The sequence below is a fragment of the Manis javanica genome, chromosome 2, assembly GCF_040802235.1.
Source record: "Manis javanica isolate MJ-LG chromosome 2, MJ_LKY, whole genome shotgun sequence".
NCBI lineage: Eukaryota > Metazoa > Chordata > Mammalia > Pholidota > Manidae > Manis > Manis javanica.
Window position 1 is genome coordinate 23,950,334 of NC_133157.1, and position 144,179 is coordinate 24,094,512.

The window sequence follows — 144,179 nt, forward strand, 5'->3', positions numbered from 1 at the left end:
GAGCACCCTTGGCACTCGTGGGCTTGCAGCTCATTCCACTGTCTGCCTCTGTCCTCACGTGGCATTCTCTCTTTGTGTCTTCACATTATTTTTTCATAAGGACGCCTTCTTAAGGACCCACCCTAATCCAGTGTGACTTTGTTTTCACTTGGATGATTGCATCCATAATGACCCTATTTCCAAGTAATTTCACATTCTGTAAGGTTCTAAGACTTCAACACATCTTCTGGGGGACACAACTCAACAGTACCTAAGCCCATGAACTGCCAAATCTGATCTGCCCCATTGCCAAAAGCCCCAGACACTTAAGAGTCTTGTTCCTGCAATTCCCCCATTAGAGTGATGTAGGTAGCAAGTAGGGCAATATAAGTCACATTTTATGGCCCATTTGGGGGGTCATCATTTTGCACCCAGCCACAGACACTTTTTGCTGGAATTGCTGTGGAGGGGAGCTCTGAGGGCTAACTTAAATAAAGGCCTAAAGGAGGGTTTTCAAATGAGCTAGTTCTCTGACTTGGGGTTGGAAACTGCTGAGTTGCATGGTACTGTAGGTGTCCATGGCTGTGGCCTTAGCTACATTTAAATAAAATGAACATGGGACTCACCCAAATTCATGGACTCTGACTGGTTCCTGTCACCCTTAACTTTGAGGACTTTGGAGGCCATGGTGTGGGGCAATAGGGAGCAAGGAGTCGTCACAATGTGGCACAATGACAGCAGAGGCAGAAGCAAAGCGGGGTGCGCACCCAGATTTGAAAACCTAGAAGGGTTCAGCAGAAATGCAGAATTGTTCAAGGGCGACTTATAAGTATTAGAGGCAATTAAAAAATGTCCTAGATAAGCTTTAAAAGGCTTCTGGAAGGAGATTTTTGAGCTCGGATGGAAATGAATTTCTTGTTTTATAATGCATGTGGTTTCCCTTTCCTGATAAGACCAAGCCCGAACACCATTGCATGCCCTCATGACTTGTCCTCAGCCAACCTCTCTAGCCTGAAATTTTACTCAAACCTAGGTGCTAGCTTGACATTTCCTAAACAGACCTTGTGACTCAGCACAGCCATCACCTTGTACATGGGCTGCTTCCTACCAGACACCTCTCTGGCTTGTACGCCTAGGGAAGGGAGCTGCTAAAGCCCCGAGGTGCTAAGGCCCCAGCTCAAAGAACCCTCCATTGCACTTGACCATGACATTTTCTGTATTTTCTCCATCATTTATTAAGTCCATCCAATAGTTAGTCAGCAATGAAATCTTTCGTGTGTTCGTTTGCTTGTTTATTTATTTATTTAGTTAGTTAGTTAAGCCTGGCTCCCTCCAAAGCTCTAGGGAAGAGCTCTTCCTGCCCCTTACAAGCCTCTAGCAGCTCCTGCCATCCTTAGTCTCTTTAGCCTGTGTCTGTATCACTCCACTCGGCCTCCGACAGCAAGCAGCATTCTCTTGTGCCCTCTCTGTTTGTCTCCTTCCTCTTATAGTCTATTATAAAGTCACTGAGTTAGAGGTCACCCAATTTCATCTTAACTTTTTCTGTTTCAGAGGTGTGATTGACATGCTGTGGAATCTGTATTGGCTGCTGACACGGAGCCAGGCACTGTATGTAACCTGGGAGGGATGGGGGAATGGATATGACGTGAACTCTCAGGCAGGACAAGAGTTTGGCTTGTGGGTAAAGAGTTGGAGGTTCAACGGGAGAGCTCTGTGGAACTAAAATAAGAGCCAGTTATACTCTGCACATTCCACTGCAGGGAAGATTTGGGAGCCCTGTGCCATGACAGCAGGATGGCTCTATATTCCCAGACCAGCCTTCCTCTCTGTATGCAGCCTAGAGAGGAGAGGCACCCTTTGGGACGGGAGTTCTCACACCTCAGTGGGAAGTACAGGAACAGAAGGCATTCACGGGTCTAGCTGTCCCCATCTGTGGCAATGGCCCAGCCAGGTGGCCTGAAGAGGAACATAAAACCTCTGAGAGCAGCCTCCCATCCTCCCATGGGAAGCCCCGAATCCCTCCCGAGGAACACACAGACACACAGTGCCTTGCTTTTGACATTGGGCAAGTGTCACGTCTTGACTGAGGAGACGGATTCTATTTCCTCAGCCCAGTTCTACTCCGGGGAAATATCCAAGCCTCACAGGCTGCAGGGACAGTCGCTTATCCCTGGTCCTCGGCAGGCCCCTCTGTGCTTCCGTTAGATCAGAGCTTTTGTTTCCTCCTTGCCCCTCTATTTTTGATTGCATATACTTCCTCTATTTGGTGCCCCAGTGGTCCAAGCACCCCCCCTACATATCACTTCCACAAGAGAAATTAGCAGAGGTAAACGAACCACTTCTTCCTCGGTTCTCGCTCCAAACCCTGCCCTTCCCTCTTCCACCGCAAGCCCCCTGCTCACGGGAGGTGCTGCTTCCCTGACTCTCTGGCCCCTTGGACTGTGAGCTCAGGGCGGGGACCCTGCCTGTTTCATCTCTATTCCCTGGGCAGAGCCTGGTGCAGAGTACATGTGTTCACTGTATTGACCCGAAGGGTAGAATAAAACAAAAGTTGGTTGTGCCTATTTATTCTGATACTTACCTTGATTTCTCATTTAAAGCCTCTCTGGGTGAAAACAAATGGGAAAAGTGTGTCCTATCATCTGTTGCCTGTTCTCAAGCTGCAGAATTTCCTCTGTCCAGACCTGTACTTAGATGAACACCTTGTTGCAGAGTAAATGAATGAACCAATGAATCACAAAAAGGCAGGACTAGAATGTCTCTTAGAGATCAGCTCAACCAACCCTCAGTGACCAGATGGACCCTGAGAACCAAGTCCGGCAGTGAGTCCTTGGCAGGCTCAGGAGGAAAATGCAAGTCTCCTTCCAAAACCACCTTTTTATTCAGATCTCTGTGCAAAGACGTGTAGCACATCGAGGGTTGGGGTAAAGGGGCATCCTACAGCTGCCACCCCACCTATGAGGTTGGCAGTACCCAGATGTGCCACTGATTCTATCCCGGATGAGTGTTATTTCCCAATAGGGCCACATCCTTTGCAGAGGACATGTGAAAAACTGTTAGGAGCACATGTCCAGTAGGGAGCTGCAAGTTGCCAGCCTCTTTGCTTCCCTGGCCCAGGGCCACCCCAAGTTGGTGCTTCCTCCTGCCCAAGGAGGCAGAGAGAAACCTGAAGTTCCTGCAGGGAGTTGAGCCACAGATGCAGGAGGGACACTTTCCTCACTGATATTTCACAATCACCAAACCACCAGCCACATGCAATCACTGGCTAAAAAGCAAAATGTGTGAATTTGGATTGTGTGTGTGTGTGTGTGTGTGTGTGTGTGTGTGTGTGTGTGTGTGTGTGTAATGTATATGTAGGAAAACACATATAATAAGGTTTGAAGGAAACTCAGACAGCCAACAGAATTCCTTGTAATGGCAGTGTGAATTTTGGCCGAAAGAACCTGTTAGGGACACGGAGAAGAGAGGTTTATTCAAGTCAAGAGCCATTGTTAGATCAGCAGATGCGAAAGGGAGAAAAAAAAATACAAAAAACAACCAAACCCTCCCAGGAGGGTATTTGTATGTATATACAAACAAACACATACTGTGTTTCTTACACACAAATTAATAAATGTTCAATTACAAGAAAAACTGGGAATAGTATTGTTTTCACTTTCTGTGTCTAATATTTTAGGCGCTATTATGTCACAAGCTTAAAGATCACAAAGAAAGATCTTACCAAGAACACAAGACCAAATTTAACAAGTTTGTTGCCTGTTTGCCTGTTGGTTTTCAGGTCTTTGCTAAGCGATAGAAAGAACAACATATCTCTAAGATAGGATTGCCTAAGATAAAGGACACTCAAATGAATTTGAATTTCAGACATACAAATATTTTTGTGTGGATAATCATGTTCCAAACATCACATGGAACATACTTCTACTAAACAAGTATTTTTTATAAATCTGAAATTCAAGTTTAACTGGCTGGCCTACATTTTTACTTGCTAAGTCTGACAGCCTGACTGCCAGGCCACTGGCTGGTCAGCACGGGTATTTTATTTTGTAAGACTACAACCATCACCATGCCTCCCTCACCCTTCCCACAATGCCAGGCCTGAAAACTGATCTGTGTCCAATGTCCTTGTTTCACAGATAAGGAAACTGAGGGGGAGGTGACTTGCTCAAGGTCACACAAAGATTCAGTGGTACAGCCAGGTCCCACACACAGTCTTACTGCTCCAAGTCAGTTTGCCACAAACGATAGCAGCCCAGGTTGCCACAGAGACATCTAGAAAGGTCGAGCCAAAGTTCCAGCCACTCTAGGATCAAGTGACCATAGAAATAAGCTAAGGTCCTTGGACCTATTCACTTGGAAATGTTAGGTTAAAAGTTGAAGAGTCATGAATTTTAGCACTTTAATTTCCCAGAACTTTGGACTCAAGTGAGATTGTCTATGAAATCCAGCATATAAAATAAAACCAGAACTGCTGTGGTTGAATCAGTTAGGGTGGCAGCCCTCATGGCCCTCCCTTTCTCTACCAAAGCATCCCAGAATTATATTCCTGGATTCTCTTGAGTTCCATCAAGTGCCATGGAATGACCACTAATGAGATGGAACAAGCACAGGCTTTGCATTCAGTAACTTCTCCATCACCATCCCTGGGCCAGTCACTAACTTCTTTGAGTCTTGGTTTCTTGATCCTGCATGAGTGTAAGTGCACCAGGTGCAGCAAGGCACCAGACCAGCCAGTGTTCATCCACGTGTTTGCTTTCATGGAAATGAATGAAGAATTTGTAGAAAACAGACTGGACATTTTGTTCACTCCATTTTTGCTCTACTCTTCAATTATCGGCAATCTTCTATTGTCACTCCTTTGGAGATATTACAGATAGATTCCAATAGGTCTGCTGTGGCTCCTGATAATGGATTCTGCAGTGCTCAGCAGTCAGATTATGACCACGGTGTCTGTGACTAGTCAGGTAAACAAAAGCTATGGCAAATCTTTGGCCCTTCCAGGCAGCCAGGACCACATTCCCTGACCAGAAACTTCAGCAGCTAGGACCCGTCAGCTCTCCAGTATCTCAGGTGAGTTTGTGAGGAGCCCAAAGCTCTTGGTTCCTGAGAAGACACTTGGATGTCCTAAGAACACCTGGTGTATACATAACACAAAAGCTGGGTCCACATGTAGGCCACTGTTTGACCGGTCTGTCAAGGGTGGCCTCGCCCAGATCATGCCTAGTGGCACTGTGCTTGCTGCAATGCATCTGCTCCCCAGACCACTGTCTGGCCATGTACTTTTCATATTCTCCCATGTTGAGACCTTTAGATCTTATCCTTCATTTAAATTCAACACTTGTTATACCTTAGCATTCTAGATTCTAGGAACACAACTCATGGCCTTGTGTGCTTCCTACGAACACAAGTCATGGCCTTAAGGAAATCCCGGGAAGCAGGAACCCAGGGGACATGGCATGGACTAGGGTGGTAAACTATATGTATATCTTAAGGCAAGTCTTCCCTTTGTTCTTTGGTTTCTACCAAAGGGCACAGACTGCCTGCCTCACCAGGAGATTGGGAGAATCTAAAAATGATGGGTCTATGCAGATCTGTAAGATTAAATGTCAGATCTTGTATTTCTACTGATGAGTTAGGGCTTTCATCAACACTATATTCTCCCATCCTAATGCCTAGTAGAAAGTAATTGATCAATAAATACTTGGTCTCATTAAAATGAATTCCTGACAATAGATTAAAATATTTGCTGAAATGCACAAAGAAGATTGACATTTCACGTCTCCTGCCTTTGTGATGCTTTGAATAATGAGATCTTCCCTCTCTACAATATCCTAGTGGACATGTTCTTGTAAAGGAAAGGTTCACTTAGAGTTCCTTCCCTCTCTGGTAGTGGTTTTCTAGTAAAGGAAGAAAAATGTGAAAAACTGCACTTCATTTAGGAGTACAAGTGATGGGGATAGGACCAGCATAGCACATTCCGAGTGACTGAGAGGAGATACAAATGGGTATGAATTTGTGTGTGTGCAATAGATCAGTTAGCCTGGAATCTATCACCCTGAGAATGAAAATAAATAAATTATGAAGCCCCTCCTAGAAATCTTAATCATCTGCCCTGGCCCCTAAAGTCTTAAATCTCTTATAAAGTCCTCCCTTACGTACAAGAAATCCTTGAGTGTTTTTCTCAGGGGCACATTTATATTTGAGGATAAATATAAATAAGACTGCAGTGGAATTCAGAATATTCCTATGCACCAAGGGATGGAAAGAGCTACTCTTCAGGGACATATTGACGACATGGGATGAAGGAGTTCATGAGGAAACTCTGAGGCCAGGCCACGTGAGATGACTATTTGCAAATTCCTCGAATTTAAAGTTGAGGAACTGGGCACACAGAAATATCCTTCCTTGAGCAGAGGGTAAAGGGGGCATTCATGAGAATAAGTTGTCAATGGAAAGAAGAAATAAAGACCAGACCACGAGGAAACCTTGGTCTTGTGTAAGCATTTCCATGTCAAGTTCCTAGGCTGTGCTGATGAAGGTCTGAATCCCAGGACCTAATTCCATCCCACAGTTCTGTCTGAGTGTCACCCCATTCCCTCCAGACAGCCCAGGTTTAACCTGTCAAAAGGAGATGACCTCCTAGAGCTAAAAGGCTGCTCAGGACCCCCACTGACCACACTGCTTCTTTGCATTTGAATTTTAGAGTTTGGAAAGAATTTTCCCATCCATGATCTCCCTTGCTCCTCTCCGGCATCCTGGGAATAAACATTTTGTCATACCCATACCCCAGATAAGAGGCCCAGCCATAGCATGCCTGCACAAAGGGTGAAAAGCCTATTTGCAATTATGAAATAGCATTTAAACTACTTAGGGATAAACGGAGTGAAGAAATTTCCGGTCACATTTATGCTTTTGGAAAACAGCCTTTCCAGAGCATAAGCAGAACCAAAACTAAGTATTAATTGCCTAATAACCACAGTTTTAACTGGATGGAATTTTTATGAGATGCCCAAATTGGGCATGCCATGTTGCTAAGCAAAAGGACTGAAAATTGTCATTTTAATTTGTTTTTCTCAACGGATTCTAGTCCTTTCATTCATCTTCATTAATAGGATGGGTAGGAAATGGAAAGCAACGCCACAAGGATGCTTAAATTCCTTAGAATTAGAGAAATGTGACATGTAAATAAAAGTGTCCCTGCTACCCACCGTAGCCCCTACCAAAGTCTGTCTTGTTTGGGGAATAAAGTCATTTTTCTCCATTAAGACAGCTCTGTCGAAAATGTCAGCATCCATGGAGCCACTGTAGGCAAGGCTGACTTGTAAGTGCCTGCAGATAAATTGCTTTGACCTGAGGCACTTCTACTTAGCTGGTTGCCTGGCACCATGTGGGACACACTTGCAGCATAGACTTCCCTAGAACTCTAGAATAACTGAAGTGCCTATCCACCCCCTGGTTTTACCAAAGAGGAAACAGGGACTGGAGGGTGAAAGGCCTTAGCTGGCCATGTCAGCTCCGGGGCCAGAATCAAGGGCTATGTTTCTAGCTCAAAGTGTGCTATGGTGTAGAGTCTGTGTGTGTGTGTGTGTGTGTGTGTGTGTGTGTGTGTGTGCACTGAGGTGGTGTAGAGTCTGTGTGTGTGTGTGTGTGTGTGTGTGTGTGTGTGTGTGCACTGAGGTGGTGTAGAGTCTGTGTGTGTGTGTGTGTGTGTGTTTGTGTGCGTGCACTGAGATGGTGTAGAGTCTGTGTGTGTGTGTGTGTGTGTGTGTGTGTGTGTGTGTGTGTTTGTGCGTGCACTGAGGTGAAAGGCCAGGGCTGGAAAAGGATTCTTTGGGAGGTGAAACCTAGCTGGGTCTCTCAAATGGTAAGCAAGAGTTACAAAGGCAGGGAAGAAAGAAAGGTAGTACGTTTACGACAAGAGAGGAGTCCCGCAGTGTGAGAATCTGGGTATTGCAGGGACTGCAAGAAGTTCAGTTTTGTCTGGGGAAGTGGGTGGAGACTGGGAGAGAGAAGGGCAAGAGCCAGATCAAAGACCTTCATGCTCCTGCTAACTGCCTCTGCCTGCTCTGTGCCAGCTGCTGGCTCCTGAAGAATGTGGCCAGCTGTCTGTGCTCTTGCTGGAGATATCATCAACCCCCTGGGCATCAGCTGCCTCCATCTTTACCATATCTTCCCCTTGAGGGCACCACCCACCTCTCTCCATCTGCCCTTCCACTGGAGTTTCTACCAGACGTGTAGGGGCAGGACGAGGGAGGCATTGTGGAAACAGATAGTGAGAGGAGGGTCTTGAGTCCCCTTTAAGAGAGTCACGTCCAGGAAGTGGTCCTAGCTGATACTAGGGACTCCTTCCTACCTTCAAGGTTTATGCACAGTCCAGAAGAGTGGTGCCCAAGGGGACCACAAGAGCTTCAGGCCTGCCATGGCTGACTTATGGGGCAAGGTTGGGGTTTGTAGGGTTTCTTCCAAGGCCTTGTCTCCTGCTTCTGCACAGCCCTGCAGTACTGACCCCCACCCCGGCCCCATGAGGGTAGGATAGCCACACCATGCTGGGGTGTCAGTACTCGCTGCCTGCATCCCTGGAGTTGGGTTACTGGTGAGAGATGCAAGGAGTTTTCTGGAACTGACGACTCCTTGCCATTCCAGAATGGTGCCCCTTCATAGAGGTGGTCTTCAGAAACATGCCTGTCCTTCTGATTTGGGAACAGCAGCACTGTTTTTGCTCACTGGCGTTGGTAATTTGAAATTTTCGAGTAGAGGGTATTTGATTGCTGTGGGAAAAACACAGTTTTGAAATCCCGAAGGGCACTGGCTTCGTCCACTGCTGGAGGCAGCTCATACCAGCCTGTGAGAGCAGAATGTGCACGCTTCTTCCCAACTCCATGGCTGCTGACATCACCTTGGTGGCTTAAAATATTTGCCATATTTCAGCCATGGTAAAAATATTTGCACCACAGATCTCACTCCTGACAAGAACCACATGAAGCCAACACTCAGAGCAAAGAACGCACTTCCTTGTACAAATGAAGGGCAGAATTCCAGTACTCTGGAATGGCCTGAAGAGTGAGAAACATCACAGCTTTAAAAGCACTCTTCCTGACAACCTTCCAACTAATGGATATCATGTGATTTTATTATTTTATTTGCACCGCAACAGGGATTCTTTTCAGAGTGCAGTAACAGGAGACCTGAACTGGAATCAGAAGCATGGGTTGATGTCTGGGCTCACCATTGATTGTGCTCTTGGGTTAGTCTCTGAGCCTCAGTTTCTACATCTCTAAAATGAGGTTGACAAGCTACTTCCCACCCTGATTGTGAGGACTGAAAGGAATAAAAGACATTAACTATTGAATTCTGGGCAGGTAGCACAGAGAGTAAGATGAATCACAGAGGCTAGAAAATGTGGGACCCATCTTGACAGTCAAATAAAGAGCTCCTCTTCCTACAAGGGGAATTCCGTCCCTCCAAGTGGATTTAACATTGCCCCAGTATTAACTGGGCATTTTCCTCATCATGAGCCACCGTAGTCTGTGCCCGCTCAGCTGAGCTGTGAGATAATCCCAGGCAGGTGAGGAGACTTGCCCGCCTGCCGTTGCCCTCTCTGCTGGTGGTACTGGCAACGATGCCCTCGGCAGCTGTCACAGCCAGATGTTGGCAAGCATGGGAGCTTTAGAAACTTCTCCAGCTGTAACATCTTTGATCACTGGAAATTCTCTAGACTCATGAAGAAACAAATTTTATTAACTGCTATGAGCATGCTTTCTTCCTCTGAGATCTCTAGAGAAAGAATTGTCTGTTTTTGGGGGAGTCTTAAAAAGATGAGTCCCAGCAGAAGGTCTGAGGGCAATGGTCTGGTTCTTGTTGCTGTGTAACAAATCATTCCAACACTTAGTGGCTTAAAGTAACCATTTTAGCATACTCAGATTCTGTGGGTCGGAGATTCAGAAAGGGAACCGGCTTGACTCTGTTCCCCAATATCTGAAGACTCAGCTGGGGAAACTCAAGGGCTCAGGGTGATTCAACAGATAGGGACTGGAGTGATCTGGAAGCATCTCCACCTGTTTGTCTGGCTGCTGCAAAGACCTCTGCTGGTGTGTCAGCCAGGGAGCCTGCACGTGTCCTTCCTGGGGGCCTGGGCCTCCCCACAGCACGGCGGCCTCAGGTTCCTGAAATGCCAGCTCAGGATACCAAAAGCAAATGTTTCAGCTCCCAAGGTGGAAGCCCACCTCGCTTCCCAGTCCCAAGCTAGTATGACTTGGCCTCCGAAGTCACTCAGCGTCACATCTGCAGCATTCTATTCCTTCTGAACAAGTTGGGGACCCTGCTCAGATTCAAGAGGAGGAGGAGAATTACACTCCACCTCTTGATGAGAAAGTGGCAAGGTTCTAGAAAAACATGTGGAACGGGAGGTATTGCACCGTACTTGGAGAATACAATCTGTTGCCGGTAGCAACAGATACTTCTTGCAGGGGGCCTTTTCCTTCCCATGTGTACGATGTGGAAGCTCCAGCTTTGATGCCTGCCCTTGGCCTTTATAGGGGTCTGCTCTTCTCCAAGCCTAAGGCTGGGCCAGGCTCATCACTCCTGCATGATGGTCCCATTAACAGCATTTTGCAAGCATCTTGGGGGCCAAATTCATAACTAGTTCATCTGGAATCTCCCAACCACATGCTTCTCCTGGCCCAGAACAGGGCCCACAAATGGTTATGGAATTGGGATTATTTGGTTATTCATATCTTACAGAATATAATAATAATTTCAATAAACATTTACATAATGCTTCTTATGTGCCAGGCACAGCTTCTAAAGTTGCTAAGTATTTTAGATATACTAACTCCTTTAATCCTCCAAGTAGCATTAGGAGGTAAGGACTAGTGTTAGCCCCATTTTACATAAAAGAAACTGAGACACAGGCAGGTTTACTGACTTGCCCACGATCACTCAGCTAACAAATGGCAAAGCCAAGATCTGCTGCCTAGAGTCCGGCCTCTTCACCACACCGCCTCCCAGGCTGTAGGGAGCCCTCATCAAACACACAGGCGCTCAAGGATTCCCTGGTGATCGTGTCACTCCTTATGCATACGCAAGCTCTTGCCTCTTTCTGGGTACCCATCCCTTCCCAGTAACACAAAGGGGCTAAAATTCTCAGAGCCTTCCAGGCTGCTATACATGCTATGTCTTCACAGGATGACCTAAGCCAAAAGCTGAACATTTTATGATACAAGCTTTTATGGCCCTCAAGAAAGAGCTTAATGGGAACTTTCAAAAATTATTAAAGACCCAAAGTTCTGGGGCAAAAAGCTGTAAATCTGAATATAACTTTTGTTTCAAGTCATTCATCTAGGAGTGTATGCTGAGCACCAACCCAAGCCAGATGCAGTGTTAGCCAGGGACAGCACATGATGGGAGATGCACGGGCCCTCCCTCCAGGGGCTCGTAGGAGGGGGTGGCGAGGGCCCACTGACCAGAACACAGACCAGGAAATTACAGGGGCACAAGGGAGACGAGTGTAAGCTTGGGGAGCTCTGAGCGAGCACAGCCACAGGATTTGGCTTTGAGAGGAAGATCAAAAATTGCACGAATCTCAGTTGGTGATCCTGGCCAGCTCAGAGACTGTTTTCTGGGACTGCTCAGAGCTCTACATGAGAACGAGTCCACTGAGACACGATGTTCCAGTGCACACTGTCTTTTCGAGCCACCAAGTGCTTGCCCGGCCTGTGCTCACTGCCCAGCCAACAAAGAGAAGGAGGGCAGAGCACCCCAGACTGATATTTTGATCCCCTTCTCATTTCAATAGTGCAAAGACCACTGGAACAGTGAGGAATATGGCTGAATGGAAGGAAGCATTTCTCCCCTCAGAACAACCATCGCCAGGTGTCTTTCCACTTAAAAAGGGACTGAAGGAGGAATAAGGCCTGGCAAGGTGGGTTTGCAACAGGGAAGCCACAGGCCAGGAAGAGGCTACAAATTGGATCCCTCCAGCCCAGGCTGCCTGCAGTTCCCTCTGGTGCCTGAACTGACTGTCCTGTCAAAAGCCAGTGCGGGGGAGAGCTGGTGAAAGGTAAATGCCTTCCATTCGCTCTGCTCAGCGGTGTTATTAGTAGCACAAGGAACGAATTTTGGTGTCAGATTTTTATCCCGAAAGCCTCACTCAGACAACGGGGTATTTTGCTTACATGGCAATCTGCTTCTGATCGGATTTCCCTCTCGTTTTTAAAACTCTTCTGCTTCAAGCCTCGAGTACGTAAAGCTTTGATTTCTTTTTCTTCATCTCTTCTCCCTTCCACCTTTGCACCAATGACAGCAGTCACTTCCTGAGCTCCTACCTGGTGGAGCCCCTTCCCACGCTTGATGCTTCTCAGCAACCCGTCCGTGATCGGTATCACCACTCCCCCCACGGAAGAGTCTGTGCAGGTTCAGAGAGCAGTCGCTGGCCCACACACACAGCTGGGGCACAGCAGACTGAAGAAGGGTCTTGGTGAAGCCTCAAGACCCCAGCCCACCCACGCCACTACGCTGCCCCCAAGCTCCGAAGTGCTGCTGAAACTCTAAGTCACTAGAAGCTTGGTGTTTCACCCAAGCTGCACCAAATTATAATTCCTATGTGTAATCACTCACTACAGATGTGTTAACATTGGTTTGAAGACATTTTCACATAGTTCTGGGGCTTCTCTAAAACACTTCGAATTTTCCCTGAAAAGGTAATTTGACTAAGTTTAACACGGAGTCAGAGTTTTGTTGTTGTTATTTTATATATACTGAGGTTTTTTATTATTCCCTCACTGTTTTATTTGGTATCACTGAGAACTTGCTACATCTACTTCAAGGGAATAAAATGATACCAAAATAGATTTATGGAAAATGAAAACAGGAACTGGCACAGTCATCCCTATTTCACAATTATTTGCTAAAAGAGTTTGCGACACTCGGGTTTAGTTGCTTTATTATTATTATTTATTTTTTTATTCTGTTTCAAATGAATGAGTCGTCTGAATTTAAAACACTATGAACTTGCTAGAATGCCACATGCCTAGCCCAGAAGAGAACTCTAAAAAGTCCAAGTATTAGAAACTTGCATGTCACCCAAGGTCTGCTCTGCTCCTATTTCCCCTCAGTTGGGAAGCTGATTTCTCTGTAGCCTCAACGAGATTGAGCTGTCTCTTTAGGGAACAGAAAGAGCAATATCCCCTTTTAAAGAGAAGCCGCTCTCGCTGGTGTGGGGGCACCCGTCCGCTAGGTAGTCTACAGACAAAGGCTGGTGAGTCTTTGAAATGTCTCTGGACCTCTGTGTCCTCCTCATTTCCAAATCTACGCTATATTTCCCAAAAAAGGAAGCTGAAAGACTGATCTATCCCATGTCAGTAAAACAAGGTTGTGAAAGAATTTTAAATTCTGCACAACCTAATGAATGGGAAGGACCTCTAAGAGCCCTCAGCAGTCTCATGACCTAGAATATAACTTACTGCACAGGCACAACCCTAACTGCACCTCCCTTGTTTAAATGAAATTGTTCCAACAGGACTAATGCTAATCTGGTCCTGGCAATTCTCTCATCTATGGTAAGATTCATTTTTATGAGTGAATCCAGGAGTTTGTGATGACTCTGTCAAGGGCTTGGCTCCCTTTGTCATTCATTCATTCATTCAGCCCGCCTCCAGTGGCTTTTACTGGGAAGCTCAAACAGAAGCCTTCAGATAAGGGGGGACTTAAGCACTTCACAAGCACCATTTACACGGGCTCTGAACATGTCAACCATTCATTTACCAAAAACGGGTGGGAAATTGCTCTGTAAACTATTAAGGTTACAGAAAGTGAGCAGCTCACCTTATAAATCATTCTGACCTTTTCCTTAAAGAGGTCCCAGAGATTCCTGTCATTCACCTTTTGATCATCTAATTTAGGTCTGCATGAAGTTTGAAATTGCCAAGTATATCTTAAAGTTACATACTATATTCATCTGTAACACCTATTTCAGGGTAGACTGTCCCAATTCTTTGGAAGTAGTAAGATTTTGCAATTAATGGTGACTGGAAGCAAATGCTTGACCATTTTAAGCTCTTCATGTGCACATAAAGTAGGTGAGCAAACAGAGTGAGAGGAACTGACAAAGGGGAGAGCAAGGCATTAAAAACATGCACAGCCTTCATCTGGTGAGGCTGGCAGGAGGTAAGCCAAGTACCTCCTTTGCAATGGCCTGGGGTTCCTGGAGGGCCTCGGTTGGTCCTTCTTGGGGTTGAATCTTCCTAACAGATTAGTTTCTACCAGCTCCCTAGCCTGACTTGTTCCACCACAGCCTATGTAGGCCATGCCTTTTTAGGGGATATTTGGTAAGTCTCTGGGGCCACATGAGGCTTCCTCTCCTCACCTGGGCTCCTCCCCATCTCTGCCTCCTGGGTGAGGGCAGAGATGCCTGGGAGGAGCTTCCTGGCAAGCAGGTGCTGAGGAGCAGCCTGCTCTTCAGATGGGTACCCCAGAGTTTGGGAAAAAGCTCTGCTCTGAAAGGACACTAAGAGCTAAGGCAACCAGGGCATAAAGAGGGCACACAGCTTTGAAGCTTTAGCAGGACACAGTGGGGTGCAGAGGAAACAGTGCATGCTCTAGGATGATAAAGTGGGGTGCTTATACAGAGCCTATCATTTCGTAGCTCAAGCCATTATACGTCTGTCAGCCTCAGTTTCCTCAGCTATAGAATGGGGATAATAATAACTCACAACTTGTACAAATTTATTAGAAAGAGTAAATGCAGTGACCACTGTCTATAAAGTAACAAGCACTATATCTGTGCAGAATAGCAAGCCTAGAAATAAAAGTTAACACCATGGCCCTGAAGGGGTGCAAACATTTCCTTCCACCCTTCTAGGTTCTTTTGGCTGATCTAATAATCAAACTGACATGAGACCGATTCACAGGAGACAGGCAAACCAATTCCCTAAGTACGCCGGCCCCATAGAAATGTGAGATGCACAGGCGGCCAGCTGGCTGAGGCTTACAGAACACCCCGAGCTAAGGGAAGGGGGAGGAGTCTGGGTCTGGCGTCCAAGGGGAGGAAGGCCATTCCCTGGGAGGTGAGAGAAGATGTTTGGAAAGCAAAGGTTGCTCCGTTATGCAGACAAGCTTCTTAAGGTAAAAAAGGTATCTGGTAACAACTTTATTCCTCTTCTGGGTACAGGCCCCTGGCTTATACAAATTTCACAGTTGAGAAGGAAGAAAAGAGCTTTTCCTGCATCTGCTGGGTTTGGATTGCCTTTAGCACAAAATAATCCTTATGCCAGAGGCATGTTTTGGAGTAGCAGACTCTGCTCCCCTTCGGCCCATTACAGTCTCAAGCACAAATACTAGCGCCATTGCACAGCAGCGGGGATCACGGGAGACGAGCCCACTGCCCTGCAAGTCTGCTGGGGCCCTTTTCTGCCCAAGTCCAAAGCTTGTTCTAGGCACCATCTGTCCCCCCCACCAAGAATCTTCTCCCTGTCCTCATTCTGCCAGCCCTGCCAAGCCCTTGTCCCAAGGTTCTCAGCTAAGGGCCCTTACCACTGTTCTGTGAGCCCCCCTCACGTCTGCCCGTGGGTGCCCGAGCTCAAGCCCACTCATCTCTCATTTCTCTGCAAAACTCCTGCTTCTCTGGCCTCCCTGCTTCTGATCTTTCCCCACCCCACACCCTCTATCTCTACAACCCACAGATCTTACCAGGCCTGGGGTAGAGTGCACATACCCTGTAGGTGGTCAGGCTGATCCACAGAAAGACAATTGTCACAACTTGACACATATGTTATAGTTCTATCATTTTAATGCCTAGTTGTGAGTGTTTTATAATATACTTTGAGCTAGCATTTGTTGAGCACTTTCTATGTGCTGAACCCCACTGCACATATTCTATTAACTCACACAACCATCACAACAATCCTGGGTTATTATCTCCATTTTAGAGATGAGGAAACCGAGGTACAGCTATGTTCAACTCACCTGTGGGCACACAGGTGCTCTTAGAAGTATTCTGGTATCATAATACATGTGCATAATATACAAATAAGATGCACAAATGGGATTGAATGCTTAAAATTTTTTGCTATGGTTGTATGATTTTAAAAGTTTGGAATCACTCCCCTATCTTGGCCTTTCAGATCTATTATGACCCGGTTACTGGTGACCTCTACACTCTTCTGCCTGGGGACTTCCCTCCAATTACGGAAACCTGAGGGCTCAGGCCTCTAGGCTTTTGCTGTGCTGTTATCACTGACCTGAATGCCCTCCCCCTCAGGACCTGTCAGCACAGGAGAGATGTAAACTGGAGGGGAAAATTTGGGCTTAAATGGGAAATTCTGCAGTGTCTAGAAGATACCTTCTAGATTATCTGATTCTGGTTCTTTGGGAGCTGTTTTACCACTCTAGGAACTCTAGATTAGTGATAGCCATGAAAATTGATTCCTGTTTACAGACATATAAATTCTGTCCTATCCACAGAGGTTCAGTTGACTTCTCTCCCAGCTGTGAAAGAAGTTGGCTTGGCCTCTCCACACATTCATTCAACGGTCCTCGACTACGTATGGGCCAGTCCTTTGGATTCTCCTTTGAAGCAGATTCTCAGAACTGGTAATAACATCTGCCTGGTTCCCTCATTGATTAATGAGTTAATGAGAAATTTTTAGCATGCATCTATTTTCTATCTGTATGAGGGTCATGATGTCCTTGTTTGAAAATGATCATGAGGCAAAAATGAAGTGTGACCCAGATCCCATGCTCTTTGCTGTCATCCAGTTCACCCAAAAGACCTTCTGTGAGTACAGGCCCCATGCTGGGTGCTGGGGATCAGGGATGAGTCGAACATGGTGCTTGTCATCTGTGACTTCAAGTCAAGTTAATGGGAGAGGCATAATGACACAGACAGAAACTGGGATCAGAGTGAGCAGTCCCTAACTCCAATTGGGAACACAGAGAAAGTGTCCTGAGGCTTAAGTAATGGTTAATATAGTGAGTTAATCTCATTACAACAATTACTAGAATTCTACTCAATAACATTGGACAAAATGTAATTTTATGTTGAATTTCTCTTGAACTAAATGAAATAAACCTTGGCAACATCTGGTTTCTAATGAGATATGTTAGTAGTAACCACATTTGGCCTGCACAGTATTTGAAATAATACTGTATCCTTTTCCAAAGAACATAGTTCAGTATTTGCAAATCCCACGTACAGAACTGATTAGGTGGAATTATTCACACAATACTCAGTCATCAAAGAAAAGAAAAATATACATCTACACAACAATGGAACCGTAAAGGTTTCATGACTGACACCAGACACCAGACACAAAGGAATGGGAGCACATGTGAATTTGAAATTAAAACTGAGACATAAATATATTTAACTAAGTTTTGGATGGGTTATCCACATGCAAATTTGTCTCTCCACCAAGTCACCCTACTTCATTTATCTCTGTATCCTAAGTGCCTTGCCCAAATCACTTATTCATTCATTCATCCATCATTCATTCATTCAAAAATCTGCACTGCATTTGGATCTATAGGTGCTTGAGGGGGTATATGATGAAAAAAGACTCAGTTCCTGTCCTCAAAAGGCTTAGGCTTGTGGACAGGGATGGGGTGAGGGCCAACATGTCAATACCCGTAATGTAAGGTATTCCATGTTATAGGTTACATTTGAAGGGAGATGGAAGCTAAGGAGATGATAGTATCTTGGAAGACAGAAGACGGTGTGATGAGGCAAAAAAGCTTCCACCAAAGGGAAGACACAGGTCTAGGCTGGGCTAGAAAAATCCACAGTAATGGTTCACTGCCATGACAGGAGCATGTGTGTCAAAAGCATTGTTCAAGTAGAATTTCCAAAACATGTGACTTTCCTATAAAAAAGTGTCAAAGATTTCATTAAACTCCTTAATTAATAAGATGTTAAAACCAGTTCAAATGAGAATTTAAGGAGCTAGATTTTTGTGGACAATTTAATTTTTTTAAAGAAGCCTAAGAATAAGATTCCACATTGGACACATAACTGGTTAATGTCTCAGAAGGTAAAAAACAATAACCTTTGGGTTATTGACAGAGAGGATCCTGACCATGTTGTACTTATCTCTGGGTTCAGTGAGCTGGGCCCAATATCTTACTACAGACTGGCCTGCCTTGGGACGTGTGGACCCCTCTACTCAAGCCTGAGATGATCCTGGCAGGGAAACCGGGCAACAAATGGTCTTATCAGTTCTTGTTCTTGCGTCTCTTCCTATATTTTACCTGGAGCATGTAATGAAAGTTGATAGGACATAACTGTTTAGATATGTGGTATTTGGTGAAGAGGAGTACGTCCTGTTTTGGGGTCCATGGGTGTCATAAGAATCTTCTGAAACTTGGAAACAAGCATTAGATCTTACTGGGTGTTCTTCCAGTGCAGTTCTGGGCTTTGACCTTTGATTGGCTTCTACTTACTGGGCTATTTTAAATTCTATACAGGCTGAGGTTAACTTGTGCATTATTCCTTTTCTTTTTTTTTCTTTTTGGTAAAGATGCAAAATTTCTGACTGTATTGAGCTGACATGGTTCACGCCACAGTGACCTCAGTGGTGTTTGAGCAGCAGTGGGTTTACCCTGTTTGGGGGTTTTCAGGTCACTTGGAGTGGCAGTGGTGGGTCCAGCAGAAGCTGATTTGCCAGATCTCACCAAGGCCCCCAGAGCCTTGGGAAGACTCAGCCAGCACAGAAAGAGCAGGAGCTTGGTGTTTTTAGGAAACAAAAAGAAGTTTGTTATGACATATAAGGAGTTTGGGATATGAGGGCGATGGGCAAAGTGGTATGAACAAGTTTATGATTCGTGTAAAGTGTAGATTCTCAATTCTGAACTCGAATGAAGGGCAAAGGGTAATTCCCCAGAGGGTCCCTTCTGCATGTTAGCATGGCTGCTCTGAGAGATTAGAGTCTGTAGCCTCTGCAGGAGGCTTGGGGGCAACCCGGAGTGAGATACTGAGGACTTGGGCGTTTTAGGGAAATACTGAAGTGGCAGAATTCACAGCATTGTAGTCAATTCATGTGAGAAGTGAAAGAAGTTGAGAATCTTTCTTAGTTTTCAAATTTGAGTGTTTGAGAAGAAATTGGTGCCATATTTTAAAAAGTAAAAGGAAGTTTAGAATAAAGGGTGAGGTTGAGGGACTTAGTCCTAGACATTGTCAGCACCAAGTAGGGGTTGAGAAATCTCAATGAACTGGATAGAACTGAGGGCCCACTGGATAGAACTGAGGGCCCACTGGGTGTTTGTTTTCTGTGATGGGGATGCCTTGGAATGACTTGTATCCTTGAAAGTATTTATAGAAGAGACCCCATCTAAGGCCCATAGGCAGAATGTGAAGCTCCAACGCTGTTTTAGTCAATTATGTATGAGGATTTGAATACCCAACGTGTGTCAGTCATGGGCTTGGATGCAGAAGTCACTCAGACATGCTCTCTGTCTTCTGAAAGTTCATTGTAACTGAGAAGTTAGCAGTAGGTGGTAAAATGGAGGGCAGGAAGCATGGGGGTCACAGAGAGGGGCCCACCCAAGCACTAGCTTTGCGCGGGCTCTCTCTCTAGGGCACAAGGTCAGCTGGGCACAGGGTTAGTGTGCTGCCTGCATCTGATACAAGAAGTCGCTCACAGGAGGAAGGGGAGAAAGTAACTAAAAATAAAGTGGTTTGCGATTTGAGTGTATTGCAACATTCTCTGGGTCATTTTAAGGAACAAGTCCCTGTGTTCTTGCAGGAAGAACTTGGAAATCAGCAGCCATAGATGATTTGAGTTATATTTATATTTGAGTCATAAAATATTTAAGGCCTGTACCAGGATTCTAGAAACTCCCCAGACATTGCTTCTCTATAAAGGGAAGAGAGAATGTAGTTTTCCTCATCCCTTCTCTCTTCTTTGTCTTTGGAACACAGGTGCTCAAGAATACATGGACCTGATCTCTTTACTCCCCAGCCAATAGCATAATATCACCAGAGGTTCAAGTTCAGGTACAAGATCTCAAGTCTCATAAAGTCTGCAACTCTTTTCCAAAAGCCCTCATTGGAGGGGGTGAGACTCCCCAGTTACCCATCTCTCAGACTCTCAAAGCGTGCTCCATGAATGATGCCGCCTCCCATGGACATGATCCCCCTTTCCTTGAAGCTCACGCGGCACTTGACCTGCATCGCTTTCCTTTCTGCCTCTTATAGTAACAACCTGCATTGACAGTGATTTTCCTGTTGCATCCTTGGTGTCTGGCATAGTTCCAGGAACAGAGCAGGTGCTCAGTAGCCTTTGATGGATGTAGGAATTTGTCACCCAGTTCCTATCACTTATCACGGTACTGATCACCTAGTAGGCTCTCAATAGTATTGAGTGAATGCATGAACATAAACTCACCTTTTCGGTCTGGCATTAGGGAGTAGATGAGCTGCTTGTATATGGTCCCCTTTCCATCCTGCCCACCCCCATCCCCACCTCCCCTCCCCTGAGTCCAGTGTAGCATTGTGTACATGGTTAGTACTGGACACATGTTTTTAAAAATTGTTTTGATGAGGAACACTCTATACTATCTTTGCAGCTTTCATGTAAATCTTAAGGTATTACAAAATATGAATTAATCTTAAAATTTAATTTGATCTTCCTTCAGAAATTGTTTTCAACCACCAGAACACTTGGGAAGTTCTTTTTTTACAGCTCATTCCATTGCGAACCCTGCTTTTTATTTAACAATTTACATATATTTATTTGAAGAACATTTATACACATTCATCATGTGCCAAGGATGATTCTGGGTCCTTTATAAATGTAACTCATTGAATACTCATAATAACCCTAAGGTATAATTGTAGATAGTGGTATTTTCTTTATACAAATGAAAAATTGAGGCAAAGAGAATTAGGTAATCATCATCAGAAGGCACAAAGCAACATAGGTTCTTGTCATCTTAGGATCTGATTCTTTTTCCAGAACTTCTTTCCTCATGTGCTGAGAGATGGTGTCCTTCCATTCAGCCTGAACAATGAGTATATGAGGTTCTGCCACTGGAGGCCCTGGAACAAAGGTCGTATCACAGAACTCAGAGAGAAAGGCCACCACATTTGCTGTCCCTGGACACTTCCTGGAAGAAAGAATGATCTCACTTTCCATCAGATCCATTCTCAGCTGCTGAGCCTAAGCCAAAGGGTAGCCAGGATGACCATCAAGTCACTGCTTTATTCTTGGGATGAGCAAGAACCTAATTCATCTTTATATCACATACATTGAATGTTGTTCTGATTTTCTGAGAAGGCACATCCAGCCCCAAATGTCTTACCTACTCTTTTGATGCTGAGCACTCCCCCCAGTTTCTGTCTCCAGGCTTCCCTCTTGAGATCTAGTCCTGAGCATCATCCTGCCATTAGGATCATCACCCCCTTGGTCACCGACCTACCTTCGTGGCCTCATCTCCCACCTCCTGCACTGACCCTCTCTCCCACCACATCTTCTCACCTGCAAGGTTCAGATACTCCTAACTCCTTCCAACCTGCAGCCTTTTCTCTTCCTTTCCCCCTTCCTGAAATAAACCCTAGCCCCTGGTCCTATCTATTCACACCTCACTGCAAATATCTCTTCCTCTTGGAAACCTCCCTTGACATTATTCAGTTGCAGAATGCCTCTGGGGATATAGTGACTATTAAGGTCACAGATTCCCCCCAACCCTGCCCTGCCTCCCCCCTGCCATGCCACAAGCTTATTTCCAAGTCTGGTCAAAAATTAATCTGCACAACTGTAAGATATTTTTTTAATTGACAAATATTTGCATAAACTGAACTTCACAGATCTTAAGAGTATGATTGGATGACTTTTAACAAATACAGATACTTTGGAAAGAAACACATCAATCAAGAATTAGAATATTGCCATCAGCTGGAATGTTCCCTCATGCCTCTTGCAGTCAGTCCCCATCTCTACCCTCATAGACAACCATTGTCCCAATGTCTCTCACCAATGATTCAGCTCCTGGCCTTCAGTTTCATACCAATGGAGCCATACAGTCTTCCTTTCTTTTTGTCTGGCTTCTTCATTCAACGTGTTTTTTAGATTAAGCTTTATTGTTCCATTTATCAGTAGTTCATTACTTTTTATTGCTGAGTTGTATTCCATTAGATGAAGATATCATAGTTTGTTTATCCATTTTCCTGGTGAGGGGCATTCGGGCTGTTCCCAGTTCTGTGCTACTGTGAATAAAGCCACTGAAAACATGCTTTTACAAGTTGTTTGTGAACATATATTTTTACTTCTCTCAGGTAAATACCCTTTCCAAGTGTCTGATCTTGCTACTATCAACTTTATCAAGTCCATTTTCCATCCTACATGTTTTCAGTCTCTCTCCATGGCTTAAAGGCCCTCTCCAAGTTTTTAAGGACCACCCTCACAATAAACCTACAAAAGAGCCATAATTAACCCCAAAACTCAGAGGAGCCAAGGGACTTGTGCAATGTTGCCCAAGAAACCAAACAGGACTGGGAGACAAAGTTTTTAACCCCAAGTCCCTGCCTCTTTCCTTTCTGAAATTACACACGGACAGTACGTGTATTTGGAAGTATTCCCACCACAATCCCATTCCTAGAAGCTCCTTTAAGGCAGCCAGCTTTTCCTTCAGGGCTTCAGGGCCCTCTGTCTAGCCCAAAGTCAAGGGCCTACAAAGGGCAAGAACCCCAAGTCTGGCACCCATTTTTCTCTTTTATCCTCTTGCTGCCTCTGGCAAATAAATATCAGTGTGCTGTGGATATTCCTTTATTGTTTAATAACACTGTGAGGAGCACAGGGAATAGGTGTTTGAGCCATTGAAATATAGTTCACATGGTGCTGAATTCCATTTAAAGAAAACTTGAGTGTCTCTTTTATGCCAGATGCAAAGGACATAAAGATGACTAAGATTTGTACTGAGTTTCAGGGAACTCACAGCCTAGTGAAGGTAGACAGGTTAGTAAATGCTGCCAGCAGAAGAGGCCATGACACCAGCTGTTCATGGTGGGAGAGGAACTCCCTTCCGGAGGAGTTGAGACAGGAAGTTTTCTTGGAGGTACCAGCATTTGGATAATCCTAGGAAGCTGATTCATTAGATTATGTAATTAGAAATGGAATAGTGTGAGCAAGGTGTCAGAAGTGAAGACGGCAATTAGCATAATGAGGGCAGTAACCCACCGGGAGAGTGTGGCTGGAGTCTCATTCAAGGAAATCATGAACGATGCGGTGGCTGGCGGGGCTGGCATGCTGAGATCAGGTCACTGAGAGCCGCTGAAGCCAGACTCTGAGAACCCGACTCCTGCGATGGGGATCGGGAGGCAGACCCACCTTTAGGAAGATGCTGGAGGGTTGATAAGATGTGGAGCAGGAGAAAAGAGCTAGGAACCCCAAAAGACGTAGTCATCAGATGAAAGACAACAGGGGCCTAGATGTAGAGCTGGGACAGTGGTGGAAAAGGCACAGAAGTGGGAGACCAGCAGATAAGGAGAATGTCTTCAAGGGCACTAGCAGAGCAGAGAGGGGCTCTAAGGCCAGACTGCAGATGGCAGGCCGAGGGGCAGAAAGACTCCCCATGGAAAGTGGTGGCACAGGGCAAGACAAGCGTGATGGAGGCTCTCTGGGGGAACTGGCAACAGCACGCGAGGCGAACACACCTTGCCTCAGGCCCCCCGAGCAGGCAGGCCTGACAACATTTGGCCAGAATGTAGTCTGTTTTTGCATTTGCTTGGTTTTTGTTTTGCTTTTGAAGTCAGTGTTGGGCAAACATTACTGCAGATTCCTGGCAACAAAACATAGGGAATCTCTCAAGATTTAACCAACCACTGCAACAGGAATTAAAATCACGAAGACGTACTCCTCCCCTCCTCAAAGGCCTTCCTCCATGAGAAAGGGTGCCGGCTGGGGAGCAGGAAGGCCTGAGTCGTGGCATTGCCACTGAACTATGAGGCCTTGAGGTAGGCATTTTCCACTTTCCCAATGTCCTTGGTATCCATCATTGTGACACCTGCCTTAGCCATCCTGGTAGGCTTGTTATGAAGATACAACAGCAGTGCCAACAAGTGAAGTTTCAGGAAGAATGGAGTGCTACTCAATATAAGATAATCTTGTTGTCATTATTACTGCTGTTATTAGTGCATGCTGTCTGCCAGGAAGGGAGAGTTAACGATGTGACCAGCCCTTTCCCAGCACCTAGAAAAGGTAAACCCATCTATGGCAACATTTTGTTTGGCCCCAGAAAATTATATGCAGTGTCCGCTGACCCAAAAGCATGACACAGTTTATAGCCTGTTTCTAAGTAGCAATTTTCCATGAAAAAGAACAATGTCCCTTGGCTTGAGGGTTTTTAGCAAGACCTACTTAATTGTCCCTCTTAAGGAACTTCTAAGCATTTCTGGAAACACCAAATCACCCTTGATCCTTTCATTTCCTACTAATTATCCACAAAAGTACTTCTGACTAATGTAATAGGCTGTAACATTCTGAACAACACTGAGCATTCATTCGGACAAACTGGAGGACCTAGACAGAGCATGTAACATGAAGTGAAAGGGACTTCACCCCCTGTCTCCTACTCAGGTAGGGGCTCCCAGCTAAAGAGGTATTCTATGGAAAGGGGACTTTTTACAAAGGGGGCAAATTTTTCATGGAGAGAGAAAAACCATACTATGTGCTGGGTGGAAAGTTCTTGGCTTCGTCTGTAACGCCCCTCTGGTGAACACATACATTACCCCAGCGTTACTACCCCTGAAGAGACCCTGGGATCCATTCCCATGGGAACTAAAGTCTCTATAGCCCAGAAGTTTCTAGAGACTCTAGGGTTATTGCAAAGCAAGCTGTTGACCATTTATCTCAGCTCCAAAGAGCCTTGGTTGTGAGAATTCCCATTTGATTTCATTTTCGGTCAAGAGTGTGACTCCATTACTGCAATGTCAATTCAGTGAGCGTATTCTGCCACTGTGTGTCAGCCACACTGCCCTGGACCCTGGGTTAGACAGGCCCTGCCTCATGGTGCTTGCGGCCCAGTGTATTCAATTGACTGGGGTCAAGAGCAAGATGTGATCACTGAGCATCCTTCGTATTGTCAAATGTCTCACTCTTTGAATGTTGCCTGCCTAACATGTTTGTTTCCATTTGTTTGCTTGTTTGTTTGTTTTTGAAACTCATGGTTACTCTTCTGCCAACCCAGAATAAAATTAGGAATTGAGAAAGAATCAGCCTAACTCGACCCATGTAGACAGAGAAGCTGGACTATTAGAACTCCCCAAGTCAGCCCCGGAGCCAGGATGTTCAGCCTATAGTGGTCAGATTAACCTAACCCCATAAGAAATCTAACTGTCCTTAGCCAGCTCAGCAAAGGCTTCAGGTTGCAACATAGGGGGAAAGCAGAGCAAAGAATAATGCTATGATAAAAAAAAGGGTTTGGTGAGAAATGAGGAAGAAAAAAAAACATTTTAAGTGAGGGTTGGGAAAAGTCTTGCAAACCAATATGAAGGACACACAGGGAATCCTTCTCAAGGTGGAACTGATGACTAGACCAGTCTTACCCCTTTAAACATACAAGCATTGATTTGTGAGTGTGACTCTGAGCTATTTGGGGCTTTCATTTTCACTCCAAGAAACTGGCAGCATCTCTCACCACTGATCTCCCCAAATTGATGGATGGTAGCAATTATACAGAGCTATTTGTGTAATGTGTCATAATAGCAGCACGCGTTGGCTGTCACTTTGACCCAGACACCCCCTTGCCCAATTACAAAGAAACCCCACCACAGAGCTGCCTTCACCCAGGGGCTAGGGAAAGAAAGAAAGAAAGGGAAAAAAATACTTCTTCACCCTTTAAGGAAATAGAAACTTTGCAGGCCTTAGAGAAAATAGTGCCTGTTTGGTAGAAATAATTAACAGTATTATTCAATTAATTTGTCTCTGTGATTTATCAGGCCATCTGGGAATTTTTTACTGCCTGTTCTTTTGGCAAACAAAGATTATTAATTTAAAGGCTAAATTCCATTCTTTCACTAAATGGATGTTTCATGACCATGTGTTAAGTGTTGTCTCTAGGGGGATGCAAAGGTGAACTACAGCGCCTGTGCTCAGGAAGTGAGGTGCCTGGCCTCTTTCCTGGGATCAGGAATAATGCCCACAGTCATCACAGCTCTCAGTACTCAGCACTACAGTGCGCCAGGCATTGCACTAGGTACTTTAATGCACAATCCCTTGTAACCCTCGAATGGAAGCATCTCCTCTCCTGTCTTCTGCCCTTAATCACTGATATCTTTTGGCCTCCCTGAGCACGGGGCATGCTCCTGCCTCCAGGTCTTGCACTGGTTCCCCGACCTTTGCCCAGATATCCATGTCTTACTCCCTCACTTCATCAGGCTGCTGTGCAAATATCTCTTTATGTGGTGGGGCTGCCTCACCACCGCTGGGAGACCAGCAGCAGCTTCCCTGATTTGTCTGCAGAGCGCTGGTCACTCCGGACAGATTATGTATCATTTGAAACTGACTGGGAATCAGACAGTGGTGCTAGCTGCACAATGCTGTGATACACTAAAAATGGCTGAATTGTACATTGTGAAAGAGTGAACCTTATAATATGTGAATTACATCTCAATGCCATGGTGGGCGCCTCCCTGCTTCCGCACCACGGGCATGGCTCGGCACGGCAGAGTGGTAAGCATGCTGGCTTTCCAGGCAGACAGACCAAGACGCGGACCTGAGAGCTGTCCACCTGGACTAACCTCGAGCAAGGAGCATGATCCCTCTGCTCCTCACTTTCCTTACCTGTTCAGTACGAATCACATGCAGTTCTCTCTCTCTCTCTCTCTCTCTCTCTGGTTGAGTCAAAGTGGAATGAAGGAACCTACCTGCAAAACACAGTACACATTTCTAATAATACAAGTGCCTTCTGTCGCCCACCCCTGCTCACTGAATGTCAGCTTTAAGGACTGTTCTTTCAACTATTCATTCCGTCAGTCAACAGTAAATGAACACCTGCTCTGTCAGGTGCTGGGCTTTGAGGAAACAGGTTTAGAAGACAGATGTGATCAGTCAGTCACTCCCCTTGCAAAGTGCAGAGTCTCTAGGTCCCCAGGTGAAAGAACCCTCCACTGTGCCCTTGGGCCACATTGCAGGGGAGGCAGTGAGACCTGGGCTGGTAGGAGCCAGCAGCCACTAGTCCTTCCCCATCTCCTCTCTCCAAGGTTCCAGCAATTTAGGAGTGTGAATTCCTGGGAAGAGGAACCTTTAGTCACCCTCCCTAGTCACAAATGAACTAAGGCAAACCATCTCTCTAGCTCCCAAGAGCTCCAGATGCCTTAAAAAGATGGAATCTGACTCTGGACCTCAAAGGCTGACGGACATGAAGTTCAGCTGCCATTATTCAGGGCCTCAGTCTGAGACAGCATCGAGAAACCCCAGATTAAACACCCACACTCGGGAGTAGTATTCATCTATTATTAGGATGATATAAAACAAACAAACAAACAAAAAGCATGGATGCACCATTTCAGCAAACTTTCTCTGCAACACTGAAGTTTTCATTTCAAAAGGGGAGTTTTTCTTTCCTTCATGGACCAGTAGCCTCATTGGAAACAAAGGTATTAATCCTCACAGGTAATAAGTTGATTTAAAGCTTGGAGTAGAATGGGCAGGATTCAACTCCCTGACTCTCCTTTTAAAAAGCCCTGTGTACGTATCAGAGCATTTTAATGCTCACCCTTAATCTCAATTTGAGGGGAGGAACACATCCTTCCTCCCAGGAGGTGCAGATGGTATTGCTTGGTGGATAAAACAGAGCCCACCCCCCAAGCCTTGTCATCAGCTTTGACTTTTTGGCCTTGAAAGATGACTTTCCAGGCTGTCACAAGTCCCCACTGCTGGGTAACATTGTGTGTCTGTAGATTTAGACTCTCATCTGCTTTCAGGGTTTGTGCTCACATCGTCTGGATATAACATTTGCCAGAGGGATCGATTTCTCTCTTAAAAACTTCAGATTTTTTCACATCCAAGAAATTATTTTACAACACATCACCAAATGCATTGTTTTATTTAATTTTTTATAACAATCCTGTGAGGTAGATAAAATCGCTTTTATATGAGAAAAAAACAAGACATAGTAATTGTGTGTTCAATTTAAAAATTTTTTTTTATTGAAATATCACTGATATACAATCTTATATTGGTTTCAAATGTACAACACAGTGGTTCAGCAGTCTCCCATATTATTAAATCCTCACCCCCTCTAATGTAGTTATTATCTGTCAACATAGAAAGGTGTTACAGAATCATTGCCTGTGTTCTCCATGCTGTACTACCATCCCTGTGACCAACTTATATTGTGATTGTGAACTATTGTGCCTTTTATCTGCCTCACCCTCCCCACCTACTCACCCCAAACCCTCCCCCTTGGTAACAACTTGTCGTTTCTTAGTGTCTATGAGTCTACTGCTGTTTTGTTCATTCTGTCTTGCTTTGTTTTTTTATTCCACAAATCAGTGAAATCATAGGGTATTTGTCTTTCTCCTCCTCACATATTTCACAGAGCATAGTATCTTCTAGATTCATCCATGCTGTTGTAAATGGGAGGATTTCTTTTCTTTTTATGGCTGAATAATATTCCGTTGTGTATATATACTACATCTTCTTTAGCTGTTCATCTACTGATGGACACTTAGGTTGCTTCCATATCTTGGCTATTGTAAATAGTGCTGCAATAAACACAGGGGTGCATACATCTTTTCAAATCAGGGATTTTGTTTTCTTTGGTTAAATTTCTAGAAGTACTGGATCCAATGGTATTTCTATTTTTAGTTCTTTGAGGAACCCCCATACAGCTTTCCACAGCAGTTGCACAAGTTTACATTCCCACCAGCAGTGTAGGAGGGTTCCCATTTCTCCACATCCTCACCAGCACTTGTTATTTCTTGTCTTTTGGAGAGTGAAGTGGCCATTCTGGCTGGTGTGAGGTGATATCTCATTGTGGTTTTAATTTGCATTTCCCTGATGATTAACAACGTGGAGCATCTTTTTGTGTGCCTGTTGGCCATTTGTATTTCTTTGGAGAAGTGTGTTCAGGTCCTCCTCTCATTTTTTAATTGGGTTATTTGTTTTTTGGGTGTTGAGGCATATGAATTCTTTGTATATTTTGTATGTTAACCCCTTAGCAGGTCAGTTGTTTATGAATATATTCTCCCATACTGTAGGAAGACATAGTAATTTTATAAGTAATAAAATCAAGTCCCAAATCCAGGTCCCCAGATTTCAAATCTGGTATTTTCCATTTACTATATAACTATCTTGCAACATTTTCTTGGAGACCTCTTGGAAATTAAATATATATATTTATTGTATAAATAAATATATATGATTGCTCTTATTTTATGGACAATTATGAGAAACCAAGATACAGTTTAGCCATGAACAGAACTCACTCCTTTGCCTAACCTTTTTGCTCTAATCCTGAAAATTTTGAATGGTTTTAATGAACAGAACTTTTTTTGGAATGCTCAGTCTCCATCTGAAGAATCAGTATTGATTTTGTTTTCTACATTTGTAAGTGAATTGCTGCAAAGCCCAGAGCACTCCCTGGGGAGGGAAATGATCTGAGGCCTCCAGTCACAGTCAGAACCACTTAGGAAGGGCTGGTTTCTTGAGGAGTACCCAGAGAGCCAGCCAAGTTCCACGGTGGCATAAGAGCACAGACAGACACATTCTCTCTCTTCATGGTTTTAGGCAATAGATAAGTTCTGAAGAGCTGCATGAAATTACATGTTCATCAAGTCAATCAATAGTTTCAACCAGGGATAATCTTGTGGGGGGAAATATTTGTCTTTTCTTCCTTTCTCTCCTCCTGCTTCTTTAGAGTTCTTGATTTTCCTACTATTCATGTCTGTTTCCATTCTGAAATATCGTTCTTTACCTATTTGGGCTCTTGAATTTCCTAGAGTGCATAGTTATAGAAGAATAAAACAAAAGACTTATAAGTCATCACATGCCTGGCTTAGAAAGTTTAACCAGGTTTAAATACTCAGGAAGTCGAGGTTTGTGCACCATACAGATTCAGTCCAGAGAAAGCACCCCTCACAGGCTCATAGCTGGTGCACAGCAGCAATCAGGCACCCCATAATCTGACCCTCTAACCCAAATTGTGAAGTATGTGGAAGCCTCTGCAGGGATGTGCTGGAGAATGGGTTTACCAACAGCCCCCGTGAACTCCCTTTCCTCCCTACTTCCCAAACACACCCGGGTGGAGGCTCAGGAGTAAGCATTAAGGAAAGTGGTTGAAAGAGGAGAAGGCTGGGCCATGCCCACTGCTTCCCCCTGCCTCATGCCACTGTTCAGGAGCATAATTGGATGTCTAACAGGCACAGCAGCAATTACTGAAGGGGTGTGGGTGGCCTTGAGCCCACACATCTACCGCCTGCCTTGAGCCTCCAGCTGATCTGCAGGAACTCGAGGGTGAGCGTGTTTGGGGCTGAGGACACAGGCTCAGAGTCAAATTGCTTCAGTCGGAATTCCAGCTCCACCACTTGTTAGCTGTTTGACCTTGAGAATAACAACAGTGTTAACCTCACAGGGCTTGAAGATTAAATAAATTAACATGTGTAAAGTATTTGGAAGAGTCCCCAGTACATAGTAAGTGCTTCATAAATGTGAGCAGATTAAAGTGGACCAGCTCTGAGGGAGCTGGGATGGAGCCCAAAGCTTCGTGTGTCGGGATTTTCCTCCTTGTCCCTCTCCAAGAGGCCCAGCCCAAAGCCTGGCTTAGTCAGCCTTTAGGAAGTTTTTGTGGGGCTTCAGGAGGAGTGGCTTCCTAAGTCCCTGCTGTGTCTTCCCCCTCATAAATTCCCTCACCCCATATTCTACAATTAACTGTGACTTCCCTTTTCCACTCCATTCCTCCCATCCTACTCTAGTGAAAAGTGAATGTAACTTTCTCCACTTTCCAACCTATCATTTAATCTTCTTTAAGTAGTCTAGGACACGAAGATGAAGAAAGAAAGCACTCCAATAACACATTTCTTTTTACAAAGGCAACAAAATTCAACATGCACACACTTGTCTTTGTTTAAAACTTCTGCCATAGTGTATCTGAAATCTGTGACAGCTTTTCCTCCTCCATATTTAAAAGCATCTTAATCCTCCTTTTAAAGAAAATCTTCCCTAAGGACCAACAATTCACTGCCAGTGTCAAAATAAGGTGAAATATAGCAACACGTCCTCTCAACATACATTTGCCACACAGCCAAGTGTAGCAAAAATACATGGATTGAAAATCAAGACCTGGCTTTCCAGATCACTACTTCCTCTATTTATGGTTTGCTAGGTGACTGTGAGTAAGGAATTTCTTTCTCCAGAACTGAGCTTTTCAATTTCAAAACAAGGCGTTTCAATTTCAGAATGGTGGTATGTCCCCCCGTCCTTCCCTCCCCCCCACCTTTTCTCCTCTTCCTCTTCCTCAGCTCTTTTCCCTTCTCCTTCTCTTTCTTTTAAGCCATAGAACCCACCCCCAACCCCACAATTAAATGAAATTTCATCCAGTTCACCGTCTCATTAAGCATGGAGATGGAGCAGGTGTTCACGAGGTTCTCCTCGCTGGTCTCCTTCTTGCCTGCAGGAATGCATATGGCAGCTAGGAGCAACCTAGGTCTCCTTAGAACCCAGTTTAAAAAAAACAAAGAAAGAAATGCTGAAACCATACCATACAGTGCACAGTGCAATGTATACTTTGGAATAAGACAGATTTCAGTCCAAATCCATACTCATGTCTGCTCTTCCCAGGGTGGGACTGTAGAAGAGTCATTTTACTTGAGTTGCCCCTTGAGCCCTCATTTCTTCATCTGTAAAATGGGAATCATAATATCTACTGAATAAGATGACTCAGGATTAAATAGAACTATTAAAGGATGAGTTTAAAGTCCTAGCATACAGTAGGTGATCAATAAATATGGCCAATTGTTTATTACTGAGAAGACCAAATGTTCCACCCAACACCTGCAGTCCTAGGATAATATCAACAGTGCACCCTTTCACATTTAGTAAAAAGAAATGTGTTACTAAAAATAATATTTTAATATTCATCACCATGGTCCTAGACTATTTAAATAACAGGTCCTGGTTTGAACAATACATTTTTTGTCTATTTCATTTCCTAAATTTGCCTCCCCAGGTTTGATTCTGGGGCTCTCAAAACCTGCAGGAGTCTGTTGTTGGGGGTCTTAGAATCCCACAAGGGGCCACAGACAACTTTTTAATGCCAAGCCATGAGAATAAAGTTGGTGCCATGGTAGAGGTAGGCAGGCAGCTCCCAGGCATAGAGGAAACCTTTACTTGATGCTTTTATACTTTCCCAGGGGAGGGTCCCCTCAGCCAGGTAACTGGCAAATGCCAGGGGCGTCCAAGTTTAGAGTCAGAGTGGGCAAGAGTACTGAAGAAAGCCCCCTCTCCAAGGAAGCCAACATTTGCTCACATTAAGAGGACATGTGTTTAGAGAAAGCAACCCCTCACTCATTTCATGTCTCCTGCAAACCTGGCTTTTCCTTTCGTTGTTGAACACAAGCATGTGCAGTTCACTCTCACTGTTGGAAAAGAAAACATTTCAGTTGCAAACTCAGAGCTGGGAACACTGATCTTAAGAGTGTATTCTGCCACAAGGACAATGTGTGTGTCCGAGTGAGTACACTGTGTGTTTGTGTGTGCCTTGTGGTTATAACCAAGCAAACTGATTATGAGCTAACCAACACCTGTAGGCTTTTTTAATGTTAGTGATTCTGTTCCCAAACTACTCCCTTGTAGAACTTACTAGTGTCTTCATTAAATGCTTACCACTTCAAAACTGTGTTGTAAGCATCTATATCAGCCTGGGGAACAAGAGAGTAAACACAGCACCACTTTTCACTTCGGCAGGCTCAACAAGCAGCATTTTGGAGTGTTAGCCCTTAATAGGGACTCACTGCTGTTAGTTAAACAAACAGGCATTAAGTTAAAGAAAGCCATCAGTGGCTCATCTCCCTGTTGACTGATTGTTATCTGATGTGGTGCACAGGCCTGCCCCCGCCCCTTCTGAGGACAGCCTAGTAAATGGAGGCCTTACTGTTTAAATCCCCAATGGAAACACATGGTTGTCCACAGCCGTTGTGTCACTTCAAATGTTAGAGGTAATACTGGAGATGGAATTTGGATGTTTAAATGTTGGCATTGCTGGGATATTTTCATAACTTACAGCATCAGTGGAGAGAAAGTTTAGGAAAATCAGAGATTCTCAGGACTCTATCTGTGATCAGCTACTCCTCTCCTCGGGAGGGAGGAGAAGGGCTGGTGTTGGTGGAAAGGGCAGGCAATATGTGGGCTCCATGCAAATAACCATGCCAGTGTAGCATTGGATCTGCTCTCAGAGATGGGCTGCCATTAGCTCTGTTTTAAATAACTTGGAATTTAAACCAGGGTGATTTAAGCCATTTGCTTTTCCCTTTTTGTCCACAGCTGGTAAAACCCCACCCATTCTCCCTGATTCACTTCAAGTACTACTCACCTCCTCTAGGAAATGTTCTTCTCACTCCATCTTCCACCCACCCGGTGCCAGTGGGAAGTTATCTTTTCTCCTCTGAAATCCCACAATACAGACCTTAGCTGCATGTGAGTCACTTAAACTGCTTGTAAACAATGCAGGTACCTCTACTCCAGTGATTGGAAACCTGGCCGCATATTTGAATAACTTAGGGACCATTTAAAAAAATGTCCTCCAGGTGATTCCCATCTGTAGACAGAGTTAAGAACTACCGCTTATATGCAGACAGTTAAGCACCATGCTTTTCTTCAAAGAGATTCTGATTCTGCTTATCTGGAGTGAGGTCTAGGATCTTTAATCCCTAACTAGCATCTTGAGGGAGGGATTCCCAGTATACACTTGAGAAATGCTGCTGTGGCCCTTGCTTTCTAAATGGAGCCTCTTAACTAACATACTAATATTGTTCTATAGGAGGGTGTGCATCCTGGAAACTGGGAAACCCTTCAGTCTTCAAAGCGTTACAATGCCATTTACAGATACAGGGATACCTCATTTTATCGCACTTTGCAGACATTGAGATTCTTACAAAATGAAAGTCTGTGGCAACCCTGTATGGGATAAGTCTCTTGGAGCCATTTTCCCAACCACATTTCTTACTTCATGTCTCTGTCACGTTTTTGATAACTCTCACAATATTTCAAACTCTTTCATTGTTATTGTATTTGCCATCGTGAGCTGTAATCAGGGACTGAGACTCACGGAAAGCTCAGGTGATGGTTAGTATTTTTTTAGCAATAAAGTATTTTTTAGTTAAAGGTATGTTCTTTTTTCTTTTTAGACATAATGCTATTGCACATTTAGTAAACTATAGTGCAAATATAACTTTTATACACCCTGGGAAACAAAAAAACCTTCATTGGAGTCGCTTTATGGCAATATTCTCTTTATTGCAGTGGTCCGGACCTGAGCCTGCAAAATCTCTGAAGTATAGGATAAGGAAAGGCTGAGACAGAGCTGAATGCTCAGCTTCCCACAGGAGAGAACACTGCACGTGTGGGAGGGGATGCTAGAGGGGAGGAAACCCGTACCAGTAAGGTGGCAGGAAAGGGTAAGTAGAAAACCTGTGACCTTGGCATATGGCCATGTCCCAGGACCAACTTTGAGGAATGAAAATATTCCTGGAGAATGTTGTATATTGCTTGCTCCAAGATGTGAAGAGCAATCTCCTTCTTCCATCGCCCCTTAGAAATATTGAGTAAAGGGGTGCTGGGAGCCTTCTCCATTGGCCAGGGTGGAAACAGGAGAGGACTTGAAGAAGCAGAGTGAGAAGATGAAGGGCAGCCCCCATCTGGCTTATATGTGTGGGCTTCCTCTCCTCACAGAGCCTGTGACACAAAACAGGTGTGCAACAAGTATGTGTGAAACGAATGAAATAACTACTGGGAAGAAAGCTCAGGAGGAAGGCCACGGTTCCTACCGCCACAGACGACTGACAAGGATAAAAAGAGAAACGCTGTGGCCTTTTCCTCATCAGGTCCCAAAGACAAATGCTGACCTGCTCAGCTTCAAGCTAACCCAGTCCACAAGCCTCTGCCAAGAAAGAGCAGGTGAGTTTAAAGCTCTGAGAAGCCAAAGAAGCATCCATGGACTTGGCTTTGGGTGTTTGGCTATTGTCATGGTTTCAGAAAGTTTTGGCAGAAAAATTCTAGAAGGCACTCACAATCCATGGAGAAAGTTTTCCACATACCACCTATCCTGATGTGTATCTATCTAAGAGCAAGCATAGCAGGCACACCCTATGACACCCAGCTGGTTGAGTGGTATTTTGCTTTGACTCCCATCTGTTCTAAGGCAAAGTGACATACATAGCCTAGGGTTCTACTTACAGCTCCGATTTGCACAGCTCAGCAGTAACTTCTCCTTCTGTCTGCAAGTTACTTTGCTTTGCTTAGAAGCTATATGTATTTCTAAACCAACAGAGTGCACTGTGATGACTTCAGAAACAACCATCCTAGGTCTAACACTGACTCATAGGGAGCCCTAAGAAAGAGCCAGGAGAAAAAGCTTTCTTTCTCTTGAGCTCTTGATGTGGATAGATACCTTCATTTTTATCTGTCCAGCATCCTTCCTGCCTTCAGGGAACCCTCTTCATTCTGTGTCCTCCCAGCAGAGCTACCTACCTCTTCGTTCACCAGCATCCCCTTCCTGAACGCAGTGCTGGTCACGTGGCTCTGAATCAGCCAATCTCAGTGCTCTGCACCTCTAGTGGCAGTGATTGGTCCAGGTGTAGCTGTCAAATCTGAGCAAGGCCAGAGTCTTGCCTAGATTGATAACTGAGCACTGGAAGTTAATTAGCTGAAAAGCACATCAATCTGTAGCTGGAGGTGGCCAGAGCCCATCCATAGGACAGGGCCAATATCCAGAAGCTCAATACTGAGCTAAGGGGTGAAAACAGGCTGAACCCAATGTCACCGTCAGAACCCCTGAATCCATTGGACCTGAAAGTACATCATCTGGGGACTGGCCAGACACACACAATTTCATTTGTTTGTTCATTTATACTTAGGCCAGTTTTAAGTTGGGTTTCCGTAACTTAAAATGGAAAATGTTGTAATGGATATAGAATTTTTATATTCAATTAACTTCCAAGAAGCAAAATGAAATAATTACTGTAGTTCCTGACAGAACACTGATTCAGAGTCAGGACCTGTACCAAGGCAGGAAGTGTATATCTCAATTAAATGTCCCTCTTAACAAATGAGGAAGACACCTGAAACTCAACAGAGGTTGCTTGACTTTGACAAAAATCACAGTGGCCAATGGAGGAGAGGGGTCCTAACACACCTCTCAGGGCATATTCACTCCATTCTCTCCTTGCAAAGGAAGAATGAGTGTATAAGGCAGCCTGATTATTTGGAACCAGCAACTCTTTTATTTATTTAGCTAATAAGATGCCAGCACTTCCCTTCCCTGTGAAGCTTAGGCCCCCAGCACAGTTCCCTCTGCCCTACACAAGGCTCTAAGCCTGAAAACCAGGCTCCTAAGAAGGCAGAGATTAGCTCAGAAACCCCATGGCAGGGCCTCCCTACTGCTCAGCTGGGCTGCCCATGCCACATGTTAGGCCATCCGAAGAGGCTTGCTCTGCAGTTAGCACCTGCTGGCTGAAAGCTGAAGGAGGGGACAAATGGTACAATGGTGAGTGTCACCCAGGCCAGCCACTTCCTTGACCCATAGTGGGCCCATCCAGCCTCTGCTGAGGAGTGGGGTGGCTCTGATCCACTAGGAACAGGAGCCTGTCCCCTGCCTGCTAGTTGATTAACTGCCCATCCCACTGTCCTTCTACTTCCCCCCTTACAGTCAGCAAGGGAGCTTGAGGAATGGGTCCAAACACCCATTAATGAGGTTTCCCGTTATTTGAACGTCAGTTCTCATTCCAAGCTGTGAAAAATGCATGGTTTCCCTTATTTAAATGCCCATGCCAGGTTTTGAAAAATGAATTAATGTAGCCCCGCACTGCTGTTCATTGTCTCTGTGCCTTTGGGCACGTTACACAGTCCCTCCACACCTCCAGGTTCCCTCTTCTGACAATGGGAATGAGGCTCCCTACACAGAAATGTCACAAGACTTGAACAAGTTGATGTGCCATCACTCCTCCTGGTGCCTGGCATGTGGCAGATGCTCCATAATAATAAATATTGACAGTTTCCCAGCCGTGTTCACAGGAACAAATGTAATGCACCCTGGCTCCTCTGCCTGATCTCCAGTGGCTACCTATTAAATAGCCAACTTCCAAATAGAGCAGGAAATAAGAGATGGCTTTTCCTGTTTTCCATATTTCATGACTCTAGAATCCCAGTAAATACTCCCCAGCCATGGTGGGATAGATGGAGCAGAACTCTCCGAAGACCCCAGAATTACTACCCCAGCCTGCTAAACAACTACGTGACCTCTTGGATGCCAGGGTCACCTGCTGGGTTCACTGCAGCTGCTCTGGTGATCTGAGGAATATCTTTAAAAGCATGTGTAGAGGTCTCAGGGTTCAGACACTGTCCCCTAACCTTCAGCTGAAGCCGCATGGCCACACGCTGGGTGCAGCAGATGAGAAGGAGGTAAGAGGCCCCAAACACTTTCTAAGGTGGCACCTTGTTTGGCTGTACCTCCCGTTCTGTCAAGCCCAGGACTGTATCCCCACATCCACCTCTGAGGTGGAGGGGTCGCCCAGGCTCTGACAACCACAGGGGCACTCAAGCTCAGGGCAAAGCCTCCTCTGGGACTGCGCCACTGTTCCTTGCGTGGATAGGAAGGCCAGGGTCCTGGAGGAGGGGTGTCCTCCATAAATGTTTCTGCCGCAGCAGAAGCCCCAAGAATAGGAATGTTCATCCCTTCATGGCTACTGTGAATCACTTGGGCACCTTGTTAAAATGCAGGTTCCTATTCAGAAGGTCTGAGGTGGGCCCTGAGTCTCTGCATTTCTAACTAACTTCCAGGTGATGCTGATGCTTCTGTCCCAGGAACCACGTTTTGAGACCCGCAAGGCTCTAGGACATGGGAGGTTCATAGCAAATGTTTGCTAATTTATTAGTATCAGATAAATTGATGAATGAACTACAAATAAATAAAACGAGGGGACAGTAAATTAAGATGGAAATTATATTATCCAAGGCTAGCTGGGGGTTAAAGAGCATGCCTCCAGACGTCTATACTTGACATTTATCCCTCCCATAGTTTCTTCTGGTTCTTTTTATCCTGTTCTCTCTCTCCCCTCCATGACAGGGAAGTAGAAAGATCAAAGTCACTATCTCTGGTATAATCTCTGAGCCTCAGCTTCCAAATCTATACAATGGGAACAATACTACCTATTCTTACAGTTATGCAAGGACTAAATCACTTATAAGAGGAGCTCAGAAAGGGTGGCTACAGATTCACATTAATTAACTTGAAGAGAACAGATACCTCTCTTCTGTGTAGAAGGAACAGGATAAAAAAATATTACTTGTATGTCTATGTACTAGCACTGTCCTAAAGCATTTGAGGTCCATAGTGCTATGTCAGTTTCACAGATAGGGAAACAGCCTTAGAAAGAATAAGGGAATTTCTTTTTTTAATCCAAAGTCACAAAGCTGGGTGATTGGTGGGGACCAGATTGCCTGATTCCAAAGCCACATTCTTTGCCCACCATCCTACTCTTCCCTGGCTGTGGGCAGCACACCGCATGTGAGCACAGGAGTCTCCCGTCAAAGGTTCTGGGGATTAGCTGTCAAGGGTCCAGTTCCAACCCACGTCAGGGCGCGACCCCTGGCTGCGCGGCAGACAGCCTGTTGACACGGCACAGGTCTGGAACAGCAGAGTCCTCTGCCTGTTTGTCTGCTCTCGCCTTCTTTCACTCAGGCCCTGCGTGAGTCAGTTATGGTCAAATCCAAGGACGGTTTGTGCTGAGGTCGCTCCAACTTACCGGGAAGGTGTCTAAAGCTCTGAAGGTCACTGGGTGAAAGTGTCAAAGTGGACAGACAGATGACCTCTCACATCCTTGTGGGAGGGAGCTGTTTGTTGAGCAAAGGGTTCAAGGGCATCCTCTCCAAGTCCCAAACAGGCCTGAATCACTGCCCCCGCTTTCCAACCACAGATGTTTTCTTGCTCATAGTCAGATTCCAAATGGGGCAAGACCTGCCAGACTGAGCTCTAGAGACTGAGAGGAAAGAAATATGAATTTGTTATGTTGTTTCCACCACGATAAACCCAGCTTCCCGGGCCATAGCCCAGTCCTGCCTCAGTGTTCCCCCTGCTATGAAAGAGACAGCTAACTGCTCCCCAGAGATTTCTGCTCCCCTTCCATAACATGGAATTGTCACTGGGACATGGCTGCCATGTCTCTGTTCCCATTTCCCAGCATTTCTTGCTTCTTGCAGGGGTCATGTGACTGTTCCTCACCAATGAGCAGAAGTGATGTGTTCTCCTGGGCCAAGGCCTGTCTTCTCCACCCTCTCCTTTCTCACCCACCCCAGGGAGAAGGAGCTTGAGTCCCTCACTCACCATGAATAGAAGGTCGCAAATGAGAACACCCACATAGACAGCTTGGTGAGTGAGAAATAAACTTTATTATTTGAAGCCATTGAAATTTTATGATTTGTTTGTTATAGCAATTAAGTATACTCTCATTAGTACAGCCCAGACTGGGATAGGAGCATACACTATCAGTAGACCCCTGGCCCTGTATGCAGTACACTGTGCTCAGAACTCCATCACCACAATCTCATAGAACCCTCAGATGTTTCCGGCAGACCACAGCCATCCCTGTTTTACACCCTAGAAACTTGGCTCTGAGATATCAAATCATTGCTTCCAGATCATATGGCTAGGAAGTGGCACACACAGGATTCACATTCTGTCTGACAGCAGGTGCAAGAAGCCTTCCTCTTGTCCCCTCTAGACAGCGTGATCCTGAGATGCAGCAGAAAGGACATCTTTCCACAACCGTCCACAATCTGAACTCACTCACTGGTTTACAGGACTCCTCCCCTATGGGCCTCAACCTGGGATCTGGGAAAGACAAGGAGAAGAAAGGAAAGTGAAAGCAATTCCTCCTCCCTCCAATCTGGCTAGCCGTGGAACAAAGGGAGCCCTCACAGAGGTGGAAGTACCCTTCCTAAACCCTCTCACCCGCATCTGGTACGGGCTCCAAGGAAGTATCAGCAAATTTGCTTGAAGTCCCTTTGGGGAAGGAATGTAGTTTTTTAAAGTCAATCTTAAACTTGCTGATGGCAAGTCTTAGTGAAAGAGAGACCCAGTCGAGGTGACTCAAAACTATTTATATTAAAATTTGTAAAGGTGGCCAAATTAGAAGGCTGTACTGAGAGTCAGCGCAAGCTCACCAAGGACCACTCAGGAGGGGATTCCTGACACCGGCAGTAACATTGCACTCCAGTGGGAAAATACTGCGGCTGGAGCACTGAAGCTGGAGGTGCAAAGCCTGACTGCCTGGCTTGGTGTCTTCAGCAGGACATGACCTTTCAGAGCCACAGCGTCCTCATTTCTGAAAAGAGGGGGTAAGGGCATGCTACTCTCTTCCTCAGTGTTTTCAGGAGCTTTCCCTGTCTTCTTCACCTTGATGCTCAGCATCTTGTACCTGAACTAGCACAATAGCCCCTGAGTGGGGAGAGCGGCTCCAGTGCCTCCCGCCCCCGTCCCCCGCCACTGCCCCATGAGCTCACTCCCCTGCTTAAACCCATCGAGAGTTCTCCACGGTCCTCAGGATAGAATCCAAGCTCCTTAAATTGCCATTCAAAGTATCCCATGATGCAACTCTGACCTTCATTTCTACCGTATATTCCTTTATTCCAATCCTTCATCCTATACTTGATCCCAAGGCAAGTCTCATACTTCCTGTGTGTCTCCTTGCTGTTTGCTCCTTTTAACTCCCTTGCTGTGCTCTTCCCTATCCGAATCATTACAAGTTCAAACCTTATCCATCTTTCAAGGTTGATGTCAATACAATCACTTCTACAAAGCCTTTCTTGATGTCCGCCACGGGGTCATCATCTCCCTCTTCTGAGTATAGGCAGCAAGACTTGTTAGGCACTGAGACCTTTGAAATGTGTTGGTTCATTATTTGATACCATTTCTTATCTCCCCTCCCAACTCCTTAGAAAACTCCACCTGCTTCATCTATGCATTCTCCAGCAAGCACCTAGAATTACGCCTGGTACAAAGTTGGTATCTGGTAAGTTTATTAAGTTAATTCAAAATCATAAGTCAAGGAAAGACTCAGAAAAGAAAGTTGATAAAAGAGTATGGGTAAGCCACGTGGAGGTAACAAGTAAAGCCTGACACTAACGGCTTAACACAATAAAAAGTTACCTCTTGCTCTACTCACCGTTCCCTATGGGTTAAGCAGCTCCACAGAGCACAGCTCCTCCAGTCAATGAAGCAGGAATCCAGTCCCCTTCCATCCCTCAAGGGTCTCTGCATCGCAAGTGCTTTGTTCCAGCTACGGAGGGATGTTGCAAGGTGGTGGAAGTCTGCATAGGACATTTTACAGCCAGGCTGGGATTGGTGTACTTTCTTAACACTTGAAGTATGTCTGTGTATCTGTGAAGCATGGACACCACCTGGGAGTTTGCTGAAATGCAGGCTCCTGGGCCTCACCCCAGACCTGCTGACTCAGAGTGTGCATGTTAACAGAACCCTGGGTGATGGGTGGGCACATTACAGTGTGAAGTGCCCTAGTGGACATCATTTTGGCCCACATTCCATTGGCAGGAACTCAGTCACAATGCCCAAAATAACTGCGAGGAAAGCTGGAAAAATCTGCCCTACCCTGATGCCTGGGAAGAGGAAATGGGTTTGCTGGCCATAGACAGTGCCACAAGCAGCATGTAAGATGGACTGGATCCATCATTCCCACCGCCAGGTGGTCAACCACATCGCATAGTAATGTTCTACTTCAGTCACCTGCTCCGCAACAGCAGGGATGGATGGAGCGTCCCTGCCTGGCTGAGTCAGGGACAGGCTTTTTCAAGATGGTGGGATCTGGCCAAAAGACAGGATTTCCAGTGTATCGATAGAGAGATGGAAACCAGGTAAAAAGGCATGTTAAAAGGAAAACCTTTCAGCCAATAAAGTTGAAATCACTTCAACAGCTAGTGTACTCTGAAGAAAAGAGCTCCCCACTGCTCCCACCAAAGGTCATTCAGTCAGTGCCAAGGCCATAAGCAGCCACATTAGCAAGCTGCTCCATTTCTGAATCCATTATTCATTTTCTGTAAAGTTTTGACCTGTTAGATGCCAACTGTTTTCCCTGTTTCCATTGGTCATTGTGTCTGGTTCTCATTAGTTGGAATTAATTTGAATTATTCTGTGACTCTTATTTTTTCCAGAACAGGATTTGAGGTTCACAGACTTTCATCTTTTATTTATGATTGGTTAATTAACCAGCCTAGAGTAGGGGGAAGAGGCGTGGAGAAAACTTTCAAGAATCTTTCATGCAAATGTGTAGACCAGTTAACAAGAAAACTCAGAGGTCCTTTGTAATATTTGTACTTGATGGTGTTTTACTTGGGAAATAATGGTAAGTCAGCTCTGATCTTGAGTTTGAAAGCATTTCATTAAAATAGAAAAAAGAAAACAGTATTTCATAATATGAATTTGCTTCATCTTGCATGTGCCAGACACAGAAAAAAATCAACCCTGAAGCAATCAAAATTTCCCCATCAACACTGAGCATATTGCTTTTATAGCAGAACATTCCTTGTCCAAATATATTGTATTTTTTATTTTTAAACCACAGGGAAATAAATGATTTAGAAACTCAATAAGAAAAGAAAAGAAATCCCTTAAAAGTACGTATCATGAAAAGCATTTTCTAGTGCTGAGTATAAATTGGCATTTCATGTCCACTCATATGATTTAATATTAGGAGTCAAGATGGTGTTACATAATTCACTCCTGAGCTGCAAGGGTGAATGGGTAATGTACATATGTATGCCATCAGTTATGGGATAATTTCTGCATTGTTAAAGGGCCATATATCTTTTCTCTCCTTTTGCTTTCATCTGAGGCTAGACCATCTCTCTTGATGAACCATCCCTCTCATGGCTTCAACAACTGGGCTGATGACTTCCGAGTTTTCCTCTCCAGAATGCGCCTTGCTGTTGAGTTTCATATTTGTAGAACCAATTCAGTGTTGGACAACTCTAGTTCCAGAAGGACCCCAAATTGGCCTGTCCTAAAAGTAGCTCACCATCTTCTCCCAAAACTTCTTATTCCTTCTTGTATTTTCTAAGAAAACATGCAAATATTTGCTGAATTATTGAGGGAGGTAAGATTCATTCTTCATTTTCCTCAATTTTATTTCCACAGAATTAATATGATCCTTTACACACATTTCTTTTTATCCGAACTTGGCCCCCAACCCCGCAAAAAATCTTGAAGTGACTTAAAAGAATCTACAATGCAATGCAGGGAAAATGGTCAAAGAACTCATGAGAATGGCAAAATAGAAAAGCTGAAGGGGCAGAAGGCTGAGTTACAGCACTGTCTAGCAGGAAGTTGGTAGACAAATTAGGTTCTGAGTTTTCCAAAGACTAAAAGCAAAGTGAGAAACACTTATCAAGAATGTATGATTCATAGTGTCTATCAGATTAAAGGAAATGCCAGCTGTTCAAGAGGAGTGTGATTTTATTATATAACAAAAGCGATGCCAACCGCAGGTGGTACGGACTTTTCCTACAAGATGACTGAGGCCAAATGAAACCTCCTTGGTTGCCTGTCTTGTCTACTTAACAATTAGATAATTGGTGATGGACTTAAGCAAATACCTAGGAAACACCTAAATTAACCTTCCCTTGAGGACCATGTGACAAAGAGTGGAAGTGGGCAAAGAATTACCTTACTCCCACAGTCTTTTCTAGTTCTCTTTAGTATGTGACTCTAGTAAGCATCTTACAATGAAATGTTGGTCCTCTACAGGTTTGTCCCACTATCTGAAAGTAGAGAGTTCCTATGAAATCTGTCCTAAGTGAAGATGGCATAAAGCAAAGAAGCAATTGCCATTAAGTTATATGGAAAATTGTTGAATGTTCCCAGACCCCAAGAGTAAACTCTCTGAGGCTTTTCTGATACCTTAGGACACATCTTGCTAACGGATGCACAAAATAAATCAAGATAAAGCACGGATGCTCACAGACACAGTTCAGAGCTATGGTGGCCTGACTCTGAGATGCTGAGTGGGGTTCCCGGGGAAGGAGCTTGGTGGCGCCACTCTCGCTGCTCCGGGTGTGCGCTGCCTCTGTGCAGGCTCCCTGTCACACAGATGCCGAACACTATTTTCACTTCACCTTCTTGCATAAACGGGAAAATCCTCTTCAGATTTGTTTTGGTTAGCCAAAATGGGTCCTACTCATATAGATATTTCACAAAAGCGGAGTGGCTAATGGGAGCTTTCAAAATGTGGGATGCCTTTATAAAGCATATTTTACTGAATCAAGGTCTTCTGTGGTCTGCCTTCAATTTCATGTCTTGCCATGTAACCTTCATCAATGCCGCACCACTCCCTGTTCCTCTGGCAGCCGGCACAACTCTCATGCCTTTGATTGTACCGTGTCCCCTACAAAGCATACTTTCCTACACTTCACTGTCTCGTGTTCCTATCCATCCTGTGCAACTCAAACTCATCTCTTCTGTGAACTTCTCCCCAACTCCAGAAGCAAGAGCTCCCCCCTTTAGACTTCTACACCACATGCATGCCCCGGGCTGTAGCAGTTCTCCACAGTGTATCAAGATCTGTTGTTGAAGAGGCTGCTCTCACATAGAACAAGTTAATGGTTCTTGAGTACTTAGTATGTATTAGGCACTGAGCTAAATGCTTCAGTATATATCATTATCTGTGATTCTTGCATTAGTTTTCTGTTGCTTAATAACAAATCAGTACCAAAACCTAGCAACGTTAAACATTTATGAGCATTTATCATCTCGGTTTCTGTGGGTGAGGAATGTGAACATGGCTTAGCTAACTGCCACTGACTCACAAGGTTATAGTCAAGCTGTTGCTGTCATCTGGAAGCTGGACATTTTGCGATAGGTACATTTGGGTTCATTTTACTATGCTTTTGACTTTTGTGTTTGAAATTTTTCATAATAAGAAGGTAAAATAAAATCTGAAGATACATACAATTTCAAAGTCAAGTTAGGAGGGAAGAAGAAAATACAGGGAAAATACTTCATTGAATCCCCACAATACCTCTTTGAAGGAGATTATAGTATCCCCTTTTACAGATGAGGAAACTGAAGCTCACTGAGATTAAAAGGTGCCAGAGCTGGGATTTGTAGCTGACATTTTCCTCCACTGTATCACACCAACATACCCAAACGTTTTCTCTGCATCTAACACCCTCCAGTTACACTGGCTCCTGGGAATATATGAGGTTACATTAATGCCTACCTTACAGTCACTCTCAGCCTTCATCATCCTCCACTTGAATCAGAAGGGCTTGGATCTGAATCTGAACTCTTCCACTCTGACTGTATGCCCTTGGGCAAGTCATTTCACCTCTTTTGGGCTACAGTGTCATCACCTGTAAAATTCAAGCAATAATGCCCATCTTATAGAATAATAATGAGGGTTAAATGAGAAAATAAAAACACTTAACAGAGTTCATAGCACACAGTAATACTAAAAAAATGTTAATTATAATCATTATTATTAATTTAAATGTTTTTATTAGGACCATCATCATCATTTCCCAATTACATTGAAATTGTTTACATGTCTCTTCCCAGACTAGACTCACAAAGAAATACAAGGGATTCTTTGTCATTTATTTCCAAAATACATTTTATTCAATGCAGATAGGTTATGTTGACAGCACCTCAGAAGTTATAACCCAGACAGAAGATACAAAGACTATTCCTCAAATCCCCAGCACATTTATAAAAGGACTTTCATTCAGGTAGAGCTCTTTGAAAAGAGAACACACTGTCTTGAAAAGCAATCACAAAGGTTAAGCACTGTAAGCAAGATATTTTGTCATTATGAGAGTGAGATCACCCCCATCGTTTTTTCTCAATCTCACAGCCACACTGCAGGGGAAATATTCTTGCGGCCCGTTCTACAGATGTGGAGACTAAAACCCGAAGAGGTAAAATGATTTGCCCATGCCACAGAGCCAGGACTACTGACTTTGAGCTACGTATTCCTTCTCTGACACCAGTGACTCTTCAAGACTAGGTTGTGTACAGGTTACTTAGTTCCTCTAGGATTTGCTTTTTAACAAGCACTGGGGGATTCCGATCCAGGTGGTCTGAAAAAGGCTACTTCCCTCACCCACTGGGGTCTCTTAAAAGATAGCCGCTCACAGGCCAGCACCTTATTTCTGCAACCTGGGGAACCTGTTAGGGCATTTGCCAAAGTTATAGGGCATGTAGGGAGCTGGAATCTGGAAGATTCAGCCTGTGTCTTGCCCACAGCTTCATTCTGCCTCGGCGCTAGTGCTGACAGTGGTGAGGGAGCGCCTTTGGGCGGCCTGTCCTGTCTGACCTTCAGTGCCTGCCCGAGGGTGGGCTGGCCTCTGTCGACACTGCCCACAACCATGGGCACGGCGCAGGTGCCAGAGCTCTGAAGGATCTGGGGAGAGAGAGTCTGGCATCTAAGAAGCCACCCTCGATTCCCTCAGCCAGAACTGGTGCCCCCAACCATGGCTCCCGTACCTTTTGTGTACAAAGTAGTGCCGCTGCTAGTTTACAAACCTGCCTCCCAGGGGAAGAGGTGAGGAAAGGGTGGGCAGAGGAGCTGCACCTCACTCCTCGTGCTCTCCCGCGGGACCTGGTTTCGGGTACTCAGCAGATACTCATGAACGTGGGCGTGAGTGAATGCAGGACAAATAAAAAATAGCTTCTGCCTATTACAGTGCTTAATAAAAGTTCCCTAGAAGCTTTTGTCTTTTTCTAGTCATTAGGTTTGACCACCTCTAGAATTCAAAGGGGATCTTTTTGCTTTTTATGACTATGATAAGAAATTCCTTTTATTTTTCTTGGAATACTTTAAAAGCATAAAAAAGAACACTTCTCATGAAGCTATAAATATGACGAACAATAAACCCTGTGGTTTGTGAGACACAAAACACCATAAACTGTTTTGAAAAGATAATTTTACTGGTAACAATATATTTGGAAACTAATTTGCCATCTCAATTGCCAAACTTTGGCCTGCTAATCTGCCAGAGGCATATGGGGTATGAGGCTTTGCAGTGAGAGCAATGACCAACACTTCACAGAACAACTTTCCCAGGACAGGTCTTGTGCACACAGCATCTAGTTCAGTGTTCTAATGGCATCCTCTCAGTCACTGCTATATGGAGGGGTACAATTCCCACTTTACAGCTGTAGTAACTGAGGTTCAGAAAACTCACAGCTGGGACCAGGTGGAGCCGGATTCATACCCAGGTTCTTTTTGAGTCTCAATCCCATGGATTCCACATTATGCCCAGGCTACTCTTAGCTCAGAGGTAAAATCATCATAAAGCCCTTTCAACGAACCCTAACACAGATCAGTAAGATCTCACTGAGATCTGCTGGTCAGAGAGGACGGACAATCCAAAGGCGTGCCCCTCACCACTGTCAGCACTTGGGCACAAGGCAAAATGAAGCTGTTGGCAAAATACAGGCTGAGTCTTCAATGATACATAAGGTCAATGATAACCCAGACAGAAAAAACACCTTCCCTCCTCAAAGAACCTTCCTGACCCCCTTCTCAGTCTCCCCTGCCAAGTCACTTAAAAGTAACAATTCTCTTTTGAGGACAAGGCTGAGAATGCCACATGCTATGAGCTGTCTATGCTATGGCACCATTACCCTGAAGCCCTGAAGTCATGTGGACCCCCAGAAAACTCAGGCTAAACAAACACATAATTAAGGAATCCATGTTCAACAAATAAAGTTTGAAATGAATGGAAAATACAATAAAGAAAAGTACCCATAATCTACCACCCAGAGACTATAAAGTATTTGATTAGCATTTACTTGGTGACATATATGGACCCATAGCGTGTAGCATGTAATATTACCTCTTCTGTTTTTCCACTTAACATTTAAGCAGCTGTCTTTTCCCATGCACTGAGTCAGTCTCCATGGTTGCACTGGATGCATAACACTCCAACAAGGGAATGTCCATCAATTAATCATTCTTTTTTTGTTACATATTGAGGTCATATCTAATTGTTAATGGTGCTGCATAATTCTGTAATAAGCAGCTATAAATAAAGCTTTTTTAGAAAACTTTATAACTGTGACACCAGGATACAACCCCAGAAATGGAATTCTAGGTCTATTAGGTATGAACATCACACCAATGGTCAAAATGTTTTCTGAAAGAGTGTGCTATTCTGCACTCACCAGCCCTGCACATCCTTTTATGGCACCCAGGGCTCCCCTTCCTGGCTTGTGACCTGAGCAGTTGCCAGGAGCCTTGTCCTCAGAAGAGCTCCATGTTTAGCTTAATGCTCTACTGGCACTGTCTTGAAATTATTAATAATTTTATCTTTGAATACATGTTTGCAAGTGAGGTCTGATGGAACAAAGGAACTGGCAGGTGGGCAAAAGAGATATGGGTGACATGTGTGTCTGCCTTTCCTTCTGCCTATTCACACAGAGTGCCAGTCATGCCCCACACATACAAATGCTGGTGGACTCCCCATGTGGGAGAGTCCAGCAAGGTGCAAAGCAAGTGTGAGGTAAGTGTGCTACTTCTATGACTGAATAAACTGCGGGGGGGGGGGGGGGAGGGCGGGGAAGGGGGTTGCTGGCTGTGCTAAGAGGCCATGCTTTTTATTGGAACCAGAACACGCTTCACACTAACAACCAGCCCTACCATATATTCTAGCCAACCATTTAGTTTGGTTAGCTTTTATTCTGTCCTTACTCATCATGAGCCAAAGGTCTAGAAAATGTTGGGAAAATGTATACGTATCAAGAAGTGAGTTACAAACCAGGCAAGTCAGTTTTATGCAGCATTTACAATCTTCTCATAAGAATGAAATACCTAGACACATACAAACTACAGAATACATGCTTCAAATGTAACACAAAGAGCAAATTAATTTTGGTGATTGCACATAGAGGTTTGCCTCCTCTCTCTACATGAATCCAGTCACCTTGGTGGAGTCAGAGCAGGATTTTACTAGAAGCAATCTTATTTCTTCCTTCTCCCCACCCTTCTCTAACTACCTTCTGGCTCAACAGCAGGCTGATGGCTTTTTGCACAATCTAATCAGTGACAGGCACCCAGACCAACTTCTCCAGATAGTGATGGATTAATAGCAATGTTGCTTTGGTGGCTAGTGGATGGTAAAAGGCAACTGAGCTAATATTTCTTTATCGCCATGTGCTCTATAATGTTTAGGTTCTTTATTTACTTGCTGGTAAATTTTTACAGCCTTGTTCTGCCTATTGCTATAATTTACATTAGGGCATCATTTCTGAAATACAGCTTCTGAACTTTGGACTGTAGTACAGTCACTCTTGTTCTTATGAGTTGACTCTTCTCTGTATAATCACCAAGTTTTCCTTCTAAGGAATTGTTATAACAAAGTCATTTTATATATATTACACCCAGTGTGCAAAATCCCCTCAAGCTGATAACCCGTGGCCCAGAGAAGAACAAAGCTAACCTCTAAAGCAGTTGTTTTCAAACATGACTGTGTGTTAGAAAGAACTGAGGAGCTTTACCAAGGAAGGATGCCTGCATCTCACCCTCCACGACTCTGACTCAGTCTGGGTTTTATTCCGGGCATTACAAGCCGACGTTATTCTACAGGAAGTCCCACTTCTGGAACTGCTTAGAGCTACACTCTAAGATCTCATTTGTTGAAATTCACAGGAGGAAATCAGTCAGAACATCAGCCTCCATATCAGGAGGACTTGGCATATAATTATGGAGCGCCTCCTGCCCAACACAATGCTGACACATACTAGGTGGGCATCAACAAATGTTTGAAGAATAAACGAATATCCTGATTCATAGCATAAGATGCTTAAAGGACCAAAACCAAAAAGATTGGAAAGCTATGTCTGAGCCAGATGGTGCAGGCCTGAAAAGTTCTTGAGCTGGGCTGTTGCATCATCTGAGCTGTTCAACAGGAAATAATCCAGCAGTAGACGCAGGTGATGCTCTGGTTGGAGAATAAACCTAGAAATGGTTTAGGGAGCAAGAGCCCAGAGGGGGCAAATGACCCAAACTAGGCCAGGGGAAGTAGTGATAAGGTGGAAAATCACACTAAGAGATTATTCACTGCTTAGCAAAGAAGCCTGACTTTAGGCATCTTACCCATATCCTCTCCTACCCTGACAACCCAGAAAACCTCAAACGCTACTGTAGTCAGCTCACCTGACTCTTTAGGCGGGACACTCACAGAGATAAGCCTCTGCTCCCCGGTCCTTCCCTGGTCAGCCCACTCAGCATCTCCAGAGCCCTCCCACAGTAGTAACAGTGAGACCCACTCACTGAGTAGCTACCATGTGCCAGGCTATCGGAGGCACATTCAGAGCATCTGCCCAATTTTGACAATGCATCTAAACCCTAGCTGAAAAAATGTAAGAGAAGCACTGAACCTGAGTCTTACCCCTTACTAGTTACTTGGGTGAGTTACTTAGCTTTGCAGTGTCTTTATCACCTATAGGACAAGAATAACCATAGTGTCTACCTCTCAAGCCTTCTGGAGAGCGGAGGGAGCGCATGGAAAGCCCAACCCACAGGGCTGGCCCAAAGAAAGCTCTATGTTCAATGTCAGCGTTTCCCCCTCATTTCACTCCTGCCCTCACAGACAGCTCAGGGGCATGCTAAATCTCCTATTGGTTCCATTTTTCTGGAAGGTTGGCTAGTACACTGTCACAAAAGGCTTTGAATGAATATTCACATTCAATTCCCATGACAATCCTCAGGGGCGGGAACAGCAGTGACAGCCAGTATGCCTCTGAGTCGGCTGGGGCTGCCATAACAAAATACTGTAGTCAGGAGAGTGTCAACAACAGAAAGTTATTTCTCAGAGTTCTGGAGGTCTGATCCGAGATCAAGGTGCCGGACAGTTTTGTTCCTGGTGAGAGCTCTCTCCCCGGCTTCTTGCTTTGTGCTGTGTTCTCACATGACAGAGAGAGAGAGTGAGCAAGTGCTCTGGTAAGTCTTCTGATTAGGGCACTAATTCCATCAGGAGGGCCCCACCTTCATGACTTCATGTAACCCTAATCACCTCCCAAAGGCCCCCACTACACATACTGGGGATCAGGGCTCCCATGTGTGAATTTTGCAGCACAAACTTTCAGCTGATGGCAGTATGTCTCCCACTGTACAGGTGAGAAAACGGAGGTTTGGGAAAGTGAAGTACCTTGACCAAAGTCACCAAGCTCCCACAGCTGCCATGCCTTTGACCACAACCATCACTTTTATGTTAGCTATTCCTACATGGCAGCCAGGACTTCATATTTAGAAAGAGCCAGGGAAGTTGCTCTACCTTACTAGTTAACTGGGAGTACTAATTAAAATGACAGTGAGATTTCATTTTTCACTCATCAGATTGGCAAAAATTAAAAGACTAATAATATCTAGCATCAGTGAGAGAGGGAGAAAGCTGTGCTCTTAAGTACTACTTGCAAGAATGCACGTCAGGGGACTGCTTCAAGGGCAATTTGTCGGTATCTATAAAAACATTAAACGTGCATTCTCTTTGATCAAGCAGTTTCAGTTCTTGATATCTACCCCAGGGAAATACTTTCACATGGGTATAAAGTGGTAAAAACTGCATTTTCTGGTAGCAATGAAACATTCCTAGCACCATACCACCCATTAGTAAGGAAAGGTTGAAAGGACTGTGGTGCACCCAAACTGCGGTAACTGTGAAATTAATATGGCGGATTTGTACAGTCTGACATAGGACATTTTATTTAGCAAAACAAGCAGACTGTGCAGTGTGTGTACCATAATTCTGTTTGAGACCCCCCCAAAAAAGCACCATAATGTCTATATTGCACGTCTATGTATAGAATTGCATTTTTAAACATCAAGGACACATACACATAAAGGAAAGGGGGATGTACAATGTACTGATGGACACTTCACAGTTAGAATGCATTCATGTTATCATTCGTATAATCATAGCAAATAAATACACAAATAAAATCATGGAAAAGAAGGAGCTTTCCTTCCCAATATCTCCTTTTGTTCTTGCTCTAAGAATACCTCAGGGGGTACACAGAGCGAAGTGACTGCCTCACCCTTCCAGACGAGAAACCCACGTCTGCGAGGAAAAGGAAATCTTTTGAGGGAATAGGATGGGTGAGCAGCAAAGTCAGGGCTGGAATCTAGGTCCTCTGACTCCAGTCCCAGTGCTCCATGGATTACAGCCCCTGCTTCATTCAGCTGCTGTAGTCCTCACACCACCTTGCCCTTGATCAGGGGGAAACATCAACCCATTCTTTCAGGAAAACCTCCAACTCTTAAAGAGACACAAGGTCTCAAAATTGTTCTTCTCCCTCTTGTTTTTAAACCCCTGCTGGGACTGGGAGCCCGCCTTCTCCCGGTCTCTACTTGAAACCTGCAGGCTCGGTGTTTAAAAGGACTCCTCTGATGTTCTGTCCGATTTCCATCCAAATAAACCTCATCTTGCTGATGTCTGTAAAGTCTGACTTTATAGCAGAGAGCTCTCCTGCAGCTCTGTCTTTAATAAAAGGGGAAAGAAGTGGAACTACTAATTTAGTTTCTTTAAACGGCATGTATTTTCATGCACATTAAGTCCATCTGTTGGTGAAATGGATGCCTTTGCACAGTGTATAATTTGATAAAACCCAAAAGAACTCAGAGCTCCCAGCCTGAAGCAGAAATAGAGAAAGTGGCTGGGAACCTGACTAAAGCGGAGAAATCCACCAAATACTATTTTTAGAACAAAAAACTGATTTAAGAAAAAACTACCCATCATGGAGAAAGATTAGTGTTCGCAGTGTAAGAGCCCCTCAGCACATTTGAACTGCTTTAGGGACCAAGATCAAAGGGCCCACCGTCTCTGCAACTCATTTCCTGGGCATATCTTTTCCACGGCGCTGTGTGGCATCTGAGCTCTTCACTTCCTTCACTCCGTCCAATGGCCCCCCACTGGCTGCAGAGGGCTTACAAACTAGCATCCTCCCTTTATTTGTCAGTTTTCAAATTTGAAATGTTGAAAACACTTAAATCTTGGCATTTCACAATTAAAATCAGAAATTGCACACACAAAAAATAGAAAATCAGGATTCAGATTACTTTTGAAAATTCAGAAAATCTGGCCATGTTGCGTCCAAATTCCTGCAGAGCATGAATGGGCTGATGAAGGCATCATATAGGTGACATTCACGTCCTTGTTTGCCATAATCCCCACCTGTACCTGCGTGACCTCTGTAGACACTAAAAGTTGCAACACCTGGTTTTAAAGACTGAAGACAACCTCTCAGAAGGACATTCAAGGTCCTTCATTATAGGCTTTTGGCCAGCTCCTCCATCATCATCCTTTCCCAGTTTGATACCCATTTATTTAGTCAAGAAACCTCCACGGATCGCTAGCATGCACCAGGCTGTTTGCTAGGTAGACACAGATGAATAAAATGCATGTAGCAATCAAGGTCCCAGCTGATGGCATGCACATCTAGGATAATGTAAGCAGGACTGCCTCACTAGTAGGACAGCCACAAGGACAGTGCAGTACCTCCAACCTAGAAATTTCAGGACTGTTAGTACCACTAGGCCCAAAGGGATAGAGTTGCTGCTTTGGAGAGAAGCTAAACCTTCTGCTGGGAAAGCAAGCAGCCCAAGAGAACCCTGCAGAGCAAGAGCTAGGGGAAAGATCACCCGCTCTCACTCTCCTCTCTACCTCCTGTCTTCTGAGGGGACTCCTCCACTGACCAGAGCCACAAGCAAAGGGCAAGGATGCAGCCATAGAGGTCAGCTGCTCTGGACAGAGAGCAGGACAGAAGAAAGGCAGAGTGGATCCAAGGTGGACAGAAGACTCTAGAAGCCAACCCTGTTCTGTCCTTCAAGGAACTCACAGTCTAGCATGGAGAAAGGCAAGATCAACAATGCCAGGCCAATGAGGGGCATGCTGTGTTCATGAGAATCATGGCAGGATATAGGAGTTCAGAGGAGATAACTCCCCGAGCAGAGGCAGTTGAGAAGCCTCCCAGGAAACAGTGGCTTCAAAGCTAGGATACAAATGAATTAGCCTGGTAGAGGTGAGGAGGGAGAGACAGGCTGTCCCAGGAGAGGGAGCATCTCATGGCTCAGGCTTCAAGGACACCGTATGTTCAATCCCCTGGGTCACTGAGCATTCCCCACATTTGGGAAATATGTGTGCATCTCTTGCACCTATATGTCTGTGCATAGACCCTTCCTCTGCTGGAAGAGCCTCCTTCCTCCCTTTTTGGAAAGTTATCTCATCGTCGTCAAGCAATTTCACTGCCGTATGTACCCAATAGAAATGTGAGCGTACATGAACCAAAAAACATACCTTAGAATGCTCACAATGGCATCAACAGGAAATGGATCAAGGAATTCTAATATACCCACAGAATAGAATATAGCAATGAGAACAATCTACAGTAGTGTGCAAAGATATGAGACAATATCACATATAATATTGAGTGAAAGAAACCAGACACAAAAGAGTATATCCCATAAGATTCCATTCATAAAAAGCTCAAAGTGCAAGATCAATTTATGGTGCTAGAATTCAGGACAGTAGTTACCCCTAGGGGAGCAGTCATTACTACAAGGAAGTGTGAGATGGGAGGTTTTACGTTGCTAGTCATGTTCTGTTTCATGAGTCGGGTGCTATTTACATAGATTCATGATAATCAATTGAGCTGTGTTCTTATGATAGGTATATTTTTCTTTGTATTTTAAGTCATCTTCTCTGGGAAGCCTTCCTTTGTTATTGACTAATAAGGGCTTCATGTCCAAAGAGTTCAGAAAACCTCTCTGTAAAACTCACCCAAGATGTCTGAAAACCATTGAAGAAAAATTAATGACTTGGGGGTCTCAGAACTGCCTTGATTTCCCTGGTGATTCTGGATAAGTCCTGTCTACTCTCTCACCTCCTTTTACTTCTTTAGAATGATGAGATGAAATGGATATGCTTCTAGTTCTTTCCAGTAATGGAGGGTTTTATAGGCATCAGAATCAGTGGGTCATGCAGCATTTTCTGACCCCCTGTGCCCATCTTGGACAGTCTCTGCTCATAAAACAACTCTGTAGTGGTTGCAACCCTCAACTGACTGGCTCCCAAAGTTCTCATCAAAGACAGACCCTGACCCTAATTTTCTCCCATGAGTCCCACATAATGAAAAAGGATGCAATAAAAAAAAGGGTGTTTATTGTATAGTGATCCATATGTTTTAATGAAAATATTTATATATGTCTGCCAATCTGACCTTGTGACCAGCACCAGATAACCAGTATCCCTCCAATGTGCTGTATAAACCCCATCAAAGCAGAAAAATAGAATAGTTTTGCTCACCCAGGGAAGAGCCATGGTAGGGCCTCAATGTAGGGCTTCCACTATTAGTTTTATGATATAGACTCTCATTCAGGGGCCCTTATTTCTTTTTCTCAAACCTCTCAAGACAGTATCTGTAGGCCAGAGCCACCGTATTCATTTCTCATCCCACTTACTGAAGAGACTTTGGGTTTTACCTTCAGATATTTCTTGGAACTGCGTTCCAGACTTCTTTTCAATAATGACCTCAGAGTAATATGGCCTTTGTGATGCCATATAAGTGGAGTGAAGTAAAATATGATTATTTTAATAATATAATCCTGACAGCCATTCATCCTGCACCTCTTACGGGTGCTACTACCACTGGGAGCCTTACTGACTCAGTGACCTTACGTGAGCGGGTACTTAGCCTCCCTGAGTCCCCATTTCCTTATCTATAGAATGGGACTCCTAACATAGTCAGAACATTGAGTTTGGGGGAAGATGAAATGCATTTAATCCATGGGAGCACATGGCCCAGCACTTGGCACACAGGAAGTGCTCACAGAAGGTAGCTGTTGATAGCAATTCTACTTTCTTCACAGCAGCCCTCTCAAGAAAGTATCATTATCCCCACTTTTGTAAAGGAAAAACCAAAGCTCGGCAACTTGCCCAAGATCACACAGCGATTGAATGGGCAGACCCAGGATTTTTTACCTCAGTTCTACTTGACGCCAAATCCTGACCTCTTCTCACTCTTCAATCCTGCCACGTCCACAGGTGTGGGGCGGAAAGCTTCTATTCCCTGATAAACATGGATTCATTTCAAGGGAAAGGATATTTTAACTATTTTACTTAATTATTTAAAAGAAAACAATAAACTATTAGATAAGACTTTTGCCCTGTCGTAAGAACTTAATTTTTCCTAAGTCCCTTTTTCATAAATCAATTCAAGATTGTCAGCCCTGATTTTGTGATGGTTGCCAATTTTGTTCCAGGTATTAGCAAAGGCTCAGAGAACCCTGGCCAAACTCCTTTCCCTGGGTACCCCCTTTCCCCCCCAAATTGGTCTCAGTTTCCCCTTATGAATAGGGGAGTGGATGGGGGCCCTGCCAGTCCCTGAAGCCTTGACCTGCAAGTCTCTCTTCTGACATCATCCCAGGGCCTTTTAGACACGTGAGCAGCTGGGCTTCAAACATTTGATTCCTGCCCTGTCTTCCCAAACTATGTCAAGTGGGGAAAAAAAAAAAGAGTCTAACATCTGTTTTCACACCATGGCTGTGAACTCATTCCTAAAGCATTTTTCATACTTGACCAGAAGGGCATTTCGTCACAAGTAACAAGATCCGTCCCTTGCTCCCTGGCCTCCTCTGCACTTTGCTGATAAGACAGTAATGAATGTGCTGATGCACATTTCCAGGAATCGAAGCTTCTCCCCGGCCCAAGCCAGTGCTGCTGCCTTCTCCGAGGCAGGTGCCAGAGCATAGTGCCTGCAAGGACTTCCCCGGCAAGCGGGCCAAGCCGCTGTCCTTGAGGCTCTCCTCCCTCCCCACCAGTGCCTCTCTCCGGCCCCTACAGGCAGGAACTGGTCACTTGTGCAGCCGTCAATCAAACATCCTTCTCCGGCTTGCTGGTCCCTGGGCCACTTGGGAGACAAGGACCCTGCTACTAGCTTCTGCATCTGCCAGGCACAGGAAGAGCTAAACACACCCTCAGTCCCACCATGGCTCAGGGAGGGCTGTGCCACGGCCTACCAGCATGACGCAGAACAGATCTCAACTCCTCCAGACCTCTGTAATACCTAGTATTTATAGAACACTTACTATGAACAAGGCATTGTTGTAGTTACTTTTAATAGGACTCTACACATATTTAAACCACCCAACAACCTTACGTCTTGTGTGATTAGTTTTATTGCCTCCCTATTTTACAGATGAGGAAACTAAGCCACCAACAGGTTATACAGTCCACCTAAGACCAGACACACCCAGGATTTGAACCCAGGCCCTCAGGCTCTAGGAGGGCTCACTTTTCCCACTAGGCTAATGTCCTCAAACATCATGGTCTCAGGACTCCTTTACAGTCTTCAGAATTATTGAGGACCCCAGAGAACCTTTGTTTCTAAGGATTATTATCAATCACCATATTAGAAATTAAAACAGAAAGATTTAAAGCCCAAGAATACACAGCACACACTCCAGTAGTCATCACACATCGAGTAGCCTCCAGAAAACTTTTCTGTATGCCCATGAGAAAATGGCAGACAAAAGAGCAGGTCACATCTTAGTATTATTATGAAAATAACTTTAACCCTGTGGACCCCCTGAAAGGCTGTCAGGGACTCCTAGGGTCCCCAGAGCATACTCTGAGAACATATGCACAACACTGCCCCCGCTGCCTTCCTAGGACATGTGCTGAAGAATATCTTCCCTACCTTTCTGCAGGGTCTTGGCGCAGTCAGTGAATATTTACCGAGCACCAACTTTGTCCGAGGCGCAATACTAGGCTCTGAAATACATCAGTGATTAACAAACATACCCATGCCTTTGCAAAGCTCTAATAACGAAAATTATCAGAAAAGAAAAAGATGGGACACAATGGAACTATAAATCAAAGACATGATGTGGTTTAAGGGGTCGGGGGAGGTTTTCCTGAGGAAGTGATGGTTCTCGCCGAGGACTCAGAAAAATATAACTCTGCTTTGCAAGAAGAAACTGCTGGTGTCCCCTTCTGATGGGGGGTGGACTTCCTCGGCGCCTTTGTCCTTCCCCTTCCTTCGTTCCCAACACCACCCGGCTCCCAACACCACCCGGCAGAAGCTTTTCCGTCCAAAGACACTCGCCCTTGCACTCCTGGCTACTTCAGCTCTGAAACACTTCCCTTGGTGCCAGCAAAACTGCCCCTAAGGCTCACAGGCAGTGGCAGACATGGATGGCCAGGGAAAGAGGAGGCGTGAGAAGAACTCTGGCTTTGGGCTTGAGTCCTGGTCTCAGGCTCTCCCCTTCCGATGCATGAGACCCTTGCCAAGCCTCTGTTTCAGATTTTCAGCACCCTCAGCTATCCAAGGGAAAAACAGTGACACCTCCCTCACGTGGTTAGGCTGATCCCCAAGCGAGTCAGTATGTGTGAAAACACCTTGCGGATGCACAATCTAGAGAGAATCACTCAGATGTAAAGTGTTCTGGAAATATGGCAAAAATGGTGATCTTTAATCATATCTGAGTGTGAGACAGCTTGGACGAAGCAGTTTTATCTGTGTTGCTCTCAGCTGCATGTGGAACTCTCCACTTAAACACGGGCCATTTCAAACGAAGTCTGTAATTCAAGATATATATTCTTTGAAGAATACACGGTGTTTTTTGGCATTTTTCTAAACAAAGAGCCACAATGCAAAAGAACAGCTGTAATTACCTCGAGACAAAAGTCTCAGCAATTCAGAGCTTGTCTTTGCTCAACTTGTTTATCTTTTGCAACCAAATCTCCTTACATTGTCCCTTGGAGTACTGGGTAGAAGGCGACATCCAGGGGGGAGTGAGGTGCTGGGTCTCATGCCAGCTCAGCCACTGAGGCACTGTGGGCTTTGAACAAGTTTCTTCTCTTGTTTGGGCCACAGTTTCACATCTATGAAATGGGTTGGAAGATGGTGGGAGACTTTGACTAAGTCAATATTTCTCAAACGGTGGGGCACAAAACGGCTCAGGACATCTATACAGGTGGATTTTAGAAATCACAAGTTTAAAAGAAAATAACAATAAAATGGGTAATCACTTTGCAATTCTTTCTCCTCCCGAATGCCTGTCAAAGAGAAACGCTCGTGTTGGTGCTCACGGGAGCCCCACTCCCACGCCCACAGCTCTGTAGACTTGCTACCTTCCTCTGTAACCGAGCACATAACTTGGGAGGAGGCTTCAGCAGGCCAGACTAGCTAGAATTTCATTTCATCGTCTTGTTATCATTGTCCATTTGCCTTGGCTAACTTCTCCTTTAGCAAGTAACTCTGTTTTGGTTTTCATTCATCGCAGTGATGTGAAGTTCCCTTTGTAAATAGATCCATTTTAGTCTTAAAGACTGAGGGATGTTTGTTTGTTTTGCTTTAATGCAGCAGATGTTACCGTTCGCCCATAGCTATGGCAACACTCACACCCATGTTGCCTGAGTTAGGGAACTCTGTGTGCTTGTGACTGAGGTTACTTCCCTCATAGCCTGGTCACTGCCCCCACACCCGGCCCCCAGCTCCCCCTTTAGTGGTGGCAAATGGCTCAGCCACTGATGTTCTCCTGTCCTCCATTCCTCCATTGTCCAGGCTCCCTGGGTACTGCAGCTGTGCTAAACAGTCTCTAGGTCGGGGGTAGAGAGGTCCGGGTGGCTTGGAATTTTTGTTCTGCCACAGGCAGAAGAAGGGCAGGTGCGCCCTCTTAGGAATAACCCTACTTTTAGCAGGGAAGGGGGTTCCCGGCTGCAGGTGCAGCTGTAGGTAGAAGAAATCACCATAATCATGAGTTCTGGATGGTGTAAAGTTTACAAGGGGCTTGCCTGCAAATGAGTTCTGGAATCCTCAGCACACACAATTTGCATATTACTTCTGACTTCGTTGTACATTGAGGAAACAGGCTCAGAAGCTGAAATGACTTAAGAAGTCACATACCTAGAAAGAGATGGGATGAGGACTTTAAATCTGCAGCTTTTGTCACCAAAGTTTTATGCTTTTTCAGTTATAAATGATACTAAAGAAGGCTTGGAAACAAATCAGGAAGAAGAATGCAGATGTTTTCATGGCTATAAATACCCCATTCTATGAATGAACTATGCCAAGAGTCCTCTACTTTGGAATATGTATCTCATAAATGAACAACCCTGTAGCCAAATCTTTGTGAACATCTATAACACTGTTTATAAGATAAATTTCTGAAATTTTAACTGCTGTGTCAAAAACTGTATGTACATCTTTAAGGCTCTTGGCACATAGTGACACGTACGGCCCAAGTGCCCAACCGCAAGGTTGCACCAATCAATTCACATGACCCCAGCGTGATCAAGAGTGCCATCCACTCACACATTCCCTAATTCCGAGTAGTTTAATTTAAAGTTTCTTAAAGTAGGAGAGAAACAGCACTCCAGTGTTTTAATTTGCATTTCCATGATTATTAGTGAAATTAAACATCTTCCTGTCTGTTCATTGGCCATTTGGGTTTCTATGTGGAAACATTATGCTCAAGTTCATTGTCTACTTATTCAATATTTTATACATTCAGTATTCAAGAAAAGAGGAAAGTTCCCAGCAACTCTTTTGGCCACAGTTTTCCTAATTGTGAAATGAGCTGTCAATGTTATGCCCTCAAGATCCTCTCAGCTGTAATAAGTAACTGGGACAGAGGCAGTGTGGATGCTGCTGAGAGCCAGGGCGCCCTTCTGGATTTGAGACTCAGTGCATCAATCCCTTTCCTCTGATCACAGTGAAGATGGTCCAGGTTCCCAAGTGTGCTGGGCCACCCCTCCCAGAATCAACACCATAACTCTGCTTCCCCACAGGGACAACCCACCTATAATCATTTACTGAGCCAGCGATTGTCTTTCGCATCCATTAATCAAAATTATGCATAATTTAAGAAGTGGATTACTTTCATTTTTAATAACTCCTCCCTGTCCTTACATCCCTGCCAACCCCACAAATGATCTATTGCTGGGAAAGAAGACATGCAGAAGTGGGCTTGGCCATCCTGTGAAACCAGAGGCGATGTCCCTGACAGGTTTACAGAAGACCGTATCCCCTGAAGAGAACTGCAAAGCCTTAAGAGAAACCTCATACCTGTCTTTGCCAGAAGAGTGACTGGAAAGATTAATTTCTTATTTTAGACTTCCTTTAATGATGACTATTATTGTTAGAAAAAAACTTTCATTTAGCATCTTGGGTGTCTGGTTAAGATGAATTTCATTTAGTTGAAATTCCTCCGAACTGATCATTGCTTGAAAATGAGTGTGTAAGCATAGAGGGGTAATGAAGAAGGTACTGGAAATGTGTGTCCCGTTGCACGGGGCAGGTGCATATCACAGGCTCACTTCGTATGTCTGCCTGCAGGATGAGCAGCACCTTTCAGCCTTGGCGTCCCTCTGTGTCCCATGTCCCATTCTTTCAGCTGGACTGATCCCCCCCACACACACATCACACTCATGATGGTTAACCAAAGTGAGCAGTGAACAGAGTTGATTTTCAAGCTCATGGAGTAGCCTCATCCTCCACATGATCTGCCCCTGCCCTCCGTCCTGAACACCTGGCCCATTCGCTGCTCTCCTCCACTGGCCTTAAAGTTGTGGTACCCTTCCTGACTGTCCACTGTTCAGTGTCTAGCTTTGCCAGGTTAGTTCTGGTCGCTCGATGTTCAAGTTCTCCTAATCCCCTGCTGTCCCAAACTCTCAGTAGAGTGGGGATGGGCAGGTGACAATACATTCCTAATTCCATCTTTGGAGCAGAAGAAATCGGGCAGAGCTGAGTGTGGGTGCTCTACTCAATCACTGAGTGTATGCATTTGAACCACATTTTTAGCTTGCCAGTGTCTGTTCCAGCCTCCTTCGGTACATTCCTGACCACAAGTTTGCACCAATCAATTCACATGACTCCAGCATGAATAAGAGTGCCAGCCACTCACACATACCCTAATTCCGAGTACTTTAAAGTTTCTTAAAGTAGGAGAGAAATGTCACTCCTGATCACAGGGAATTGAGAGCTAAACACTATGCTTCCCCAACTCCCTACCACCTAGAAGTCTTCTAGCATTTCCAACAATTTTGTAAACTTCCATTCCCCTTCATTAAGTTATTTTTCTGCTTAAACTAGCTAGTGTTTTTCTATTGCCTGCAACTGAATGCTGACCAATACTCCTTCTCTTCAATAACTGACAGTTTAACATGGATTTTACTTTTACAAAATAATGTCTCAAAATTTTTATTTCTTCTTTCATTGGAGCCTCATAAGACCCCTGGGATGGGCTATGCATGTCACTAGGCCCATTTTGTCATATGATTGAGTTCAGGCTCAAGGTGGGGAAGGGACCTGCTCCTTCCCATTGCAGAAGGCAGTAGGACAATGCAAACCCACATCTTCTGATTTGAGACCCCAAGCTATCACAAAACCTCAGAACCCAGCAGTTTAGACAGGGAATCTTTGGCATTCAGGTTCCCCTTCAGGTGGAATTGCAGACACAGTTAACATAGAATGGAGTTGGTTGTTCCAGCCCATTTGGCACAGGGCAGAGTCAGAAAGATCTTCAGTTAAGCACCCGGTCTGCCACTGCCCTGTACCCATTATGTGACAGTACTCTGATTTATTTAACCTTTTGGAGTCTCAGTTTTCTCATCTATAAACTGGAGATAATGTTTCTTCCCTCATAAGGCTAATATGATGATTAAAAATTTGATATAAAGTGTCTAGTACAGTGTCTGACTCATAATAAACATCCAATAATGAGTTATTGGCTTTCGCGACACGATACACTGAAACATGCCCAGTAAGCAAGCCAGCCCAGCCAGTGGGAGAACCCTGGGCAGGGGGACCTGGCCGTCACGACCGTGAGTCTGCTGTGGGACCTCCATGAGCCTGTGAAGTCTCTCCTGGCTCCCCCAGGGAGACTCGGGGCTCCACACTGGCCCCCACCACAGCTCGATCACGTCTCCATCAAGCCGCTGACCACAGTGAATGGTCATGGGCTATCTGCAAGTCTAACTGCCCAGCACACTGAGCATCATGGAGCAAGCCCTGGTCCACTTGTCTCTGTATTTGGAGGGACAGTGCCTGACATGAAGCAGGCACTGACTGAACATGGTTGAGTCAATGAATGAATGAACAAGACATCACTATGGAACTCTGAGTCAGCCCCACTCTGGAGAAGAAAGGTGTCTATGCCTCACTGGTAGGGATCCTCTCAGGCGCCTGTCATGAAAGCCTCTCCCCTTGCCCAGAATTTTATAAAAATATGGATGGAAAGAGACTATTGCATCCTAAGAAATGCAAAATCTTAAAAATCATACACTTGGCATAATTTTTAAGAATAATTTTGTCACTTAGAGTTCTAATTCAAGATTACAAATTTTTTAAAAGGACTAGCTGCCTAAAGAAATATTTGTAGGATGCTAATTTATGAAGTTGTCTTCTTTCTTCCCTTTTCTCTACATCTGACCTTTTTCCATTATCAGTTTCTACTTCTGTAAAATAAAATGTATAAATAAATAGCATTTATTGAGCACTTACTATGTGCTATTCAATATTCTAAGTCCTTTACACATTTTAATTTTTTAGTCTTTGTAACAACAAACCTACGAGGTAGATTTCGTTATTAGCACTATTTAAGAAATAAGGAAATTGAAGTAACTTGCCTGATGTCACTCTACTGATCAGTGGCCCAGCAGAGCTTTGACTCCAGGAGCCAATTAACCCCAGGGCCTCTGGTCTTAACTGCTGTTCAATATGATTTATTATTTTGTCAACATTTAACAATAATAGGTACAAAGAAGTAACCAGTTACAAAAGTCTTCCCTGTATTTGGTCTCACCGACTGTAGCTTTTGAAAGACTGCCCTTAGTATGTCTGATGGGAAGTTTGATTTCAGTCAGGGAGGTCAAAGGTGGTGAAGCCCTCTGCGGCTCTGATGGACTCCTCAGCTTTTGGCTGCTCACCGCTTCAGGCAGGAGCCAGGAGCCATCTCAGAGGGCACTGACGCAGTCTGAGAAGGGAGGGATGGGGCCAATGAGCACATGGATCTGGGAGCTTCTCTTAGCTCTCGGCTCAGTTCCCCTGACTGAGGGGGAAGAGAAGAGGGAGGGTAACATCTATGGAGCTCCTAGTTTATTACAACATCCATAATTTACTAAGTTCCTAGCCTGACAAGATCTGTATTATTTTCCCCACTTTACACATGAGGGAACTGGGTTCAGAGGTTAACTGACATACCAAAGGTCGCCCGGAGAGTGAACTGACTGCAGAGGCCTCGTCCATCCAGCCCAGAGCCCAGGCCTACCATTCATGGCACCCAAGGGAATGTGCTGCAGCCTCTTGCTCCGTGCACAGGCCCTAAGGGACCGTGAGGTTTGGCCTGCCCAGGGGCTCCATCCAGCCATCCACTGATGTGAGGGTGTGTGGTCGGCACAGTTCCGATGGGAAGGAACTGCTCAGCCAAGGGGTGGATGAGGACCAAGGCAAGCTAGGAGACCGGCACCTCCTGTCTCTTTGCCTCCCACCATTTAACTGCTACCCTCCCCTGTGCCAAGATAGGAACAACAGAATTTGCTGGAGTTTTGTACTTGCTTCTGTGTTGGCCCTGCAGAAAGATGCCTGAGGTATACTTTTGAATCCTGCATATGTACCATTTGGACACCTTCATTGCTGCTGCTTCAATGAAAACATTGGGGGTCATCAGATAAAAGCTCCAAGTTTGGGGACCCTCTGAGAAAATCATCCCAATAACAAATTGATGAACAAGCTGGTAGAGGATGGAGAGGGGGAAAAGGAGCCAGCTGGTACTCTTTTGAAACTAAAAATCCTTCCGTAATTTTTTCACAGGTTTCTAGAAACCACCCAGTGTTACCTTGGGGAAGGGACTTGGCCTTTCCAGGTGATCTCTTCTGCACAAGGGTGTTAGTAGCACCTATCATTGGGTGCAGTAGGCTTACCACCACATCCAACACACAGTAGGAGCTCAGTAAATGGGACACCCTTCTCTGTGGAAACAAAACCTAGCAGGAGAGAAGCCAGGAAGCTTAAAGGAAGCCCTGAGGATGGGCAGTTGGAGCCCAAAGGAGGTCGGAATGAGCGGGTGTTCCCTGAGTGTCACTGTGACCACCATAAGACAGGGGCCGGGGCTGGGCCAACGCCAGGATGGGGTGGGCAGCACAGGGAGCCGGCATCCGACCTGCAGCCTCCTGGCTGCAGGGCTCTGGCCTCTGCCCTGGGGAGGGACTCTGGCTCCCCGCCAATGGCTCGCCTGCTGCACTTGAGGAGGAGGAGACGTCGCCCAGGTGATCCGAAGGGCTGAGAGTGACGAGGCAGCCCCACACCAGCCTGGCCCAGGGCACCGCAGGTGAGAGGGAGGCCTCTGGAGACAGCAGCCTGCAGTCCAGTCCCCGCTCCCCTGTTCTCTGGGAATGGCCTCTGTCTCCTCAAGCAAGTCAGCGCATGTCTCCGAGCCTCAGACACCCCAACTCTAAAATGGGTGTAATGATATCCTTACTTCAGAGTGTCGCTGAGATGATTAACTTGAATGAGAAAATTATGTAAAGCACTGGGTATGGTGCCTTCCACTGAGAAAGCACTCAGTTGAGATTACATTGTCGGCCTCATATTGGTATTTTATCTTAAGGATTGTCACAGGACACCTGTGAAGTTTTCACTTTTATGTGACACTTCTCATGCTGTTTGAGAAGTCCCTCTAGCAGAATCCTGCACTGTAGCCCAAATCGAGTTAATGCTGCCAAACCTCCAGGTTAAGGCTGAAGTCATTGCGACTCGGGGGACCACTTCGAGTCTCAGTTTCCTCATCTGTGACCCAGTGTCATCTGGACATTGCAGAGTTAGTGGGAGGAGTTCACAAGACAGTAGGTGGAAAGTGGCCAGCAGTGGGCTTGGCACAGAGGAAGGCTTGAGGAAGGGGAGTTCCCTTTCTTTTCCTGCTCCCCCCTGGGAAAGTGCAAAATGCCAGGTTAAGGACCCCCTGGGGCTTCTCTGGCCACCCCACTGGAGGATGAGCAGGAAGGGGGTGGGGTGCAGTGGTGTGGAGCAGGTCAGCTTCTTTCTCCTCTGTGACCCAGCAATTCGGAAGCAGACTCCCTGTGTGCTGTGCTGCTTTCCCGCCCAGCCAGCCCACGGCAGGCCTTCCCAGAACAAAGGCAGGATATAGGCCTGTGTTTACCAGCAAGGCATGCAGGCCTTCTTCGGGTAAGGCTGGTTGGACCGGCCAAGCAGGGCTCCTCTGTGGCACACAAGGCCAGCAACCCCAGCATCAAATGAGGGACCCCTTGAGTTTTCACCTGCTGGCTCACCAGGGAGGCCCAGGAGTTAAGCCTGAGGAATCTGGGTGCCCTGGACATCTGGCTGAGACAGGAACGGGGGCTGAGGGCTCTCTGGAGCACTGATTTGAGGGGCTTCTCTCTCACAGATTTCCATCACCCCCACTCTGGGCTACTGTCTGGATTCCTGGTGTCCCCGGGAGATCTTTACCAGATTCTACACTGTCCCTTTGTATCATATAATAAGCTACCATTATTTTTCCCCCAGCACCTGTGTGCCCGGCCTGATGTGAAATACAGTCAACCCTCACTCTCCCTGGATTCTGAGTTTGCAAATTTGCCTACACTGCTAAAATTCATTTGTAACGCCCAAACTAATACTTGTGGCATGTTTTGATCCTTCATGGTTATTCACAGACATGCGCAGAGCAGCAAAGAAATGGCATCACCCAACACGCACAGGTTCCTGGTTGGGTTTCTTGTTTCGGCTCTCCCACTGTCAACAAGTGCCATTTGCCATCTACTTAGTGCCACGGTTTTCGCCTCTGGGGGTTTGTTGATAATTTTGATGTTTAAAATAACCCCCAGGCACAGTGCTGAGGCGCTGCCTGGTGTGACTCAGCACAAGCAGGCCGTGAGGTGCCTTGCAGAGAAAATGCATACGTTAGATGAGCTTTATCCAGGCCTGAGTTAAAGTGCTGTTACTGTTCAATGCTAACGAATCAACAATATATATTAAATGAGGTGTTTCTGAACAGAAACACACCTACAAGGTCACACATGGATGGTCTGATGAAAACACTGTCCCAGAGGCTCACAGTCACTTACCTTGTGTCTCCTTTAGGAGCAACAGCTCAGTCTTTGCTAATTTGGGTAACTTTATAGAAGACAACTATTGTGAAAAATGACAATCAACTGTATTTGCTCTCCTATGTAATCCTCCAAATGCACATGAAGATAAAGGTTATTATCCCCATTTTACAGATGTAGAGATTGAGGCAGAGAAAAGTAGGCTTTCCTAAGGGCCCACTGCTCGAAAATGGCTGAGCTGGGATCACAGCTGTCAAGTCTCCAGCGCTTGCGTGCTCTCCTCCACGTGGCTGCTGCATGGATGTCTCCCTCCCTGGGGGCCAGTGTGGTTCTCACACCCATGGGGACAGAACGTGTGGGCCAGACAAGTCCACTGAGATATAGCCTGGTCCTCCCTTTGTGGGGAAACTAATGTCCAAAGAGGACAGGTGTGGGGCCCCAGGGTGTGTGGCTGTGGGGTATATGAGGGCACAGAGGCCCAGGACCCTGTCTGCATTCTCGGTCCTGCCCACTGCTCCACCCTTGGTAAAGTAGCCAGGGCTCCTAACACCTCCTTTTATAAGTTTCCCACAAACCTTTGGGGGAAGTATTGATTTTTTTAAAAAAGAAAACTATATTTGTCAGGTACGTACCATGTGCCGGGCATTACACCATTTATCTCACAACTCTGAGAGGTACAGAGTGTGACTCCTGAACTGTCCTGATGGAAGCCCTTCCCATAGACCCTCAGCATTAACCTCTGCACACCAGAGCTGCTCAGTGTGATGTGGACAAGTGGCTTTCCTTTTCCTGGGTCGTTGGAGTACACATGGCTCAAGTGCAGGGCAAGACAGAGGGATGAAGAGTGAATGCCCCGGGAGCAGCCCTCAGACAAGGATAATGGGTGTTGTGGATAAACAGCCCAGGGTTCTGGCTTCTTGAGTGGGAGCCCCAGGTCAAGTTCCACACTGTCACCCAGGATTCCCCCAGGATTCCCCCGGCAGGGCTGAGCACTGCTCACCCATAACAATAATACTTCCTTGCCCTCGCTGTCTCAGATTTCCTTCCTGTAAGTGTTTCCTGGGGTCTCCTCCCAAATGAACCGCCTGTACTCAAACAACATCTTTCATTTAGGAGACAACATGGCTGGAACACAGAGGGCAGGCGGTGAGAGTGGCAACTCACTTCCACGTGGATCAATACTTATTGTTTCTTTTTCAACCTTCTGCCCCCTCTGGAAAAGCAAGGACAAGTAGGAGACACAGGGGTCACTTGGAACAAAGGAGTCCAAGATGAAGGATTTACCACTAGAGAGTGACACACAGTAGGTGACATTGTGTGCCATGCCACATAGTAGGTGCTCCAAAATTGGATTCTGAGCAATAGACTGAAAAAGAAAAAAATGTTTTTGTGCATATCTACCATGTTCCAGACATTCTGCTAAATGACTTTAACGAGACTTACACAGCTAATTTCTTTTAAGCCTCTTGGTCAATCTAAGTCGATTAGCACCATATTATAGATGTGTCTCAGAAAGGTGAACATGGGCAATACTGCATGGTGGCACCATGATTTGGCACCAGGCCTATTTGACTCTGAGCTCTTGTTCATCCCCTTACCTGCCCTGCTCTAGAAGGCTTACATTCTAATAGTTGATTTACAGTGGTGGGTTGGTAGGGGCTGGGGCAGATGGTGGGGCAACACTGTCTCTTTCTCTTAAATTCCACTGTGTGAGCAGCTGCAGGGGGTATCATCTTATAAAACAGGCATGCCTGTGGCTCTACAATCCGTCACATTAACTAGAGGCTGCTAGAAGCAGATTCCTGTGCTGCTCACTTGTTAGAGGAACCTGCATTAGTTGTTTATTTCTCTGGAACAGACTGCCACAAAACTGGCAGCTTAAAATGCATCACACCTTTATGTCACAATTTCTGAGGTCAGGAGTCCTGGCATGACTTAGCTGTTCAGGGTCTCACAAGGCGGCAATCAAGGAGCCAGCTGGGCTGTGTTCTCATCTGAAGGCTGACGGGAGAAGACTCTGCTTGCAATCTCATTCAGGATGTTGGCAGGATTCATTTCCTGGAGGATATAGGACTCAGGACCCCTGCTTTCTGTAACTATTGGCTGGAAACCAGCCACAGGTCCTCGAAGTGACTGAGTTCCCTGACTGGGCCCTGGCATAGGCAGTTCACATGTGGCAGTTTGCTTCCTCAAAGCCAACAGAATCTCTCCTTCCAGTCCACTAAGATGGAGGCATGAATAATGCAACATGAACATGGGGGTAGTACCCCATTACCTTGGATATGACAGATTTGTCATTTGTATTACCATCATTATTTGTAGTTAATATTATTATTTATTATCACTATTATAAATTCAGTATACTGAAATGTAGTACTAAGATCCATTTACCTTTTGCATACACACCTTCCATAGGTCCCAATGCCTCTGGAATAACATTCAAGTTCCCCAGCCTGGCATTCACGCCCCCGTTACCTTCTTGATCCCACCTTTGCCCGCTCCTGGCTCCCCCCTGATGGTGCCCAGCTCTCCATCCCCTCTCAGCACCTGCAACCCTTCGGCCTGGCCTCTCCCTTCTCTGGGCTCCAGAGCTCAGTGTTCATGCCTCCTTAGGCTGCTGGTCACACTACATCATATGATTTCATCAGGCAGGAAGCTCCAGTTCATCTCTGAAGTCCAGGACCTGTTACAGGTAAGGTCCGGATAAATCATGCCAAATGAATACACAACCAATAAGATGAATAGCAACTTTTCTTTTATGGCCTCTCACGGTTTGTAAAGGATATTAAGCTGATATGGATAAGCCTGGAGTGAAAACACCGGGCAAAAGACAGAAGCAAGTGGGCGACCCTAGCAGGCCTGGAACCAGATGTCCTCCCCTTGGGGACTGACAGGCTCCGGGAAGGCGCCGTGACTGCCGAAGGGCCCTCCACTCGGCACTTCCCGTATTCACGGCCGCTGTCCTCGGGGCTCCTCTTCCCCAAAGCCTGCTTCCATATTTTCAGGTCTTTGAATGTCGCAGCCAAACCGCCGCTGTGCTTCTGAAAGCAGAACCAAAACACAGCACCTGCCGGGGCTCCTCGCCGACTTCCCGCTCCCGGGGCTCCCGGGCTCCCCGGGCCCCCGGCCCGGCCCGGCCCCGCAGCAAGGCTCCCTGAGGCCCCCGCCCTGTCGGAGGGACTCAGCTCCTCAGCGCTCTCTTCCTTGTTGAACCACTTCCCCATTTGCATCCTTTCTGTCCTTCCTCCCTCCATTCTGGGGAAGCCTGCTCCAAAAGGCAGTCATGCCTTGGGCGGGTTAAAGGCCAGGAGGAAACATAAGCAGGGGTGACCGTGTCTGCCCCCACCCCTTCCCCGGCCTGGAAGGGGCCGCAGCCCGGCCCCGGGGGTCCCGGGAGCAGGAAGTCGGCAAGGAGCCCAGCAAGTCCCCGGAGAAGGCTGTCAGGGAAATGCCAGGCCCACCCAAGGGCTCGGGCATGGGTTTCAGTTTCTCAGGAAACCTAAGGGACATTAAATACACCCGTTTTATGTATGATTCCTTCCAACCTTGACCCTAACTGAAATCCACAGGAGCGCACCTGAGCGCAGGTTTGCCACCCAAGACAAGCCACGGAAGGCCTCGTAAGGTTGTTTCTCTGAAAACTGGGAGAGATGTGGTCTTCCCCTTGGGTAACTAGGGGAGTCATGTGAGATAATATTTAAGGGGACGAGCACAGCGTGTAACAGGTAGAACTCCTGCAAACAAAGCCGATGACCTGCCCCTCTAAAACCGCAGTTGCTACCCTCCATGGAGAGCCCTGGGGGTGGTCAGTCTCACTAGAGTTGCCCCAGCAGGAATGCATTTAATGCCCTCAGGCACCATCATCAGAGGCCTCAACCAGCCTGCACCAGTCCAGCTGGAGTGGTGGAGAGTGGCGCTAAGCCAGCATCCTCAGCGACTTCAGGAGCTGCTGAGAAGGGGTGACTTTGATGTGAAGCAAAGGAAGACAGGCTGCAATTATCTCAATTATTCAAGGTTCCCACAGAATTCGGAGAGCTACAGGTTTCTTGCAAATTTTAAATTCCCTGCTTACAGCTCCCCATCACACCAGCTAGATTTTGAGTTCCCCATCAAGTCCTGTAGTCCTTCCCTTCCCTCCTCTTTGTAGCTGCCTAGGAAACTCCCCCTCACCCTTCAGTCTCAGCCTGTCCTCCAGGCAGCCATCTCCGCCAGCCCCTGCCCAGTGCTCTCTGCATGTGGCATTTTCACTGCCTGCTGTAATAGCCCATTTAGGTGCCTGGGTCCCCAGCAAGTGGGAAGTCCATCGAGGGCAGGGAAAAGCTTTGCTCACACTCATGCTTGGTGCTCACGCAGCACCTGGCAGAGAGATACTCTGGACAAGTATCTGCTGAAGCACACTTCTACAATTATGTGGTAGTGGAAAGAGCTCTTTTTAAATTCTAGCTATTCAGTTAAATAGTCCACAACATTGGTGTAAGTTCTTTAGCCTCTCTTGCACCTCAGTTTCCATTTTGTAAGATAGAATGATAAGATGAATCTCAGAGGATTATTATGAGGAAACACCCACACACATGCACCCCAGTGTGCTCACACGCTCACACACACACACACACATACATACATACATACATACAGTCCAGGGGCCAGGTTTCCACAGTCAGAGAGAAATGCAGAGTCAGCCATTCACACTGACACTCCAGGCCAAAGCAAGTCTTGCCCATTGACGCCACTCAGGGGTGTTGACCTTGATATCTTGGTCTCAGCCCCTATATACAGAGACATTAAGTCCTGGGAGACCAGGGTACAGGAAGCCTCCTGAGCTTCCCAGGGACAGAGCATGCCTTGATCCCTGGCCAAAGTCATGAGCCCTTTACCAGACATCAGCCAGATCTTACCTCCCTGGAGCGAGTCTGCAGTGACACTGAGAGGGTCACTTCCAATGGGTCCTCTCTTGAGCCAAATGGACAGAGGCCCTGGCTCCTGGATTCAGATTCTGGCTGTCACAGTGAGAAACTGAAGGGTAGCTGGGAACCTCAAAAAAAGACTTGTTTTCCCAGAGCACAAGCTAGCATTCCAGGCCAGGACCCTTTCCCGGCCTTTAAGAAGACTTATAGCAGAGGTTGAGTATGAGGTAGGATAGACTGTGTGATGCTTCAGTAACAAACGGCTCCCAGATCTCAGTGGCTTACAGTCCCAAAGGCAGCTGTCTCCATGTGCTGGTGAGCATGGCAGCCCCACACCAGCATGGCTGAGGGGGACAAGCACCAAGGCTTACCCAGCAATGACCCACTCCACCTGGACGTGGATGTGCACGTTAACTTAAGTCTGTTCCTCCTCTCAGACTGTCAGCTCTTTCAGAAACAGAGCCATACTGCTTTTCTCACCATTGGTATGCCTGCTTCAAAGGAGACACTCAATAAAGTTTTGCTGCATAGGTGAACAAGAGAATAAATATACTTATCATTCATTTATTCCTCAGCTGGTATCCTGAGCCTCTAATCTGTGCTAGGCTTTGGGCTGGGTCATAGAGACACACTGGGAACAAGACTCAGCCTCTATCCAAAGTAAGCTAAAGGGGAAAGCTGATATACAAAAAAAAAAAAAAAAAAAAAAAAAAAAAAAAGGCTAACTCAGTGCAGCATGATAAGGACTGTCATTGAGTCATTGACATCCATGAAACCTGAGGCAGAAGCAAGTTAGGGGCAAAGTGGTCTTCCCAGGAACTCCAGGGGGGATTTACTGAGGAAGTGGTATGTGAGCTGGCTCTTAAAAGAGGCACTACCAGGTAGAAGGGAAGAGAAGGGAGGAGACAAGGGCAATAGCACAGATGAGGACCGGGAGAGAACTAGCCGGGAGAGATCAGGCATGTTGCTAAACGGTCACGTGTTTAAGGTGAGGCTGGTGAGAGTACAGCTGCAAAGGGAAGCAGGGCCGTGTATGGCCCAGGGGGTCCACGGATGTCAAGCCAAGGAGTCTGAGTTTTGTCCCATAGGAAATGGGGGCTTTGGCAGGTTGTTCACGAGGAGAATATAATCTCCTACGAGGTTTTGTTAAAGTGTCCTGCCAGCATGAGAAGAATGTGTTAACAGGGGAACACCTAGAGGCATGGCCTGATTAGAATGCTTTCACAGCAGACAGAGCCTGCTCTGCCCCGGCTTCTGCAGCAAAAACATACTCTGATATCAACAAATGTATCTTATGAATCTGTGTAGATGCAAATCATAGGGTATTTAAGGCATTTCAATATTGACTTGTATATAAAAGTTCTCCCAGGAAGGCAGACAGTAAGTAAAAGTGAGGTTACCCAGAATTTAGTAATAAAATCAGATGTCAATTGTCACTTTTTTAAAAGAGAGTCAGAATCATTAGAGTCCAATAACTGATGCCCAGATGCACAGGATCTGGCACACAGATCTCTTAATGAAGTTTAATGCTTTCTATTTCTGTGAGGAAATATGCTATAAGATGTCAAATATGCCAATGTCAATTGTCAAAATGAGATGACCTCGTAAGTTCCTCCCCACTCTGGCATTTATCTAACTCAGGTGCAGAAGGGCTAAGTGACTCATCCAGGGCTGTACTGCCAGGTTATCAAAGGCTGAGACCCTGACATCCAGTGCAGAAACATCTGAGGTTGACCAGTTTGGTTTTTGCTTTGGCATCATGAGCTATACCTCAGAAATCCATGTATGGGGCCATGTTGATTATTTTGTAGCAAAAATAACCAGTTATTTATTCACATATAATGTTTTTTAAATAATTAATACAAAGGTTGCTTTAATAATTCTCTCACTGACTTCTATTTATGAAAGAGCAAAAAACATAAGACCATCATTGTAAGTCTAGTTTCGGTCACTGCAAAGTCAAAATAAACCAGTGACAATGTTGGTATTTTCAGACTGCATGGGTTATGAGGGCACAGATAGCCATGGGGGACTCCTCAATTCTGACTCCACATTTCATCACAGGGAGTTACTTTCATCTATAGTTTAGTCTAATCAAGAAAGAAGATGAATTTTTACAGCAATAAATGGGGGCTAACCACGGTCCAGAGTTTGGTGACAGGATTCAATAGACATCTCAAAGGATCACTCAGAACTTTCCCTGAGTAGCCACAGTGTGGTTTTCAGTTTCATTCATCTTACAATTGAGTCAGACGGAGGAGGACAGGTACCTAATAAACAGACCCACCCTCAGGAGCCCACTCTAAGGACATTATAAAAATTTAAGGTAACCTGGCTTCTTAACAAAATCTGTGAATTTTGGGGGGTTTGCTTGATTTCATTTATACCATATGTACCAGTCAGGGTCCTCCAGAAAAACAAAGCCAACACTATCTGTTTATCTATATATCCATCCATCCATCTATCTGTGTATATAGATACAACACACACACTCACACGTGTGTGTATACATATATATATGTATACACACACATATATTCTGAAATCCATAGGGCAGGCTAGGAACTCAAGCAGGAAGTGATGCCACTCTCTTGAGTGAGGATTTCTTCTTCTCCAGGAAACCTTACTTTTGGCTCTGCAGGCCTTCACCTGATTGGATGAGGCCCCCTCCCCCATATAAGCAAGGACAATTTCCTTTACGTATAGTCAACTGACAGTAGATGTTAACCACATCTACAAACGACATTCACAGTAACACCTAAATGAGTATTTGGGTGTTACAGCCTCGCCAAACTGACACAAAACATGAACCCTGACACCCAGTTTCTGCCATTTTCCAAAATCTGTGATTCTCCTGGACTTACAGCAAGTTGGCTCCAAGAGAACCACACTTTGTCTACTTGCCATGAGCCCAATGTATCTGTCCAAATCAGCCCAATCTTGTTTTTTTCCTTGTAATTTTGAGTTCAGTGTGCCCAGATGTCTTGTCACATCAATTAGGAGGGACAAACTTGTGAGTCATGACAGGGAGAATTTGCAAATGCCCTGATCAGGTTTTTATGGCCCAGCCATCGGATATAAACCCAATTGCCCTAAAATAAACCCAACTGCCATATTCTGCTTTACCTTCTTCCAATTGCCCCATGCCCTGGAGATGACTCAGAGCCCAAGAATGAAGAAAACAGTCAGAACCCCAATCACTTCCTCCACCACATCTTCAGTGAGCCTGAGTTACAAAGCAGACATGCTCCAGATGAAAGAGGAAAGTGGAAGCGGAGCCCAACAGCCTTCCTTTTGGATGTGAACGAACAGTTGTCACGTTTGTTCCCATCTGGTCAACAGAACTGGGTTTTCTGCTTTTAGCCTGCATGTCCCAGATGCCCTGGTAGCAAGTGGATAGCCCTGCTCTGTACTGCATGCTATAAAATTGTACACAATTCTCTAACACAAAATGAAAAGACACTAAGTAGCAAGTTCTAAGGGGAACATTGAGCAATCATCAAACACTGTTGGTGAGGGTGTCGCTTGGTACAACCACTTTGAAAACATGTGTGGCAATTCCCCAGCAGTGCCTCTCCTGGGTGTATATCCAACAGAAATGTGTGCACTGGGATACTCATAACAATGCTATTCATTATAGCCCAAAGATAAAAACAACACAAATGTCTACCAACAGTAGAGTGGATAAATAAATATAGTCACACAATGGAATACAGCAATGAGAATGATGGTCTGTAGCTCCAAGCAACATGAAGAAAAAATATCATAAATATAATATTGAGCCAAAGAAACCACACACACACACACAGAGGACATATTGCATAATTCCATTGATAGAAACTATAAAGACTGTCAGAACTGATCTATAGTATAGAGTCAGGAGAATGGATACCATTGGTGGGAATATTGTGACTGGAGGGGGTCTCCTGGGGGCTTCTAGAGTGATTGATAATGTTTGAGTATCTATTTGGCCTAATATATTACCCCAAAACTTAGGGCATAAAACAATAACCACTTCTTTATATCTCATTCAGGCAGGGCTGAGCTGGGTGATTCTTTGCCCCACGTGGTTTTGATGGAGGTCACCGAGTGGTCTTCGGCTGGCAGGTACTCTGGTCGGTAGGGTCCAAGAAAACTGTCCTAACAAGGTTAGTGCTTTGGCAGGGATCCCTGGAAGTCTGGGCTCCTCCAGAACTCTTGACAGGCAGGAATGTCTATACACGACCATTCCAACATGGCGGTCTTAAAGTAGCTGGACTTCATACACAGTGGTTCAGAGCTCCCAGACAGTTTTCAAGAGACCCCCGTAGAAAGCCCAAAGTTTCTTATAATGTATCCTTGGCATAATTTCCACTTCACTCTACTGGTCAAAGAAATCAGTAATGCCATCCAGATTTAAGGGGAAAGGAAGGGAGAAACACCTTTTCTCTGGGGATAGTCGTGCATGTACAGAGAAGGAAGGCTCTGAGGGCAGCTGTCCGGGAGGCAGGCTGCCGCAGGTGATGTCATCTCTCAGTTCAGGAGTTGGGCACAGGCTACATTAAGTTAGTGAAAATGTACCAAGCTGTATACTCATGATGTGCATCCTTTCCTAAGTTTATATGTGCTAAAGACTCAATAAACATTCAGTTTGTGTCTCCAAGAACTCACGTGCTTAAAAATAAGCCCTCATGTGACATTTGGAGGCAGGGCCATTGAGAGGGGACTGAGATTAGTGCCCTTATAAAAGTGACCCCAGAGGGCTCCTGCACGCCCTCCTCCACAGCGAGAAGATGGCCATCAATGAGCCAGGACACAGGCGCTCACCAGACACCAAACTTACTGACACTCTGATCTTGGACTTCCAGCCTCCCTAACCATGAGAAAAAAAGTTTCTGTCATTTAAACCACCCAGTCTCTGTTACAGGAACCCCAAAGGACTAAGACAATATTATTTCAATTAAAAGTTCAGATTTAAAAAGAATGATCAGGCAGAATGACCCTGGGAAGAAGCTGGTCCCATTTGGGTCCTCCTGTGGCCTCCTGGAGCCCACTTGCAGCCCTTCAGCAGCCCTGTGTTCTTAGGCCACATGGGTGTGCACACACCGGCCTATTTCCCTGTCGGGTCCTCATTTTCTATGAGGAAGGAAAGCAACACGTGCCCCCTGGATTACTGTGAGGGAGAATGCAACAACCTAAGAGAAAGCTCCCAGCGTTGCCTAGACTCCCAGTAAATGAACTCCCCTTCATTTCAGACACTGCCTTGGACCCCAGACTCAGCAGCTGCAGAGGAAGTTACCAGCTAAGACATCCTAGAAGGCCTGATAGGGGTCCAGAGAGAGCCTTCCACCCCCTGCCCCTGTGAGCAGAGAAAGGGGTATACCCTCAGGCGCCGGTGGCCTGGGGTGGGAGGAGGACTGGGTGGGAAGCCAATGAAAACACTCCGTGGCTGCCAGAACAAGACCAAAGTCCCCAAGCAAAGTGACAAGTGAATCACCTTGACTCATGCTTAGTCACTGCGAGGTACTTTCCACACGGACACATGGAGATGGTTACCAAAGACATGTCTGCTGGCTGCTCTCAAATCAGCGCAGAGAAAATGTTGTTGTAACCTTTACTTTGGAGGGGGAAAAAATAGCATCACTTTCCCTTTTCCTTTCCTTTTCTTTTTGGAGAGAGATTTGTTGGCAAAATAGTTGCAGTGGTTGTTTTTGTTTACCCCAGAGAAAGTTTCCAGATAGCTCTGAATCCCAAGCCTTGTGTATGTGGCAGGCCCTTGGAGTCTAAAGCACTTAATGTCTAAGTGTGTAAACAACCCCTTTAGAGGGTGCTCTCATAGGCCATCTAGATCCCAGGCTGCCCATCATGCCCTTTGATCACCAGCAGAGCCCTCCAGGCCTTAAAGATCTAGAGAGCCAGGGGTTCAAATCCTCTCTCTGACTTGTACTGTGGGTGTAAACTAGCACGTGGTATTCCACATCCTGAGCCCCCTACTTCCTCATTAGAAATAATGAGTGGTAGTAATGCTTATCCACAAAGCAGTTCTGAGAATTAATGGAGGAACTGTGGGGAAGCACCCCAAACAATGCTTGGCACTCACATAGTAGCAGATTGGCTAAAAGGAGTTATCTTCCTCCCTCCCTCCTGGCCCTTCCTTCATTATCTCCCTTGCAGTCTTTCTCTTTGTAAATTCCCTCTCTTCCTCCTCCTTCCCTGAATTCCAAACTTAATGAACCCTCAATTCTCTCCTCCCCTCTCTGTTCTCTGCATTTTTAAAAATTTTTCTTTCTTTCTTTCTTTTTTTGCCCTGTTTTCAAGTCTCAAACCCCCTCTGCACTCACAGCCATCTCTCTGGTTGGTTCAGACTTGGCATGGCAGCCATTGAAAGGCAGCCAAATTCTGGTTAAAAACACAGCAGTTCTTGGCCAGACTTTCTCTCCTTACAAATGAGGGTGATGTTTCAGGCATAGGAAGTCTTCCCATCCATTTAGGCCCCAGGGAAAAAAATAGCAGCACCTCAGTGTGTGGCCTTAGGTGGACAGCGATGTGAGCTCTGGGCATCGACAGAAATAAATCTGGTGTTTCTGAAAGTTGTGAAACCTGCACGCTGGATGTGTCATCCCAGCAAAAGTGAGTCAGTCCCCAGGCCTGGGCCCAAATCTGGCTGCGCTCACTTTCTAAATAGAAAGTATATTCCTGGCCAGCCTAACATTAGCAAATTGGCGGTCATTGAGAGTGACAGAAGAGTAGACATGCAAATCTATACTTTGCATGTTTTACTGGAAAAATGAAGTTCTCTCCCTGTGATTTTTTTTTTTTAGCCATTCCTTTCCTCTTCTTTTCTTTTCTCTCTATCCTGCTGTCTGTGCCTAGCTTTTCCTTCCATCATTATCTCAACACAAACTTCTAGGGTGGCCTTTGAAAACAGGACTGATGGATGAATGGATAAAATATTACTCAGTCATAAAAAGGACCTCTTGCAACAACCTGGGTGGACTTCAAGGGCATTATGCTGAGTGAAATAAATCAGATGAAGAAAGACAAATACTATATGATGTCATGTATATGTGGAATCTAAAAAAGAAAAACCAAGCTCATAGAAACAGAGAACAGACTGGTGATTGCAGGGGGCAGTGGAGGGATGGGGTGCAATGGGTGAAGGGGGTCAAAAGGTTCAGCCTTCTGGTTATAAAATAAATAAGTCATGGAGATGCAGTGTACAGCATGGTGACTATAGTTATTAATACTCTATTGCATATTTAAAAGTAAGAGAATAAATCTTAAGAGTTCTCATCACAAGAAAAGATTTTAAAACTGGCGTCGTGATGGATGTTATTGCACTTATTGTTTTGCACTATGTACAGATATCAAATCATGATGTTATGCATCTGAAACTAAGACGTTATATGTCAATTCACCTCAATTAAAAAATTTTTTTAATTGTTGAATATTATAGATTTTCAAAAGTGAAAAAACAGCCAAAAAGGACCACAAAGTTACATCAAGACAAGGTCACTGGATGCTGTCACCTTGGGAGTAAGACAGGCCTGGGCTCAAATTTTGATCCTACCTTCAGCTACCTGCATGTACATGAGTGTGAGAGAGAGGCGGGTGAGAGACCTTGGGCAAGTTTCTGACCTCTCTTGAGGTTTAGTATCCTTTCCACCTACTGGGAACATCCTGCCTCTTTTCCTGTGAAGATTACAGAGGTACCATGCGCAACGCCTAGCCCGGGGCAGATGCCCATTGGAGCTAAGCCATCTCTCTTTTCTCCTCCTAGGAAGGTACGTATCCTAAATGCCCAGGCCTCTTGGTACCCAGTGCTCTGCGCATACAGGGCTGCCCCTTCTGGAGGGCATGAGCACCCAGCTGAAGAAGCAGCTACCCCAGCTCTGCCTCTCTGAGGCAGACACAGACTCGGGAGACAAGCAGCAATTCTGGGCCCGGAACTCCAGTGCCAGCACCCCTGGCCAGCAGACGCCTGAGTCACGTGGTCTCCGCAGTGCCAGAGGAAGTGATGCAATCACCCTCCAGCTTTGGGTCAGCCAGGAGGAAAGTGTCCTGTTACAGCGCGGGTGTGACTGGCTTTGGGGCCCCAGGCCTGCGCCCGTCCCAAACCCACAGCAAAGAGGCAGCAGGAGATCCTGTCTTTGTGCATACACTGCCTGCTGTTTACCCTGCTTCGTATACCACTCTCCAGCCTCAAAGGGCCCAGCCAAGGAAGACATGCCTGGCCCTCGGCTTCTCCCTTCCCCTTGCTCCGGTTTACGAGCTGCCCTCCCTGCAAACACCTGTTTCCTTTAGTCTAGACCCTGTGGAGTATAGCTGTTCTATTGACTTCATATGCATAGCAGGAATATAATTGGATTCAATTATAATAACTACACTCATTAAAAACCTATGTAATGTTCATTAAGCAGCCTAGGTAATATGTAATTAATAGCATTAACATACAAATTGCACATTGGGTCACTAATATGCACATTATGCATAATGTTCAACGTATATATGAATTATAGCACATGCCAGAAAAATAGCATTCAAAGCTCACAGCCCTGTCCCAGTTATAAACCCTTTTGATCTCATACAAATCCCTTTTATGGAACAGCTTTTTCATTAATTGAAACATTTGCTCTTCAGCTTTTTACACAAAGATGGCTGCAGGAGAGAAAGGACTCCGAAAACCTGGTTAGCTTTGTAGTTGAGTAAACCTGAGAAGCCTGTCCTGGAGCTCATCCTGGAGAAAGGCCATGACCTTGAGGGCAGAGTTCAGACTTCCAGGTTCTGTCCTAGCCTCTGCCAAGACCTCCTGTGCTAATCACTACCACCTTCAATGGGACATCCATTATCTGGGAAATGGCCATAATAGCACTTGACATCACCAGGACTTTAAGTAGATTATCTCATTAGGGAGACTAACGTACTTTGAAAATGCAGAATGGCAACAGCACCGAGCATCACTGCCAGGCAGTCCCAAAGGAAGACTTCTCCACCAGGGAAAAGTACCTCCTGCAACATACCTAGCCTGCCCTTGACATGGGCAGGTCTGTCCAACGGCACACAATGCGATGAGCAGGCGTCAGTAATGGCTGCTCTCCACGTGCGGGCCCCTCACAGAGACCTGAGAGCTCAGTCTTGCCATTGCCCGGTACCTGGAGTTACCACCCCATTTTACAGAAGTGGGAAGGAAGGCCCAGGTGAATGAAGCAAGTTACCCAAGGTCAAATGAAAGGCCTTCCTGGCACGAAAGAGATGGCAGAAGATGGACAGGGAGGTGTGTGTCCTAATTCCCTGTGACTAGTTTCTGACTAGGCATCCATCCTCTTTCTCTTTGGCTGAAATGAGCCACTCCCTGAACACTGAACTCCCCCTCATTCTTCTCCCTGTCCATTGCTGCCTATCAGGAAAGCCCTGGGGATTCCACCTGTAAAGGAGCTGCCAACCCATACTTTGTTCTCCAGCATTCGCTGGAGTCTGCCTCAACTGCCTACTCCAAGCCAGGCACTGTGCTGGACACTTGAGCTAAAAACACGAGCAAATCACAGCCCTATCTTCAAGGGGCTCAGTGACACAGCTCAGGAGTTGGCTTCCTGAATTATGGATGACCTGCTAGGCTCTTTGCACTGAATCTTACGTCCTTCCAATCCAGCCTTCTCACAGCCACCAGAATGTGCTTTCTAAAATGCAGATCTGGCCCGGTACTCATTCCCGTACTTGAATGAATAAAGTTGAAACCCATTTACTTGGCATTCAAGACCCATCAGGATGTGCCTCTGTCTCTTCAGTCTCCTATTTACCACTGCCTGCCATATGCACCAATGGATTTCCCACCCACAAATTCTTCCCATTTCTTCAATGTCACTTGCAGCTCCTTCCCCTAAGAAGCGGAGCTGATTTCTCTACCACTTGAATTTCAGTTAGCAGTGTGACTATCTTTGGCTAATAGGACATTAGCAAACACAGGGCAAGCAAAAGGTTTGACTAGCGCTGTGCATTCAGCTTGCCCTTTCTGGCTGCTGGCTCTTTATGCCACCGAGTCTAAAAGCCCCTCTAGACTCCTTGAGGATAAGGCCCACATGGAAAGAGACCCCAGCTAAAGCCCCAGACAGGTGGGTAACACCATCCTAGATGAAGCAACAATAGCAAGGCTGGTTCAGACCAGAAGAATAACTCAGCCAGCCATAAAACCATTTTTAAAATGATAAATGTCACTACGTTTTGGGCTGGTTTCTTACACAGGAAAAGCTAACTGATACAAATTCACAGTGCACATGTTCTCTGTGCTCCTATGCCTGAACACACTTCTCTTCTGCTCACTGGATGTTACCAGGCAGAGAAAAGGAGAGACAGCCTCTTAGAAAGGAGAGGATAAAATGAAGTTTACAGTGCTTTTAGAATTTCAGGTAGAATGGCAAGCCACTTAGCCTCTCAGATCTTCCCTGAGTAGGTGAGGGAGTGAGGGAGCACTGCCGAGAAAGGAAAGATCATAATCCTTTCTTCCCAGGATGGTTTTGCAGATTCATGAGAAATTGGCCCCAAGGCTGGAACCCAGCAGACCCTCCAGCCCAGTGCTGGTCATCTCCTCCCTTCCCTCCAGGTTCCCGGGAGTTCTCCTGGCCACTCCGGGACGGCAAAGTAGGAGAGGGCCTCTAACAGCCAAATGGGCTCCAGGTCCTGGCTGCCTTCTTGGATCCTAAGGCTGTCTCTCCCACACTGTGCGGGTGTCCTGAGCTAGAAGAAAAAGCAACCTTACGTTTGTCCAGCACCCACTCTGCGTTTGGGTACTTACTACCTTAGCTCATCTCCCTTCTCCTTCATGCAGGGAAATGAGATGGCACCTGCTCCTGTGGTTTGTGAACTGTAAATCAAGATGCAAATTTTCATTGTTACCTTTCTAAGAGGAAACAAAGGCTTTTGGTAAAGGATCCAGCACTCACCCCTTCTCCCCTCACCCCACCCTCCCAGAGTTTGAACCTGCAGATGGCAAAAGGCCCTGGCCAGGTGTTGGAAGAGGAGGACTGGTTCACACCCGTTCATTCACTCACACACACACACTCACCCCCTGATTCACTCCTTTGTCTACTTGTTCTCTAAGCACGTGTGAGAGTGTGCTGTGTGCCAGCTCTGCGCTGAGAGCAGGGTGAAGAGACGAATCTGCCTCAGCTGGTCTCTGCCCCAGAGGAGCTGAGCTCTCTGTAGACTCCTCTGCTGTGCTATGCGCGTGTCTGTAGAGGCTAAGAGTGAAAGCAGGTCATCACAATGTGTGGCATGGTTCCACAATGTGGAACCGTGGGGGCTCCAAAGACAGAGTCACCCTTTGTGTGAGGCTGGAGTGGGGGCATGAAGTAAGATTTCAGGGGGTGGGTGCAGAGAGGACACTGGATCATGGAGATGGAGAAGGCTGCTCCCAAGTTACTTCTTGCCCTGGCAGACAGGAGCTCCTGGGAGCCGCAAAGTGAAGGACCGCTGAACTGCTCGCCTAGTCCTGCTGCAGTTCAAATGCATCTTCGTCTACCTCCCTACTGTACAGGCGGCTAGAGTCAAAATGACTGGTGTTCCAGTTCTACCAAGCTTTCTCTTGTATGACTTGGGCAAATCATTTTATTTCTTTGAACCTCAAAATGGGAAATACCAACATTACTGACCCTTCTCACCAGATGATTGAGCCATACTTTCAAGCCTTTGTAGCTCAGTGCTTAAGCAAGTAGGCTCAGGGCTCAGACTCAGTTGGCATGCCAACTCTGTTGTTTTGGGACCACTTAACCCCTTGCATCCTTAGTTTTCCCACTGCTAAAATGGGTATTATCATATTTCCCTTGCATCCTTAGTTTTCCCACTGCTAAAATGGGTATTATCATATTTCCCTTGTGGTTGTATGAATTAAAAAGGATAATGCATGTAAAAACAAGAGCACAGTGCTGGCACATAGTAAGTACATGATACATGACACTATTATTATCATTTTATATCTTTGCTAATATTCATAGGATACTGCCTGATATGTGGGATTCTATTGGAACTGCAAGCTCATCCCATAATTTTTTTTACCTCACATGCTCCCAAAGACCTCTGCCAAACTCTGATTCCAGGCCATGCAGTGCCTTCTCACAGATTGCTGCATACATTTGGAGAAGGAAACAACCACCAAAGAAAATCTAACCACATGGTTTTTCTATCAGAGGAAAACAAAAAACAAAAAAAGTGAAACACTTCCTGGAACATACCACTTTTTATCCAGGGACTTCCTACAACTCTGAGGGCCTTTCCACAGAATTCCTGGCCCATGCCTGCTACCAAGATATTTCCAGCAGATGCCACTGGTGCCCCCAACTGGGCTCCAAAGAGAGGGCAGGGGGAGGTTTTACCAGGTACACAGGTGCACCCCGGGCTGACTGTGCTCAACTGCCCAGCCTTGCTGTTCTGCAGGGCACTTGGGGCAAGCTTTGGCCTGCATCCAGAGTCCTGTGAATGAAGCCCTGTTCACCTCCAGAACAAGAGATGTGAGTCCCCCCAGCACCCTGGGCCACTGCTGCCCTGTTCTCTGGAGAAAAACTCCTCCTAGTAAACCAGAGCACCCATTCTTTACCTGTCTCCTGGCCCTAGCTGGGCAGAGCTGGGATGCACCCAAAGTCACTCCTTGTGCCCTGGGAAAGGGCACCTAATCCTCACAATGCAGAAAGGAGAGGATACTGGGCCCGGTGCTGGAGCTCCCTGAGGGCAGGATCTGCTCAGATTTGTCACTGTGTACTGGGAGGTGGTGACACAGTAGATGCTCCAAAAATGATAAATCATTAAGCAACTTATCAGGTTCTTGAGCAATGATGGCAGGGGGACAGTGGAGCTTAGCCCTTGTTAAGTACCAGCCAGCTCTAGGTGCTATATTATCTCATTTAATTCTCATGCCAGCCCTGCAAAGTAGATCTTCTTAGCCCCATTTTGTAGACGCTGTAAAACTGAGGCTCAGAAAGGCTGAAAAAGTTGACCCCACTGGGACTAGAACCAGGTCTGTCTGACTCTAAGGCTCTTTGACACTGTAGCTCCTGCCTTTCAGAAAAGGGAGGGTGTGGGTCTCCAAGTTGACATGCCTTCAGCTTCCAGACTGTGCCGCAGAGTGCTGCCCAGGCATGGGGAGGAAGGTGGAGATGGATCATTGCTTCCAAGGCCCTGCATTCAGTTCAGGAAGGCAGTTCAGGGAGAAAATGCAGAATGAGAATAAAGGAAGTGGCATTGATGATGAGTGGGGATGGGGGGGGAGAGGAAAGGGGAGGGGCAGAGGGGCACATCATGAATGTTATCAGTGAGTCAGCACAAAAGGGCTTCAAACATCCAGGGCCATTCGAATGCAAGGCACTAATATACCTTGTCTGTCAGTAGAAGATTCTAGGGAGGAAGGGCCTCCAAAATCCAGATCCAAGGAATAAAGCAGTAACAATAAAACCAGAGCTGTCATTTATAATTGCCTACACTGTCCAGATACTCTGCTAGACACTGAACATATATAATTGTATCAAGTCCAAGAGGTGAGAGCTGTGATCCCATTTTACAGATGAGAAAACTGAGGCTCAGATCAAGTAATGGACCACACAGCTGGTAAGTGGCACTGTTAGAATCTGCACCACATCTGAGTGATTTCAATGCCTGTTCTATTTCATAGGCCCTGAAGGCTACAGGTGCCAGGCAGTTTCCACAAATGAGGACACCTTAACTACCCACCCCAGACAATCACAGAGGAATGGTGCCTGTCACTGTCTTTTCTCCCCAACTAGCCCATAAACCTCTGATATTTATCCCCCAAGTGTTCACGTATCCCGACTGCACAGAGAGCTCTGTGCTAGGCATTCAGGGCACTACCACAGATGAGGCAGTGTGGTCCCTTCTGCACCTATAGCTGCTTTAAGGCCACACCATTGTCTCATCCTGTCCTGGCCAAGCAGGAGATTCTCAGCAAAGGCTGCTAAACGGAAATATATGTTTGATGACATGGAGCTAGCTTGATTGCCCGCATCTCTCCCCAAGCCCCTCTCCCTCCTCTGCACGCCCCCCCTGCCCCCCACCACCACAACACACACGCAGCCCTGCGGATTCTTCCTTAGTCTCTCTACTAGGCAATGGAAAAAAAGCCCTGGGAACCTGTGAAGGAAGTAGTCAAGAGATGGTGTCTTTTTTTTTTTTTTTTAATGTTCTCACTCCCCTCCAAGCCATGGCAAAGGCCCCCTTCCAGACACACTCCTCCTGAAGTTGGAAGCTGGCCTTGCCTCTGCTGTGGCAGGCAGCCCTGAGCTGGCTGCCAGGGCCTGGGGTGGAGTACAAATGGCCCCATCCCCCCTTCACAGAGAGCCAACAGCTCACCCCCTGGGCACCCAGCCAGGTTCCCTTCAGGCCAGCGCCTGAGCACATGGACCCTAATCAACTGAAAACTCCCACCCTTCCTTCTGCAAACAGCCTCGTGGCCAGCAGCAGGGCAGGCCAACAGGCAGGGCTGATCTCCCTGCCAGGCTCCACACCTAAGGAGCTGGCTCAGGACCCTCGCCTCAGCCGACATCAGCTGGGTCACCCAAGAAGCACCGTCGTCGCCCTCAGGACAGCGGGAGGAGCTGATCAGAGGAGGATGCTGACCTGCTGGACTCCTGCCCATGCTTCCTCCAGTTGTTTGCTCAAATGCCACGGTCTCAGGGAGCCTGCAGGAACCCCACAGCCCACCCCTGGCCCTGCTTCCTACCAGGCTTCATTTTACCATTTGATATATAGTGTGATGTATCCATTGGTGGGAAATTCACAGAGTGAAAATTCTATGAGGATGGGAACCTTTTGCTCTGTTCACTTCTATTCCCAGGCTCCTAGCTCCTGATAGGTGCTCAGTAAATGGGTGAGGAAGGAAGAAAGGAGAGGAAGGCAGGGAGAGGGAGGGAAAGGGAGGGAGAAGGAAGGAGAGGGAGACAGGGAGGCAGGTAGCAAGGAAAGGTTTTTAGAGAGGATGGGTCCTGTTTAGCGCCTCTTCTCTCAGCTGGTGTCTCTCCTTCACAACTACCCCAGACTGGTGGGCTTAAGGCCTTTCAAGAGAAATCACTGTAGCTACCACTGTTCATACTGCCGTTGAGCCAGGGCCTGCCCTGTATCAGGCAGTGCGGAGGCATGATGGCACCGACCTTCTCAACGACTCCAGAGCTACATCATCGCTTTGACTCAGGATGTTTTTGACTGGGCACCGCTGACATCCAGGGCCAGACAACCCTTTGCTGTGGGGCTGTCCTGCCCATTGCAGGCTCTCTAGCAGCATCCCTGGCCCTTCCCCATCAGAGGCCAGTAGTACCTGTCTCCCACAAGCAAAACGAGGTCCTCAGACATTGCTAGGCATCCCCAGGGGGCAAAACCGCCCCATTGGAGAACCTCCATGGCAACTACAAATAAGGAAACTGAGGCTGTTGAACCTCAGGTCATTGCCCAGTGTGCTACCAGAGGCTGGAATTCACCCCAGGTCTGTCTTGCTTCAAAGCCAGTGCTGTCTCCACCCAGCAGGCCCCCTTCCCCTGGCAGGGCAGGCTGGCTGCCCCGGGAACTGTTTCTGGAAGACCAGGGGCCTCTGCCCTGGCTGCGCTGGTGTCCCAGCGACGAGAGAGTGAGGCCTCTGACGTGCAAGTGGAGCCTCCCCAAACAGCCTAAAAAACACTGACTCACATACTGGCTGTGCCTGGGAAACATCATCAATGATAAATCATATCTCTTAATTATCCGTGATTTCTAAGGCCAGCCAAGATTTCCTTTCCATGACAAATATTTGAGATTCCTTTCCCCCCTGAAAAGGAGAAGCAGCCCCAAGGAGAGCCCTGGGGCTGGGCTCCTCAGTGTGAGCACAAACAGCCCTGGTCAGCCCTCTGTTCCCACCCAGACCATCCAGAGCTGGTGCTTGCCTGGGCATGCTTCTCCGGGTGAAATCCCCAGCTTTCTGCTTTGTTTTGGCTTTATGGTTTGTTTTCTCAGAAGGGTTTCAAATTTGGAGATGTTCATTCACTCCGATGGGTCCTGTTTGAAATCACTGGGAGGAAGAGAGGCAGACATGGGGCCAGTGGCAAAAGGGCAGGGTTCAAGGCGCCTTGAAACTGCTACAGGAAAAGTTTCTCCACCCGCTCAGGCCCCTCTGCACTATAAAGCGTCCAGGCTTCTCGGCCTCCATAACTTCTAGCTCTTCATCCTCTGGGTCTTCATCTCCCCTGATTACTCCCCAGACCCCAGTCATGCTAAACGTATTTAGGAGCTTTTAAACTGATTTTGCACGTTACTAGTTTTACAGGGAATGCTTTTCCTTCTTTTCCCAGGGAACTCCTACCGATGCTCTAAAACCCAATGCAAATACCTCGTCTTCTCCAACCCCTTGCCCACTTCCTGGCCAAGTTCATCCCTCCCTGGCTGGGATCCCTCAGCCACTTGTACAGGCTTAAGTTCAGCATGGTTTATACTCTTTAGAGACATCTGGGTAACAGGAGTCTGGGGAAAAGCTGAGACCAGATATGGCAGCAGAGATGTGAAAAGGCAGTCAGATTATTTTCCTTCAGGGCCTTCCTTTCTACCCACCATGGTTTCCCTTGGTCTACTTACATGTATGACTTTCATGGGTACATCTTGTAGATAAACTCACAAAGAACTTCTCTAACACTCAAAGACCCTCACCTTATTTTGTTCTAGATTCTGAAGCAGGTGACATAGGCCACCATTTCCCATGAGATCAATCTGAGTTCTGCTTACAATGGCTGCCACTGTCACAGAGCTAGGCTCATGAGGTACTTGACCACAGTCAGTCCCTTCCTTCTTGGCGTACAAAGGTAGAGGGGCAGAGTGGGTGCCTGGTCCAGGCTAACAGAGCAGAGAGCTAGTACCCACCTTGCAAGTCAGCCTCAAGCCATAAATCCTACCTCAACCACAGGCCACCTGCAAGCTCAGCTGGGACACAGGTACTCTCCTCTTTTGCTCCAGTCTTGGTGGAGGAGTGAAGAGCAGGTTAAAAGGCTTGCCTCAGGTGCCCAGAGCTAGCTACCTGTCCCTCAAGGAAGTCCTGAGAAACCATGCCCCTTCCTGAGAAAACACCCCAGACCTCCCGGAACTTGCACGGCCAGCAAGAACTGGTGTAGGAAATCCCTTATTGGGGCTGGGTTTGCAGATCTGCAGGGCTGCACTCAGCAGTCATGGAGCTGGCATGCTGGGGAGAGCAGAGCAGGGTACCCCTACTCCTTTCTCTCCTGATGCCCTGAGTTTATTAAACAGCAAGTATATTTGGAATGCTGCCTCATATATTCATTTGGAAGATGGCTCTAGGCCCCACTGGGGAGTTGCCAGGCAGTTACAGAAGAGAAAACCCAGGAATTTGTAGCTGATGGTAGAGGATGGGCCTAAGGATAAGAGTGAATAAGTAACCTAGGGACAGATGGTCATAGGTATTGAATGCAATTAATTACATTCCATGAAACTGAATGACATAGTTACTGAAATCTAGGAGTGGCATGATTCTAACCTGGTCTCAGAAAGTTCACCCGAGCCATAGAGGGAGGAGAGGCCAAAGGGCAGCCCCAGGACCCAAGAAATGAGAGAGACACCAGCTGCTGAAGGCAGCATTGCTGAGGACATGGGCCAGTGCAGCAGCTGGGGAAACTGGGAGGAAGGGGCCCATTTGAGAAGGTTGAATTCATCAAATCTGCAGGCCTTGGTAGCTTTTCAGCTGGGTGGCTTAAGACAGGAGTTTTGAGGATGGGTGCCCCGGCTTAGGTCTCTGGGTGGTGGTGCCGCACACCAAAACAGGGACCAGAGCAGGAAGCCTGCGGGAGCCCGGGGAGACAGGAGGACTTGGCAGCCAGGGGGAGGCCACGGACTTCTGTGTGGATCTCTGAGCTAGAGGAACCTGGGCAACATCCAGGTGAATATGCATGTACGGGCCCCTTCTAGGGCAGAAGTCCAGGCTGGAAATACAGCAGAAAACCTGTTGAATCCATAGAGAAAGATGTATCTGCCCAGGCAAAGTAGAGGAAGAATAGAGGAGGCCCGAAGCACAGCCTGCAGACTAGCGCCTTTAGGGAAAGTCAGGAGAAGAGATTTGTGAAGAAACAGAGGGCTCACCAAGGTAAGAGAGTGAGCGGACTGCAGTGAGAGTGTCCCGGAGGCAGCTGGAAGAAGCCCATGCGGCCCCGGATACCTAGAAGGTGTCCTCAGTATTGGCCATTTCTACCCCTCACCACCACTGGCAATGACCCACACAAAAGCTGTCAGTAGGATCTTGAACTCTTACCAGACCAAATGCTGAGCACCTTCTCTAGGCAGCTTAGGTTTTCCTTAGCTCCTGGGAGATAGGTGGTATTAGTATCGCCATTTTAAAGGTCAGGGGAATGAAGCACAGAAAGATTAAGTGTGAGTAATATCCAGGTGTGTAGATGGGGACACTGAGCGCTGGATGACAAGATAGAGCCCACTTTGGAAAGCGGACACCTGAGCGCTGGCAGCCAAGGTAACAGCCCCCAGGCCCAGCTACCCGCTCTGCGCCCTGTGGCGGCGGTGGCGGCACAGCCTGGGCCTCGCCAGTGGGGCCGCACAGCTCTCAGCAGGGGCGGAACAGCGCATCCTGACTCTACTCCAAGGGCCAAAGAAAGCCTCCAAGGTCCCTCGGCTGCCAGATGGCTGGGTAAACGGCTCCCGATGATCTGACTGTAAATGAATCCGAAACATACGCACGGAATTTCCCTTGAACTACACATTAAAATTTTCATTCAATAAAAAAGAGACTGTTGAAAAATTTTAAAGGAGGAAAACAAAGTGGTAATTATGTGGGGGATCAAAGGGCATGGCAAACGGGTGGCTGGTGGAGAGAGAACACTCTCCACATCGCCCAAGCGCAAAGCAGGTGAGAGATTTTACAAAGGGCCATGAATCGCTTCTGCCTCGGTGTAGCCCTTTTGAGACTGACAGCAGGGGTGGGGGCATCCAGTGACTGCTGAGGAGCTGCAGCTGGGGAAAGGGGTCCATGCATGGAACTGCTTGGGAAAGAAGGAATGTGTATGTAAACACACACGTGTGTACATGACTCATCTTCCCTTCATACAGCTGTAAGAATATATACATATAGTTCAAAACAGATTAAATAAAATATTTAATATATAGTATCTATCCTATATAAGAGTATGATATTTAATATATGTAGAGAAATATATTACATATATATATAATATAAATATATAGAGGAAGACTATATATGTAATTTAAATGATTTAAAGAAACATTCTAGATAGAAAATTAAAAATTTATATATAGCAATCTATCATTTAAATTTTGTATATGGAATGCTTGTTTTTTTCCCAAGCTTGGAGAGATATATATATACTTATAGATATATGAAGAGAAGATAGGTCGTATACATATATGTGGGTGTGTATATGTATGTATACGTATATACACATGTATAATATATTAATACAAATATATATATGTACCTATTTGTATGTATTATGTACAAATAATGCAAAACTTTAATGTTTCACATATTCTAAACAGACATATTTTTAAAATGTGTACTTTAAATATACATATTCTAAATATGTGCTTTTCAAAAGTTTGTAGCTTAAATATATACATGCATAGTCTAAAACTAAACGGAGAAGGGACAGAAGCCTGTGGAAGAGCAAGGGGAGCTCCATACACCTGGCCCAGCTCCCACCCTCAAGCCCTGGGAGCTGGGAAGGCAGGGACAGCTACTGAGTTATAGGCACTGTGCTCCCAGTCTGTTCCTCCGAGCCAGTCTGTTCAATTCAAGATCACCTGAGAAGCACTTGTTATCAGGGCTGGCTAGAAATGTAGGGTGGGGGCCAGTCATCATGCAAAACAAGGGACTCCTCAACATGGGTCCTCAACATCTTTGCACCTAGTTTCTATGACTGGATATTTCCAAGCCATCACCATTTACAACTTCATTTCCAAGAAGTCACAATTACTGGCTGAAAGATTCCAAAGGGATAAAAAAATTCCCCCAAACTAAATAGCAATACATATGGCCTGTGCCACAGAAAGACTACCAGCTTAGAAACTCTGGTTTCAAATTATGAAGAGCCCAGAACAGGCATTTTAGTAGTGGCAGTGAGTGATGATGTTGGTTTATTTTGTGTTTTTCCTCCCCAGTACATTCTACAATCCTCTTCTGTTTTAATTTCTCTCCTCTCCTAACCCCTCAGAGCTGTTAGGAAATAGTTTTGGGAAACACTTGTTCAAAACACAACAGCAGAAAATGGGTTAGCAGCCAATATGTTTTTCAAAAGAACTATTTGGCAGCGCTGAAACAGATTACCACGCTGGTACAAACTTCAGCTGCAGGGTTAAGATGTCAGAATTGTGCGTATTCAGAAATATGCACAACAGCACTGGGAATCTCCATCACAACGCCCGGCCCCACCAGTATTGCAAAACGCTGGTGAAGAGGAGACAGACCATTCAGTCCCAGGCTTTTCCCTGAGCTGAGGTGGCCCAAGCAAACTACGATTCACTTGTCAATAAGGACTGGAAATTCCTTGACGCAACCCAAATAAACTGGACCTTTCCATGCATGTCTGTTGAAAATGACTTTCTTTAAGGAGAGCCCTGTCAGCAAAGGGGAATCTTTGCCAAGATTGCAACGGGATGGATGTAAACTCTGCCAGGAATCTGCCAGTTCTTCTGCTGGCACCAACCAAGAGTTTAACCCTTGACAGGGTGTGGAGAGGGAGATGATGCACAGCTGCCGTCAAGAGCTCTGACTCAGGAGCTGCATCAGCTCAAACCTCAGCTCTAAGACATACTTGTTACTGGGCTTTGGACCAGGGACTTAACCTCTCTGTGCCTCAGTTGCCCCACCTATAAAATGGACATGATAATAATTGTAACTATATTGGAAGGATAGTCTGAGGATTAAATGTGATTAACATAAAAGGACTTAGCACAAGACCTGATGCAGACTAAGTTCTCCACAGATGGTAGTTATTTTTGTTACTCTGTTGTTAGTTTTTGCTCACTGAAATAAAAAAGCAGGGAAAACCTGCTTTACTTAGCAAAGCGCTAGCAAAAATTTACTAAGGACCACAGGTATGAACCTCTTCTATTAAACACCGTAGGTATATATTTCTTAACTATGAAGATTCCACCTGAAATCACTCTATACTTCTATCATCTACTTACTAATGCACTGATTGAGTCATTCCTGCATTTCTTCAACATTAGCACTGAGGGATAGGAATTTGAGTAAGACGTGGCTCCTACACTGATAGGATCCATAGTCTTGTTAAGGAGATAAATGAGGACAGGGTGATGTCACGGGGCACAGACACGTTTGAAATAGGTGAGTCCACATATGGCAGAAGGAAGGGTGAGGAGTTCGGCCTTGAGGAATCTGAAAGGCTTCATGGTGGGGTAGCATTCAGTTTAGGCTTGAAGATAAGCAAGATACCAACAATTAAGGGAGAAAGCGCTCTATGCAAGGAAAGAAGGCAGAATGCAGGCTCAGAGGCTTAGGAGAGAGCAAGTGGTCAGGTGTTTGGACCAGGGTGTTTGTCTGTCATAAGCTGTATGAGAACTGAGGCTGGAGATGGAAATGGGCCAGATAATGGCAGAAGCAGATGCTCTCTGCTCAGGGAGTGGCAGTCCCTACTGAGGGAACAGAGGAAGAAGCATGGGACAACTTGATACCTATGTGCCAGTCTGGCTCAGCCCTGGCAACCTGTCATGGGGCACTTCCCAGACACCTCCCCTCACCTTCAGCCTGTTATGACCACCTCTCCTCCGGCACTCACGGCACTGAAGTAGACTTATCAGCCACTTTATCTTCTCCTCTAGACTGGGTTCTCTTCAATGGCAGGATTGACCCCAGTCTTGAACATCATTGTACCCCCAAACCTAGCATATGGCTATTGTTCAGGGAATGAATATGGGAATGGATAAGACAGTGAGGGAATGAATCAATCAATCGATAGGGGAAGGTGAACTGAAGGTGATAGTTCTGAGTGATCAGCAAGAGACCTATGGGAGTCAGAGGTGCTGGCCTCGGATAATGTCCTTGACAAAACTATCTGCGTAGCAGAAAGACCCAAGCAGAGAAACAACTGTCTAAGCACATAATCAGTCTGCCCTCATCGTGAAGGTATGTGTTAGTGCTGAGATCTGAGGATCCCCAGGGTGAGCTAGGACTCTTTTTGCCAGAGATCCGTGGAGCCTGAGGTCAACTTGTACCATGTCAGACTGACAAGTATATTGATGTGGTAACAGAGCGTCAATTACCCATGGCAATGGGCCATGGGGAAACTTGCATCAGCATGCCCATAGAATTTCCTTAGCCTTGCTTTTGGAACCCAACCCACCAGCAGGCAGGGACCCAAACAGAACAGGAAAGGAAAGGGATGCTGCTTAGAATCCCATGGTACTCCAGGCACTCTGCTAAGTCCTTTACAATATCTTAGAAAGTAGGCAGTAGTAGATCCATTTTATAGCTAGGGATCCTGAGGCTCAGAGAGGGCAAGCAACTTATGCAAAGCCACACAGCTAGTAAGAATCAAAGATGGGCATTGAATCCAGGTTTGCTGACCCCAAAGCCCATGCTCTGACTTTCACAGTGCCCCATCCCTCTTCTCCTTCATATGATCATGGAATCATGCCAACTCCCACCCAAGGCATCCATTTCTGAAAGGAAATCTTATGCTGCTTTTTTCATGATCATTTGGCAATTGCACACAGTTCTTCAGGGAAACCAGGGAGCCCAGGATGAAAATCCTGCCCACGGATTATCTTAAATTGCTTGCATTTCCTGGAAGAATGCCTGGCACTGCCAACAACTCTGGTCTGGTTTCCAGTAGTAGACGGGGCCTTGTTCAGCCAGGAGGCTCTGAGAATCAATTGGCTGTGGTCTCCTGATGGCTGACACCAACAGATGCTATGAATCAGAATTTGCCATCTGTCCATGACACTCAGCTTCACAGAAGCCTCCAGAGCTGCCCTGCCTGAAGAGTCAGCCCCTTCCCCATCAGGGAACTGCCATGGCGACTCCTAGGCATGGGTGGAATGCTAGCCTTCCAGTGGGAAAACCTCAGCAGGCTTTGGGGTCTAGGGTGTGCTCAACCACAGAGCAGAAGACTAAGGGGAAGGGCCATTCTCCTTTCTGGAGACCAACCACAGGGCCACCTGCAAAAGACACTAACTGGTAGGACAGGGATGAATACGCAGACCGGTCAGAGACAGTGGGGAAAACACCAGCTTTGACCTCATTTGAAAGAGCAGGGACATGGGGACCCTGCAACCTGAGCACACTCTGTCACACCTGGAGCAGAAACCACCCTGAATTTGAGACTGGGAAACTGCATTCATGCCCTGGCCTTACCCCTTACCTTAGGCAAACACATACTCTCATTGTACTTCCGTGCCTACATCTATGAAATGGGAATAACGCCAGATTACTCCAAAGAGTTCCAGTAAGGATTAAACAAGAAAACAAAGTAGAATACCTACCATAGAATCTGGTGCCTAATAGGCACACAAGTGTCAGTTCCATGGAACTTTACCCCTTACTCTATAGTGGAGTTACATCACTTACATCCAGCATTTTTTTTCTGATACAGTCTTGCGCCAGAAAAACACAAGAAATAAAATCCTGAACCAAATTAGTCTCCAATAAGAGGTATTTCTTTTGTATCAGTTGTGGTCTGTTTTGTAGGCAACAGTGAAATGCCCACCAAACACCCTTTTAGAGAACAATTCTGGCTCTGGTCACACATACCAGCTTGCTTGCCTCCTGTCCCTGACTCTCATCTGGTTTCTCTCTGGTGAGTAATATCTGCCTTGTCCTGCCTCCTCTGTTGCTATATGTACAGCCACAGAAAACAGTGCTAATGCCAAAGTATTCTAGCTCTGTCCCAGTGCCCTGGAGAAAAAATAAAAGGATTCCTTCCAAACTCAAGGGTCATTCATAATTGATGAGTCAACAGGATCCTGACATTCCTCGGACTTATGGTATATCGTCCAAGATTCCCGTGCTTGTATGCATATATAAAAATTGTCTAGAAACAGTTCTCCCATTACCTCAGACTTCTGTAAGTCAAAGAAGTCATTTTAGAGCCCCTCACAATTCCTCTCCATTGGCTGAGAAGAGCAGAATCCCGTTCAAGAGATTTCTAAAGTGCGTTCAGTTTGCTGTCTTGTTAAGGGTGTCAACTCTCCTCAAAAGGTAGAATTTCTTGTGGGGATTCCAGTAGTCAAGGACAATGACTAATATGACAAAATTTTCAAGTAGATACCCAACAATATTGTTATTTGGTTTGCTCTGACTTGATATGAGGACTTTGGCAATACAGAGTCTACTTTTAAGCCATTCAGCTATAAGATGCTCTTGGCCATAGTGTCTGTAACTTTGACTTAAAAGAGTTAATCCTCTGGGGAAACTGGCCAAATCTGTCTTATCATCACTACCACTCTCATTCCTACGTCTAACCACCATACCCTAAACAAATTTGCAAAGCTGCCAGACTATCCATATTCTTTAGAATGGTGCTCACAGCGCCTCCTAACCTGGGCCCAGCCTCTCTCTTCAGTCTCATCTCCAGCTTCTCCTCCCTCCCTGGACCTCATTCTGTAGCTGCATTGACTAATCAGGATAGAACAACTGCAGAAACAAATGACCCCAAATCTCGGTTATCTAACCAATATGGAACCAATAGAGTCCAAAGGGTAGTCAGCTGGGCCCCTGCCCACTAGGGATGTGGGAGATTTCAACATTTCACTGGCTGGACTTCGTCACATGATCCTGCCTACCTGTGGGGAAGCTGGGAAGTGTAGTCTAGCTACATGTCTAGGAAGAAAAGGCAAAGGGGATTGGTGGGCACACACATTGTCCCTGTCATTCACATCCAGTACTTTGGCATCACCAAATGGCTTTGTTTCATGTCCCTCTGGAGTTTGCAAGCACTGTACCCATGGCCTCATCCCTTTATTTCTCTTCCCGTTACTCAGGTCAATGCCATTGCAGCAATGAAAACTACTCAGCCTTCTCTAGAAGGTAACAGAATATCCTCTCTCTGCCACAGTTTGTGGCCTCTCTGCCCTTCCCACCAGCCCTCACACCACCACCGACCTCCCTGAGGTGTACTACAGCCATCTGTGGGCACCTCTACCTCCTGATGAGACTGTGAGCTCTGGAAGAGCAGGGACCATGCTTATTCACATCTGTGTCCCCAGCATTGTGCCTTAGGCATGCTTGGCACTCTGCAAATATTAGCTAAGTGGTGGGACGAGCCCAAAGCACATGGTTCACCTACAGTGCATGAAAGAGAGTCCACGATGATGGAGGCTCCATTTTGAGACCTCGTTAAAAAAACCTCAAAGAATAACTTTAACAGAAGCCTCTGATAAGGTGTCTTGAAAAATAAGTGGAGGGAACCAAGCGTCACCGGGCTGAGAGAAGTATGCGTGAGGGGCCACTGGTCGGAGGGCCCAGAGGGCAACCTCGAGCAGATGGCCGAAGGACCGCAGAGCCTGAGGGGATGAGCAGCACCCAGTCGGAAGAGATAGAGTGCCAGCTGGAAGAAGGCAGGAGGAGCTGCTTCTGTGGGGGCTGCGGAAAGCCCCCCACCCGGGGGAAGTGGGAAGGGAGCTGTGGCACACCCAGCAACAGGAGCATGGCAATATGAAACCCACCCACAAACCCAGTGGGACAGAAACACTTCACGGAAGCCAGCTTCACCTTGATCCTGAACTCCCTCCTCCCAGAATAGAGGAAATTCAACCCGACATTTCTGCAGAACCCCTCCATTGCCTGAGGTTGTATTAGTGACTCCAGGTGCTTGCTTGGTACCAGAGCCTAATGGAGGCCCCTCTGCGGTTATGAATGGTTTGGCCCAAGCACATCCTCCTGGGAGCCTCCACCCTACATCTAGTCTGCATGCCCTTTTGGGCCTAACACCCTGCGGTATGCCAGTGGGTTCTCTGGATAGGGGAGCCCCTGTTTACTGCCAGCCTCTTGGGTGAACCACAAAGCTGTTCCCTCTGAGGCCCTGCCATACCTTTGGGGTGCTTCAGGGATCGGGCATCAAAGAATCCACAGAGGCATCCCTCTCTACCTATAGCCTGGGTGAACCTCTCTCTCATCCAGGACAGTCCTTCTCTCCCCAAACCTTACATCCCTTGGCCATACCAGAGGTTTACCTTCAACTGTCAGGATGGGTATTGTCCACTGCAGTAGACTGTCTTAAAAAACTAAATTGAATTCATTGTAAAACTTTAAGTCAGAGGAGATTTTACACACAGACCCATAGCTGTTGGAAAGTTTGAAGATCTGGCATTGTTCAAGCTAGAAACGTAGCTGACTGTTTGGGGCAGGTATCATTTTGCCACAACCCCTCCATCATGACTAATTATATTCACCCTCAGCCTGTGTCCCCAGTGTTTTGCTCTTACTTCCCTTACCTGAACCCTGCAGGAGTTTGCTTTTTCAACACTTAGCTTAGGCCTCCAATCATGAAATTCCTGCTACAACCTCTGAGATAAAGAAGCACAGACTTTCTTCCTATTTGAATGGGGAAAAGTGAAAGAGAAAGGAAAAGAGGAAAACCCAGGGAGATAAAAACAAACTAATGTTTTGAATTACCTGCCTCAGAAGTATTATCTAAGATCATGCCATGGGTACAAAAACATCTCGCTTGACATCGAGGGAGTGAGAAAAACATTCACGCACCACCATGCTCCCATTCTGACAAAAGGGCTGGCCCTCTAATAGCGCCTGGTTGCTGCTCAGAGGGACTTTACAGGGTGTGGTCTTGGGGGTCTCAGTGTATATAACGTGCTGGGACAGGGCCTGGCACACAGTGAGCATTCGGTCAATGGGATTCCTCATTGTGTCAAAAATCAAAACATTATAACCTTATTCATTCTCACAATAACCCTGCATGACCAGCAGAGACATCCCTATGTTACAGGTGGAAAAACTGAGATGTCCAGAGCCAACGTTAACCTGTCCAAGGTCCCTAAGCTTGGGAAGGGCAGAGAATTAAGTTAGGGGGTCTAGTTGGCAGTTTGTGTTATTTCCACTGAGTGAAAGAAACAAGGACTCCAATCAGTGTGGGGGCCCCAAGTATTTGAACGGGTGGGGGTTGGCTCCAGCCAGGGGCCCTCAGCTTCAGCAAAGGGAACACCCAGCAGAAGAAGCAGCTAGCCAGCAGTCTGGAGTGGCAGTTAAGAGCACAGACTCCAGCTGGGGGGTTGGGTTTAAACCCTTGTTCTGCCTCTTTCTACTTGTGTGATGTGGAGCACATTACTTAACCTCCACGTGCCTCAGTTTCCCCTTGACAGTTTCCCTGCCTGTGAAGTGGGGATAGGTAGAGTACCATCCTGATAGAGTTGCTGAGTGTTTCAAAGGAATTGGAATTTGCAACACGCTCGGTACAATGCCCAGTCGTAGTAAGTGCTGTACAAGTGACTGACAACTGTGTGTCCTCGTGTCACCCAGGCAAGGCCACGCCTCACCCCTGGGCAGTGCCACTCAGCGTGATTTCAGTGCCCTCCTGCAGGTCTTGGGACAGAGTGCCTCTGGAGGGTCTCCCTCTGCAGGTTGCTCTGATGTGGCCGAGGCTCCCCCTCCTCATGCCCTCCTGTATTCTTCTCCGCGCTCTGAGACGCTGAGCCACCAAGGGCAGACCCAGAGCAGGGGCCGATCTCCGATACTAATGCTAATGCAACGTTCAGTTCCAACCACTCCCTTTCAGCTTGTGTGGAGCAGGGCTATCTTAGCAAAGGAGAAGTACCAGCAGGGTGTTTGAAGTGTGCTAGATTCAGCAGCCAGAGAGACAGTGGCAGAGGCTGGTGGTGGGGCGGGGAGAAGTACAGCACTTCGTAGGTGAGACAGAGCTGGGGCATCCACGCAGGCATCTGAGGGCTGGGGGAATGGATCTGCACCAGGAGAACACATGGCAGAGTGATGGCAGGCATGATCAGGGAGCACAGCCTTCTGAGCGCAGACCAGCTTCTATGGGAACAAAAGATACTTTGCAGACCTAGCCAAGTGGGGCTGCAGGAGCTAACTTAAAGGGACAAGAGGGTACGGAGGGCCCTCTCTGCCCATCTGCAACCTTCCCGTCTACCCAGGTACTCCAGTGAGTTGGACTTTAGAGCATGATCTTAGGCAACAAGTTCACGAATATTTGAGACTCAGATCTCCCATGCGCTAGCCATGTGACTTCGAGCAGGCAGTCCTACTTTATGGGGTCGCTGTACAGATTCATTCAGTTAATCTAAAATAAGCTCTTGACAGCACGAAGAGTTACACAAGAACTATTCTCACATCATCGGGTGGAGATGACCAAATAGCTCCATTTTACAGGCGAGAAAACTCAGCAACCATGGGACAGACGTTGTCTCCTTGGCAAAGTCTCCTGTCCGTCTGAACCACAGTGAATCCACGGCCCCGAGGAAGGAGAAACAAGAGCAAGGACTGAGCTTATCTATAACCCACGTGTGTTTTCACTCCCTCTCTGCAGCTGCTCTTATCTGGCCACTGTGCTGGAGTCTTGCTTGCAGACAGAAGCACCATGGAGAAAGACTTTCTTCTGCCTCCTGCAAATCCTCTGCACTCAGTAATTCTTGCTGCATCTCAAGAGGTTACATGTTGTTGTTCTCCCATTTTTCCAGATGGAGAAACTGAGATGAGAGGGTGAGCCTGAGACCACCCAGGAAGCAAAGCCCACAGCCTCCAGGGAGGGGACACGGATTCCAGACGGAGGGGCCTCCTCGCAAGCTCATCTGCCACCAGTCCCTGACTCAGGCCTCCTACAACAGATGCTACTGCCTGAGCAATGAGCAAATGGGCACTTCCACTGACCACCGTGAGCAGCGTGGACACTACTTCAGAGGAGCTGCTGGGGGCCCTTCTTGGCCAGTTCAGACTATAATCTGTGGAGCTACATCAGGTAAGCCTGAAGGTTAGACTAGGAATGCCCAGGAAGGGTGATGAGCTGAGGCCAGGAGCAGCTTCTTTTTCTCCACCCAAGGAAAGATGTAGACCTTCCCACATGATGATCCTGGCCTCATCATGAGTGAACTTTCAAAATCCAAATCTAACCAAGCCACTTCTCTCCTTAAAATCACTGTGTGCTCCAGCCCATTCCAGTTACCATCAGGATTCCATCCAAGCAGCTCAGCCAGATGTCAGGAGCTGGCCGCTACATCTCCCTCCTCTCCTCCACACAAACTCTGCGTTTCCACTGAGACAAACACCTTGCCCGTCCCCGAGCCCGGCAGGCTGCACAGTGACTCAGTCTTTTAGCCGTTGCTTTTGTCCATCTCAGGAAGCCATAGCCTCCTTTCACAACCAGAGATCACGTCCTCAAGGCTCAAGACTGATCCTCGTACATCCCCACCTCCCATGACACCATCCCTAACACACCACCCAACCACAGTCGTTACAGCCCAGTGACACCCACCTCCTGGCCCTCGATGCCCCTGCCTGCCACATCACACATAGGCATTTGACACTGTCACAGTTTCCTCATCTGCCTGTCTTCCCACCAGACTATGTATGAGCCAACAGGGTCAGAGACCGGGGCCGGCCAGACTCCAGTTCCCCAATATCAGCAGGGCCTGGCACTGGGTTCCATGTAGGGAGTTCGCTAAATGGCGGGGCCAATACTGCCTTTCTCATGGGTAGATTGAGATCAAGGATATTTTCCTCTCTGCTGGACCTACAGGACATGTGTTGAGAGAGACGGAGGGAGAGAAGTAAGAAGTGCCTCAGATACAGTGGTCCTTCCACGTAGAATAGGATTCCTGATGTCTGGCACAAACTGCTGGGTAAGGAGCAGAAGTGACTCAATTTAAAGCACTGTCCAAAATGACTCCTTTTTCAGGTCTGCTCCCACACCCACCCATATCCAATCCTTCATCAAGTCCTGTGGGGTCCACCAATGAAATACATTTGAGCCCAAATGCTTCTCATTATTTCCAGCGTTGTCACACTGGCCCAGGCCACCACTGCCTTTCACAAGGCTTGTGGCTGGTGCCACCCAGTTGTTCTCCCTGCTCCCGACTTGGCCCCTGCAGCCTGTTCTGCACCCAGCAGCCAGAGGGTGGTTTATTACAAACTGAAAATCAAATGTTCTCCTCCTGCTCAAAACCTTCCAGTGGCTTCCACTCTCACATGGGATAAAATCTAAAGTCTTTCCCATGGCCTGCAAGGCCCACATAGTGGGTCTCCAGCCCCCAGTTGAACCCCAAGTCCTCAGTCTCTCCCTCTCTCCTCTGCTCCAGACACACTGGCCTCCTTGACATCCAAGACATGCCCAAATCATTCCCGCCTTGGCCGCTTTGTGATCACTCTCCTCTCTGCCCAGAATGTTCTCCCCCAGAGTCCAGTGCCCCCTACTTCTCAGTAGTCAACACTCCTCGAGTTCCACCCCCTCACAGCAGGGGCTCCTGGTCGCCCTGTCTGAAACAGCATGCCCCCACCCCTCCAGCCCCTGCCTCTGTTTTCCTTCCGAGCAGGTATCCTTGCCTCACCTGGAAGTGGATTGTATGTTGGCCTTTCACATTACTGGTCACTCTCCCACTCGAACGACAACTCCACAAGAGGCAGTGGCTCAGTCATCGTTTTACTGCGGAAGTTCTAGTCTGTAGACTAGTGCTTAGAATGCAGTAGGGACTCAATAAATATTTGTTGAATGAATGAACAAAGAGAAATATAAGAAAATGAATGTGATGTATATTTCTGGACAAATTTCTGAACCCAAACCATACTCACTGACTGGATGATGTTTAACAAATGACATTATTCTCTGAGACTTAGCTGTCAAATGCAAGGATATATTGGGGATAAGGAAAGGTTCTGGGGGGAGGGTATAGTTATAAAAGGGCACAGGAAGTATCCTGTAGTGTTAGAACTGCTATATATCTTGAAAACTGTGGCAGATACACAAACTACACGTGATAAAGTCGCATAGAACTAAATACACAAATGGATACAAGTAAAACTGGAGAAATGAGAACCCAATCAGTAGATAGTATCAATGTCAAAGATATGATTGACATTATGTTAATGATATCAAAGTATACATCTGCAAGATGATCCTATTTGGGGAAAATGAGTACCCTGGTTCTCTCTCTTTTTTTTTTTTTACAACTGTGTCTGAATATACAGTCATCTCAAAAATTTCAATTAAATATCAAGTTAATTTAATTAAATTAATTAAGGGGATGGGCTGTGCACTGAAGCACTCAGCTCACAGCCTCAGCATGCAGAATCTACTCAATGTGAGTCCCACCTCTTAAATACTTATTTCACCTTCGATTGGCATTTTCCATGTTTGATTACTACAAGTGGCTTATGTCTAGCTCTTAGTCCCAGCCCACATCCCTGACTGAGGTATATAGCTTCAGGCTCCACCTTGCCCTGGTGGAATATTTCTCATAAAGATGCACGTTTCACCAGCAGGCATGCTGTTGTGTGTGTGTGTGTGTGTGTGTGTGAGAGAGAGAGAGAGAGAGAGAGAGAGAGAGAGAGGGAGAGAGAGAGAGAGAGAGAGAGAGCTTGAGAGGTACATTGAATTAGGTGGGGAGTTAGTGACCGGTACCTGCTGAACAATTTGTGACCCCTGTGCATCCCTGTGTCTTTCCCTAACCATTGCCAAATTGTCACAACCATTTCAAGGGTTTTCTGTCCCAGATTTTCTGCCTTGCCGTGGGAATCTTGGTACAGAATCCACCATGGTTAACCAGGCCCTGCTTTCCTGCAAAGCCCTGACATATTTCTCCTCCAGGAACAAATGACTCCCTTGTCCCCAACGTAGTCTGGAGCCCCACACCCAGAGTCTTGACCTACCCACCGAAACCCAAGATGCTTGAATGTGGGTGCTGCATCCTTCCTGGGAAGCTTGGGTGAAGTCTGCATGGACCAGTTTCTTTTTACTCACATTTGGTTGGACACTGATTCTGGGAAGTGCTCTAGTCCACAGTGAAGGCCACTTACACAGCTGGTGAGTTCCCGCCCTCGGGTTCTGTTCTACCTCTTCCTACAGCCCTTGACTGAGATTCCAACATGCCCTGAGGTTAAAGTCCCAAAGGTGTCTCCAGTGCTGACTGTGAGTCAGGTTACCTGATAAATGATTGGCATTCAGAGAACAGTAAGACGCATTTCCCTCCCTTGAGGCTCATAGGGGCTCATGCAGAAGAGGGAGGAGAAAACAGATGATTCCAAAAGTTGGATATGGAGGTCTAAGAAGATGCTATGAGAGGATGGGAGGGAGAAGGAGAGCCTATGCCTCACTAGAGATGTCAGGGAAGGGGTCTCAGAGCTGAGACAGACGTGCAAGGACTAGGCAAGGTGGGCTGAGGAAGGGCTTTTTTAGGAAAGAGATCAACAAGGGCAAAGACCTGGGTCTGTGTATCTATTTCTGGAAACACCAGGATGTTGATACGGCTGGAGTATGAACTGCAAAGGATTAAGAGTCCAGAGATGACGCTGAAAGACAGGCAAAAGCCAGATCATGGACAACCTAGGTTGTCTTTATCAGGAGCTTAGCTTTATAATTTGAAAACCAATGAGGAAGAGGAGTTAATAGGTGACTCTTAGATTTAAAAAAAAAAAAGGTGGACACAGGTTATCTGGACATGTTAGTAAATCAGTGTACATGATGCCATAAACAGCTGAATTTTACCTGGGTGCTGATTAACATGGGTCACATGACTTCTCACAAACTCCACATGCTCCTGGGAGGATATTGCTTAACAGAACAGCTCTTCTGAATTGTTGGAACATAAAAAGGTAAGCTCTACAGGTTACCTTCATAGATTCATAGGTGAATCTCTATGGCTCCTTTACTGAACTTCCACAAAGAGAGCAACAGAGTGACTCATGGTTAAAGCGCCTCTGCCATGGAGCACTTTCTTGAGATTGCCCTCATCGCCAAGAAAAAGCCATATCCTCATGGCATTCAGCCAGTGTATCCAGGCATCTGTTCAGCAGATGCTTTTCGCGCAGACTGGATACACTTGGCTTCATTACTTCCTGATTCATATGCGTAGAGGAGAGAACACACACTACAGGCCTTGGCTTGGGTACATCTGTGTTCACATCCCAGGACTACCACTTGCTAACTGTCCCATCAGGGGTGAGGGACTCCCAAGCCTCACTGTCTCTATCTATAACCCAGAAATAATCATTCTTGCTTCAGAGTGTTGTTAAATAATGTAAAACAAGGAAAGGGCCTACAAACTAAGAGATTCTCAAAGAAAAAGATAAATGTTATTATTGTTGGAGGTCAAGTCCTGTTTTGAGCCTGTATCTGGAGAGTGAAGCACGCTGGACCTCAGCCGGCCAAGCTTTCTCCCAGCCATGTGGCTATACATCACGCCAGGCATGCAATGGCTCAGCCAAGGAGAAGCTGGCAAGTGGCTGCTCTTCCTGGCAGCATCTGCCTTCCTCTGGCTCTTCGGCTCACCATTCAGCTATGGGGATGACAGCCCATCTGCTGGATGACACTTTTATCACTGCCAAGGAACTTGCCAAAGGACCTGAGATTGGAGGATGGAAGGCAATCCTGGAAAAAAATATTTGCACAAATCCACTTAAAAGTCCAAAGTTCCCATCCTGTCACTTCAATGAAGGACAGAAGCAAATATCTCCCTCATCCATTACAAATGGACTCAACCCAGCAAGAAAAAGCAGGGAAAGGAAATTAGTAGCTATGCTACTATATGTCCACGTAGCCCAAGTAATCCTGGGCAGGGATTGACTAAACAGCATTAGCTCCCAGTTAATTTTATGTCCTGGTGTCAGGGATTGTTAAAGGCATTACCCAGGAGGTGTACTAGGGCTATGGAGGCATTCCACTCAGACCTTAAGCAGGGAATGATTCTTCCTGCCATTGGGACTCCGATGCTCTTCACAGGGTCACAGCAGAGCATCATCACCCTGAAGCAGGACAGATTCTTCCAGAGAGACTGTAGGCTAGAGTGTTTAACTTAGTTCCCCACACCCTAAGTAAAGATGTACTGTCTCTGGTTAGTGACAGAATCCAAAGGAAGAAACAGGGTCTCAGTATCCACCACCTGGGATAAGATAGTGTGAAACCCACCAGAGGACCCCTGGGAGGGGAAGAGTCGGCTCGGGATCCGAACTGACCCCTCACCCACTCTGAGTAAGTTCCAGTTCTTGGAGGATGCAGAGAGGACCTAGCATCAGTGCCTGATGTCTAGCCCTGTGATGACCTGTGCTACATTCCTTACACACGCGATATCATCTTCAGCATTATTATTAATTGCTATTTTTGTCGTCATTATCATTACAGAGTATGTACTCAGTCATCAAGTCATTCTCACCAAATTTTCTGCCACCTTCATGTAGTCAGAAGTCCAAGAACTATTCTAGGTATTGTTATGAAAAGATTCCTAGCTTAGAAAGATCTTACCTACTATACTCAAGATTCTGGTACTCAGTGTGGATAAAGGCAAATAAGCAGTCCTCCTAGAGACACGGGCCATATGTATGCTTATTTCTCTGTAGGTGTGTTGCATGTTACACCACAACCATGCTTATTAGCCTTTTCAATTGGGACAGATATGGAGGCACACTGCTCATATCTCCCTTTCAAAAAAGACTTTGCCATTCAGCTGCAAGGAGAGAAGGTGGCTGATAGTTTGGGCCATAACACTTTTGGGCTGTACCTCAGCTTTTAAGCCAAGGCCATGTTCTTCTGGGGTATCAAAGGTTCCCAGAGTAGCGATGCCTGGGTGTGATGTGCCACTTCTGTCTGACTCCTTTAGCAGGTGATCTTTGCTCCAGAGCCACCACATTGGTCAGTGAAGGCTTAGTGAGGGCTGAAATCACAGTCTGAGGCTCTTCCTGGCTGGCTGTCCCCTCTTGCCTTTCATGGATGTCAGATCTACATCATGGTCTGAAGGCTCTTTCTGCCCAATTCTGCTCTCTCCCCCATTATCTGTTATAATACCACCTCTCCATCAATAAACTGCTTATACTCCTAACTCCATGTCACCTTGTTGAACATTACTACCACCTTGCAAAGTAAGTGGCAATGTCCTTATTTTATAAATCAGGAGATTGAGCGTCAGAGAGTAGCTGGGAGAGCTGTCATTCAAACCCAGGCATGCTTGGCTCGGGAGAAAAGAATTGGGAGGCTACATTTCCTGTTCAAATTGTCAGTAGGAAGGCAAGTATTGCTAGCGTCACCCTTGTCTGAGCGAAGAGAAGACAAGAAACCAAAGTGCCATACGGTTTCCTCTGCTCCTTGGAGATCTGCCTGGGCAAAGGGGAGTTCTGTGCAGAGCTCTGGCCCCTTCGGCTTTTCACAGGGGGCTGCTGCCATCACAAGGAGGGATATCTGTGCATGAACCCTTTTGGCAACCTGGTGACACCAACATACCCCAGAGTAGTATTTTTGAATTTATAAAATGAAATATGTAAGATTGACAAGGAAACCAAGTATATTAAAATGAAGCTATTAAAACAATTTTTAAATCTATAATATGGTAAAATAGGTGTTTCTGTTTTAATGCACTAAGTAACAAGATCTAGCGGCATATCTTGTAAGTACCATACTTTTGAAATGGGTTTGAACCTAAAAGATATTTAAGAGATACAACAACTCGTGTGATATGAAACACACACGATTTATATTGGTGACAAAGTCACAGGCCAGGCTAATAGTGGTGATGTCTGTCTTACATGCATCATTTCAGTTAGGAATTAGTGAAGATAAAGATGTAATTTATTCCCATGGAAGCTCGTGAACCGTAGAATAAGACACCCTAGATTCTGGTAAGACCTAACAAAACATGCAGTAGATTCTAAGTTACTCACAATTTGTAATCATTCCCAATCATACACACAGGCAGTATGTAGACCCTTAGAGAGGGAGCCATTAAAGGATCCCTAGGAATAAGTTATAGCAAGTGACTTTATTTGTGTTGTGACAGGATAAGAGGCGACTAGATGAGAGAGCCCTGTATGTAACCACATTGTGTCTGAAATGCCCTTGACCCAAACTGTCATGGCATCTCTCAGCTAAGGTAAAGAGATGTGAGCTGGACAGCAGAGAAGTTGGTTGACTTCTTAGCCAACTCAGCCACGATCTCCAAAGGGTCAAAGCCAAGCTGGAGAGCATGTTCCCATCACATCCTGGAGGACGCAGCCCTCAGCCTGGGCTGCTCCAACAGATTTTTGCAGTGACTTGGATGAGGACCCAGAAAACCAGCTGAGCCAATTCTCTAAAGACATGAAGCCAGGAGGCTTGGTAAATACTCTGGCTAGTGGAGTCAAAATCCTAAGTGATTCTAAGGAGCCAGGAAAAAAAAAAGGACAAAAATTTCTCAAGAAGGAATTTAATAAGGATGGATACAAAGTCAGATGTTGAAATTCACAAGTATAATTGCAGGTGCAAAGGATAGGGACATGGGACAGAGTTTACAAGCATTACATGTGGTGCTAAAGACCTAAGGATTTTATGTCAGTCTCAGATGTGAGTCTGGCTGCCCTTGTCTGAAGGCTGTTGTCCAGAATATGGGAAGTGAGACTCCCACCTCTAAGCTGGATGGCCCAGATTCAGGGGTGGGATGCATGGGGGTGTGTGCTACACTAGGAGTCATACTCTAAAGATTTATAATATTCAGGATTGCACCCGGAGGAGAACTGAAGGACCCAAACTCTGTGACACAGGAGTAGTGGCTTAAGCCACCAATAGCATTTGGTCTGATAAAGAGCACTTTTAGAAGGAAGGGGCCAGGGAACTAAGATCATTTTTCTCAAAGGCCATTATGTAGGACCAGGGTCAGCAAACGTTTTCCGTAAAGGGTCAGATGAGTAAATATTTTCTGCTTTGCAGACCTGTGGCACATCTGACTTCGGTCACAGCTACACTCTGTCATTGTATGCAAAAGGTGCTGTAAACAATACATAAACAAATGGGTGTGGCTGTGTTCCAATAAACCTTCCCTTACAAAAACTGGTATAGTGCCAGATCTGGCCTGCAGGACACAGTTTGCTGACCCCTGAGGAGAAGGAGGAAAATACCATTGACTTAGTTTCTATGCCAAACATCTACAAGGTCTGTCATTGATCCCTCATAAAACTCCTTCAAGAGAGGTGCTGTCTCCCCATTTCCAGACAGGTTAACTGAGACTCCATGTATTCCTATGCTTGTATACTTCCTACATGCATTAAGAAAAAATGCCTGACATCTTGCTACACTGATGGATGGTCACTGCATTAGGGTATGGGTGGGGACTTAATGGTATGTAGTAACCTCATTGTTTTTTCATGTGAACCCTTCCTAAGAGTGTATATCAATAATACCTTAATAAAAAAATTGTTTAAAAATCTATTAAAAAGCTATAAAAAAAACAGAAAAGAAAAAAGAAAAAACGCCCGAAACCACACCACTATCATGTAATAGCCCTAGGATTCTAACAAGGTTCCATCGGGGAGGAGGTTACGTTTGGCATGATTCATGCCCCGAGCAATAGCAAACTGTCCATCTGTAAGGACCATCAAGTGCCAGAAGCTTCCTGAGAAACACAAACACTATGATTCCAGCCACAGGAGAAGACCTGGGTCACTGGGTTGGAGCTGTGAGGAGTGACCTGTGGTGCCCACTTTTTATGGGAACAAACCAGCCAAGGGTTTTTCTCATTGTTTTAAGTATTTTTAAAAATTAGATGATTCATTAGCCACAGAGATATTTTCCACAGCACCACTTACCGCAGGGCTTCCTGCCAAGAACCAGTTCAGAGGCTAGGGTCTCTGAAAAGCTACATCATCAGCGTTACAGCCATGCAGCAACATCTCCTCCCTGTCCAGGGAGAATTGCTTTTTCCTTCTCCCCTCGCCCGTGCCCTCACAGTATAGCCCTTGGGAGCCTCCCTGTAGCTCTGCAGCCCGCCACTGCCACACCTGTTTCTCAGGAGGACCATGCCGGCAGCACAAGCTACGTTGCCTGCCTCTGCCTCCTGATGCTGAGTGCCTGATGTACAGACTCACTCAGTACAACTCTGCTTAATTAAACTTCGCTTACATGTGTCTCAACCAAATGCATTCACTTACCCTTCCCACGTGGCTTCCACGGCCACCATTTAACAGATTATCCTCTGTCTCACCGATGGAAGAAACTGGGACTCCAACAAGTGCCTATTTGGAGGCAGGAAGCACCCATGGTGCTCTGGCAGCCAGGCCCGCTCTCCCCAGGCTTCCGAAGGTCTGTGTCCTTCTTCCACCTCAGGCCAGGGAGAGTCTTTACAAGGATCAGCATGTTGCCAGCCTGCACAGCTTTTCTTCAGTGATGACTGGGGGAGACTGATTTTTTTTCTGTTTCACATCAACATGTGAAGGCAACTTCTAGGGCAAACTGAGAGCAAACTCACTCTGTCGGCCAGTGCTGGCCCGGACCCAACTCTGCTATTTCATTGCTAAAGTCACCTAGTAATAGGTGCAAGATGGAGCTCTGATTGATCAGCATCTTCAAAGTCCCAACACAGTAGGAAGAAGAAAGGAAGGTTCTGAAGTTAGACAGACCTGAAGTTAAATCCTGGCTCTACCATCTATTAGTTATGTGACCCTAAGCAGATTGCTTCATCTCCCAGGGCCTTGCTCTCCTCATCTGTAAAATGGGGTCAAGAATGCCTGCTTTGAGACTAAGAGAAATAATGGGTCATAGAAAGCATCTGTAGAATGTTTATATAGATGAGATAAATAGGTGATAGACTGGTAGATAATTACTACTACTAATGATGACAGATGATAGATAGAAGCATGTAATATTAAGCTTATTTTATAACTTGAGAAATTGATTATTAAGAGTTTAGAAAAAGGTGAGCAATAATATCCTCATAAACACTGATCCTCTTTATTGGTAAGGGACATAACATAGAGAGATGTTAGATAACTTGCCTAATGACACCCAGCGAATAATTGACCCAGTCTCATCCTATATCCTGCACTTACATGGTACCTAGCATTCACTAAGCACTCAATGAGCATTTGTAGGCTAATAAACTAAAGGAATGATAGGATGTGACCTAAAAACCCAGTAGCATACAGTTCTCAGGTCTTCTTTAGGCACAGCCACTCTCGTTTCATTTTAGCAGGATCAACGGTCCTATGTGAGTTTTAGTGACTCCAGTGGGAATTTTCTCCATAGCCCCAAGAACTAACTCAACTTGTTGTCTATAACTTTCTCAAATAAGAGGGGCTGGAGCTCAAGAACCCAGAAAGTTTAACTGTCCCAAACTAATGTTTATGGCTATTCTGAAACAAGTAAGGTCAAGTTCTCTTGCCCTGAGAATATTACAGAAATATTCCACTTAGTGATATGCAACACAGCATCACTTCTTATGTTTCAATGTTACAGAACTAGGTTGAGTTGTATAAACGTAGAAAACTGTGACAATATAATGGAAAGACATAGCATTGGGAGACATGGTTCAAATCTCAGTCCCTGTGAGCTCTAGGCAGAAACCTTAGCTTCTCTGCCTCTGTTCCTTAATGCAGAAAATGGAAAAATAATACTTGTTCCTCTCCATTTTAATAGGGAGGATTAAGTGGGATCATATATGTTAAGTGCCTATCTTGATGCTTAGCACAAAGAAAGTAAATAATAAATATTTATCCATTTGATGGAATGTACATGTGGTGTCTGCATACTACAAGTGCATTAATAAGATGCTATCCATTCAGTTCAATCCTAACATTTTACCCAGGTCCCTAGAAGGCAACTCTTTAAGTGTTTATTCACATAATGGCATACCTACCCCATGAGTGGCATAGTGGCTGCTTAATGAATGTTCATTCATTCAGTGGAATCCTAGCACAGTGCATAGCACTTAGTCAACACTCAATAAATGTTGGTTAAATCCAAGTAAGGAAAATGGAACTTTATTCATTTAATGAGATTTTGTAATCCCATAAATACTGTATATTGTTGCCAGTGTTCTGCAAAGTGAGTCAACCATTGCTGAAATGTCCTCAGCTTGTGCTGGTTCACAAACCATTGTAAACTATTTCCCAAACATCCAGCATTCCATGGATCTGCCCTAATAACACTGGTAATACTAAACACCCCCTGGACTCTAAACAAGGGGCAGGAGCACGCAGTATATGAATTAATCTAGAAGTCAATAAAGTCCTGCCTATGCTTGCCCAGAGATCAGCTTGACAACTGTTCTGACAAGTCGGAGAGACACTGGATCCTAAGGAAAAATTCCAAGTATAGGTAGAGACTGTCAGGAATTAGAAATGCATATATATGTAAAACGTGTGCATGTCTGAAAGTGTGTGCGTACATAAAAATCTTCTTTCAAAGGGTTAGTTTTTGAAACTTTTGCTTCACTTAAGTAGTTTGCAACAATGAAGCAGTTCCCTTGGGAAAAGGGGGAGTGGCTCTTAATGGCATAGTCTGTCCTGTTAGAGACCACATTCTTAGAATGACTAGCAAGAAAAGACTTTAAGAAAGGAGAGAGAGATGGCTTCAGCAGGCATGGCGTACCCAGTAAATCACAAGTTTAGGAGGGAGAGAGAAGTTCTATATGACTCCTTTGCAGAGCAGGTGAGTGACCCTGGAGTTTAGTTCTGAAGAATATGCTTGTGTTCTCTAGGCAGGACAGGTGGAGGAAGAGCATTCCGGGCCTAAAAGGGGAAGTACCATGTAAGTACCAGCAAGGACTTCAGTATGGCTGGGGATCAAGTGTGTAGGGCCAAGGGGCTCGTAGTGGCAAGTGATGCTGGATACGTGGGCCATGCTGAGGGATCTAGAGGCCATGCTCCATGGCCTGTAAGAAGCACTACACTTGTACCTGTTTTATAATTTATCTCCATCCACCTTATTCTAGACTTGGTTGTTTATTATGGTTTTTTCTCCTCTACTTCCTTCTTCAAGTATGGAATCCCTTGAGACCAGGATGTACGTGTATATTACCTTTATTCATGTGCACAAGCCTGGCTCAGCATATTACCAAGAATAAGCACAAGAAAAGTTCCAAAATAAATACAAAGCAATGATACTCTTCCTGAAGCTACTATCTGTCGTCCACTATCTAACCCTCCTTTATATACAAAGTCAGTGCGCCAGTCAGGAGTTAGTACAGGAAGAGATACTTCCAGATACTTTAAACGGAAGGGCATTTAACACAGGGAGCGAGGGGCTTATATAATCCTTGAAAGGTGAGCGGAGCTGCTTTAGGGGGCTACTGGCTCAAGTGCACACCTCCCCAGCTAAGATTCAGAAGTCAGTGTGCTCCCACTGTGGACTTAAACTGCCAATGCCTCCCATTCTCAAAAAGCCAGTGACATTGCACGCCATAAATCTGAGCCAATCCACAGAAATGCATGTGTCTATGACCTTGCTTGCTGCAATAATAACAACAGGACTATGGCTTCCAATTCACTTCCAGTCTCCAAGCCTCCTGTAATTTCATCTCACTGGTGGAACTTAACTTGTTCCCACAACCTCAACTGCAAGGGAGTCAGGGAAATGCAGTTTTTAGCCTTCCAGCCCTGTGGTAAAGAAAGACCCTCAAGGAGGTCTTGGGAATGGATGCCGGGTTCTAATCAGAGATATCCAGCACAGTCAAGAATGATTTGAATGATTACCTGCTTAATATATGAAGTATGTTCTCAAAAAACAAACTCCCAGCCTGGATGAAATCTCCTAAGAAATAAAAAGATTATTTAAGTAGCCTTATTTTTTACCTCAGTGAGGAGAACCTGCTTTTTCCCCTTCTCTTTTCCTTTCACTTCCTTCTTCTTTCTCTTCCCTTTCCTTTCTGAACAACCCATTCACTGGGACAAAGCAGGTCCCGCTGGGCGGTGGGGAAGCCATGGTGGCTAAGAGCAGGGTGTCAGAGCTTCAGCTGTAGAGGTGCAGCCTGGCACGAGACGTCAGCTCCCGAGCAGAGTCAGGAGGGCGTCCCTACCAGGGTGTGGGCCAGCATGGATGGGGAGAAAAGAGTGTCCAGAAGGCAGGGTGGCCCCAAAGGGGCAGTTAAGGCCCAAGAAAGGTGAGGAGAGCACTCAGGAGGGGGACTGGCCCAGCTCGGGGTGCCAGCCTGAGCTGCAGTGAGCATATGTGTACACGGCGAGGAGACAGTGGCAGGAACGAGCCAAGGTCCACGTGGGGATGAGACTCATCCATCGGCACATACGTCAGGGACAATGGAAGCCAGGTTTCTAACTATGGGAGAAGGCGGGTGACAGCATGGAAAATGAGAAAACTAGAATGAATCCTACTGTGGGGGTCTAGAATTAAACCTGAGTGTGAATTCATTGCTTTCAATGCATATATAGACAGATCGATACAAAAATAAATATTAGTGCAAATGGGAATGTGTATATGTGTGTGTGTGTGTGTGTGTGTGTGTGTGTGTGTGTGTGCACGCGCGCACTTCCTAGCTCTGTCCACATCAAAGATCTAGGAACAGTCACACCCCAATAGCAGTAAACACAATTAGCACCCAGACTGTGGCCTTCAAGTAACATTCTGCCCTAAAAGGAGCCAGTGTTCCTTGGAGAAGTAACTGCTTCCAGGACTGGGGCAGGGAAAGTACAAGATGAACCTGGAACATCTTGCTGTGCCAGAAAGTAAAGAAAGACTCAAAGAATGATGGGAACATGTCAAAAAGACACAGAAGCCAGATTGAAAGGACCCCCACTAGCCAAATCTGGGATACTCTGAACATCAAAATAAGTCATGACTGCAAAGGAGCATAACTCACTGAATAAAACAGGAACCCATGATTCCACACCGATAACTTACAAAGTGAACATCTGACCAAGAACAGGTTATTTACATAGTTTTAAAGTATCTCCCCGCAAAAGTACAAAGAGAAAAAGGAGTGTAACTTTACAGTGGAGAAGCCTGGGAAATGTCCCGCAGGAAGTGATTGAATGGACATCATCAGTGATGGGACAAACCAGAAGTCCACACTACAGGATGGGGTCAGCACTGCTCCTGTGATATTCCTGCCAGAGATGCACTGCTGGGGTAATGTCATGAAGAAACGTCAGACACACTCAATCAAACGGCACAGTCACTGCCCTGTAATCTTCAAAAGTGTCAAGGGCACGGATGTAATGAAAGACGGAGACAATGCTCCATGCTAAAGGAGACTAAGAAGACACAAAACAAAGGACAATGATTCTAAAGTGGACATTATCGGGACAAGATGTGAAAACTTGAGGACTCTGAGAATTAGATAATAGAATTGTATAGATACCAATTTACTGATTTGGATGGTTGCCTTGTGCTTATGTAGAAGAATATTCTTGTTTGTAGGAAATACGTATTTCACTATTCAGCGGTCACAGAAGGTCAGACTAGTAATTTATTTCCAAACAACTCAGAAGAAGAAAAGCTCTTTGTACTGTACTTACAGCTCTTCTGTAGATTTGTGAATATTGAAAACAAAAAAAAATTTGTTTTAAAAGGTAAGTACCCAAGTTCAAGGGGAACCCAAACTTAAGAAACCAATAACCAGAAACCTCATCTATCTTACCTTCAAAACAACTCCACTTAAACTATTTAAATCAGAGTCCTTTTTTTCACATCGGAAGTATAAAACGAAGCTCTGGAGCATGCAGTATTTTGGGAGCTGCATCCAACATACACCCGCCTTTACTTCCAGCGTCCGTCACATATATGGAAAGAAAACTTGGCGAAGAGTAAGAAGCCCTGGGTTTGCATGTCATTTTTGCGACTTCCTAAATATGTTACTCGAGGCAACTGCTTACCCTCCCTAAGCCTTGGTTTCCTTAACTATGAAATGGAGATAAGACTATTTACTTCACGGTATTGTTGAAAGAATTAAATACAATAATGGGTGTGAGCCTGCCTACATAATGACTGGCATAGGAGCATGAAGGTTTTTGTTTTGTTTTTAATTGCACAACAATTTAATCTTATATAACCCAATAAGTTCCTTGGACTCTGACATAATTTCTCTTGCTTACTGCTGGACACATTTGCCATTTACTCATTCATTCTCACTCATTTATGCACTTAACAGTTGACAAATACTTATTCAGAGTCTCCATACAGGATACAATGTTCCTAGTCAGAAGGAATACACCCCAAGTTACCTGTTTCTTTTCCTACAGAGAGGAAGATGCGTGGAAAACAATGCTTTACATACAGCTGTGAATTATGAATTTAAATCAGTTTAATAATCCAAGTAAGGGTGTGTTTGCATTTCATTCCCTCTCTCTTATTGTAGCTATTGAATCCACCCAGTTCTCCATCACATACATATTTATTTTCCAATGAGTTCTGAAAGATTTCCAAAGTAGAGCAAGAGACAGAGAATGCAGCTGACGTCTGCCTCCCCCTGGGAATTATGTCACTCCTTGATTTAATTCCTCCTGACATTTTCCCCATTGTACTTTCTGCTCTTCATCAAATTCATCCCTCTCAGAAAAACAAATGTACTTACTGACTACCCAGGGTGATCTTGGAAACGGTTACGACTGGTCATGTGTAGAGTTAAAAAAAATCACAGGCAACAAAATGTGAAGCCCATAAGGTCTGCTGAGCCCAAAAGGGTTGAATTGGACATCCGGAGTCCCAGGGGTTTCTCTGCAAACCCCGCTTAGGCAAGGTAGAGGGATTTATTTTCCACTTTTAGGCCATTGGCAATTTTGTTTGCTTAAGCTTAATTGTTCCCGGATATTGAGAGGGTACAGAAGATGACTGTATGTTTGATTTTAATGACTCTTTTGGCCTTGATTTTACATTCTCACTGAAAAAATTACCAAAGCACACACATGCAAATAGAGTTTTCTGTTTATTTTTTGGTCTCCTTTTTCCTGAAGAAATTCACTTGGAAGTGAAAAGCAGATAAAATTCAGGTATGCAGCCCATGTCCCTGACATAAGTGGAGGCTTCTCAGTCACTAATGGGGACATCCCAAGCACAGAGGCTAGGAATAGCGAGGCTTCTGCTTGTCAAAGCATAGCTGACGGTAGCGGTGCCCCCGAGCCAGCTCAGGGAGAATCCATATGCCTCCCGACTCTTGCATCTCCCTCTTGCCCCTCTGCCCCCTGCCACCGAACTTCTGTCGATACTGTTTCTCTTACGCCGCTCCGGCCAAGTGGCACCTTACTGGGGGCATGCCCCACCCTGACTGCCCAGAGTCAGAACAGTATTAACTGCCAGAAACTCAGAAGAACGTTCAGAAGTGCATGAAATCAGCTACGTAAATTGTGAAATAACTGTGGTGTGACAGCATCAAATCCAGCAGCTGAGGTCCCCTTGAGCAACGGAGGTGACCTCCATGCCCCCACCCACCAGTATTCTAGCCCCTTCTGTGTGCAGCTTGAGCACCCACAGCCTGCCTGCCCTGGGACCAAATGGCATCCCCTCTGTCCTCACCCAGTGCCTAGTGCTGGTGGCCTCCCACTGGAAACCCTCTCTTCCCTGGACTTCCTCCGCTTTCCCCTTCTCTCTGGCCACCCCCTCTGGCATTTTCTTTTCAAAGTCCTCTTTTTCAGTCCTCCTTTAAAAGGAAGTGTAACCAAGGCTTCAGCAGAGGGAGGAAGAGCAACGTGCCAGCCATATCAGAATCTCCAAGCAGGGTAAATACATTTTGAGAAAGTATTCAATAGTATAACTTAATGCTCAACAAAGGAAAGAGATGTCTATTTTTTTAAATACAAATGCTTGCAGGTAAAGCTTGGCACAATCTGGTTGTGAAGACACATGGATAATGGGGTGATTCTTAGCCTCATCCATGACCCACAGAACTCCATCAGCTTGTTTCTCTGTGGGGTTTGTTTTTTTTTTTTGGAGAGAAGGGTATGTTTACCAAAACAGTGTATGTGTTGTGTTGAAGGTTGAGAAACACTGTTCTCAGTAACCTCAGCCACTCCCACAGCTTCGATTATACACATAAGCTGACACCTCCCAGTGCTCTATCTCCATCCCAGATCTCTCTAAGGAGCTCTGATCCACTTAGGGATTGCTTACTGGATGTTTCCACTGCAAGCATCAAACCCAACAGGTCTGAAGGTGAGCTCACATCTTCCCCACACCTGGCTGCCTGGCTCTGTGAGGGGCACCATGTCTGCCCCAGGCCAGGGCCTGGGAATGCCCGCCTGCCCTTGCTCTTCCCATGCAAAGCTCACCTCCAAAACGCTAGACATCATCTTCTCTCCTTCACTGTAGACGCTGCCTCAGCTCTGCCCCCACCAGCATCTCTTAGATAACAGCCTCCAAACTGGGTTCCCTGTCTTCAAATGCCCCTTCTTGCCTATCTTGCACACTATCAGAAAATGGCCCATTAAAACATAGGTCTAAGAAGTTCACTCACTTCCTTGCTGAACATATTCTAGTGGCTCCTTATTGCTTTCAGAATAGTGCTTAATGTTCTCAGAACAACCATGGAGGGCTCCATCCTGTCTTCTCTGCTTCTTTTCCTGCCAGCCCTCCTTCCAATCCTACTTTCAAACCCCCTTATTCCCCAAGTTCCCACAGTCCTTTCCACCTGTGGGCTTTTATGCACACAGTTACCCTGCCTAGAATTCCCGTTCCCCTCTTGGCTATATAGTGAACTCTTGTGCTTCCTGCAGAACCCAACTGAGTATCACCTTTTTGTAGAGCCTTTTCAAACTCCTCTAGGTAAAATAATTGTTCCCTCTACCAATTTCCTGCAGCACTTCCTATAGGCTTCTTTAAACCTTTATCAGTTTAGAAATTTAATTATTTGGTTAGTGTCTATCTTGCCCTGTATACCATGCCCTCTTTTGAGTGTAGAAACTGAAGCAGTTTGTACATGTATGCTTATGCTGAGCCCAACACAGAGCTTGCTACAGAGTAAGGAGGGAATGAGTGGATGATGAAGTCGGGGGCTTGCTGCCTTTTCCTAACATTGTTTTCCTCTCAAGGCCTCCAGGACATAATAGAGTCATAATAGACAGAGTGAAGGATTGCAACTTCTTTGCATTAAGTCCCTAATGGTGCATAACAAATTACCCCAAACTTAGTGGCTTAAAAAAGTCAGTCATCATTTATGACCTCTCTGTGAATAGGGAATTTGGAAAGACACTTACCCTTCCTCATGATGTCTGAAGCTCAGCTGAGAGACTTATAAGCTGGCAGCTGAAATTATCAGAAGGCTCATTTACTTGCATGTTGACATTGACTGTCAGCTGGGGGTTAGCTAAGGCTGTCAGCCCAAATACTTCCATGTGGCTTCTCCATGTGGCCTGAGCTACCTCTCAACAGGATGGATGGATTTCAAGAACAAGTGTCCTAAGAGTGAGAAAAAATCCAGGTGTAAATCATATCATATTGCTTCTTATGACCTTGCTTTGGAAGTCATGAGCATCACTTCTGCCCCATCCTGTTGACTGAAGCAATCACAAAGGTGCCTCCAGGTCCAAGGGGAGGGAACACGGAGCCCAAGTGTTGGTGGCAGAGTGTCAATATCACATTGGAATAAGAACAGGTGGGATGGCATCACATCGGTGTGGCCATATTTGGTAAATATCTGCCACAATCTCCTTCAAGGAACACCGCCCTCTGCTATTATGTGGGCGCTAGCCTTAATCTCATGAGGCACTGGGAGCACATTACACAAATAACCCAAAAGGCTAACCAACTTTATCATGAACATTTGTGTTCTGAATCTCAGGTGGGTGTTTCCTGTGCATTCAGCAATAGCCCTGTTCTTTAGGGACATATGATTGTGCTAGGGAGGCTGAAGGGAGTTATGTAGGATCCATTTATTGAAATCACTCACAAAAGACAAGGCCCTATAGATGAATCAGATACAACCCCTGTCTTGAAGAAAAAAAATCTACTCAGAACCTCTTCTCATTGCTACGCTGCACCATCATCCTTGAACCAGGCTGATGCACTTCCATTCCCTTTTCCCCTGGAGATGGAACCCTGGTTCCATGTGCATAATGAACTCACAAGTGTCATGCCTGAGTCTAGGGACAGATACAATTTAGGCTTCCAAGTTGAGGCTCTATTACACAGAGGAGAATTCAAAGACCACATAAAAATAAAACAGATATGTTATTAGTAATTGATTTGCATAGATACTATAGGACTCAGTTTCCTTGAGTGAGAAAACTACGACCAAGGGGGCAAATTTTGCCAGCAGCTGGTTTTGTAAATAAAGCTGTATTGGAATACAGGCATGTCCATCAATTTAAGAATGGTCTACAGCTACTTTCATGTGACAGAGTTAAGTAGCTGCAATGAGACCAAAGGGCTCCACAAAACCTAAAATACTTACTGTACTCTCTGGCCCTTTACAGAAAAACATTGCCCATCTTGCTCTGGAGACTAGATTAAATCTGTTTACTTGCTTGTGTAAATCACACCAGCTGCCATTTATCGTGTATCACCTATATGCCAGGCTTCACGCTAGGAATCCTTATGTATCTTATCTTTAAACTTTATGCAGAGCCACCAGGGAAATACCCTCATCTTGCAGATGGAGAAAACTGAGCCTTAAAGAAGTAAAAGATTTACAGAAAGCCACAACTAGTCAATGGTGGAATTCAGACCCGGGTTAGTGTCTTTCCTGAAGCTATGCTCTTTTCTTCACACCATCAATCAAACTATGAGGAATAGACCCTGCTGCTTTCTGGCTGTGTGGGTGAGAATCACCACGGTACTTGCTGGAATCCAGACGCTGCTGCACACGGTTATCAGCCTAAGGACCCTGCACTGGGGCAGAACCACTTCCTTTGCCGCGGAGATCACCCAGCAAGGCAGGGAGCAAAGCAGTTACCCCCTGAAGCCCGCGGAATGAATGGAGAGTGATGGGCGTGCACTTCCCCTCAGCTGAGAAGGGGCTTATAGTACAGACACAGAACTGTGGTGGCCCCAGCATCTCCCTCAGAGCTCCGCGGCTTGCAGGGCTGTGAGGGCCATCTGGAGGATCTGAAAGAGCCCAGTCGTGACAAGTAGCTTTATCTAGACAGCAGGGGCTGTGGCACTAAGACTCCCATTAGCACCTGCCAGGTTCCGTGTGCCTCCAGTTCAGCAGGACCTGCGACCCTGACTGCACATCTGTACGCTCCAGCTCCAGAGGTCAGCCTCCTTATGAGGTGCAAGGGGTGGAGGGGAGCTATTTGGGGACACAGGGCACACAAGACCAAGAGGAATCTACCCAGATGTTCCCTGAAAACTCATCTATTACATTCTGATTGACACTGGGTCCCAAGTCTTGACTCTGCTAATGAAAAAAGAGGTTATTGCCCACTGTACACTGAGGGGATTTTGGTTGTTGCTGTTTGTTTATTTAATTCTGTCTCTCTCGTTACACATGTACTTATCAAGCACCCACTGTGTGCCAGTTTTACAAACTGAAAATAAGCAATAAACACAAAGGAAATTCCCTGCCCCCAATAATTCCAGGGTGCCAATTATATGCCAGGCATGTTTCTAAAAACTGTGCAGGTAGTAACACACTAAAGACTCACAGTAACACTGTGAGGTACAGACTACCGTTGTCTCATTCCACAAAAGAAGAAACTGAGGCACAGAAATGTTCATTCATTCAGCACACTCATTACCCATGCATACATAAATACACGCATACATACACACTATGCAAATATTCCCAATAATTGGCATGTATAGAGTTGGAGCCCTAAAGTTAAAAGAAAAAAATCACTTCTGCTCATTGCACCATCCCTGCTACAAAGGCCATTTTATAGGTGGTGTAGTCTCAGAGAGGCTAAGGGATTCACATAAGGTCACACAACTAGGTGTGGCCTATCGGTCCAGTGCTTTTCTATGGAAGGACTGGACTCAGAGATGTTAGGGGTACCTTTCAGCTCTAGAACCCGTACCATCAATGCCTCTCCCACCCTGCCCCATGTCCCCTTGTTAGGGGTCTTCCTGTCACACCAAGCTACCTTCCAGCAAAAAACAAATGACACTTAACCAGCACAATGCAGACTTAGAAACCCCACCACCAGGAGAAGAAGCTAAGAACTAGTCATCTTTAGGCTTTAGAGTCACATGACTCTGCTTTAACCACCAGGGCAGGTCTTCCTCCCCCAAATAAATCCAGCAGGAGAACCAATGGGAGGGTCACAGAGACAGAGCCACCATTAAGCATGTCTGCCCCCTCCTGTAACAGGCCACGAGGGCCTCTACGGTCTGAGCCCCAGCAGGACCGAGCCGTCACCCACAGGGAGGAAGGAGGATGGCCTCCCGAGAGTTAACAGCCATTTGGGAGTGAAATGGCTATTATGATGAATGGGGAGCTAAGGATAGGATGTTTGACCCCAAAGGAAGTGTGCCTGAAAAGAACAGGTCTGGCTTCCTGTGCTACCTGTAAGTACCTTCTGGAAGCTTCTATGAGGTTCTCAGAATTGGTAAGGTCACCCTTCCAGAGGACCAGAGAACTGCCTCCCAGTACCAGCCCTTCCAAGGGGTTTTTCTGCCCTGGGCTATACTGTGGTGATCCCTTTGGGGCAAAACCAAACATATTAATGCCAGATGACAAGAGTTGAGTGTGGTGTCCAGTTTAAGAGTCAATGGTACTCGCTTTGCAGACTGGCTATGAAAACCAAATGGGTTCAGCTCAGGATCTGAGTATGGGTTTGTCCAATCACTGATTTATTCAGGAAATATTTGTTGAGCATCTACAGAGTGCCAAGCATCAGTCCTGTCACTGGAGCTACAAAATGGAATGATCTCACAGTTCTGTGGGACTGACAAGCAAATGCACAATGAACCTCAGTGCCACGTGCTGAGAGCTGGGACTGAGGAGTGGGCGGGTGGGAGGAAGAAACACTAACTCTGGCGGGCCTGGCAGTGGGATGCTAGGACTGTCAGTACCATCAAACACTTACTTGAGCTGTGTGAGGTGTGTGACCTTTAGCAGGTTACTTAACCTCTTCAGGCCTCAGTTCCTTCTGTACAATGGAAATAAACTCAGTTATTTCCTTGGAAATCTGTTGTGAGGATTAAGTGTTAATATACACGAAGTACTTAGAGCAGCACCTGGCACATCCTGAGGGGCATTTGAGAGTTGCCGTTATTAAATGCTCACTATGCATGAGACCCTGTTCTAAGTGTTCTAGATGAATCAACAACCGACATGGTAGGGAGCCTTGTCGACCCTATTTTATAGGTGCACAAGGAGGCTGGGTGATGAGACTGCATAGCTTATAAATGCTGGAGCTGGGATTTGAACCTAGGCAGTTAGGCTTCCCAATCTGTGCCACTGACCTAAGGCAGATCTGCCTCAGGACCCCGCTATGCTGACCCAGGGGCAGGTGAGTGGGAAGGCATTCCAGAAAATGCAACACTGGACTTGGTCCGTAGTGACAATTGGTATTTTCAAGTATTCGGGAGAGTCAAATAATGATGTGTCTCCTGACATTGGTTCAAGGGCATTGGTTTGTGGATTAAACCTCCACTCCCCAATTTTCCAGCAGTGTAACCTCCAGTGAACTGCTGAGTATCTATACCAGTTTTCTCATGTGTAAAATGGGGATTATTATTCCTATCTTGAAAGGCTGTTTGCATATGAAATGAACTCACAAATGTAAAGCATTTGGAATGTTACCTGCTACATGACAGGTGTGCGGTAAATGGAGGCCATTGCTTTCCAGCTTCACTCACCCCCAACTGCCCCACCTTGTTCCATCCGCCCTTCCTCCCTTCTGCCCTGAGCTGCAACCCACCCCCATTCTTTATGGAATGCTGGTGGTTAGTTTCCCTGTGGCTGCCTTAATGTGCCTAGAAAATACTCTCTTCATTTTCCTCGTCCCCTCTGGGACCTCTCTCACCATTTCCTTTCCAGGTTCCTCTTCCTTTGTCCATCCCTAGACCCAGAGGTCTCTGCGGTCATTTCCTCTCTTCCCACTCTGCATACCTTCCCTGGCAATCTGGACACCCACATACTGACAACTCCCAAACCTCCATGTCCTGAGCAGATCACTCTTTTGAGTTCCTGACCCACATTTCCATCCACCACTTCCACTTGGATGTCCCAATGCTATGCATCCAAATTGGAACCATCCTTTTCATCCTCAAACTGGCTCTTCCTCCTGGCAACCAGTCTCAGCAAATGGCACCATCACCCACACAGTTGCCCAAGCCAGAAACTGGGAGTTGTTCTAGAAGCCTCTTGCCATCCCACCTCCACAGCTAGTCACCCAGGCTTGTTGATTCCACCCCTTTTGAAACCTGCCCCTTCTGTCCAGCAGCAGTGCCTCTGCCCGGCTCAGGCCCTGGCCACAGCTTCCACAGTTTGGGGATGGCTTCCTAACAAAGCTCCTTCTCACCAGCCCTGACCTCCTTAATCCATCCTCTATAGCAGAGATTGACAAGTTTTTTCTGTAAGCACCAAGTAGTAAAGACTTTAGGTTCTGTGGCCATGGAATCTCCGTCACAGCTAGGCAACTCTGCCACAATAGTGCAAAAGCAGGGACAGGCAACACATAAATACACTTGTGGCTGTGTTCCCACAACATTTTCTTCAGAAAAACAGGAGATGGATGGATTTGGCTCATGAGCCACAGTTTTCCAACCCTTGTTCCACATTGTTGCCAAAGTGATCTAACAAATAAGGCCCCTGGCATTCGCTCATTGACTTCCCAATGCTGTTGAGATATGTCGAAAACCCTTAATAAGACTGTAAGGTCCCTTGTGATCTGTTCTCTCCTTCTTCTCCTATCCATTCATCATATGCTCCTCATGCTTCATCTTTTTTCAACAATTACAGATCCTAGAATACATTGTGATTTTATTTCTCATCTATGCTTATACCCATGCTGATCTCTCTGCTCCCAAATGCTCTGTCTTTTTATTCATTCAGCAAACCGGTATCCCATCCTTCAAGATTCAAGTTAAGTCTCATTTCCTATTTGAAGTCTCCCATTCCACATCTGGGGAGAAGTAAGTGCTTCCAGTGGCTTCTACTGACAAATTGAGAGATCTCTGATGATAGAAACCCTTATTCATCTTACTTTTTTGATGGCTAAAGGAACTCTCATTTTTACTTTACAAAGGAGGAAACTGAGGCACAGGAAGCCCATGTTATAAACTCAAGGTCACTGAGTAAAGAAGGCTCTACACTGAATCAAAACCTGGAACACATGGATCCTGAATCCCAAACCTTTACTCTCTCCACTCCACCTTCAAAATTGGAAAGAAGGATATATGTCTAATGTCTACCTATTTCTTAGCACGGAAATAAGATAAGTAGTTTTTCTGCATATCCATGTAAGCCTTCAGCAGTAGAGCAGGAGAAATGGGGCTCTGTATGGACCCCCCAGGAGAAACTATGTGATCTTTCTTTCTTACTTTCAAGTCTCCTAGGCAAGCTGGTGAATGCAGCCCAGAGGTTCCAAGTGTCGCTGCTGTCCCAAAACTCCGAAGAGGCTTCTTGGAGTTCCCTAACTAGTTGGATGGGTCCTCTTTGGTTGCTGGCTCACTTTAAAGATCCCTTCTGTGAGCCAGCATCCTTTACAAAGTCAGTCATTCTGCAAACAAATGGATTTTCCTGCCTTCTCGAGTGTGCTCATAACACAGTGGACAATGATGCTCATGGTCTCTGCTGGGATCCATTCTCCTACCAAATGCACTACAGTATAGGGAGTGCATACTGCGCTTTGCAGTAAGAATATTGGTTGATGTGGAAAGACTAAAAGGAGGAAAACTCAATATTCACCATTTCTTTCTGAAGAAATAACCAAGAATTGCCTTGATTTCCATTATCAATGAGATAACATGAAAAAAAAATCCTTCAAGGCTTGATGGGTTCACAGGAAGGAAGGCAACATCTCATCTTCAGACGCTTTGGTCTTTAAGCCTGCAAGAATGTGTGAGAACTGACCTTGACCTTAAGGTGTAACGTTTTCAATCTGAGTTCTACAAAATTCTAGGATTTCTCTGAGACCTTTAAGAGCTCTACAAACAATGAAGTGTTGTTCCCTAATTGTTGAAGGTTTACACTCCATTTTCTGTTTGTCTGTGGATATTCCCATTTGGCAGTTTAATATTCACCCTTGATCATCATGCTCAGCTTACTCTTCGTAAAGATACAAACTGGGTTCCCCTTAAACACAGTGCAGGCTCTGTTGGCCCCCCCCCAGGCTGCGGAGATGACATGTATTCTGGGTCCACTTAACTGCTGAAACTTGGCGCTACCAGTTAGGACAGATCCTGTTCAGCGTAGCAGCCCATGAGAAACAGTAGCTAAAATATAAATAAATCTCAAAACACATGATGCCGAGCTCCTACATAGAGTTATAGTTATTAACTCAACACCTGTTATACGCCACACAATGTACTGAGTCCTGAAGATTTAGAAGCTATGCCCTCTGCCCATAAGATGCTCACAGTGTAACTGGAGAGACAGACTAGGGCATAACTATCTGTGAGACCCACTGAAATGTGACTATCCCACAGAGAGACAGTCCCAAGTGTTTGCCATAATCGTACACAAACACTCACAGTCTGGTGGCTGCTCTTCTAGCCTAATTTCTCCTCACTTTCCCGGTGCTTCTTGAGCTCCAGCCAGACAAAATCCCCCCCTGCGCATGATCGTCCACAAGTCTGTGCATCACCCATGCTCCGTCCTCTGCTGGAATTGCTTTCTCTGTGTGCTTCTCCAACTGCCAAGTTCTCTTTGCTCATCATGCATCACTCACGTATAACTCAGGTCAATGTCCCTGGCAGCTAGCAAGTCCATAAATCTGAATGAATGAATTTCAAGACTCACTTAACTGTGAAGCCCTCACTGATTTTCTCAAGCAGAATTAGTCTGCCACCTTCTCCATAATCTCATAACCCTTTGTTCACATCTTCATCAAAACATGTAGTACATGGTACTAAAATTGCTCATTTATGTGTCTCATGTCCCAACTATTAGTTCATTAAGAGTAAAGATAGTGTCTTATGTATGTTTGTATATATCACTTACCTCCCTAATAGCTCTACCCCTTCCCTGGAATTAGCACAGCTTGATATGTATTTTCTGCTCAATAACTGATTGATAAAGCATAAACATGAATGTACAATGGATATAAAATATCATGCAGACACAAAGAGGAGAGGATTCATTCACAAGGGATGTCAGAGAAGGCTACCTAGAGAAGCTGATATAAGAACTGAGTGTTGAGAAATTATTAACAGTGTACCTACTAATCAGGAGGGGAGGAGGCACCCCAAGAGAGAAACAGTGTGAAAACCAGATTTGGGGAATAATGACTAGGTTGATCAGCTGGAGCTAAAGAGTAGTAGGCCAGTATGGTGTTGCACAGGAAGACAAGGTGGGGTCAAATTGCTGGCCCCTTTGAGGAGTATAGATTCTTATCATGGGGCCAATGGAGAGCCACAGCAGGCGAGTGTCATGGTCAGATGTGCATTCTAGAAGGATAAGTGTGAACTAATTATGGGCAAGGGGACCCTTCTGAGGCTGCTGCCCTTCTCCTTGTCTGGGCAACTGATGGAAGGATTTTGGACTGACAGTGAATGTAGAGGTGGTGAGGGTGGATGGCTCATGGCTCAGTAGATCTTTAGGAAATGACTCAACAGGAGCTCTAATTTTGCAGGAAAAGAAGCTCAAAGAGAAAGAGGAACCTGATGAGAACATTAATTAAAAGAAGTAGAATCAGATCTTGCGGAGGCATCAGCCTTCTAGCAGGAAAAGGTGCAAACTCCAAAGTCCAGGAGATGTTATGGTGAACAGGAAACCTAACCAAGGGGCCATCCCCTCAGCATTTTACAGGCATTAAGGCCTGGTGAGGGAAGTAGGGCTCTTGGCAGAGGTTCATATTGAGCTGGTGACCATAGCAGCACGTGCATGACTAACAACCCCATAACAGGCCCTTCCTCGCAGCTGTCATGGGAGCCACAGACAGATTTGATGGTGCTCTCAGCATCCCCAGGGGGTGACAACTGCAGAGCTCACTTACAAGAACAGGTGAGCCTCATTCTTGAAACATCCGAGCTGGTGGCACATGAGCGTGCGGGGCTCCCCAACATCCTGAAAGTTCCTTTTGTCCACTTGGAAGTGTGACCCTAACATTGTTTTAGCTGTGAGGCCTGGTGAGAGCCTGAACTTCCTACTGGGGCTCACCTTCCTTACCTGCAAGAGAGACACCAGTACAAGCTACTTGGAAAGGTAACTGTGAGAAACTAATGAGAAAATGAATGGGAAGGTCGCTTCTCTGTAAACTAAGAAGCACTAATAAATGTTGGGGATTAGTAGCCTTATTTTACAAACCAAGAACTGTACTGGGCACTTATTTCTCCACGTTTCTGAGAAAAACATGGTCGGTTTCTGTATGATTTGTACAAACCATCCAAAGTGTTAGCAAAAAAACTTTTTTCTTGCTACAGAGTAATTTTTTCACTTAAAAAGGAAGTGATGCTTTGCTTACAGCAAACACACTGGAAAATTTGAGTGTGGTCTTCTCCATGCCACTCATAGACTATGGCTAGCCTACTAGCACATGTGACAGCTCTGAATGGGCAGAAGGCAAATGGAGCTGACCGTGGGGCAAGGAGAGAAGGCTTCTCTAGGCATGTCTTTCAACGGGCTCCAAAGGAAGCCACCAGTGGCTTGCCACTCGTCTGCAAGAGCTTAGAAAGCAAGGGGAGAAAGAACAGCTCAGTGTCTTAAAATGTGCCACCTCTGATTAAAAATTGATACCTATGGAGGAAGAACTGCAAAAATGTGGGCTAGGGAGAGCTAGAGAAAACCATTTTTTATGTGTAATTATTCACCAGTTTGTTTGTTTTCTTTGTACCAGTTATCTTCTGTACATGGGTCTGTTTAGAAAATACCTTCACTATCATCATTTTACACAGTCCTCACACTAAGCCATGAACATGGATACTGTTATTGTTATTGTTCCCACTTAAGAACTGAAGAAACTGAAGCTCAGAGTGCCGTGCAGTCCACAGGAGGCCCAGGAACCTGACTCCCAGCCCACAGCCCTTCATGCCCTCAACATGACAGCAAGCCCCCCAAATGTAGGCCCATGTCTTCCATTCCCCTTATGCCTAACTTGCATAACTTGTTTGTTCTTATATGTATTCATTCCACATATACATGGTGGGCACCAAGTAAGTGCTGCCGCATAGTGAAGAACTGCTGCCTGAGTGCATCTCTGCCTGAAACCTGGTAGGGGAAGAGCGAGAGGATCCCACACCCATGCAGACTGAGTCTACAGGAGGAAACAGCATGTGAGAGACCGGACTCGCAGCCACTGCCAGTGAGGAAGGAACGCTGCTGCGACACAGAGAGGGCCTTGGTCCGCGTCCTCTAGACGCTGGTTCTCAGACTTTGGGATATAGCAGAGTCACCTGAAGAGCAGCTGGGGGCTGCAGAGACCCAGGCTCCTTGAAGTATCAGACCTGAGCCTCGGTATTATATCAGAGTTTCCCAGCTGATTCTGACATTGGCCAAAGTTTGAGGACCACTGTTTTAAGCAGACTTTTCTTAGGGATGAAACTCGATAGCCAGAGGCTCTGAATTGCCCCTGCTTCCTCCCTGGTGGGATGGAGGGAGCAAGGCTTCCTTGAGAAGTATCGCTTGTGCATGAATCCACAGGACTCATGCACAGGTGGCCAGTCTCCAGCTCAGGTCTTGGGGAGGAGGAAGCCGGCACAGGGTGGATCTCTCAGGCGCTCCAGCACCACTAGGAAGGATATTGTTCCCATTATACTCTCATGGAGCCTTCCCTGACACACGTGTTTGTTCTTTAAACAATGTTTTATTCAATCAACATTGACTAAGCCACTGCCATGAACCAAGAACTGGGTCGGCCCCTGAAGTGAATCCAGCCAGTTTCTACCTTCAGCGGCCTTCTGGGCTCAGAGAGGGACCAGAGACCAGGAGCGTAACACTGCCTGATGTGAGAAAGAAGAGGGCCAGTAGGCGGAAGACCAGTGAGGACTGTACCAGGGAAAGGCTCCTAGAGGAAGTGACATTTGAAAAGTACAAGCGCACCAGGCAGGGAAGGGGAAGCAAGATCTTGGAAGAGAAACCCGCTGGTGGCAAGGCCAGCAGGCTGCCCTTGGCAGAACCGAGCTAACAGGCTGGTGAGGCTGAGCAGCAGGGTGTGGGGGACAGAGAAGAGAGGCAGGCCAGATGTGAGGGGCGTTGAAGGCCATGCAAAAAGTTCAGGCTTAGCTTTAACAATTGAGAGCCTTCCCTGTTGCTACCCACCCCTCCCACTTGTTCTCCTCTCTGCTTTCTCAGCCCCCCTGCAGGAGGCAGGAGAAGAGAGAGCCAGAGGAGGAGGGGGAGTGGTGCAAAGTGAGAAGGGAGGAAGGAAGGGAGGAAGAGAGACATTCCACTTCCTTTTTCTTGGCCCCACCTTGAAACTAACTGTTGCTAGTGCTTTGTAAGGAATGAGCAAGTTAATGATTTCTGGCTTCCCCAAGAGACTTAAGTGCTGAACCTAAGAAGGGCTGGCATGTGCTCTGCATGGCACAGTTTAGACAGAACTAGTGCAGCCTAGAGCAGTGGTTCCCGACTGCTTGATCTCCAAGGTCATCCCTTGCCCTCCATGGTTTCATTTAGGCTTCTAGCATCTAATGATTGAGAAAATATAAAAGGGTAAAAAAAAAATCTATTAATTCAGGAGCATTCTAGGGCATATTTGTATTCATTCTATACATTGACATACACATACTTGAAAATTCACTAGTGCACAATAACTTACATCAAAAGGCAAACAACACATATGGACAAATATCTGTAACATATGTGAAAGGCCAAGGGCTAACGTCTTAATATGTAAAGAATTCTTACAAATGAATAAGAAAAAGACCAACAACCCAATAGGGAAAAAGAAAGGATACCAAGGGGCAGTTGCCATGGTATTCACAGAAAAAGAAATATAAATACCTAAATATCTCTTACAATGAAAATGTCTCTATGTAAGGAATAGCATTTTAACCTAGTAGAGTAGAAAGACTAAAATGTTTGATGCTCACAGAGTAGAAAGGGTATGTTGGGAAAATGCCATTTTCATTCATCTCTGTGAAATGTAAATGGGAACAAATTACTTGGAGGGCAATTTGACTACCTCTATCAAGATTTAAAATGTATTCTTGATTGTACAGAAATTTTACTTCTCAAAATTTGTGCTACATAGAAGATCACACACATTCACAAAAATTATAATGCATCTTTATTTCATTTTTTTTCTCTCTGTGAACTCATTCACCTGGACCTTTCATTCGTAGAAAGTCTCTGATTTCAAAGCACACTCCGTGTAGGACCAGGTCTCTGAACAAATTTCACTGCGAAGTTTCTCCGTTCCTCAGCTCAGGTCTGCTTCAGGCTTGGGTGGCAGTTGTGGGACACGGAGGCAAGACTTTCTTCTCTCCATCACCTCTCCTCTTCCCCCTCCCCTCACTACCTCCCAGAATAGGACCCAGATAAAGACGGAATAGGAAAAGGGGCTGGAGTTTCACACAGCTGGCACTGCTGCCCTCTGGGCTGGGTGGCTTGTGTGGGCTTCCCAGACAGCCTACCCTTGGGAACTTCCACGAACAATTCCCCAGAGGCTCGGGAAGTCTTTTCCAGCCTACTGCTTCCAACTTCTGACTTAGACCTGGGGCTTCCAATGGCCCCTCTTCTTTCCTTTCAGAAAACCCTGCTGGACAGAGTCTCTTTCAAGGTGGCCCTAGTCTCGCTCTCTCTCCTGCTGGCCCTTTTTCAGATCCACAGGTTCTTTCATTCATGTTGCTGGTGGAAGGTCCCCGGCTCTCAAAAGCGTGCACTCTGTCTCTCTCTCTTTTTCTACCACCTCTGGCCAGCCCAGCCTCTCCTGACCAGTCTTGTGCATCCAGACTCAGTTCCCAGGGACTGATGGCATGCTGTCTGAGAGTTTCCTCTAAGCATGTCGCAGTTGGCTTACTCCAGCCTACCCTCTCATGGGACATGAGGGTGAGGAGGGACAGAAGACATGTTGAAAACACTCTCCAAAGCAGCTCTCCCTTCCCAGCCCCTGCAACCTCTGCTTCCTGAAATCTGCAGGCAGCTAATGGTCCACGCTGGCAGAGTAGCCTCTACAGTCTCAGCAGAGCCTGCCTAGGTGGGCTAGCACCTCATTTAGGATTGCGGAGGGCAACGTTTCTACAGACTGCATTGTTTCTAGGGATTTGGAGTTTCAGCCAGAAACTAATACTAAGAGTCCCATTTTAATATCCTGATATATGTATATAGCACATACATCATTTACAGCATTGTTTATAATAGGAAAAAAGAAATAACCTAAATGTCTGGTAAGTAAATTATGGAACAACCATATGATAATCTGCATATGTTATTATAGGAAAAACTCTACATGATGTATTATTAAGTTAAAAAAAAATGTAGAATGCAGAACACTCAGCTCCCATTTGTATATCAGTGGTTTTAAGGGGATATATATTTCTATATATGTGGTTGTGTCTGCACAGACACTCTGAGGAGTTAGAATTAGCAGATATGTTATTCATTATGTAAACCATTTGTGCTTTTAAAATTTTTACCATGCTGCATTAGTTTTATAGTTTTAAAGCCTATTATTAAGAGAAAAAATAAGTATAAGCATATTGTGTAGTGCTGTTTTACAAAACACTGCTTTTATTTATAAAAGCAATACACGTTCATTCAAACAATACAGAAATACATAAAGAAAAAAGACATACCTAAAGAAAGTATCTACAAAGAAAAAAAACAGAATATATACCCAATACAATTTTTTTAAAATTCATCTCCCACAACCTCTCTGCCCTGCAAGGTTACCACTGTTAACAGTGAAATATATACCTTCTTCCAGGTGTTTCTACATAACTTTACAACATGTGTAATTTTCTTAAACCTGAAAACAGAATCACACTATACAGAACTTTCTTAAGCCTGATTGTTTTTGTCACTTTAAAATATACTTTGGACCACCTTCCTCCTCAGTGCATAGAGATCCACCTTATTCTGGACCACCTTCCTCCTCAGTGCATAGAGATCCACCTTATTCTGGACCACCTTCCTCCTCAGTGCATAGAGATCCACCTTATTCTTCCTAGTCTTTGAAAGAGTTTACCTCTTTGTGTCCCCAACACATACACAGTTTAATTGACCATAACTGGAGACTGCTGCTCTTGTGGACAATGCCGTCATGACCACCCTTACACATATTTGTGCACTGTAACAACATCCTCATCCTCTAGATCCCTTAGGTAGGATTGCTGGGATGTGTGACATGTTGACAGACACTGCCAAAACTTCACACAGCTCCTCTCCCTACCAACCCCTCAGCCCACTCCCCTCCTTGACAACAGCTGTAGCAACGTCAGCCACCTTCTTGATGCAAATATAAACAACGTTGAGTCTCTCAAGACCCATGGACCTCACTAGAGCTTCTCCAAGAGGGCATAACTACAGCAGATGGGAGAAAGAAAAGGACTGCTGTATGTAAATCATACAACCATGGATTACATTTGGAATGAAGGACAAAGTCTGCATCATCATCATAAGGTAAACCATAAATCATCCATGAAATACCCTGCTTGCACCCAGCAGCTTCAAGCTATGCCCCAGGTCCCTTGCAGGATCCCTGTCCACTCCCCTCTGCCCTTAAACAGGGCTACTGAAATTCCCCCCCCTTCAGAAAAGTGGGGTCAATACCCAGGCCCATGGAGATTCTGGGCACCATGTGAGAAAGGGAATGAAAGGCAGCTGGTCTGAAGAAGAAAACAGCCTGGGAGTGATAAGGGTTATCATCCAAAGTCTCAGAGGATTGTCCTGAGGATGGGAAAGCAGGCTAAGAGTAGAAAAGAAGCAGAAGTTTGGAGAAACAATCAGGCAGATCTTTAAGCCAGACCAGAGAGAACTTTCTAACCATCAAAGCTGTCAGAGCTTTGAGGGGAAGCATTTGTCACTAGAGGCAGCGACATCTACAGGAGCCAAGGCGGGGCAGAGGGCAATGTGCTTGCAGCATGAACAGCGCCGTCTGGAGAGGTCCGACTGGCTATCACCTAGGCGCCATACCAGTCCACATTGATTTTATTATTTTTGTGAAATCCCCCTATGCCAGGATTCAGCCTATGCTCTTCCATCTCAGAAAACCTGATTTGATTAGAACAGGAAGAACAGATTGGTCTCTCTCAGAAAATTCGTATCAACCAAGCACAGAGATAGATGTACAAACCAGAGAGCCCCTCATTCATTTTCAAGGAGGGACAGCCATCGGGTAGGCCAGAAACTCAAGTCATCTCCACCAGACATCCTCTTCCCTTCGGCAGATGGACTCAGAGTGGAAGGCTCTGTCCACGGAATTACAATTCTCAAAGTCCAGACTCTGGCTTGGTGAATGCCAGGATGAGCTCCTCCCAGGCTCTGCCAGGACTTCCCTTAATCCTCACTTGGGTGGATGAGGAAGCCCCCTTCAGAATGTTCCACTCTATTTCTAATACATAAATACCGCAACTCTCTCATGGGCACATCCTGCTAGGAGACTTCTTAAAGGGACTTTATTAATTTCCCCACTTGTTTGTTGCCTTGGAGTCTCATGTCTCAGCTCTCATAGGACACATTTCTTTCTGGTAAGAAATCATCACTTGCATAAAAGGAACCGAGGGAACTCTCCTGCACTGGCTTATGCATATTGTAGTGAGAGGCAGTGCGGAGTAGTAGATAAGAACACGCAGATGCCCCAGATTGAATCACGGCTCACCACCTACTATGCAACCTTGAGAAAGTTACATAATCTCTCCCCGCTTCAGTTTCCTCTTCTGCAAAGTGGAGATTATGATAATACCTGCTCATAGGCTCGTGGGCGAGGATGAAAAGAGTTAATAAAGTCCTTAGCAGAGTGTCAGCACCAAGTGTGCCTCACAGAATGGTTTGCTACCATGATCACCAGGCCCTGATCCAAACCTTGCCTACCTGACCCACACCATGAGACAAGTCATAGTCTTGTCTCCCCTCTACCAATGAGAAAACAGAGGATCAGACTGAGAGTTGGAATTGAAACTGAGATTGCCTGACCATAAAGCCAGAATCCACTCTGTCACCTGCATCCTCGGTATCCTTCCCACATACATGGAACCCCTTTCTTCATTTCGCCAGGTTGGGGTGGGGAGGGAGGAAGTCTATTTTCATCACTGCAGCTCATCCTTAAGCAAGAAAAATGACCATGTCCTGTGTCTGCAGTAACGCCAGAGCTAGCTGGTGAGAAACACAAGGTGTGCAGTGTGAGCAGCTGCCTTGACTGATGTATCCTCAGAAGTTGGGTTTCCAGAGTCAAAAAAGAATACCCATCCCAAAACTTCCTCTGTGACCTTACAGAAGCAAGGGGGGAGGGTTGGTGTTCCTACAAAGAGCAATAGCTCTATTCCTTCTCTGCTGTAGCAATTGCTAAAGTGTGACCCAGCTACACATATAGTCATTGGCTCCCAGCACGAGGGTCCCTGGCCCCCCTGGGTATACTGAACATTTGACCACTGACTGTGGAACAGTCACCTGTGAAAGAGAAGACAGAGAGAGGGAAACTTTAGAAGGAACTCTCATCCATCCAAACAGGTGTGATGGGGGAAGGCTGGGTAGCTGGACAGGTCTGATTTCAAGCTGTCCATAGTAGCTGTAGGACTTTGAGCAAGCCATTCAACCCCTCCGACTTCAGTTTTCTCTTTTTCCAAATGTAAGGCTATCCCCACCATGTTATTCTTGCTTTGTTGTGAGAATGTATATAAAGTGCTGGAACTATTATTGTGGAAATGCTAGGAACCTTCATTAGCCAAGGACAATCAAAAAGTGGGATGGATGGAAATATTTTTTAAGAGCCCAAGAAAGCAAAATACTTAAACATTTGATACATGCAAATCAATTGCAAAGGAAAAAGAGAAAAGGAACAAATATTTGTAATACCTATTACAGGCCAGAGATCTCATTGGGCCCTTTGCTTATTTTGAATCTCCAAACTCCCATGTGGCAGTTTTTATAACCCCCACTTCACTGCTAATGAAACTGATCATAGGGAGCCTTTGCAAGACCACACAGAGAGACCCGGGCTTGCGAAGGCCTGGAATCAAGGGCTTCTGGCCCCGCCCAGACCTCTTTCTGACGCATGATTCCACATTCGCCTCTGAAGTGAAAATGCTGAGAACTCCCTGAAGAATATGCACGACATGTATCAAGTGCCCCAGAGCAGAGCTTCTTGAAGTATCTTTAGGGGAACCCACTTTGTTTTGTTTAATTTTAATTCACTAATCCATCACAGACTCAGGCATTTGTAAAATACAATAAAAACAAATGACCCAAATTGTAAATTTTTAAAGGACATAGAAAATACACACTCAATTTTTTTTATTAGATTCAACACACACAACATTACTTTGTTAAAGTGTTATAAAATTTTCCAGGCATTTGCTCTCAGTTTTTGTGCTGATCATGCGCCAGCTTTGTGTACCACACTTTGAATAGCATTGCTCTAGAGCTATCCACCTATCCTAGTGAAATATTGCAAAAATCATCTGGATTTGCATCCTGTTTCCAGGAGAGGATTGTGTAGCCCTCCCAAGGCTTCTGGGCTCCTGCCTTCTTCAGAGCAGCTGTCCAGACCTGCACACCCAGATCATACCTGCCTCCTAGGAGCCTCTGTCCTGTCTGGATCAGAACCTTAAGTTCCATGGTCTACTTGAAGCTTTCTAGTTCAGACCACATCCCTCCTCCTGTCATGCCCATACCCCTCATCCCTGATATTTTCCTGTCATTATTCACTCTACTCTGTAAGCACCTGACCATTGTCAAAGTCCCCTCTAGCCATGCAGAGGCAGGTGGTAGAGCTCTTTGAGCAGGTGGAAGAGGTAGGACAGGTGGAGAAAAAATCTGCAGTCATCACCTACTGTGTGTTTTCAGGTGTCAGCCCTACACAGGCGTCAGCTTGGCATGTATTATCTCTCATTCTCTTCACAACCACCCCATGAAGCTGGGGCTATTGACCTGATTTTATAGACGAGGAGATTTGAAGATCGGAGAGATGTCAGAGCAGGGGCTGGGACTCAGATCCATCTGCAACTTCCCAGCCTAAGCTCTTCACATCTTCTTTGCCGGGAAAGAACCCAAAACTCTGGAGCCACTTCCACGGCCAACTACAAGCTCCCTGTCATGCAGCAAGCAAGTCCAACCGGCCAGGCCCCTGAGTCTATCCCTTCACTCACAGCCAGAGGTCAGCCAGTGAACCAATAGAGCTTTCTCACCCCCACTCCCACCATCCCAGGGGGGTCGGGAAAATGTGTCCTCCCCTGGCTCCATTCTGCATAACCGAAGCACAGGCCAGAGGAATGTTTGCAAGGCTCCTCCTTTGCCTGCGCAGCCCATCTCCCCCTTTAGGCCTTGCCAGGAAGCCCTGCCCCCCACACAGCCACTGCCTTGACCTCTTCCCCTCAGGCCGGACAGGGCAGTCTCCGCTGCCGCGTGCTGCGGACCTGCCCTGTGCCAGACTCTACATGGATCTTAGCTCACTTCACTTTTCCAATCGTGCTTGAAGGAAAGGTTCATTACCCAGGTTCTCCTCAAGAGTTAACTGAGGCTCAGAGAAATTAAGTAACACACAGAAAGTCAAAGAGCCAGTAAGGAACAGAGATGGGATGTGAATGGAGTTCTCTCCATCACAGGGCCCTGCCTCCCATCATAACCCATTTGCCAAGAATTCAGCACATGGAAAGTACTCAACAATTCAATCCCTGACATCAACCCAAATCAGAAGCACTGGGTGAAATAAGAAGTGGGTTAAATTTGATGGTATATCCATATAATGGAATACTGCTCAACCATGCAAAATGATGTAGAAAAGCAGCTATTGACATGGAAAGATGTTCTTGATGTTGACTGAGTAAGGCAAAGAGTATGTACAGAATGATCCTTTTTAAGTATATCTATAATCTATCCATATAGATAGGTATGTACACACACACACATATGCACACAGATACACACCCCTTGAAGAAAAATACAACGGCTGTTTCTTTGTGATGAGATTGGGAGTGGCCTTAATGTCATTATTTCTGTATATTTTCTAGAGTTTTCATAGGAACTATGGCCTCCCTGGCCTTGAAAGATGAGACCTGAACACAGTTGGAGGGACCACACATGGAGATTTGACAACAAAGTGAACACATTGTTTTAGTTTGTGTTTTTTAAAATGTCCAGTGAGTGACTTACATGTATCTCAGTCTTTATAATCACCTATCTGGAACACTGGTTATTCCAAAAGAGTCTAATGACTGAAATGTGGAGGGAATCGGGGCCTTCCAAAGTCAGGATTTTGGGGGACTGAAATTGGACTTGCTCAGTGTCACTCATTGTTTATTTTTGTTGGATGCTCCCAGGGCCTGTTTGTTTATGGTGAATCTGTTTTCCAGATCAGCTGATAATATGGGGAATGGACAGAAATTTGGGCAGAGACATTGACCACAAGCTCTGTGCATTTTTTCATCCTTGATGTCACTACTGTGAAAAGCTTTGGCCTCTAGAGGTACATAGTTGCCTCAGACCCCAAGATAGAGTGAAGGAGGTTTATTTAGTGAATATAAAAGACAGCCCTTGAGCTGCACCCTTGACCTCCCCACTGGACCTTTCAGCCTGGCTATTACCAGCAGACTGGTGGAAAGTCTCTTGCTAAACTTACTCAGATTTTGACATGGTACCTGGGTTTTCCAACCCCCAGACTGGCCAGCAGGAATGCAGAATATTTGAAAGAAGCTATTCCCTAGCAGCGGAAACACCTGAATTCACACTCCACTCTCCCTCACTCGCTGGGGGATGACAGCCTGGCTTCCCGTCATCTTCTGACTCCCAGGTCCTCCCTGTAAAACGAGACTAACACCGGGCCACTGAGACCACTAAGATAACCCGCATAATATGCGTCAGCATCCCCCAGCTGTGGCCTGTGTGGCTATGTGCATGCTGCCATTAGAGAGATGGTTTCAGCCTGCCTGGCTTAGGTCAGAAATGCCACTGCAATTCTTATTAACTGGGTTCTTGACAGGCTGGAGGTTATGGTCATAGGGGGGATGCTGTGGCTCATCCCAGGGTTAAGGGACAGCCCCCAACACTGAAGTGGGTTTTGAGGTGTACACACCTTCCACATCCATGTTAGCCAAGTAAAATAGTTACTGTAAAGACCATATGGCTAACCATAAAACTCTTAGAAGAAAACAGGCAAAAATCTCTTGAATATAAACATGAGCAACTTTTTCCTGAACACATCTCCTCAGGCAAGGGAAGCCAAAGCAAAAATGAACAGATGGGACTACATCACGCTAAAAAGCTTCTGTACAGCAAAGGACACTATCAGCAGAACAAAGAGGCATCCTACAGTATGGGAGAATATATTTGTAAACGACATATCTAACAAGGGGTTAACATCCAAAATACATGAAGAACTCACACACATCAACACCCAAAAGGCAAACAACCCTATTAAAAAAATGGGTGGATGATATGAACAGACAATTCTCCAAAGAAGAAATTCAGATGGCCAACAGGCACATGAAAAGATGCTCCACATGGCTAATTATCAGGGAAATACAAATTAAAACCATAATGAGATATCACCTCACACCAGTTAGGATGGCCAACATAGAAAAGAATAGGAACAACAAATGCTGGCGAGGATGTAGAGAAAGGGGAACCCTCCTACACTGCTGGTGGGAATGTAAACTAGTTCAACCATTAAGGAAAGCAGTATCGAGGTTCCTCAAAAATCTAAAAATAGATATCCCATTTGACCCAGGTATTCCACTCCTAGGAATTTACCCTAAGAATGCAGGAGCCCAGTTTCAAGAAGATATATGCACCCCTATGTTTATCGCAGCACAATTCACAATAGCCAAGAAATGGAAGCAACCTAATTGTCCATCAGTAGATGAATGGACAAAAAAGATGTGGTACATATACACAATGGAATATTATTCAGCCATAAGAAAAAAACATCCTACTATTTGCCACAACATGGATGGAGCTAGAGGGTATTATGCTCAGTGAAATAAGCCAAGCGGAGAAAGACAAGTACCAAATGATTTGTCATCTGTGGAACATAAGAACAAAGCAAAAACTGAAGAACAAAACCGAAGCAGTCTTACAGAACCCAAGAATGAACTAACAGTTGCCAAAGGGAAAGGGACTGGAGGAGTGGGTGGTGGGAAGGGAGGGAGAAGGGGAATAACGGGCATTATGATAAGGACACATAATGTCAGGGGGCGGGGCACGGGGAAGGCAGTATAGCACAGAGAAGACAAGTAGTGACTCTACAGCATCTTACTACGCTCATGGACAGTGACTGTAATGGGGTATGTGGTGGGGACAATAGCGGGGGGAATATAGTAACCATAATGTTGCTCATGTAATTAAATATTAATGATACCAAAATAAAATTTTTAAAAAATCGTATGGCTAGATAACAGATACACCCTCCACTTTCATACCCTGCTTTCCTCAGTCAACAGCAAGAACATTTTTCCATACTGGCACTTTCTCTTCTACAGCATCATCTGGTCTGGCTGCGATATAATTCAGTCACTCACAGGACATTAAAGGAGGACAAAGCAAAATAAAAACACCTCTCGTACTTACTGCCACCCCCTCTCTCTGGGAGGCCCCTCAGATGGTTTCTGAGGCCCCTAGCCTTCTAAGACTAGACAGGCCAGGGGAGGCCCAAACACCCTGAGCCAGCACCCGCCCTGCTGGACCCTCGCCAGCCTGAGCCCTCCCCCGGGCCAACCCCTGAACCCCGCCGACAGCACAGGCCATGGTCAGAGCAGCTGCCAGGGAGCCCCCTGAGAGGAGGAGGCTGGGCCTGTAGTGAAGTCATGTTCTCACATGAGGCGGGTTTTGAAAGAACAGCCTGGCAGGGTGGGGGGCTAGGAGATGGGCTGGTCAGGAAATGCCAGTTTAAAGTTAGCTCTGACCTATTAATCAGCCACGGGGACAATGATGCAGGAGGGGCGGGAAGGCCGGACATGTGCTCGCGCCAGATTTATGGGCCCAGAACAAAGGGCGGCCTGCTGGTTTAGAGAGTCTCTTTCCCTTTTCCTCTGGCAAAACGAGGACATTGTTTGAAAAGCCAAAAAGAACAAATATTCTTAACGACTGAGGTCATTTCCAGAGATGCAACAGGTCCTGATGGGGACTCGGACACATGCTGGGGGAGGAAGACTATGCAGGGGCGTGCAGAGCTGCGCGGTGGGCGCACGTCAGGAAGCAGAGGCTGCAAACCTCTCACCTGCGCTCTCGGAGGAGCTGCGGTTGCCGCCCTGGAGGCGTCCGAGGACCCGGCCTGAAGCCCTTCAGGATGAACCCAGGAGCCTCTGTGGAGGCCGTGCTGTCGGACCGAGAACCGTCTGCCTCCCTCCTTCCCTGCTCTGTGAGCTTTCCGGAGAAGCCTTCCCAAGGGCGGGCTGCCTGGGGGGCGGCTGGTCTCAACTTCACGCACATCCAGGAGGGTGCCTGGCTGCAGCACCCTGCCCCATTTCATCCTACGAGGAGAGGAGAGGGGAGTGAGAGAGTGGGAGGGGAGAACAGAGATCACAGTCATCATCAAAGGGGCTGCCCAGGGAGAGGAGATGGTGGCCGAGTCTCCCAGTTCCTCGTTTGCGGCCCAACTCACTGTGGCTTCACTGCTTCTCCCTCCCAAAGGCTGGCACCTTCACTCCGGGGCTGGGCGCCTCGTACCTGGAGCGTACGGGTATCCTTGACTTCTGTCTTGCTTCCCTCTCATCCAGCTTCCACACAGCTGCTGAATGAACTTGCTCAACTATGCACCTGACTATGTCTTTCTTAGCTAAGAGGCATTGGGTGACTCCACTCTCTACAGAAAAGAGGTTCAGAAACAGCCTGGTGACAGGCTTCTTCATGTTATGGCCCCATCTGCCTTTCTAGGTCATCTCCTACCTCTTGCCAGCCCCACCACATCCTTTAGCCCCATAGAAGTATTTTCTGTTCCCTGAACATGACTTGCTCCCCCTGGAAACATTCTAGCTGCTCTTTAAGACCTGAGCCTCGATGTTACCACCGCTATGAAGGTAAGACCCTATACACCATGTGCTGGCTGGATTAGCCACGTCCTTACCAGGAGTCCCAAGCACATGTTCCCACTGCTAATAATAATAATGATAATGGCATAGCACTTATCACAGAGATAACATTATTTAGTTGGGGGTCACTTGAAGGCATGAACTCCATTGAATGACTTCCTGAATGATGAGTGATGGCCTAGTAGACCCATGTCTACTAATGTTATCCCTTGGTATGTAGAAGCCCATGCAAATATTTCTGTGGAATTTATGCATATATAAACATACTGAGTCACTAAAATCGGTGTTTCACCACCATTCTGACCACCCAACATCATGTGATCTGCAAAAGAAACATTCTTAGACTCTTATGAGGCATCTGGTTGAACCCATGCACTAGGCAGAGCACTGGAAAGTATGCCAAATGGGAGAAGTGAGAACCAGTGCTGAGGTGGGTTCAGATGGGGCCCAGAGCACCCTGTCTGGATGGCATTGCTGGCCCTGGCCAATCCTGATCCCTGGAAGGGCTTAGATAATGTTGGGGATGGTATTCCAAAGTTCAGGTGCACCTGAGGCCCAGGACCCAGGCAGACTCCCTACTTGCCCTGATGCTACTGCACTTAGTTAACCATGTGATCATATATTTGTCATTCCAACATTTACTGAGTACCTATTATGTACCAAGCACTTCATTAGAAGCTGAAGTTACACATTCATTGTTATTTATTACTGTAGTTAGCAAGTTCTCTCCACCAAGGAATAAACTTAATAATAACACACCAAGAACTGCAGAGCGTAAGAGTGTACCTATCAATTTTCCGCTCAGGAAACTGAGCAGGAGAGGGGTACTTTATTCCCGGGTGTGGTTAGAAATGCAGCAGAGGTTCCTGAAAGAAAGCAAAGGCTAATCCATTGATCTCAATTCCAAAAATAAACCAAAATGTGAGAAGAGAGAGGGAATGATGACTTAAAGCCTATTCTAAGGTTCAACAGATGATGGAAATAATGACTAAAATACATGAGAATAGCTGTGTATTGTGCTTTCAGAACTCACAGCGGCCAAGCCGGCTATCAGAGCAGAGCAATGGGAAACGCAGTGCCCTGAGCCAGCAGAGGACGCGAGCTTCCACCTCTGTGCCTCCACTTCTGCATCTATAAACCAGGGATCAGGACCCTCCTGTGTTATTGCAAGAACCGAATGATATTAAAGGTCATGAATACCGAGTGCATGCCTAAAGCCCTACCCGGAGTTGTTTGTTACTAACAAAGGAGCAGAGAGGTTGTGGTTTTCTCACCTCACCAAGCAAAACCACACACACAGGGGGTTCACACAATGCAGGCTTTTATGAATGGTGAGATAGTCAAGTGAAGAGACAGATCTCTCCTCAGACTAACCCTGAAGCCCTCAAGAATGTAATTCCATCTGTCTCCTCAGCTTTGCAGCTATTTGCCGAGCGCGCATGCGCGCGCGCACACACACACACACACACACACACACACACACACACACACACACACACACACACTCACACACGCGCGCTCCACAGCTTGATCCTCAAACATCCCTTACCCCCAAGCCATGGTTCACAACCTAAGGGAATGTTGCACCGCATGGAACTTTTGGCAATGTCTGGAGACCTTTTAGGTTGTCACAGCTCATGGGGGAGAGAACGTGGCTTGTTCCAGGCATCCCGTGGGGAGGGACCAGTGATGCTGCCGGGCACCCTACCCTGCAGAGCACAGCCCGCACAACAAAAGCTTGTCTAGCCAAAAATACTAATGGTGCCGAGGTTAAGAAACTCCACTCTAAGCCTTTGTTTATGCTGTTCTTTCCATTATAAATGTTCTCTTTCCTTCTCTCTACTTCCTTCAAAGAGAGGAAAGGCCCCATCACATGCGGCTGTAGGTTTGAAGCCACAGAACCTTTTTGGTAATTGGTTAGAACCAACAGAGGCATGATCACCCCCACCCTTGGAACGAGCATTGCTTTGCTCACTCACACAAAGTCCTATGCACGAGGATGGTTATGCAGC

General features: G+C 45.9%; 2 long non-coding RNA genes across 6 annotated transcripts; one reads left to right on the top strand and one right to left on the bottom strand.

The window, feature by feature from the left end:
* Positions 1–31,504: 31,504 nt before the first annotated feature.
* Positions 31,505–110,681, bottom strand: LOC118966947 (uncharacterized). 5 transcript variants are annotated; one of them, XR_012126899.1, is made up of 4 exons: positions 110,208–110,681; positions 45,407–45,539; positions 41,342–41,486; positions 31,505–39,157 (listed from the first exon to the last, which is right to left on the bottom strand). It is a non-coding gene; the product is annotated as an uncharacterized lncRNA (long non-coding RNA). The 5 variants fall into 5 exon arrangements; XR_012126898.1 differs by having other exon boundaries at positions 41,342–43,245; XR_012126895.1 differs by having other exon boundaries at positions 41,342–45,539.
* A 30,436-nt stretch (positions 110,682–141,117) lies between these two features.
* LOC140847186 (uncharacterized) lies at positions 141,118–143,373 on the top strand. The gene is made up of 3 exons (XR_012126914.1): positions 141,118–141,497; positions 142,013–142,155; positions 143,194–143,373. It is a non-coding gene; the product is annotated as an uncharacterized lncRNA (long non-coding RNA).
* The last annotated feature ends 806 nt before the right edge of the window (positions 143,374–144,179 follow it).